We start from the raw sequence: 118,300 nt of genomic DNA, 5'->3' as shown, positions 1-118,300 counted from the left end.
TTGTGGCATGGAAGCAATCATAGACAATTCAGAAACAAATGGCTGTGTTCCAATAAAACAAAAGTGAGCTGCAGGCTATAATTTACTGACCACTGACACACACCTTAAATTTTAAAAGGAAAAACATACCCAGCATCACCACCATTGCTTTAATTTAAAGACCGCTGAGCAGAAAGACCCCTATCATTTAGTATGTATGAAACACTAGCTTTACTAAATATCATATGGATTTAAGAAACCCAGTTCTCAACCTAAATTTTTCATTGGAATCCCAAGCTTCAGAATAGTGAGAACACTTTTTGAATTTGCATGATACATTTTGCAGATTGCCAATCCAAAAGAAAATTTACTAGTAACAGAAGTTTCAAGAGAACATCAATATTTTTTAATGTGTAATTTTAAAGGTTGGATTTCTTTGCCATACACAAAGTAAAACCATAAAAATCACATTCCTTTGGCACCTTATCGTCAGCACAATGCAAAGGTTTTAAAAATACAATCATCAGTATTTATTATATTGGCTATAAAAAAATTAACTCCCTGCAAATCTAAAATATAATCTACTACTAACTGAATGGTACTACTTTCTCAACTTCTCTTTGTACCCAGTAATCCCTAAAATTGAAATGTACCTCAGAAAATTGCATTAAGTAATTTTTTTTTCCTGGTAACTATTTTGGTAACTGAAACACAATGTGCTGTGGGCAAAACATAGCTCTGGATTCTAGACATAAATTAGTGAAATTAATAAAATGTTTATGTACATATATAAATGTTTACATACGTTTTTGCTAGCTTTCCTTTTTAGCCACATTATGTATTACTTTATTAAAAGAAACAGAAAAATAATGATCAGGGGATAATTTTTTAATATTTAAAAAAAGTGCTAAGGGGCACGTGGGTGGCTCATCCAACTAAGCGTCTGACTTCAACTCAAGTCACAATCTCACAGTTCGTGGGTTCAAGCCCCAAGTTGGGCTCTGTGCTGACAGCTCAGAACCTGGAGCCTACTTTGGATTCTGTGTCTCCCTCTGTCTCTGCCTCTCCCCTGCCTATACTCACTCTTTCTCTCAAAAATAAATAAACATTAAAAAAAAAAAAAAGAAAAAGGCACTAAAACACAAAACACTTGGTAAGCTTGGTATTCAACCTCACAGTCACTTTGGAAAGGACCGGAAATTTTTTTTAAGTTTGTTTGTTTGTTTATTTATTCATTCAGAGAGAAAAAGAGAGACAGAGAGAGACACAGAGAGACAGCATGAGTGGAGGAGGGACAGAGAGAGAATCCTAGGTAGGCTCTGTTCTGTCAGCAAGGGGGCATGAACTCACAGCCCTGAGATCATGACCTGAGCTGCTCTGGTTTTTTAAAAATAACAGAAACTATTTAAAAAATTTCTAGGGGTTCCTGGGTGGCTGAGTCAGTTAAATGTCTGACTCTTGGTTTCAGCTCAGGTCATGATCTCATGGTTGTGAGACGAAACCCCGAGTCAGACTCTGCACTGGGCATGAATGAAGCCTGACTGAGATCTCTCTCTTCTGCTCGCTCGTGTGTGTGTGTGTGTATGTGTGTGTGTGTGTGTGTGCGTGTGTGTGTGTGTGTGCGCGCGCGTGCGCACACGTGCTCTCTCTAAATAAATATACAAACAAACAAGAGCTGTTTTTGTACAAAGAAAATATTCCTCTTTATGGCAGACCAAAAAATGTCATCATTACAAAATTTCAATGGTCAAATTTCAAGACTTACCGAAAAGGTCCTGTTCTGTTAGCAGATCGAGAATCCCCCCACATCTCTATGTCAAGAGGGCCCAGTAAATAGATCCTTTTGCTACCAAACTGTGTGGTTATAGTAGTACCTGTATATAACAAACCACAAAAAACAAACACATTAGAACATGAAGTAAAGGCTAAACTAATTTCTGCCACCCTGGCTTATCAGGAACAACAGCAGGGATATTTTTAGAAGTCACTTGTAAACATTTACTTATTACTTTATGACAAGAGAAATACATTAAAAATATTTTTTTAGAGCAAGAGAGAGAACGCACAAGAGTAGGGAAGAGAAAGAAGCAAAGAGAGAGAGAGAAAGAAAGAGAGAGAGAGAGAGAGAGAGAGAGAGAGAGAGAGAGAGAGAGAGAATCTCAAGCAGGCTCCACACTCAGTGCATAGCCCAATGCAAGGCTCAATCTCATGACCCTGGAATCATGACCTGAGCCAAAATCAAGAGGCAGACACTCAACCAGACTAGACCACTAAGTGCCCCAAGAAATTCACTTTTAAATATGTGTACCCTGGGGCATCACAAATTTCTCAATGTACTAAGAATGCTTTACACTTACTAAATACTTACTAATTTTTCCAGCATCCATTCACCTTCCTTTTTGGAAACAGCATCTCAACATTGACACCATTCTCAGTCTGTGGTTGAGCCCACACAATCCAGCCTGGCCAATTAGAACAGTCTACCGCCCTCATCACAGTGATTGCTCAAAAAATGGCCATGTACTGGGGGTCCGGGTGGCTCAGTCGGTTAAGCATCAGATTCTTGATTTTGGCTCAGGTCACGATCTCACAGTTGTGAGATCAGCCCCAAGTCAGGGCTCCACACTAGGCATGGAGCCTGCTCCCTCTCCCTATGCTCCTCCCCTGCTCCTGCTCCCGCTTTCAAGCTAGCTTGCAAGCTTACTCTCTCTCAAAAAAAAAGGGGGTCGGGGGCATGTACTAAGATGTACCACTATGGTATAAACATTATTTTGAATTAAAAGAAATCAAAACCTAGCAGGAAAAACTTTTTATCTCCTTCTTAACTGCCTGATTGTACAGGAAGAGAGCAATTAAGAGAGATTCCTCTTTACCAAAAAACTTATCTGCATAATAAGGCAAACTTTGTTTCTCTTCTCACCTTTCTGCTAATGGTCTTCCTCCCCTTTGTACCTTAAGACCACTACCCTTCTCCTTATTCAGTATGTCTTACAAACCTCTTGTTGCCATACTGCTTTGAGAATTTCATGTCTGTATGGATTCCTCATATGTATGACACTAAATTTAATTTTCTCCTGTTAAAAAATAAAAAAAAAAAATTAAAATGGGCATGTAACCCAAGGCAAGCTTAGAAGCCATCTCCAGGATTTTTGCTGCAGCTACTAAAAAAGATTAAGGGACACGTGGGTGGCTGATTCAGTTAAGGCTCCAACTCTTGATCTCTGCTCAGGTCACTGACCTCGCAGTTCCTGAGTTCAAGCCCCACATTGGACTCTGTGCCAACAGCACAGAGCCTGCTAGGAATTCTCTCTCCCTCTCTCTGCCCCACACACATGTGTGTATGCTCTCTCTCTCTCTCAAATAAACGTCAAATAAATACATACATACATACATACATACGATGCAAACTTTCATTACATTGGATTTAGCAATGGCTTTTTAAAATGACACCAAAAGCACAAGGAAAAAATTAAAAAAAAAGTGGACTTCAGCAAAATCCAAACTTTTACACAAAGTACACTACCAAGAGTGAAAAAACAATCCACATTTCAACAAAATGGCAGATGAGGAAGTTCCAAACCCTCATTCTTCCACAGAAACATCAAAAAACAGCAGCAAATGGCTGAACCAGCTGTGATGGAGCTTGGAAAACAGCCAAAGGTGTACAACAACCAAGAGACTGTTCAATCAAGAAAAATCTCTTCAAAATAATAGGCAACTTTTGTGGTGTTTTTACTCATCCCTATCCCACTCACCCTTGCATGGCAGTGGTTCTGGTCTTGAAAAAGTGGCAGCCCAGGGACGCCTGGGAGACTCAGTCGGTTGAGCATCCGACTCTTGATTTCACCTCAGGTCATGATCTCAGCATTTTTGAGCTCCATGTCAGGCTCTGGGCTGAAAACTCAGAGCCTGCTTGGGATTCTCTCTTCCTCTCTCTCTGCCCCTCCCCCGTGCACGCTCCCTCACTCGGACCCTCTCCCTCCCTCCCTCCCTCTCTCTCTCAAAATAAATAAATAAACATTAAAAAAGAAGAAGAAGAAGAAAAAGTGGCAGCCCAGTTCCCTCCCTCAAATCAGAGGGAAACCTGATTTGCAAATCACTGAGTATATCTGTTCTAATCTATTTGGGAGATACCTGATATTAGCAAGCACTGCTAATAAAAGCTGCAAAGCCTACTCAAAGATAATGAGGAAGTTGGGGTGAAAACACTTTGAGAAATTACAACATTTCAAAGCAACAGGTATATGGGAAAATTTAGAAAACTACACACACACCCAGGCAACACACATGACGAGACAAGACCTGAAAAGACCTTTAACCTTTCACCTCAGATTGATCCCAATGCCCAGAGGAAGGCTACTAAATGTTGAAGGAGTGCCCCAGCACAGAGCCACTCTGCAAAAACACAGGTGGTTATACATTTTTCTGCTTTTCTCTTTTTTTGTTTTTGTTAGTGTGTTTTTTGTTTTTCATTTGTTTGAGCTTCTGGCATACCCAGAAATCTTGGTCTAAATATTAGATGAACATGAGCTAAAGGAACACAGACATCAGTGATCACATAGTGAGGACAAGGAATAGTCTTGGCAAAACAGTTTAGAAAAAGCCTCAAAACAGACTACCACAGCCTTCAACAATAAAAAAAAAAAAAAAAAAAAAAAATCCGTAAACCCCAATAAAAGGGGAGAATGTGATTTTCAGAGTTATCAAATTATGATGCCCAATTTTCAATAACAAGGAAAAAAATCACAAGACAAAGAAATAAGAAAATATGGCCCATTCAAAGAAATGAAATAAATCAACAGAAACTACCTCTTAATAAACCTAGACATCAGATTTACTAGACAAAGACTTTATGACAACTATGTTAATTATGCTTAAAGAACTAAAGGAAACCAGGAAAACCATGTATAAACAAAATGAGAACACTTATGAAGAGACAGAAATTTATACAGTGGAATAAAAAAATAAATTAAAAACCCTGGAGCTGTAATTACAACAAGTGCAATGAAAAGTTCACTAGAAGGGTTCAAGAGATTTGAGCAGGCAGAAAAATTAGCGAATTTGAAGACCAGGCGGTTGAAATTATAAAATCTGAAGAACAGAAAGAAAAAATAATGAACAAAGGTGAACAAAACCCAGGGGGCCTGGAAATACCATCAAATGGACAATGATTATGGGAGTCTCAGGAGAAGAGAGAAAGGGCAGAAAGATTATTTGAAGAATGGTCAAAAAACAAAAAAACAAAAAACAAAAAATCCACCAAATGTTATGAAAGATATGAATATATAAATCCAGGAAGCTAAATGAAGTACAAGTAGGATAAACTCACATTAAGACACAATAGATCAAACTGTCAAAAGACAAAGAATTTTGGGGGCACCTGGGTGGCTCAGTCAGTTAAGCTTCCAACCTCGACTCAGGTCATGATCTGTTTGTGAGTTTGAGCCCTGCATCAGGCTCTGTGCTAACAGCTTAGAGCCGGGAGCCTGCTTCAGATTCTGTCTGTCTGTCTGTCTGTCTCTCTCTCTCTGCCCCTCCCCAGCTTGCTCTCTGTCTCTCTCTCAAAAAATAAAGAAAAAAAAACAACAAAAATAAATTTAAAAATAATTTTAAAAAGACAAAGAATTTTCAACGCAGCAGAAGTGACAAGACCCTCAATAAGATTATCAGCCAAAAAAAAAGAAAAAAAGATTGTCAACTAATTCCTCATTAGAAACCTTAGAGACCACAGAGCAGTAGACAATTTATTAAAATACTAAGGGTTTAAGTGAAGAATCAGTAAATTCTACTTCTGAAACCAGTATTACACTATACGTTAACTAGAATTTAAATAAAACTTGAAAAAAATATTTAAGTAAGTAAAATACTAAGGAAACATAAACTGTCAAGAATTTTTTTTTTCATTTTTAGAGAGAGAGAGTGCATGCGCACAAGTGGGGGAGAGGGATAGCCAGCAAGAGAGAGGAAGCGAGAGAATCTTAAGCAGGCTCCACCCACGACCCTGGGATCATGACCTGAGCTGAAATCAAGAGTTGGACACTCAACCAAGACACTCAGTCACTCTGTCAATCAAGAATTCTATATTTGAGAAAACTGTCCTCCAAGAAATGACACATTCCCAGATAAACAAAAGCTGAGGGAGTTCATTACCATTAGATGAGCCCTGCAAGACATGTTAAAAGGAGTTCTTCCAGTTGAAATTGAAAATTTTAGAAGCTAAATAGTAATCAAAGCCATATAAAGAAATGAAGATCTCTGGTAAAGATAAATACAGGGGCAATTACAAAAGCTAGTATTATTATAACTTTGGTTTGTAACTCCACTTTTTACTTTCCACATTATTTAAAAACAATCTCTCAAAAATAAACAAACATTAAAAAAATTTTTTTTGACCCAGCAATTGCACTATTAGGTATTTATCCAAGGGATACAGGTATGCTGTTCCAAAGGGGCACATGCACCCCAATGTTTATAGCAGCACTATCGACAACAGCCAAAGTATGGAAAGAGCCCAAATGTCAATCGATGGATGAATGGATAAAGAAGATGTGGTATACATATACAATGGAGTATTACTTGGCAATCAAAAAGAATGAAATCTTGCCATTTGCAACTATGTGGATGGAACTGGAGGCTATTAATTATGCTAAGCGAAATTAGTCAGAGGAAGACAAATATACAACTTCACTCATATGAGGACTTTAAGACAGAACAGATGAACACAAGGGAAGGGAAGAAAAAATTATATAAAAACAAGGAGGGGGACAAAACATGAGACCTCTAAATATGGAGAACAAACAGAGGGTTACTGGAAGGGTTGTGGGAAGGGGGATGGGCTAAATGGTTAAGGGGCATTAAGGAATCTACTCCTGAATCACTGTTGCACTATATGCTAACTTGGATGTAAATTAAAATAAAATAAAACTTCAAAAAAATATACAGTACAAAAAATTTTTTAAAGATTTTTTTTAATAAAAAAAGTCAAGACAATGGAAGAAGCAGCTTCTGCCAACCAGGAAGCAGCAGGTGAGTTCTCAGAATCACTAATAAAATCACTGAGGGAAAAAGAATGTCTGGTTTACAATAACCCAGATGAATGGGTCCTACTCCAGAAAGAAAAAAAAAAAAAAATGCCACAAGGGACATCTATCATTAAGGAAGAGAAGAGAGCACTAAGATATAAGGCAGGGAAATATAGGCTAACTCTACTGTTTTGAGTCAAGCTCATGAGCTGTAAAGCTGCTAACCCCTGAGCCATTCTTCTGGTTATACAACAAGAAAGACTGAACAAGAACACTTTTTCTGGATTGGTTCCACTGATGCTGAGTTCCTGAAGTCTGGAAGTACCTTGCTGGTAAGAACTGACTTTTAACGTCCTTTTCATATTGGACAATGCCCTTGACCACCCAGAACCCCATGAGTTCAAAGTCAAAGGTGCCAAAGTAGTCTACCTGCCCCCAAACACATCTCTAATTCAGCTTTTAGATCAGGGAATCATGAGGACCTTTAATGTTTATTAAACATGGTACTCTATGGAAAGGACTGTTAATGCTATGAAAGAGAACCCTGACAGAATATCATGAAAGTCTGGAAGGATTACACCACTGAAGATGCCATTGTTATAGAAAAAGCCATGAAAGGAGGCGCCTGGAAGGCTCAGTCAGTTAATGGTCTGACTTCAGGTCAGGTCATGATCTTGTAGTTCCTGAGTTTGAGCCCTGCATCAGGCTCTGCACTGACAGTGTGGAGCTTGTTTGGGATTCTCACTCTTTCCCTCTCTGCCCTTCCCCAACTTACACTTTCTCTAAATAAAACAAACTTTAAAAAAATAAATAAATAAATAAGCCTGTTGTATGTGTGTCTTTGTATGAAAATATAATAACTGTATGGCAAGAGCCATATGAGATGTTCTGTGTCGTCACCCAAGTATTCATGGTGTAGAACACCATGTGCAAGACTTGTATGAAGTGGACAGTCTATCCTTACATAGGCATAATGTGAGTGACATTTAACAGAAAATTAATAATATGTTAGTTTTCTTGCTATCTTATAACATTTTTTTCAAAGAATTACATTACCATACAGTATGCCTCTCTCTCCCATAACTGGAGAAACTGCATTATCAGCCTATCATCACAGGTAAATATTTTAAAAATCTAACAGTGTTTCCAATACTATATTATGAATATGACTGTAATTCTGTATGCCACAAAAATTTTATAATGATTCGTTCATTAGTGTACAGGCTAGGCTACCATAAAGCAATCATATTGCTGCTTCCTTGGTGCCACTGCATGAATCATCAGTACCTGTAAATAAATATGAATTTTTTATATATTCTTTTTTTAAATGTTTATTTTTTGAGAGAGACAGAGCGCATATAGACAAGGGGCAGAGACAGAGAGAGACACAGAATCCAAAACAGGCTCCAGGCTCTGAGCTGTCAGCACAGAGCCCAACAGGGGGCTCGAACTCACAAACAGTGAGATCATGATCTGAGCCGAAGTTGGACACTTAACCGACTGAACCAACAAGGCGCCCCATTATCTTTTTGTTTTTGATATCTACTGTTAGTAATATGTATAAACATCTATACTGTTTTTATCATATAAGTTATGATAATACTGATAAGGTTACTATTGATAAAAAGACAATATTGATATAGGTACTAACAATTCATTTTTGTAAACAATTAAATAGATGGTATTGATTAAAAAAACAGTACTATGTGTATTTTCTCTTCCTTGAGATTTTAATAATATTTTCTCTCTAGCTTACCTCATCCTTAAGAATACAGTATATACTGGAGTGCCTGGGTAGTTCAGTTGGTTAAGCAGCCTGTTTCAGCTCAGGTCATGATCGTCCCACATCAGGCTCCGCACTGACCACACGGGGCCTGCTTTAGATTTGCTGTCTCCCTCTTCTCTCTGCCCCTCACCTGCTCGCACTCTCTTTCAAAAATGAACATTAAAAAAAAAAGAATACAGCAGGATATAATACATATAACATACAAAATATGTGCTGACTTTTTCAGTTGTCAGTAAGGCTTCCAGTCAACAATAGGCTATTAGTAGTTAAGTTTTGGGGATTTAAAAATTATACATGGATTTTCATCAGTGCATGGAGTTGGTGCCCCAACCCACCATGCCATTCAAGTATCAACTCTATATGCTGTGTATATGTTGTATAACTGTATAAGCTGTGTATGTTTAAAGAGACTCACTTTATTTATTTTTTTTTTTCAACGTTTATTTATTTTTGGGACAGAGAGAGACAGAGCATGAACGGGGGAGGGGCAGAGAGAGAGGGAGACACAGAATCGGAAACAGGCTCCAGGCTCTGAGCCTGAATCAGCCCAGAGCCTGACGCGGGGCTCGAACTCACGGACTGTGAGATCGTGACCTGGCTGAAGTCGGACGCTTAACCGACTGCGCCACCCAGGCGCCCCTAAAGAGACTCACTTTAGATCCAAAGACACAAATAGGTTGAAAGTGAAAAGACAGAAAAGATATTCCATGCAAATAGTAACCAAATGAAAGCTGAGGTGCTAGATTAATATCTGACAAAATAGACTTTTTTTTTTTAATGTTTATTTTTGAGAGAGAATGACTGCACGCACACGCGTGTGGGGAAGGGGCAGAGAAAGAGGGAGAGAGTGAGAATCTCAAGCAGGTTCTGCAGTCAGTGCAGACCCAATGTGGAACTCGAACTCATGAACCGTGAGATCATGACCTGAGCCGAAATTCAGAGCTGGATGCTTAACCAACTGAATCACCCAGGCACCCCTCAGACAAAACATACTTTGAGTCCAAAGTTTATGAAAGACAAAGGATGACATCAGATATTAACTAAAAGGTTCAAAATATACAGCAAGAAGATAAATCATAAATATTAAGCACCTAATAACAGATTCTCAAAATATATGAAGCAAAAACTGAAAATGTGAAGAGAAAAATCAACAGTTCTCTAATAACTGGAAATTTCAAACCCCACTTTCAATAATCGGTCAACCAGACAGAATAAAAGGAAATAGCTTAACACAATTAGAGATCTAATAGACACAAACAGAACACTCTATGCAAAAGTAGCAGAATCACATTTTCTCAAGTGCACCCGGACTAGTCTCCAGGATGGACCATTTGTTAAACCACAAATAGGTCTCAATAGATATAAAAAGATACTGGGGCACCTGGGTGGCTGTCGGTTAAACATCAGACTCTTGGTTTTGTCTCAGGTCATGCATGATCTTGCGGTTTCATGAGTTCAAGTCCCGCATCCAGCTCTGCACTGAGTGCAGAGCCTGCTTGGGTGTCTCTCCCCACCCCACCCCTTCCCCACTCACGCTGTCTCCATCCCTCACTACATAAATAAATAAACTTAAAAAAAAAAGATACCATTTAAGTATCTTCTCTGATCAATGGGGATGAAGTTAAAAGTCAGTAACATAAGGAAAACTACAATTCACAAACTTAAAAAAAATGTTTTTTTAAATGTTTATTCATTTTTGAAAGAGAGAGAGCACAAGCAGGGGTGGGGTGGAGAGAGAGGGACACAGAATCCGAAGCAGGCTCCAGGCTCTGAGCTGTCAGCACAGAACCCCACGCAGCTCAAACTCACACCATGAGATCATCACCTGAGCCGAAGTCGGATGCTCAACCAACGAGCCACCCAGACACTCCCCCCCCTTTTTAAATTTTTTTAATGTTTATTCATTTTTGAAAGAGAGAGACAGAGTGCAAGCAGGGGTGGAGCAGAGAGAGAGAGGGGTACAATTCACAAACTTTTAAATACATATTGCCCCTGACTTTCCAGTTCCTCTTCTAGGAATGCATTCCTTAGAAACTTACAGTGTGAGGTGACATATTTACAAATGCACATATTGCAGCACTGTTTATAATAGCAAAAGATTATAAAATCTAAACGTACATCAATTGAGTATACTACACTATTAAAATACCACGCAACTCTCAAAAAATAAGGTAGCTATGCTAGTTGATCTAGGATGTTATTATACATTAAGTTTTAAAATATGTGCAAAATAACTATTTGTAACATCATATCATTTGTGCAAAACAGAAAAGAATACAGGCAAACTTTGGAGATAGTGCAGATCTGGTTCCAGGTTACTGCAATAAAGTGAATATTGCAGTAAAGTGATTGAAATGAATTTTGTGGTTTCCCAGGGCATACAAAAGTTATGTTTACACTGCACTGCCATCTATTAAGTGTGCAATAGCATTATGTCTAAAACAACAATGTACATACCTTAAAAATACTTTATTGCTAAAAAATGCTAACCATCATCTGAGCTTTTAGCAAACTGTAATCACTGATCACCATGACAAATAATAGTGAAAAGTATGAAATACTGTATCACCAGACTATGATACAGAGACAAAATGAGCAAATACTGGTGGAAAAATGGTGCTGATAGACCTACTCCACTCAGGGTTGCCACAAACCTTCAATCTGTATAAGATGCAGTATCTGTAAAATGCAACAAAACAAGATATGCCTGTATATATAACAAAGTTCGAGGACTCAAACTTACAGATTATAAAACTTAATACAAAGTTACACTAATCAAGACAGTGTGGCACTGGCATAAGGATGGCCGTAAGATCAGTGGGACAGAATTCAGAGTTCAGAAATAAATCCTCACATTTAGGATCAAGTATTTTAGACAAGAGTGCCAAAGACCATTCAACAAAGGACAGTCTTTTTAACAAATGGTACTAAGACAACATGTCACCAAACACAAGAATGAAGTTGGACCCCTGTATCATGCCATTTATAAAAATTAACTCAATGGGGCACCTGGGTGGTTTAGTCCTTTAAGTGTCCAACTCTTGATTTCAACTCAGGTCATGATTTCATGATTCATGGGATTGAGCCCCACCTTGGGCTCTGTGCAGACAGCACAGAGCCTGCTTGGGATTCTTTCTCTCTCTGCCCCTCCCTTCCCTGTGCTCCCCCACCTTAAAATAAATAAACATATTTAAAAAATTAACATAAAAGGGGGGCACCTGGGTGGCCCAGTTGGCTGAGCGTCCGACTTCAGTTCAGGTCATGATCTCACTGTTCATGGGTTCAAGCCTCGCAAAGGGCTCTGTGCTGACAGCTCAGAGCCTGGAGCCTGCTTCGGATTGTGTCTCCCTCTCTCTCTGCCCCTCTCCTGCTCATACTCTCCCTCCCTCCCTCTCTCTAAAAAACAAATGAACAGTTAAAAAAAACATTAAAAAATTAAAAAAAAAAAACTGGCATAAATCTTTATGACCTCAGAGTAGGCAATGGTTTCATAGATAAGACAGATATGAAAAATAACAAAAGGAAAAATAAATTGGCAATCATCAAAATTTAAAACTTTAGTGCTTTAAAAGATACCAAGAAAGTAAAAAGGCAGCTCACAGAATGGAAAAAAATGTGTGCAAATCATATACTCAATAAGGGATTTATATCTACAATATATAAATAACTTTTAAAATAAGTATTTAGAGAGAGAGAGAGAGAGAGAGAGAACGCACATCAGTGGAGAAGAGGCAGAGAGAGGGACAAAGATAAGAATCCCAAGTAGGCTCCACACTGTCAGCACAGAGCCTCACACAGGGCTCGATCTCAACTGTGAGATCATGACCTGAGCAGAAATCAAGAGTCGGGTGCTTAACCCACTGAGCCATCCAGGCGTCCCTATATAAATAACTTCCATAACTCAATAAGAAAAGACAACCCGATAAACAAAATGGGAGAAGGGCATGAGTAGACATTCCCCTAAAGATGACATACAAATGGCCAACAAGCATAGGAAAAATGTTCAACATTACCCATAAAGGAAATGCACATCAAAACCACAATGAGATACCACTTCACATCCACTAGAGTGGCTATGAAAAAAAGGTAAGTTGATGAGGATGTGGAAAAATTAGAATGCCCATACACTGCTGGTGGGAATAGGGCGAAAGATTTGTGAAACCATCTAGTAGTAGTTCCCTCCAAAGTTTTACTCAGGATGGATGGAGTTCTTACAGACAGGCAGTTAATTCAGCATAGCAAGTGGTTATGGGTCTTGGGCTGTAAAGATCTCAAACTGTTCTCAAACTTTAAATAGGCAAAAACTGTTGAGCTGCAGGCATGAAGCCAGGGCCACTTCCGGTAAGCAGAACTGGCAGTGGAGAGTGAACCCAATGCCAAGTCAAAGCTTTAAACGCTGAAGCTTATCAGATCCCAGCAAAAACACTGGTTGATATATGCATAAAGACAGGAGCCAAGAAAGTCAAAATCTACTAAGGAGTGATAACAAGTTACCTACCATGTCATTTAACCCTGAAAATAAATGATATTACAACATCAATTCCATACAAACTGGCTGGCCATGAACCGTCAAGTGGGATTGAGAAGGGCCTACCACCTCAACTGCCTAGATCCCACTCCAACACATGCTACTCACCAGTCAGTAATAGGTCCCTTTGGTGAATTCTGAAGACTAGCATATGAAACCAATGCAGTTACAGATCTGGATAAGTAGTAAATAGTCAAATGAGAGTTTTGGAAGACTGAAGTGAAAAATGGTTCCAAATGAATAGCGGTTGAACAGGGTCGCCTGTTCTGGAGATGGTGAGCATTATACTAAGCTTTAGGCTATACTCCTAGTGATACTCTTCCCTCAAATCCTTTAAGTTCAACTTTGCAATCACACTCCCCTAGAACCTAAAGACTGGTTTCCTGGAAGCTGTTTGGCAGAAAAGCCTCCCCATGGTAGGTCAGCATTCTTTATGGTTGGAGCTATGATGGTAGCTGATTATTTTCAAGCTTCCTCCGCCTTTAATAAAAATATTCTTGGCAAATGCTTCCACTCTGGTCCATCTTGCAAAGGTCCACGAATTTCACCTCTAGCAACTTAATTCCGATACCCAGGACCATCCTTTTTAATCATGACTTCAGTTCCAAAAGCCAACAAAGCAGAACCAGAAGTCCTATTCTATTAGTGTATCTGCCGAATGCAGCAGCTTGATCCTGCATCAAACACTCTAATTTTTCCAAAGTAAATGCTTTGAGTCTCAGTTAAGAACACTAAGGGGGCATCAACAGCCAACAGTTGGTCTAAGCACCTACCCAAGTAAGACCCAACCAGAGTTGTTAAACAGTAGCAACTTTAATATGCACTATGGGAGATGGAATTAGTGACTGCTGGCAGCACCCATGTCCCTCACAAATTTTCCATTTAAAGATTTAAATGTATTGGGGCACCTGAGTGGCTCAGTTGGTTGAGCGTCCGACTTCAGCTCAGGTCATGATCTCACGGTTTGTGAGTTCAAGCCCCACATCGGTCTCTGGGCTGACAGCTCGGAGCCTGGAGCCTGCTTCTGATTGTGTCTCCCTCTCTCTGTCACTCTCCCCCTCACGCTTTCTCTCAAAAATAAATAAACATTTTTAAAAAATTATTTTTTTAAATAGGACTAAGCTTTAAAAAAAAAAAAGAAGATTTAAATGTATTAATTCCAATTATGAGGCCTCTAAAGAGTCCTCAGATTTGGAATGGGGAATTTACATGCCTGCTGCCATCCCTAGATGTGACATCTGTTTCTCAGTCTCCTTCTCCAGAACCATATCCTGATTCCCCTTTGATGGCACTTGCTTTGCCTACCATTACACTACACTTACAAGCTAATTAAAAATGGATCAGACATAAATGTAGAAACTCCACTATGAAGCTTCTAAAAGAAAACACGAGAAAAAAAATTTTTTTTGAGAGAGAGAGAGAGAGAGAGAGAGAGTAAACGAACACACCCTGATGGCGAGCAGGGCAGAGGAGACAGAATCTCAAGCAGGCTCCATGCCCAGCACAAAGCCCAAAGCAGGGCTCAATCTCATGACCCTGAGATCATGACTTGAGCTGAAATCAAGAGTTGGATGCTTAACCAAATGAGCCACCCAGGTGCCCCAAGATAAAATCTTTTTGAGCTTGGTATCAACAGAAAGGATCCAGAAAGCATTTATAAAAGAAAAAGATTAAAATTAAAACCTGTTCCTCAAAAGACACTGCTTAAAAATAAATAGGCAAACTAGGGAAAAGGAGTAAATATTTATAACACATATCTGACAAATGCTTACTATTATTAGTCATAAGGAAAACAGAATAAAACCACGAGATACTAGTACACACCCACCAGAACTGCTAAAATTAAAAAGACTTACAAAAGGAAATAAACAAGGATTTTCAGCAATCAGAACTCTTATACATTACTGGAAAGAATGTAAGATGGTACAACCACTTTAGAAATTGGTCTGACAAACACTACCCTATGACACAGCAATTTCACTTCTAAGTACAGTATTTACATAAGTGAAAACAAAAACTTGTACAAAAATGTTCACAAAAGCTTTATTCATAATAGCTTAAAAATGAAGTCAACCCAAACATCCTTCAAAAGATGAAATAAACACATACAGATTGATGTTCTGAGGGTTTCCATCCCTGGGGTAGTGTACTTTATATAGTTAGATTTCAAATAGAGAGATGCCTTTTTGGTAAACTGGAGAGAAGGATTAGTAGAAAGGGGAGGTGGAAAAGGAGAATCAGTAAGATCCTTCTTTTATAAAAGTTATTTTTACAGGGGTGCCTGGGTGGCTTCAGCTGGTTAAGCATCCAACTTCAGCTCAGGTCATGATCTCACGGTTACTGAGTTCAAGCCCCACATGGGGCTCTGCGCTGACAATGTAGAGCCTGCTTGGGGTTCTCTCCTCCCACCCCAGCTCCTCCCCTACTCACGCTTTCTCTGTCAAAATAAACTTTAAAAAACGATTTTTACAAATTGTTATACATATAAAATTTACCATTTTAACCATATTTACGTGTACAATTCAGTGGCATTATGTATCTTCACACTGTTGTGTAACCATCACCCCCATCCATCCACAGAACTTTTTTCAGCTTCAAAACTGAAAATCTGTATTCGTTAAACAGTAACTCCTCATTCCCCTCTCAAACCAGCCCCTGGAAACCACCATTCTATTTTTTGTCTCTGATTCTGACTACTCTAAGTACCTCATAATATTTTTTTTTTTTAATTTATTTTTGGGACAGAGAGAGACAGAGCATGAACGGGGGAGGGACAGAGAGAGAGGGAGACACAGAATCGGAAACAGGCTCCAGGCTCCGAGCCATCAGCCCAGAGCCTGACGCGGGGCTCGAACTCACGGACCGCGAGATCGTGACCTGGCTGAAGTCGGACGCTCAACCGACTGCGCCACCCAGGCGCCCCTAAGTACCTCATAATATTAGTGGAACCATACAATATTTGTCCTTTCGTGAGACTGGTTTTCTTCACTTAGCATATCTTCAAGTTCAGCCACACTGCAACATCTATTAGAATTTCATTACTTATTAAAGCCGAGTAATATTGCAATGTATGTATATACCACATTTTGTTTATCCATTCATCCACTGATGGACACTTGGGTTACTTCCATCTTTTGGCTACTGTGAATAATGAACCTGGGTGTACAAATATCTCTTTGAGACCCTGCTTTCAATTATTTTCGACATATACCCAGAAGTGGAATTGCTGGATCATATGGTAATGTTTTTAATTTATGAGGAATCACCATACTGTTTTCCACACCAGTTACATCATTCTACATTCCCACCAACAGAGTACCTTCAGTCATGGACTGAACTGTGTCTCGCCACCCCCCCATTCATATGCTTAACTCTCAGCTTCAGGTGGCCCAGTATGTGAAGAGAAGGCCTTTATGGACATAAGATTAAACGAGGTCTTAAGAGTGGGACCCTAATCCAATAGGTCTGATGTCAGAGGAAGAGATACTACGAATGTATGCACAGAGGAATGTTTGTGTGACAACACAGCAAGAAGGCAGCCTTCTGCAAGCCTCACCAAAACCCAACCCTGCTGGCACCTTGATCTTAGAATGGGAGAAAATACACTTCTGTTGTTTAATTCACCTCATCTGTGGTATCGTGGTATAGCAGCCCTACCAGAATAATACAAGCTTCAATTTCTCCACATCATCACCAACACTTGTTATTTTCTGTTTTGGAGGTGTTTTTGTTTTGACAATGTAGAACCTACTTGGGATTCTAACAATCAAAATGGTTATTTTGATAATCACCATCCTAATGGGTGTGAAGTGGCATCTGTCATTTTGATTTGCATTTCCCCTAATCATTCATAATGTAGAGAGTCTTTCCATGGGCTTATTGGCCATCTATATATCCTTCTTTGGAGAAATGTCTATTCAAGTCTTTTGCTCATTTTTAAATCAGGCCGTATTTTTGTTGTTGTTGAGTTTAGAAGTTTTCTGTATATTCCAGATGTTAATTCCTTATCAGATATGTGATTTACAAATATTTTCTCCCATTCTGTGGGTTGCCTTTTGACTCTGTTGCCAGTGTTCTCTGACGAAAGGTTTTTCATTTTGATAAAGTTCAATTTGTCTACTTTTCATTTTGTTGACTATGCCTTTGGTGCCATTATCGAGGAGATTATTTCCAAATCCAACTTAAACATGTTCAAGGTGGTAATAGGTTTTTCAGCATTTTAGGGGAGTAAATTAAAAAAAAAAATTTTTTTAATGTTTATTTATTTTTGAGAGAGACAGAGGCAGAATGTGAGTGGGTTAGGGGCAGAGAGAGAGGGAGACACAGAATCCGAAGCAGGCTCCAGGCTCCGGGCTGTCAGCACAGAGCCCGAAGCAGGGCTCAAACTCACAGACCATGAGATCGTGATCTGAGCCGAAGTTGGACACGCAACTGACTGAGCCAGCCAGGCACCCCAAATTTTTAAAATTTTAAGTGGTCCAAGAATAAAAGGGTTTCAAGACCACTGGCCTAGTGTATGTATTTTAGAGTCAGAATGCCTGAGTTTCGATCAAAACTCCAGTTTTCTGGTGCCCAGTCAGTTAAGCAAGCGTCCAACTTCAGCTCAGGTCATGGTCTCATGGTTCACGAGTTCAAGTCCCATGTCAGGCTCTGTCCTGACAGCTCAGAGCCTGGAGCCTGCTTCAGATTCTGTGTCTCCCTCTCTCTCTGCCCCTCCTCTGCTCATACTCTGTCTCTCTCAAAAATAAATAAACGTTAAAAAAAATTTTAAAAAAACACTCCAGTTTTCTAACTATTGCACCCGTGATAAGTTATTTAATTTCTATATGCTTCAAAGCTCTCCTATACAATAAGAATAATGGTACCTACCTCATATGATTACTATCAGGAGTAAATGAGATCATTGCATAAGAAGCAATCATATTCATAGCCCCATTGTTCACAATAGCCTCAAACTGGAACAGTTCAAATGTCCCTCAACAGGTGAATGGATAAACACAATGAGATACAACCATAAAAAGGAATGCAACAGTAGGGAAGAAAGGAAAGAAGGCTGTTGGTGTTAAGAAGCAGAAAAAACCCTTGGCAGGAAAAAAGCCTGCGACGACCAAGAAACCAGTAGCTGAGAAGAAGCCTGCAGAGAAGAAACCCACCACGGAAGAAAAGAAACCTGCATAAAACTTATATTTGTTTATTCCATAAAAGTTAAATCATTTTGGACAGCTAATTATGAATAAAGGCCTAATCAAAGACCGTGAGAAAAAAAAAAAAAAAAAAAAAAAAAAAAAGGAATGCAACAAAATGGATGAACCACAAAAAACAATGCAAGTGAAAGAAACCAGGCATAAAAGACTGAGAACTGTGTAACTCCAATTACATGCAATTTCTAGAAAACATAAAACTACAGAGACAGAAAGCACATCAGTGGATGCTAGAACTCGCAGTTGGAGTGAAATGAAAAGTGGAGATAAACAACAAACAGGAACTAAAGATTATTTTGAGGTGTTAGAAATATTCTAATTCTGAACAGCAGTGATGACTATATCAAACTGAACACATACTGTGGAGGAATTTCATGATATGTAAACTACATCCCCAAAAAAAGAGTTTTGAAGAATTCTAAAACAATGTTTTAAATATTATTACTGCTACTATGCTTTAGTATTTAAAATCATAATAACATTGGGGCACCTGGGTGGTTGAGTCAGTTAAGTGCCTGACTCTTGATTTCAGCTCACGTCATGATCTCAGGGTCGTGAGATCAAGCCCCGTGTTGCACTGGGCTTGGAGCCTGCTTAAGATAGTCTCCCTCCCCCCCCCCCCCATTGCACATGCTATCTCTCTTTAAAAAACAGTTTTTTTAATAAACTAAATCATAGTAACATCAAGCTGGAAAGGACCTTCCTGAGTATGTCTATTCCTACTCCCGGAAAATGAGAGAGAGAAAGATAAGCATAGCTGAGTGCTGTGTCACAGTTAAGCATTTTACATGGATACTCTCCTTTAATCACAAATCCTCTATGGGGTAAACTCTGTTACTATTCCCACTTTATAGACCATGAAGCTGAGACTCAAATAGGTTAAGAGACTTGCCCCCAAACAATGTAACTGATATGAGGAAAATATACAAACTCAAGATCACTTGATTCCAAAGTCAATGCTTAGAAAAAACCATCCTGGGGCATCTGGTGGCTCAGTCTAAGTGTCTGACTTCAGCTCAGGTCATGATCTTGCGGTTCATGGGTTTGAGCCCCATGTCAGGCTCTCTGCTGTCAGCGCAGAGCCCACTTCAGATGCTCTGTCCCCTTCTCTCTCTGCCTCTCCTCTGCTCTCTCTCTCAAAAATAAGTAAACTTAAAAAGAAAGAAAAAAGAAAGACCCATTCTGGAATTCATATGGAATTTCAAAGGACTCTAAATAGCCCAAACAATTTTTAAAAAGAATATACTTGGGGCGCCTGGGTGGCGCAGTCGGTTAAGCATCCGACTTCAACCAGGTCACGATCTCGCGGTCCGGGAGTTCGAGCCCCGCGTCAGGCTCTGGGCTGATGGCTGATGGCTCAGAGCCTGGAGCCTGTTTCTGATTCTGTGTCTCCCTCTCTCTCTCTGCCCCTCCCCCGTTCATGCTCTGTCTCTGTCCCAAAAATAAATAAACGTTGAAAAAAAAATTTAAAAAAAAAATAAATAAATAAAAAGAATATACTTGGAGAACTTACACTTCCCAATTTCAAAACTTACTACAAAGCTACAGTTATCAAAACAGTGTGGTACTGTTATAAGGACAAACAGAGATCAATGAAATAGAGAACCAAAAAATAAATCCTCACGTATAGGTCAGGGTATTTTCAACAAGGGTACCAAGATTTTTCAAGGGAAAAAGACAGTCTTTTCAACAAATGGTCATAGAAAAATGAATATCCAAGTGCAAAAAAATGAAGTGGGACCTTTACCTAACACCATATACCAAAATTATCTCAAAATGGATCAAAGACCTAAATGTAAGTGCTAAAACTATGAAACTCTTACAATAAAACACAGGGGAAACGCTTCATGCATTGGATTTGGCAATGATCCCTTGGCTGTGATATCAAAGGCATAGTCAACAACAAAAATAGACAAATTGGACTTCATCAAAATGAAAAACTCTTCTGCATCAAAGAACACTATCAATAAAGTAAAAAGGCACCCCCATAGAATGGGAGAAAATATTTGCAAATCACATATCTGATAAAAGAGTAATATTCAGAATATGTATATATCAATGTTCATAGCAGCATGATTCTCAATAACCAAAAGGTAGAAACAACAGTTGTCACCAACAAATCAAGAGATAAACAAATGTGGTCTATACGCACCAACAGAATATTATTCATCCATAAAAAAGAATGAAGATGTTGATTATATCTCAATTAAAAAAATTGTTTTTAATTTGTAAAAAAAGAATGAAGTTTGGATACATGCTAGGACATGAATGGATTGTGAAAACACTATGGTAAGTGAAAGAAGTCAGATAAGAAAGGACAAATATTGTATGACTTCACTTATATGGGGTACCTAGAACAGGCAAAATCACAGTGACAGAATATAGATTAGAGGTCACCAAGGGTTGGAGGGAGGGGACAATGAGAGTTACTTAATGGACAGAATTTCTGTTTGGGGTAATGAACAAATTTTGGAAATAGAGAGTGGTGATGGTTGCACTACAGTGTATGTAATTAACGCACTGAATTTTACAGTTAAAAACGGTTTAAGGGAACCTGGGTCGCTCAATTGGAAGAGTGTGCGCCTCTAGATCTTGGGGTCATTAGTCCAAGTCCCATGTTGGGTGTACAGATCCCTTAAATAAATAAAGTTTAAAAAAAAATTGTTTTTGTTTTTGTTTTTTTAATTTTTTTTTTCAACGTTTATTTATTTTTGGGACAGAGAGAGACAGAGCATGAACAGGGGAGGGGCAGAGAGAGAGGGAGACACAGAATCGGAAACAGGCTCCAGGCTCCGAGCCATCAGCCCAGAGCCTGATGCGGGGCTCGAACTCCCGGACCGCAAGATCGTGACCTGGCTGAAGTCGGACGCTTAACCGACTGCGCCACCCAGGCGCCCCTTAAAAAAAATTGTTTTAATGTTTATTTATTTTTGAGATTTTTGTAACTAAGTTTTTGTGTGTATACCTGATTATTATTGTTTTTTAATGTTTATTTACTTTTGAGAGAGAGAGAGCAGGGGAGGGGCAGAGAGAGGGAGACAGAATCCCAAGCAGGCTCCACACTGTTAGCACAGAGCCCAACACGAAGCTTGAACCCACAAACTGTGAGATCATGACCTGAGCCAAAATCAAGAGTCAGTCGCTCAATCAACTGAGACACCTAGGCACCCCTTTTTTTAATGATTTAAATAGCAAATTTTGTTCCAACATACATAACAAAATATATTTACCGCAACTCTGTAAAAAATTAGCAATATGTAAAAAGCATTGAATTATACACTTTAAATGGTTAACTGCATGATGTATGAATTATGAATTATATCTGAACAAATCTGTTTTAAAAAAAGAAACTAACATTTAGTAACCACTTTCTGCACACAAGGCACTGTTCTAATAGCATTACATAAACCTCACAAAAACCTCATTTCACATATGAAGTCAGGTAATTCACAATTTGAAGTAAGGTAATTTATCCAATGTCACTGGGTTAGTGAAGGAGTCAGGGATTCAAACCCTATCAGATTCCAGAGCTCCTCTAGTCATTCGCTCTGCTATTCTGAGTCCCATAGTGTGATAGGAGGGTTATAAAATATGTTCAACGGATGCCCATTAACTAAGTGAATGAGATGAAGAAGGTATTGTGGGAGTGTAACAGAAAAATTAATTCTAAGCTCTTGGTATATACAGCTAAAAAAAAATCCATCAAGGAATGATTTATGATCTTTAAAATTTCAGAACTTTCTGGGGCACCTGGGAGGCTCAGTTGCTTAAGCATCTGACTTCAGCTCAGGTCATGATCTTATGATTCTGAAGTTCAAGCCCCACATGTAGCTCTGTGCTAAAGGCTCGGGATGCTCTCTCCCTCTCTCTCTGCCCCTCCCTGACTGGCGCTTTCTCTCACTCAAAATAAATAAACTTAAAAAAAAATTTTTTTCCAGAACTTTCTGATAGTTTCAATCTTTTTTTTTTATTAATGTTTTTTGTTTATTTTTAAGAGAGACAGAGAGTGAGTGGGAAAGCTCAGTAGAGAAAGAGAGGGAGACACAGAATCTTAAGCAGGCTCCAGGCTCTGAGCTGTCAGCACAGGGCCGGACGGGGCCCAAACCCATGAACTGGGAGATCATGACCTGAGCTCAAGTCTGCCAGGTAACCGACTGAGCCACCCAGGCTCCCCGCTGATAGTTTCAAATCTTAATACAACCCCGAATCAGATGAGCAACAGCAGTTTATACATTTAAACATTGGCAGAAGAGTATAACCTTGCTCAAGTACCCACAATAAAAGAGTTCATTTAGTAACACACACTCACCTCCCCCACCCAGGCCTTGACAAGTCTCCTCTGAAAGGCTTCAAGAACCTAGGATCCTAAAGGCAACAAAAATAAACCCAAGTCTGGTAACAGAATTCTATAAAGAAGGGTGTTACAGATGTCCAGACCTAGTACCTATCCTATAGGTTAAGTACCTAGTTAGGTGCTAATTAAATGAGACAAGGTTCAGGTCCAACTTGTCTGTTTCACCTAACATGCCATTAGTTACTTTAGACATTGCCAGTCCTACCGTCACCCATCATCAGTTCTTCAGAGCTCTCTCTACAATCCTCACAAAGTTTGCTGATGTTGACATTATTAAACTATTCACTCACACTGGTGGCATTACTCAACAGGAAGTTGAAAACTAACAAACCTAGGGCACAATCCAGAGTTCAGAAAATGAGCCAGGTGACCAGGCACATCAGAGTCTACTGAACTCCTTCACTTAGATCCAGCAACTGTGACCTTCACAAGCAAACCTGAAATATGTAAAAAATACAATTACCCTTAAAGTTTATGTACCTTACAAAACAAGGCCTTTTCTATTTATTAAAAAAATGCACCCCTACAGTTGAATCCAGTAGCACATCAATAATAAAGTTAGAAGAAAAACAGAATTACAACGCCAAAAGGACTCTGAAGAGTAAATACTAAGAAACATCCCTCCTCCCACATTCTCCCAACGGGCGCAGAACCCACCAGACCACTCCCCCCCCCCGCCACCAAGTTCTACCACCGCGCGTGCCGGGCTCGGAGATCTCTTGCCCTGTGGTCGGGCTGAGCCCACCCACCCGTGTCTGGCCAGGTCTAAAACGGGGCTACGTGCTAGGCACAAGAAGGCCTCCTTCTCGAGCGATGCCTTAGAACTGGATCAGGTTCCCGCAAAAGCAGGAAAACAGGCGGAAGAAAGGGCCCGCCTGAGGCTCCGCAGACCAGAAGCACCAAACCGTAACCACGCGCTAGCCGGGGACCCCGCAGCTAACAGCCCCGAGGCTGGACCGGTAATTCTACGGCCGCCGCCGGGCCCCGCCCCGGGCCCGCGACCGTTCCGGGGCGTTCCTCCCGAGGGCGGCGCCTCCCTCACCACACCGCCACTTGGCTCTCTTCCTCCCAAGCGAGGCCGCGGCCGCCGCGCGACACCGAAGCCACAGCTTCCAGGCCGCGAGGACCCGCGACTTCCATAGCGGCTTGGCAGGCCGGCTCCTTCCCCGCAGGGTCCGGCACGCCCTCTCTACCGCCCCAGGCCCTTACCGAGGCAGCGCGGCCTCCGCGGCCCGCTCCTCCTAATCCTCAGCCGTCGCCACCGACCCTGCGTCGCGGAGACCGGAACTTCCTCCGCGCCGGGCCGCTGCTCCACAAAGGCGCCGCGCTGCCGCTTTCAGCGCTCGGCCCGCCGGGAGATGGAGTACAGCTGCAGGTTGCGCCGACTCCACTCCCGCCGTGCCCCGCGCGTGGGGGGGGGGGGGGAGGGGGGCGGAGCTGCCTACGGGAGCGAAGCGTGAGGGCACGCCGCTCGCCGTCGTCCAATGGGAGGGCGCTCTTCCCCAGGTCTGCGGGGTCTGCAGGGGGTTGTGGTTTAGGCCCTGACTGGTCTTCGGGCGCTGTTTCTGGAGTAGAGCAAGGCGCGCATTCCCCTGTTGATTTGGCGTCCGCGAGGTTTGTTCTTCTCTGCCCCAGGGGCGTGGGTAAAGCCCTAGTCCGCCTGGTTCGAGGCCGCCGTATTTTCCGTCATTGCGAAGGCAGTAGAAGGGAAACTTCTCCGGTCGAAGCTTTCCGGGAAAGTGACTGGTGGCCCACCCAAACGCCTAACTCCTGACCCCCTCAGTCCAGGGGTTTAGCCCTTTTTGCCCAAGACCCGAGGATAGGTGCAAGAGAAGCCCTTGAATTAGAGGCTCGTCCCCTTTTCTTCTAATGGATTTCCAAGTTAGGCATTCTTCAGGTATTTCAGGCAAATACCATCGGTTCAGTAGTCCTACTTATGAGGGAAATTCCACCCAGCTTCCCCAGGGCCTTTCTAGATCTCAGGCAATAAATCCAGCCAAGAGTGACTTGTGCGAGGTCTCAGAACTGGAGAGTTCTCTGCAATCTAGCAGGAAAGCTTTCAGTTTGCAGCTCATTTCCAGAATCTCCTTACAGCTAATGTTCAAACGGCAAGCTCTAAGCTTCCAGGTGGATTGTCTACACTGTTGATATGCTTTCTGGTTACCGGCACCTGGTGTCTCTATCAGTGGACCTTTAAAAAAGGTAACCTGATTGTATAGCCCCAATCCAACATCATGGTGTCAAAGAAATCTGCCAGAAAAGCCAATAAAGCGTCCTAAAATAAAGCAATCTTTATCTGCAGTGAAAGGAGGTTGTTGGGTTAAGTAGTCTTAAAAATTACCTTTACACTTTTCAGGCATCTTGTCCGGAAGTCATTCCTTCATTCAAGAACTGTATGAAGGGCATGTGTGGGACAGGCACTGCATCAGGTGCTGGTGATCCAGGAACAAACAAAGCTGATAAAATTTGCTGCCCAAATGGAGATGGGTGTGGGGTAATTATTGGAGATGGACAACAAATTAAACAAGATATGCACTCTTTGTGAAATGAGTTTGGTTTCTGTAAGGAGGGAGATGGAAAGCCATTGGAAGGCTCTAAATAGAATAATATAACTTGGCATCCATGTTTAAATGATCCCTCTGGCTGCTATGTGGAAATAGGCCAAAGGTAGGAAGGGCAGAAGCAGTGCAGCTGGTTAGGAGTGTTGCAATAATGCAGCCACAGAAGGATGGTACTTGTACCTGTGTGGCCACAGTGGAAACAGGAGACATGGACTGGGATGAGGGCAGAGAGGGAAGAATGTGGGAGAAGCAGTTTTGGTAGGAAGAACAAGAGCTCAGTTTGGGGTAGGTTGAGTTTTTGATGCCTCACATTCAAGTGAAACGTGGAATTGACAGTTGGATACATCAGTCTGGAATTCAGGGTCAAAGGTCAGGGTTAGAGCTACAGATCTGGGAGGTATCAGCATATTGTTGGTGTTGGTGTCTGAAGCCATAGGCTTGAATGAAATGACCAAGGGAATGAGGGAGGGAGTGTAGACAGAACAGAGTTCCAGCCCTGAGCCCTGGGGCACGCCAACACAGGTTACAAGGAAGAGGAGGAACTGCTACACAGAACTGTGGGTACTTTGACTTTACCTTCCAAACTGGACCATTGTTGGTGGGTCTCTCTCTTATCAGGTAGTACTTTATTCTCTGGAGAGGTAAGCCATATTAAGGCTAATTATTCCTGCCTTCTACCCAATTTCATTGGGTAATAATAATTGCCACTCTTTATCAAACTATAGGGCTGGCACTTTATTATCTCACTTAGTTTTCACAATAACCAGATGAGAAAACCGCTTTTATAGGTAAGGAAACCAAAGACCTGTTAAAGTAAGGACAGTAATTGCCACAGCTGGAAAGTAGAGGGTGGGGCGATTCCAACCCCAGTCTTATTCCAAAGTTTTTGCTCCTGACTATTTTCCTCTTTTCCTTAAGGTGATTATTGAGGGTTTTCAGAGAAAGCATCTGGAATTTTCTTTTTTTAAACTTACAAGGGCTCATTGTATTAGTAAGGTTTTTGCCCCCACCCCCACCCCCCCCTCCCCGGCCTAATAACAGGAAGTATGAGCTATTTAGAAGAGCTGATCTGAGCAAAATCCTCACCTGAAATGGGGAATACAAGGCCTAGTCAGGGAGGTGCGCCCACTTTCAAGCCCCTAAATGCTCACAGGGGAGGACCCAGCAAAGAGAAAGACCATGTCCTGTATGTTGTTCCTTGTTGCCTTGGTCTCATTTGGGGCCATGGCTCCTGGCATGGAAAGTAGGGTTTGATCAAATGTTAAAATGAGAGACAGGAACCAGGAGTGACACAGATGATACAAGACCACAGATGAAATTTTCCAGCAGAGCAAAAAAACCATCTGCCTTACCAGGACCTGCAAAGTAATAAAGGCAGGAAGAAAAACTTCAGACTTTCCAGGAAGGGACTGAGTGTTCTCATTATTAGCTCAGAGTATTTCACATTAGATATCTTGTACTTTTAGGAGGGGGAAAGTGCTGAAAGGGTCATTAAGGGATTTTCCCCTAGTCACACAAGTAAGATAGCAACAGGGCAGGGAACAGATCCCAGCCTCCGGGCACAATTAGGCATTTTCACTTTAGCAGCACCTCAAGTTCTGAAATGTCCCCTAAAACTATGAAAGAAAAGAGATCTGGGGAAGAACAAGAGGTTTTATTTTACCATTGCTCCAGTCCCCACTAGTCCTTGCTGCTACTGTTATGGAGAGGACATGCTGAGTCCATGAAAATCATGCACCCAGACAAAATAGAAAGCTGAGGTTTAGAGGAGCCCCAGACCTAGAGGGTGACAGAAGGTGCAGGGTAGTGTGTGGTTTATGGCAACGCCCAAGGTTTGAAGCATTGTCCTGCAGGGCAGCAGAGCCATCGTGGGACTGGCATTTGTTATTATTCCAAAAGACTAAGATTTATTTCTTGGTAATTCTATAAGCAAAAAGGTGACATTGGAAAGGATTGTCCCAATATTCAAATAAAAGTAAGTGGATTAAAAAAGAGTTTGGAATGATAACCTTAAAATGTTTTACTAAGTAGCCACAATGGTTTGCTCTGTGAGTGTCCTAGGCACAAGGCTTAGCCAGAATCACATGGATGTAATCACTTGCTTGGCTAAGTAGATGCAATACAGTTGACCCCTGAACAGCCTAGGGGTTGGGGCACCAATTCCACTCCCACCCCCTACCTGTGGAGTTGAAAATCCACGTAAAACTTTGGACTCCCCCAAAACTTAACTACTTAATGGTGAGGACCATGAGAGGTCAGTCACTTTTTACTGTGATAAGCAATTTACCAGAGACTAACTGCTCAGAAGGAGATGATTAGCATCGCATGGGGTTTTAAGTGGATACTAGCAACACAAGCTCACCACAAAAGCAGCAGAAGTTGGCTAACTAATTATCACAGTAGAACAGTATGTTCTATAGTAAATTGTATGCAGTTAAGATTTAATACTACATCTTTATTCTTTTTTACATTTCTGACTGCAAATGGCACCACGTACGTACAGTCTGTAAGTATTTGTGTGGGAGGGAGTTAGTAAATTTTGACTTTTTATAATTTGTATATTTTTTATGGTAATAAATGGCAAGATGGATTAGTATACATATATATTTTATGCATTCATGACATACCTAACTTCTTAATTTTTTTATACTTCTAGGCCACATGGTTCATTTGCAAGTTTTTTAGAATTGTCACAAATCCCCCCAAAATTTTCCAATATACTTATTGAAAAACGTCTGCATATAAATGGATTTGCATATAATAAAACACCTGTTGTTCAAGGGTCAGCTGTACTTCCTAATGACAGTGGTGCTGTCTGGTGGAGCTGATGTTCTTGAAAGCAAGAGTGAGACTCTAGAAAAAACCCTGAGGTCACCCTACAGACTATTGAAGAGACTGGGTAGGTATGTTAGGAAACTTTAAATCTGTCTTCTATGAAGATCAATTCTATGGAGGACAGTTTCTAGTTAATGGGATATAGCCAGGATACTTCTGCACCAATGAGAGAATATGACATCTTCTTGGCTTTAACTTTTTCTTTAAATTAAATTAAAACATTTTTAAAGTTAAAGTAGACTCTACACGCAATGTGGGGCTTGAACTCACAACCCTGAGATCAAGAGTTGCATGTTCTACCAGCTGAGGCAGCAAGGCACCCCATGGCTTGAACTCTTACAAGTTCACACAATTTGTTCTCACAACTCATCACAACTAATGTGATGGGATTCATGACAGCCAAACTGTAAAAATGATATTTATTCTAAGTGAGGGAGCCTGAACTCCTGAGGTAGTGAGGACTGAAAATACTGAGTGACCAGTGATGACCTGGAGAGATTCCTCTTTCCTCTTCCACTCTCCTTTCCAGGGGGAATAGATAGTGAAGGAATTGGACATTTTCTCACATTTTCTTAACCTAAAAGGGAGGAGAAGTCTTCCCTTAAATTATATGCCAGGGTCTCAACCCTGTGCAAAGCCATCTCCAGTAAAAGGCTACAGCTTTGTCACCATTTCAGTCATAGACCACTGTTGTGGAGGTAGGCTCCAGGTGACAGCCATCTGAGACCACAAGAGAAGCTCAGGGGCAGAGCTTTCCCAATTCCAGTGTAGGGCTGAGATGGAGACAGGATACTGCATTGGGGTGCTCCAAGCAGCAGAGAGAATCAAAGGAGTGATTTCAGACTTTTTCCTTCATCCTAAAACTATTGGGGAAATTAATCAGAAAAGCTATAAAGTGATTTCTCTTCAGAGAAAACATGAGCAGTATTTTTGTTAATCTCTGATTTTACTTCCTTAAACTGATCTTTAAGAATAAAATTGTTTTGGGGTGCCTGGCTGGCTCAGTCGGTTGAGCCTCCAACTTCAGCTCCTCATGACCTCACAGTTTGTGGGTTCGAGCCCCACATCGAGCTCTGTATTGACAGCTCAGAGCCTGGAGCCTGCTTCAGATTGTGTCTCCCTCTTTCTCTGCTCCTCCCCCATTCATGCTCTGTTTCTGTCTCTCAAAAATAAATTTAAAGAAGTTAAAAAAAAAAAAAGAATAAAATTGTTTGGGGGGGGGCACCTGGGTGCCTCAGTCGGTTAAGCAACTGATTCTTGACGTCAGCTCAAGTCATGATCTCACGGTTCCTGATTTCAAGGTGTGGAGCCTGCTTGGGATTCTGCCTCCCTCTCTCTCTGCCCCTCCCCAGCTTGCTCTCTCAAAATAAATAAAAATAAACTTAAAAAAAAATTGTTTGGAAAAGCTTTATGTTTTCCTGTCGTTTGTATTGTTTTGTGTCTAGGACATTACAAATGCCCATAGCAATCGTTCCTTGCCCTGGCACATCACCTGGTAAGCTTTTAAAAAAGATACCAATGCCTGAGTCCCATCCCAGTTCAATTAAATCGAATTCTCTGGGAGTAATCAAAATCTCTAAGCATTAGTGATTTTTTAAATTTCCCCAGGTCATTCTATGTGCAAAGCTGAGAACTGTTTTAGAGCCTCATACTGATAATATTAAAACGTGGCTAAAAGGACGTCTTCAGCAACAATTGGTGTGCTTACATCCTTTGCAACCAGCGTAGCTAGAGTCACTAGTAACATTTATCCAGTTCCCAAACTTGCACTGCCCTTCCACAATCAATAGAGGAAACAATCCCAAAGTGTCTTACTCTGCCTTGAAATAAACCTCTAGATGGCCAGGGCGGACGGGCCAGGGAGTCTGGGCCTACGGTCCACCCTGGCCTTTGGGCTCCAAGGAGGCATTTGAGCCAGGCCCGACGCTGGAGAAGGTGGTTCCGGATGAGACAAATCCTGCTCCGGGTGACGCCCCGCCCTCGACTTTGCCGGGACCGGGCGCCCAGCCCCGCCTCAGAGTGCCGCAGGCAGCCGTGAGCGCCGACTACATTTCCCACAATGCACCCCGGGGCGGGTAGGGCCAGAGGCAGAGCGGCTGGAGTCAGGCCTCCGCCACGAGAGGCCGGAGAGGGCTGTCTTCCTGGATCGGCTGCTGGGCGAGGGGCGGTGGGAGGGGCGGTGGCCTGCGCTGTGGCCATGTCTGCGTCCGCAGGGGTCCGAGGGTCTGACCTGCGCCCTCCGGCCGGACTCGGCCGGACACCCGTGCCCTCCTGGGGGTCCGGCAGAGAGTAGTGACCGGCAGTCTCTGTGCGTCCTGGGCCCCCCCGTAGAAACAGGTGAGTACGACTGCCAACCCACGTGGCCAGGGGGTACCGAGAAACTGGAGAGCTGTCATCCTTGGAGCCAGGGGCTTGAAGACTGGGGGCCCCTGCCACCTACGCTTCACTTGCGATAGGAGGATTTAGTCTCTTTGGGGTGCCTTAGCCGGTTGTCCCCCAGCTGAAGAATACAAAAGGCGAAGACCAGAACTCTTCCTTTGGCTGGGAGAGCAAAGTCCTGTAGGAGGCAGTGGCCTGGTAGGACCCGCCCCTCAAGGCACACATATTCCGCTCCCCCCTTCCCCTTCCCCCGGGGCAGAATCCTTTCAAAGATCTGCAGAGGTGACTGTGGGGTGAGCGGGCAACTCCTGGAAGTGTCCTGGGGCTTTGGACTTTGCTCTCAAGGGTGCCCTGGCTCAGATAACCTGTCTGCCTGTACTGGGTGAGCCACCGTTTCTGGGTTCCAGTTTGCTGGGGGAGGGTGAGCAGCCTTTGTCAGAGAGGGGAGTGGCCACCAGCAGTGACAAGTACCAGGCGATGCTCACGGAGTAGGCATCCTGCTGAACCAGCTAAGGCATAGCCTCACCAGGGCCCTGTCTGCCAGAGACCCGTGCATTCTGGCACCACCCTCCCAGATAGCCCACTCCAAAAGGGTCAGGGCAGGATGGAGCACTATCCAAGCAGGAAGAGGGAGCAACAGTGGTAGGAGTCAGTAGGGAGGGGCTCTTAAAGGTTCTGCCTGCTCCAGGGTGGGCACCTGAGGGAGGCAAGCACTCAAGAAGGGCTGATTGAGACAACCTGTTTGGAGACATTGCTTGTAGGCACAGCAGAGCACATCTAGGGAAAGTAGCATGCCCTGGGGGCTTCTAGAGAGGCTGCCTGAGAAGGGACCCTGAGGGCACATATGGGACTGGTTCCAAGAGACCTCTCTCGCTTAACTGCTTCAGGCCCAGACTCCCAGGAGCTTCTGTCATGAAGGTTTATGGCTCCAGTGGGGGCTAGGGTGGGGTTTGCTGCCTAGTTTCCAGAGTAAGTGTCTAGAGAACTGTTTGCTTCATCAGGACTTCTGGCTGGATCCCCCGATTGGCCGTGGAGATGTTGAGATGCTACATGATGTCAGGTAGCTGGGGAACTATTGTGAAGGAAGCGTCCACTAGCCCCAGCCAGCTGACCCTGCCCTCATTCCATATAGTTACCATGCTGAGTACCACTCAGCCATACTGGGTTCAGTCACCTAAGTCCACAAGGAATCGGTGGGTAGTGGGCCCCCAGGACCTTGGGTAAGTTGCCGTAGACCATGTTTGGGTCTTTGACCAGAGGTACAAGGCCACAGAGCAGGGGCATGTGGCAGACCAAGGATTGAACTTGGGAGAAACTTCCAGGAGCAGCAGAGAACCAATGGTCTGTTCCTGCAATGTCAGGCCCAACGAATAGCCAGTAAGCCTGGAGGAACCCCCAGTCCAAGGCACACAGACATCTCTTTGGCTGGACATCACAGGTGGGTCACTTCAGGCCAGAAGCTACCTGGCTTCATGAGGTCATAATCATGTTTGCTCAGGGTAAGCCAACTTTCAAAGGACTGATTTACATGGCAGAGACCACTTTTTGTGTGTAAGTGCAGCTACATATGGTTTGAATGCTAAGTAAAAATAATCATGATATATTAATGGCAGTAGCCATTAAGTGTGCAAGTGCTTACTGTGTGCCAGGGTAAACAAATTACATGAACATCTCATTTAATCCTTCCACAACCCAGTGAATTGGCATTATCATTATCCCCACTTTATAGATGAGAAAACTAAGACTTATGGAACCAAACCAGGTCCATCCAAGTCCCTCTGATTCTAGGACCATTGTTCTTGAACACTTGACTACTACCAAAAACAAGTCTTCTCCACAGGCAGGGGTCTCCAGAGACTGCATTATAACTGGATATTCTTTGAGGATCTTTCACCTTTTCCCTTCCAAAGTTATTTATCTGGCAAATGTTGATTAAACTCCTCCTGCATGTGGAGCTGACATACTGAAACTTGAAATGCTTCATAGAAAAATGAAGCAGGGCAAGACAGGGAAGATCAGGGATATAGTAGGAAGGCCTCTCTGATAGGTAACACTTGAGCAGCAACCGGAAGGAAGTGAGAGAGTAGGTCATGTCAATATCTAGCCCCATCAGTGGAATAGGTGAATGAGGGACAAAGTGAAAAGCAGAGAGATGTGGTCTGTGCAGAAAGTTCAGCAAGGGCAAAATTCTGAAATGCAGAAGTACTTAGGATTCACATTTATATTATCCTAAAGGAAAGCCATGAGGTCAGTGTGGCTGGGCTGAGGTGAAGGGAGCAGGGGAAAGGGAAGGAGATCAAGTCAAAGAAATAAAAGGAAGGGGTAGAGTGGGGCTTTGTGTGCTGTTATGAGGAAATTGGCTGTCTCACTGAATGAGAACCATTATAGAGTTTTGAGCAGGGGAATTACACGGCCTGACTTCCTTTTTCAAGAGGATCTCTTTGAGTCCTGTGGGAGGGATATATTGCGCAAGGACAAAGGTAGATGTGGGGAGACTGGTTAAAAGGCTGGTGCATCACTCCCCTAGAGAGGTAATGGTGGCCTGGACCAATGTGGTAGTGGTGGTGGTGGTGGTGGTGATGAGCAATGGTCAGATTCTGGATATTGGCTTTTCCCATTTAACATTAGTAATCTGTTCCACAAAAGTTGGACATTATCTGGAATCACTGAGTATCTGTTTCCCATTATTTCATATATCTTTTTATTATCTATCTATTTATTTATTTATTTAATTTTGAGAGAGAGACAACATGAGTGGGGAAGGGGCAAAGAAAGGGAGAGAGAGAATTCTGCCAGCACAGACCCTGACATGGGGCTCAAACACACGAAACCATGAGATCATGCATGACCTGAGCTGAAACAAAGAGTCGGACATTAACTGACTAAGCCACGCAGGTGCCCCTGTTTCCACTATTTAAAATTTTTTAAAATGTTTTTATTTTTGAGAGAGAGAGAGAGAGTGTGTGTGAGCAGGGGGAGGGGCAGAGAGAGAGAGGGAGACACAGAATCTGAAGCCGGCTCCAGGCTCCGAGTTGTCAGCACAGAGCCTGACGCAGGGCCCAAACCCACAAACCATGAGATCATGATCTAAGCTGAAGTCGGACACCCAACCAACTGAGCCACCCAGGCGCCTCCCCCCACCATTATTTTAAATGGGAAAAAGTATAATGCTTCCCTCATCGACCACAACCCCCAATTTTCTAAAATGGTACTAAAAGACAGGAAAATATATACCTAATACATGCCCAGTAGGTTATAGCATTAGGATATAAAATGCTGAAAAACATACCCTCCTGACTACCAGAGTTTGCTGCTTTGATGCAGTATCATGGCCTCTTTCAGTACCTTCAACAGCCATGATGCAAGTAAGCCCGTTTTGTTGCCACTTAGTGAGTGATGTTCTATCCAACTTGGAATGTAATTTGAGGACTTAAATGTACATCACTTGTTTAAAATATAGATCAAGTTTTGATGAAGTAAATAGCATTTTTCTATATAAACATAGGCCAAAACAATACAAGTTTGTTGTATTAGTTATTTATTGCAGTGTAACAAATTACTCCAAAACTTAGCAGCTTAAAACAACAATAAATATTTATTATCTCATGCAGTTCCTTTGGTATTTGGGAGAAATCTGGGAGCAGTTTAGCTGGATGGTCCAGGCTGTTTCTCTTGTGAGGTTGAAGTCATCTGAAGGCTTGACAGGGGCTAGAAGATTACTCACATGACTGGCACATTTGGTACTGGCTATTTGCATGTCTCAAAGTTTGCTGAGGCTCTCTCTGTAGACAGCTGCTCGAGTGTCCTTACAACATGGCTGATGGCTCCAACTAGGGTGATCCAAGAGAGCAAGGCAGAAGCCACAGTATCTTTTATGACCTAGCCTCAGAAATCACATGTTGTCATTTTCACGTTATCCTATTGGTTACATAACTGCTCAGTGTGGGAGGGGAGTACACAAAGGTATATACACTGTAAGTTGAGGATCATTGGGGACTGGCTTGAAGGCTGGCTACCACAGTTGGGTATTAAAAACCAAGAGGAATTCTATAGGGAAAATATTAACTAGAGAGACATTTTGCTGGGTATTCAGAAGTACAGGTGACAGGATTTGCTAGTGGTTCGATATATGGGGTGTGAGGAAAAGAGATGACTCCAAGATTTGCTGAAAATCATTGTCTTTCACTGACATGGAGAAAACTCTGGGAGGAACACGTTTTTAAGAGGACAATCAGGAACTCAGTTTTGGACATATAACTTTGAGATACTGTAAGACATGAAGTAGACAGTTAAATGTGTGTGACTCTAGAAGTCAGAAGAGACATTGGGGCTAGAAATAAAAATTGGAATCACAATGTATCGCTAATCACTAATGTGTCAATGGAGTTGAGACTGGGGGCACCTGGGTGGCTTAGTCGGTTAAGCATCCAACTCTTGATATTGGCTCAAGTCGTAATCTCACAGTCATGAGTTTGAGCCCCACATTGGGCTCTGCACTGGTAGTGTGGAGCCTGCTTGGGATTCTCACTCTCTCTGTCTCTCTGTCTCTCTGCATCTTCTCCCCTCTAAAAATAAACATTAAAAAATTAAAAACAAAAACAAAAACATGAGACTGAATGAGATCACCAGTGGTTTGAATGAAGACAGAAAAGAGATCCAAGGGCTGAAATCTGGGTCCCCTAACTGTAAGAGGAACTGCATAAAGGACTTAGCAGGCATGGTCTATGAGGTAGGAGGAGAACCAAGAAAGGAGAGTGGTGTACCAGAAGCCAAGAAGAAAAAGTGTTTTAAGAGAGGAAATCACCAAGTGTGTATCCATTACTGCTACTGAGTGAGGTGAGGATCCTGAGGTCAACTAGCAACCTTGATGAGAGCAGTGTTGCTGGAATGATGGAGGCGCAAGTCTAGTTGGAGTGGCTTCAAGAATGAATGGGAAAGGGGCACCTTGCTGGCTCAGTCAGTAGAGCATGCATCTCTTGATTTTGGAGTTGTGAGTTCGAGCTCTACATTGGGTGTAGAGCTTACCTAAAAATAAAATCTTAAAAAAAACCCAAGTGAGTGAAGTGGAGAGGCTGCGGCAGATGTATTTCTTGATTACCAGATACCCGTGAGCTCCCCACACTTCCCAGTCCCTCTGGCCATGTGACTACTTCTGGCCAATCTGGGCTTTGAAGTATTTAAGAGCTGGTACATGACCTTCCAGCCCTGTCTTCCACTGCCCAGTGATGTGGAAAAGGCATGTATTCCAGATGGCAGAGCTATGGGATGCTAGTAACCTGGATTCCTGAATCACTGCTTGGAAGGGAGCTGAATTAGTACCAGATCCAAGGTAAATTTTGTGTAATCAAAAAATAAGCCTTTATGTGTGAAGCCTCTACCATTTTGACATTGATTTGTTACACAGCATAGCCTACTAATTATATTCCAAGTATTATTTACTGTTTGTTTTTTTTTAACGTTTTTTTTTTTTATTTTTTTTAATTTTTGGGACAGAGAGAGACAGAGCATGAACGGGGGAGGGGCAGAGAGAGAGGGAGACACAGAATCGGAAACAGGCTCCAGGCTCCGAGCCACCAGCCCAGAGCCCGACGCGGGGCTCGAACTCACGGACCGCGAGATCGTGACCTGGCTGAAGTCGGACGCTTAACCGACTGCGCCACCCAGGCGCCCCTTATTTACTGTTTTGAGGTCTGTTTTATAAAGGGCAGCAAAAAAATGGGGTGGAACATAGAGGGGAATGTAGAGTTAAGGGGGTGGGGGGTTGTTTTAACTCTTTAATTGAAATAAAACAAACATGAAGTTCACAAACCATAAGTACGGCTCAGTGAATTATAACGAGTGAACACACCCAAAGTAAGGTGGTATTTTTTTTTATTTTTTTTTTTTAACATTTATTCATCTTTGAGAGAGAGACAGAGCGTGAGTGGGGGAGGAGCCGAGAGAGAGGGAGACACAGAATCCAAAGCAGGCTCCAGGCTCTGAGCTGTCAGCACAGAGCCCGATGTGGGACTCAAACTCACTGACTGTGAGATCAGGACCCGAGCCGAAGTCAGACGCTTAACCGACTGAGCCACCCAGGTGCCCCGGAAGGTGTTTTGAAAATGGAGGAAGCATCAGCATATTGGTGCTGGATGGGGGAGAAGGGGAAACCAATGATCTGGGAGAGAGAGGGACAGCTGCTGAAGCCATGTGCTTGTGCTTGTGCGGGTGAAAGGGACTGCAGTGGGGGCGTTTGCTCCCAGTGGAGCAAGGACAGCTCCTCTTCAGTGAGAAGAAGGAAAGCAGAGCCTGTCAGGTGAGCGAAGTGGTGGTGGGAATCTTGGAGGTTCTCTTTTGCTGACTTCTGTTTCCTCGGTGAGATCATGGATCATGCTGAGTGAGCGTGGGAGAAGGAAGTGATGGAAGTTTGAGAAGAGAGGTGTGAACTTATTGACTAAGGGAGCAGGAAAGTGAGTCTCCATAGAAATATAGTAATTTGAAGCAATGGTTCTGGACCTACTTCCCGGAAAGAAACACATAGCAATCCAGGTCTCCGTCCAGGGAGCCACGTCCAGAAGCCTTGGCCACAACCCTGGGACTGTCAGTAGCAGCTTTCTCTCTGCCTGGACACAGACTCATCTCTCTGGAGTCACTCCATCTTCACATAGCAGTGCAGACCCCACTCTCACTTTCAGGTTAGCTTGTGAAATAATGCTCTATGAGGTTCTCATGTGACCTGTGTCTTCCTGCTGAAGACCTAGGCATGCCCTAGTTACTGTAGCACCCACTGCCCCAGCCTCTATGGTGTTACAGTGCTTGTTTTGGCCTGTCTGGGATTACTCCTCTTGGTCTCGGTCTCTGTCTCTGAGCGGACCTTTCTGAACAACCTAGCTGTTGAGGGCAAGTAGCCTTTTAGTTACTCTGGCCTTCTGTCAGACAAGGTGGCCCATGCCTTAGTCCTCTGGGCTCTGACTCATGCTAGGATCCATCACTCCTGACTGTCCTAATGGATGGGATTAGTGGCCTAGAAAATCCCCAGAGGTCGATGTTCTCCCAGATGATCTTTTTTTGGTCCTACTCTAAGTGGGGTGACGCTGTTGGCCAATGGTGCCCAACCTTCACTTGTTCTGTGATGCTCCAGGTTCAGTGCACGAGTGGCTACCAGGCTTCCCTGTCTGTTTTGCCCGTTGAACTTCTGCAAAAGATGCATTTGAAAAAGGATTCCATAGCTTAGAACAAAGATGACCAAAAAACAAAAACAAAAACAAAAAAACAAAAAAAAAAAGAGCTTGAAAGTCAGTTCTTTGGGTGCATACAGGAGCTGCCTGGTAGGAGCTCTGGTGGGATGAGGATAAGGAGTCTGAGAGGGTGTTCTTGGACATGGACAACCTGAGACCACACAAATGAGAGTGATGGGGATGCTCTCTCTTTGAGGTCACTCTTCATGAACATTTTTGAGCACCTACTTCATGCTAGGCTCGGGGAAGAGTCATTTGCCCAAGGTTGCGGAGCTACTGAGAAACAAGGCCTCAGTTATTTCCTATGACTCTGTCCTAGAAGGGCAGGGACAGGGTCTACTTTGCTCACACTAACACCAGTCCCTCCCAGGCCCCTGGCCTGCCCGCATGACCTCTTCATGAGTCTCTGACTAGTCTTTGCAGTCCTTCTCGCCTGTCTACCCAGATTTCTCTTCATGAAAGGATCAGTGCCTCAATGGAACCCCTCCCCTATGAATGTATTTTGCTTGCCAAATGAAGGCTCCTTCAGCCTGCCATTCAGGGGCCCTTAGGGGTGACTCCAGGTGAGCCATCCAACTTTGTTATCCTTGCCATCCACTCATCGCCACCTCCACCTGGCTCTGAGGCTGCAGAAGGACTGGGAGATGAAACTGAGTCTGTCCTGGCATTCAGATGGGCACTGAGAACTGTTATGTCTATAGTTGTACAGCTGTATAGTTGTAAGGCAAGCCCTGGTGCCAAATTCAGAAAGTACAAAAGTGTACTCAGAAAAAAGCAAGCCTGAAGACAAGCTTGTTTGCTGTTTCTTTGCAAATGCCTAAGTATTCAGAAAGAACTATTGGTCAATTCAGTTTTGAATGAGGAAGTGTTTGTGGTAGGATGTGCAGTGAAAGATACCAGGATACAGAATTGTTTCAATTGCCAGCTCCCAAAGCTTCCACCCTGTTGTGACATTGGGCAGGCATTTACTCTTTCAGCCTCAGTCCCTTTATCTGTAGAGCCAGCCTGAGACAGGAGCACCTGCCACAGAGTGTAGTGATCAGGCTTAGATAACTGTGTCCACTTATACTTCCTAGCACACTACCTTGGTGCTCAGTAAGTGTTAGCTGCTGTTATCAATTTGTTAAAAAAAATTTTTTTCCATTTTATGTGCATTCAAAAAAAAAAAAAAAACTGGAAAGAAATACACCAAAATGTGAACAGTGAAAGATCCTGAATGGTGGGGATATGGTGACATTTCTTTCTTTATCCTTTTTTATTTTCCAAGTTTTCTACAATGAATAGGTACAATGAATTTTTCCTTTTCTACTTAGAAAAAGAACAACATACTTCATTTTTTACAGGGGAATACTCAGAACCCATTTCCCAGAGGTTTGAGCTAGCTGGGTCCTGGTGCTTTCCTGTACTAACTAACCACTGTTACTGTACTAGCAGTGACCCCTGCCAACAGCACCTCCCTCCTTACCCTCGATGATGTCTTTGTTTGCCCACAGGAAAGTCCAAGGGATGGCTGCTGACATGCAGAGGAAGAGGAGCAGCGAATGCCCCGATGGCACCCTGGCTCCTTCTGATGGGCAGAGTATGGAGAGAGCTGAGAGCCCCACACCAGGACTGGCTCAGGGAATGGAGCCAGGTACGGGCAGGGTGTGCAGCTCCAGGCAGCTGACAGCGAGAGCAGCCTCCAGGGCAACTGGGATTCCCACCAAGTCTTTCACTCCCACTCATTCATGCACTCGTTCAGTCACTCGTGGGCTACTTGTTAGGTGCTGGGGATACCGCAGGAAACGGGCTCGGTCTGTGTCCAGCCTTCCTCTCCACTTCATGTTGGGCTACTCACCCCTGTGCTGTCTGGCTGCCAGCATGGGTTCTCCTCCCGTTCCCTGGGTCTACATTGCGCCTTCCTGACTCCTTTTCCCTCCCTCAGCTCTCAGCTTAAATGTCACCTCTGCACGAGTTAGGCCTGCCTGCTCTGACCATGCTCTGTACAGGACAGTAGTTATTTTGTAATTTTATTTGTTTATGTATATATTGCCCATCTCTTGTCCACAAAATTGTGAGCTCTTTGAGCACAGAGTGGTTGTATCCCAAATGCCTAGTACGGTACCAAACTCATCATAGAGACTCAAAATACATCTGTTGAATTATTCTGTAAAAAAAAAAAAAAATCAGTAGAGAAAGACTGACATGGCCCCTGCCTTAGGGGAGCCATAGGCTAGTGGAGTCATTACAGTGGAGTGGGTTAGGAACTATGGCCTGAACTGGGTCAGGGAGCCTTCTCACAGGGATAGAGAGTCACTGAACAAAGGTATTCCAGGCACAGGGCAAGGTGCTCGGCACACAGCAGTGAACAACCACCTTGCTGCCCCTCAGGAGGAACCCCACTGTAGTTGGGGAGGAGGATAATAACTGACAAGTGGCACAAGAGAAATCAAAGAGAGAGATATGATAGAGTGCCCAGGCTCAGAGGTCAGGTGAGGAGGTAACTTATGTCTTTGCTGAGAGCTGAAGTGTGACAAGGAGCTGGCCATGCGAGGAGGTGGGAGTGCATTCCAGGCAGAGGGAACAGTAGGTACAGAGGCCCTGAGGTAGGTGAGGGCATGTTGAGGGTGTCCAAAGAGCAGGTGGATGAAGGTCAGTGTGACTGGAATGGGTAAGGGCTGTGAGATGAGATTGAGAGAAGCAAGTAGAAGCAAGTCATTCCCGCAGCCATGAGGGGTTTGGGTTTTATTCCCAGTGTGATGGGAGGAAACTGGTGGGCTGTAAGCCGCAGGGAGGCATAACTTGTAGTAGGCAGTAGCAGGAGGGAACAGTGGCTTGTCTCTGCAGTAAAGCTAGAGTGCCATATTACGCATCTTGCTGGTAAGGTGGTCTGCCAGTGGCTATTGCTCTAAGCACCAGTGCTTTTGGCTGGCAGGTGCTGGGCAGGAGGGTGCCATGTTCGTCCATGCCCGTTCCTATGAGGACCTGACTGAATCGGAGGATGGGGCAGCTTCTGGGGACAGCCCCAAGGAGGGTGTTGGGGGTCCTCCACCACTGCCTGCAGACATGCGACAGATCAGCCAGGACTTCAGCGAGCTGAGCACCCAACTGACGGGTGTGGCCCGAGACCTGCAGGAGGAGATGCTGCCAGGAAGCTCTGAGGACTGGCCAGAGCCTTCAGGGGCAGCTGGGCGGCCAGCCACAGAACCCCCCAGGGAGGGCACAGGCGAGGGGGATGAGGAGGAGGCTGCTGAGGCATGGCGACTGCACCAGAAGCACGTCTTTGTGCTGAGCGAGGCGGGGAAGCCTGTGTACTCCCGCTATGGGTCAGAGGAGGCACTTTCCAGCACCATGGGTGTCATGGTGGCCCTGGTGTCCTTCCTGGAGGCAGACAAGAACGCCATTCGTTCTATCCACGCAGGTGAGCCACCTGAAAAGGGGGGCAGGGAGGGCTCCCCTGACCAGGGTTAATTCATAGTCCCCGAGGGACTAGAGGGCTGGGATGTGCTGTGTGACCAAGGGCAGCCCCTCCACCTCACTGGGCTTCAATATTGTCATCTGAACACAGATAGCAACAATGACTGCCTTACGGGGTATTGTGAGGGCCAAAGGTGGCTCTGACATGGGCTTTGCCCTTGGAGAGAACTAGAAGTCCCAGGCCCTGAGCCCCACCCAGCTCTGACATTTAACACAAGAATGTTTTTTTTCAATTGCTCACTGCATTTTGGCTGGTGCCACTCTGTGAAGCAAGTGGCAGGGACAGCCTGGAATCCTCAGGGAAAGGGAACCGTGGGCTGCTGTTTTTATCTTCATCATCCTTAAGCCCCTACTGTGTGCAGAGATCTGAGGGAGGGTGGAGAGGATGTAGAAAGCGACAAGCTGTGTAGGAAGCTGGGGCTCCGAGGGAGCTGGGCAAGGCCAATCCCGGAGGGCTCCCCGGAGAAGCTGACATCCCCTCCCTCCACCTTCAGATGGCTACAAGGTAGTATTCGTGCGCCGGAGCCCACTGGTGTTGGTGGCAGTGGCGCGCACGCGGCAATCGGCGCAGGAACTGGCGCAGGAGCTGCTCTACATCTACTACCAGATCCTGAGCCTTCTTACCGGTGCCCAGCTGAGCCACATCTTCCAGCAGAAGCAGAACTACGACCTGCGGCGCCTGCTCTCGGGCTCGGAGCGCATCACCGACAACCTGCTGCAGCTCATGGCGCGAGACCCCAGCTTCCTCATGGGGGCAGCGCGCTGCTTGCCCCTGGCTGCGGCCGTGCGCGACGCGGTGAGTGCCAGCCTGCAGCAGGCGCGAGCGCGCAGCCTTGTCTTCTCCATCCTGCTGGCACGCAACCAGCTGGTGGCGCTCGTGCGCCGCAAGGACCAATTCCTGCACCCTATCGACCTGCACCTGCTCTTCAATCTCATAAGTTCCTCTTCATCCTTCCGTGAGGGAGAAGCCTGGACGCCTGTGTGCCTACCCAAATTTAATGCAGCCGGCTTCTTCCATGCACACATCTCTTACCTGGAGCCTGACACCGACCTCTGCTTGTTGCTCGTCTCCACCGACCGGGAGGACTTCTTTGCAGTCTCTGACTGCCGCCGCCGCTTTCAGGAGCGCCTGCGGAAGCGTGGAGCCCACCTGGCACTGCGAGAGGCACTGCGCACGCCCTACTACAGTGTTGCCCAAGTGGGCATCCCGGACCTGCGCCACTTCCTCTATAAATCAAAGAGCTCGGGACTCTTCACCAGGTGAGGGAGGACCTTGGGAGCACAACTTGAGGGAGACAGAGGCGAGGGAGGGGAGGCGGTTGGCCCTCAGCCCTGATGCAGTCCTGGAGCTGATGACCCGTCTGTGAATGGACTGACATGTTGGGTCTGTTTTACTCTGACATCAGGGACCCAGACTCCCTATCACTCCACCCCCTATGGGCATGTACCTCTCTACTTTGTTACCCACAAAGCCTTGAAATGCCCAGTACACCCAGGGAAGGAAGCTGGAACAGAGGTCTCCTGGCTCTCCTGCCCTGGAGCAGGTCTGCCTTAGGGGTCATTTTGGTCCCATCTAGGATGCAGAATTCCTCCTCCAACAGAGGGGCTGTGGCCAGATGTGGCATCTTCTGTCCTCCCATTACCCCTTCTTGGGTTCCCAGATCACTTTCCCTCCACTTCAGACCTGTCACTTTGTTTCGGACACCTAAATTCAGATTGGCCTCTCCAAGGGAAGTCACCAAAGATGCCATGAACTTGGGGGAGGGGGGAAGAACAGGGCTCCATTCTGGGTGGGCCCAGCCCTGTCCTGGGGAGTCTTCTGTGGTAGGGAGGCTATGCCCTGTCCTGGGAAAACATTTGGAGGGTAAGACACATGTCAGAGTCTCCCTGGCTAGAAAGAGTTGTTTTTAGATTTCCAGAGAAGGCAATGAAAGTTATTTCTTTGCCAACCCACTCCCCCATCTCCAGCCCTGAGATTGAGGCCCCGTACACCAGTGAAGAGGAGCAGGAGCGGCTGCTGGGCCTCTACCAATACCTGCACAGCCGGGCCCACAATGCCTCCCGCCCACTCAAGACCATCTACTACACGGGCCCCAATGAGAACCTCCTGGCCTGGGTAAGGCAGCCCTGGGATGGGCTCAGCTTCATCGGGATCCTGGGCAGGGGCCACACGAGATGTCTAACCTCGATGACTACCCTGTGCCCCCTCCTCCAGGTGACAGGTGCCTTTGAGCTCTACATGTGCTACAGCCCCCTGGGGACCAAGGCATCTGCTGTCAGTGCCATCCATAAGCTGATGCGCTGGATCCGCAAAGAAGAAGATCGCCTCTTCATCCTCACACCGCTCACCTACTGATGGGAATGTGTGTGGGTTCAGCCCTCTTAGGCACCCTGGGCAACGGAAGCTATGGGAGCCTCCACATGGGCTGGCCTCTCTTGCCCAGGCAGCAAGCAGGCAGGGACTGTGGGTTGGTGGGTGCATTAAAGTACTCTGGAGAAGACACTCATTGGGCCTTGTCACTGGTCCCTTCACTCATGCATTCTCACTCCTACAGACACTGGATCCTCCTCCTTAGTCCTTACCTGTGTTTCCCCATGTCCTGGAGCACAAGCACTCAGAATCGAACCTTGGGCTGGGTCTCTTCATTCAGCTAAAGTCTTGCCATACATAAAATGTTCTCTAGCATTCCACTGGCCTTGCCCCCCACGGCCCCACCCCAATACTCAGTCTGAGTCCCTGGTGCCTCCTAGAAGGGCACAGCCCCTCTCTCTCACTCCTAGGAGGGGCCCCCAGCTTTGTGCCCCAAAGGACCACTCATATACCCTGGGAGCTGTGGCTCTGCTTAAAGGGCTGCTGTAGCTCAGCAGTGACAAGGCTGAGTAAGAGAAGGACAGCCAACTAGGGAGAGTCTGAGGCTTGGTACAGGTGGGTAAGATCCCTTGGTGAGGTGGTCTGGTTTTCAGCACAGAAAAATTCAGAGACCAGCCTCAGTGTATGTAGCCCTAGACCTCTGGGGAAATTGTCCCAGCTTGGTCTTCCTCATGAAGGGCTATCCACCTCGGCATCTGTGCTTTTGGCCAGTACATTCCTCAGAACGTCCCCAGGAGTGAGCTGGAGGGCCTGCAGGAAGAGCCAGCTGACTTCTGGGGCAGGGGTGGACCCTGCCCTAGGAAGGGCAGATGCTGCTAGGCACACCGGGCCCTCTTCCGCCACCCTGGCATTTTCCAGCCCACAGGGGTCACTGTGGACATCTCAGGAGGCTCAGCAGTGAAGGCCCAGACCCCTCCACTCTGTCCTGAGACCCTCTTTGGACAGAGCCCAAGGCACAGTACAGAAAGCCTCTATCTTGCTGCTGGGGGGCTTTCCCAGTTCTGCCACAGCTTAACCATCTCATTGGCTAGGAGAGCAAAAGACCTAGGAAATGTTTATGGGAGAAAAGTGTCCACTGAATGTGGTCTTCAGACTGTAGAGTAAATCACCCTTATGCAGTCTCTGAGAGCTGGGCTAAGATACTCTGCCACTAAAACCAACCCATATTGGAAAATATATTTGGTGGGTAGCATAGGGTACACTGGAATGGTTCTACTTACTGTCCCAGGAAACGGGATAGCCCCTGCCCTTGGCCCTATCCTGGATCATATTAGAATGCATATGGCAGCAAACCACCTGCCTAGACCCCAAGGCGCGTGGGGAACAGCCACAGGCTTGGCGGTGCTGCTCGCCCTGCACATGTGCCCTGGGTCTCTTTTCTGCCTGTTCCTGCTGCTGTTTCTCCCCTTGATCCTGGCCAGTGCACCAAATCACTGCCTCTGGGGCCAGGGTGATGCCAGGCTAGCAGTCCATGGCTGCTATTGGCATTCCTCTGGTCAGTGGTCAGCCCCTAGATACTCCTGTTGGCTACTGTGATTCTTGTAGGACTCTCAGCACCTCTGCAGTTTAGCACCTATTCTGGGTAGGTGTGGAAATGGGTGGTCACAATTAGGTGAGTGTGTGTACCTAGGACAGTAGGCACCTGGAGTGTGGGCTTATCTGTCTGGGGATCAAGGAAGGAATAACAGGCCAAACAGGGAAGGTGTTCCTAGTGGAGGAACCAGCATGTGCAAAGCGAAGGACCTGGTAAAGAGCCTGGTATTACTGGTTTAAGTGAAGCTGGAGGAGTTTTCAAGGCCTAGGTTTCTTGAACTCCAGGTAAAAGTCTGGCAGTGGGGAGCCATTGAATTTGTTTTAAATCTGCAGAGTGATATGGTCATATTGTAGTTAGAGACTGCTGCCACTCAGATGATCTCTTTGGGCTGGAGAAAAAGGCTGGCATTAGTTCTCGTTTTTGTTTTTGTTTTGGAGTAGTGTTCAGAGGGATGTGAGAGCCAAAAAGGGAAAAGAGAGCACTCCTTCAAGGTGATAGATACTGGGGCAGTTGGGCAGGTCCTAAACCAAATATAGGCCAGGCCTTGTGAGTTCAGCTTGGAGGGAGCACTTATACTTAACACTCCAAGGCCCCACTTCCCCCACATGGTTTGCCTGCCCTGCTCCTGCAGAGTGGGCAGAGGGGGAAGGAGGAAGGGGTGCTCCCGTGGATGCCGGTTCTCAAGGACCGGGGTTGTCCACCAGGGGACGCTGTTCTGGGGCTAGCCAACATCTTGGGCACATGGTGGCAGCAGAGAATCAACTGCTGACTGCTGCACCCCAATCCTCAAAACGAGTGGACAGGGTGATCAAGGAGGGCCCTTGAAGTCTCCTCCCAACCTACAGAAGTCTCTCCGAATGTAGTACCGGGACCCAAGAAACTGTCTCAGCGCCAGCGGAGAAGGTTTCATTTCAATTTTACCCAGCATGAGTGTCTTTAATCATGTTGACTGTGGAACACATGATTTTTTTTATGGGTATTTATTCATTTCCGGGCCAATTCTAGTTAGAGAAGGGAGTGCCATTTATGATGCCTGAGGCTCTGAATCCTCCCAGCACTGGGTGTGGCTGCCCAATCCTGTTTCCTCTCTCTCCCAGGTGCTCACTGAGTTCCAGCCCCAAGGGGGAGGGGAGTTCAGCACTAGGAATGGGGAAAGTGGGGAGTCAGGTATTCAGAGTCAGCTGTGCTAGAGTGGGTATAGCGTATGATCTGTGGGACCCACAAAATGGACCAGGCATTGACTGGATCAGGAGGGCTTCCTGGAGGTGGTGCCATCTAAGCTGCAAGAGAAGGAAAGGAAAAAGGTGCTCCTGGAAGGAGGAACAAGGAATATTGTCTGGATAGGGGAGTAGAGGAGATACAGCTCCAAAAATCAGGCTGAATGAATCCTGCTGGGCTGAAAACTCCTCTCTCCCCCACCCCTCTTATGCTCCAAAGCCCTGGGACCCACAGTTCACAGGTCCCTCAGACCTCAGTGTAGGGCCACCCTATGAAGCTTCCCCTCCCTCCAGGGTTAAGGCCCACCTGGCTAAGGGGGCTGTCAGGCTGACAAGGTCCCCCAGAGCCCCCTTTAAATGTTAGGAAGAACCAGTTACCAAGGAGCAACCGCTGAAGTCCATGTACAAGAGGCAAGGTTGCCTCTCCTCCCCCCAACCCCATATGCCTCACTCAGACTGAAGAGAGAACTGTGGGCAGTCACCTAGTTAGAACTATATCCTCATTTCAGGGATGGAGAGACTCAGGCCCAGCATAGCTTACAGAGCAGGTTAGAGGTGCCCTGTCAAAGCCCATGTTTCCCCCATATCAGGGGGGCACTGCAGCACAGCCAGCAAAGGCAGCCAGCACTGTGTGTTTTGTTAGCCCCATCCTGCAGCTTCTGCCTACTGAGGCAGTGGTGGAGGGACCATAGCTAGGGTTGGGCCTCCCCATAAGCTGCCTCTCCTCTGACTCTAATGTCCAGCCAGCAGGGTAGGTCCTAACTCATAACCTCTACCGCCTTGGGCAGGCAGGGGACAACGCATCTTCCTGTGATACCATCCAGTCATTGACATCCCAGGGCAGGCCCAGAAAAGGATGGCCCCTGCCCTGAGAGGGTTTCACTACTCCCGGGGGCCCCCACCTCTCCCCTCCGGTCCTCCACACATTCTTGGTCTCTCAGGGGCCTCCAGGCCCTGTTCTGGAACCAGCGTCTGAGTGTGTTGGCTGTATACTGGTGCCAAGGGCAAAAATAAGCCAGGTGGTCCTCAAACCCTCACTGGTGCTGGGGTGACTTCCGACCCCTCCTCACTTCAGCCCAGTCGGTCGTGAGCGGCGGGAAGGGAAGGCTCAGACTTTCCTACCTCTCTCTGGGCCACTCCAGGCACACTCACCACATGCCACTGAGAAAAACGCCCCCAAGAGAAGGTGTAGGTAACAGGCTTTCGAAGGCCTGGAGAGTCGGGTGGGAGGAGGGGCTGGCTAGGCCGAGCCTTCAACGGGCCCCGCCCACAGTTCCGCCCACGCACCCTGGCCCCGCCAGCCCCGCCCTGCGTCCTCCTGCCGACTTTGCTCAGAGTGCCTGCTTGGAGCAGCAGCTGGGGCAGGCAGGTGAGGGGACCTCTTCGTTCACTGGCGGTGTGTATGTCCACCTGGTGCCAGGTGCTCAGACCCGAGGGCAGGGGAGGGCGCTGGACATCACGCTGGGGGTGGGTCAGCTGCCCGAGGGCTTTCAGGACCGGCTGCGGACTCAGGTCCCAACCGGGACCTTGAGTCTGCTCCCAGCCAGGCCCAGGCCTCCAAGAGTCCCTGCAGGGACCCAGGTGGGCCTCGATGGAGCTTCTCTCGCCGCCGTCACAGCCTTCACTGTTATTGCTGCTGCTACTGCTGCCACCACTGCTGGCCAGAGAGTCCTGGCAGTGTCCGCGCACCCCCTACGCCGCCTTGCGCGACTTTGACGTCGAGTACAAGGTGCCCAGCTTCTCGGCCGGAGGTCCGGTACAGGCCATAGCGACCTACGAGGGCGGCAGGGACGGGAGTGCCGTGTTTGTGGGTACACGCAATCGCCTGCACGTGCTTGGGCCTGGCCTGCAGCCAGTAGAGAGCCTGGCCACAGGTCCTGTTGGAGACCCGGGCTGTCAGACGTGTGCGGCCTGTGGCCCGGGCCCCCACAGCCCGCAAGGAGACACAGATGCACAGGTGCTGGTGCTGGAGCCAGCTCTGCCCGCACTAGTCAGCTGTGGCTCGAGCCTGCATGGGCGCTGCTTCCTGCACGAGCTAGAGCCCCAAGGGACAGCCCTGCACCTGGCACCGCCAGCCTGCCTCTTCTCCGCCAACCACAACCAGCCCGAGGACTGCCCTGACTGTGTGGCCAGTCCTCTGGGCACCCTCGTGACCGTGGTTGAGCAGGGCCATGCCTCCTACTTCTACGTGGCATCCTCACTGGATGAGACGGTGGCCTCGAGCTTCAGCCCCCGCTCAGTGTCCATCCGGCGCCTCAAGGCCGATGCCTCAGGATTCGCACCGGGGTTTGCCGCGCTGTCCGTGCTGCCGGAGCACCTCGCTTCCTATCCTATCCAGTACGTGTACAGTTTCCGCTCCAGAGCCTTTGTCTATTTCCTGAAGGTGCAGCGGCCCAGCGTGGCAGCTGCCCCGGAAGCCTTGCACACACGCCTGGCACGGCTCAGCGCTGCTGAGCCCGAGCTGGGCGACTACCGCGAACTCGTTCTCGACTGCCGATTCGCACCCAAACGCCGGCGCCGCGGGGCCACTGAGGGAGGACAGCCCTACCCAGTGCTGAGGGCGGCCCACACAGCTCCAGTGGGCAGCAAGCTAGCTGCTGAGCTGAGCATCGCTGAAGGCCAAGAAGTGCTATTTGGCGTCTTCGTGGCTAGCAGAGACAGCAGTCCCAGTGTGAATCCCAACTCTGTCGTCTGTGCCTTTCCCATCGACCTAGTGGACACTCTCATCGAGCATGGTGTGGAGCGCTGTTGTGAGCCTCCTGTCCTCCCTGGCATCCGGCGAGGCCTCGACTTCTTCCAGTCGCCTAGTTTTTGCCCCAACCCGGTGAGCAGAAAGAAGGGGCCCTCACCTGTGAGCAGGTGGTAGAATCCAGTAAGAGGGTCTGGGAGGGAGGGAGAAGGGCAGGAAGGAAGACGTTTTCTCTTCCACCCAGTTCCTTAGTGCTGGGGGCAGGTGGGGGTGTGGAGGGCATGAAGGAATCAGCCAAGCACAGGCTATACTGGAGGCTCACCTACTAGCCAGACTAGTCTCTGTTTCTCCTCCATTTTGCTCTTTCACTCTCTTAGGTACTATGGCCTCTGATTTTTTTAGGTAGTTTCCTAGATTGTGTGAGAAGCAGATTGCATCACAACTGTCTGGCAGAGACACTGCCTAACTCCGGTACAATGATCCCCTCCTACCTGCCCACCACACATACCCTCAAGGACATACACAGAGAAACAGCCCCCCACACAAGCAGATGCTAACAGATTCACACAGATACGGCTGCTCACCAACACAGTTTCTCTTTCCCTTTGGAAGCACTGTTTTGTTCCGCTTTCCAAAGAGGGTGGGGCAGGAATTGTCAGAGGATGCCCCCACCCCATTCCAGGGAGCCTCCTGGGCCTTGGAAGTTTGGGGGCTTGTCAGAGAGCCTGCATGGCTTGGGCTTCACAGACACACTCGTCCCTGATTGTCCTCTGTGGAGTGACTGGGGGAGGACCAAGGACATGGTGGGAAGGCAACTTGGCTCTAGTAGATTCCAGGAAGCTCACCCCAGTCTTGTGCAAACAACTGTAAACATCTGGGGATGAGTAAAAGCTTAGGAGGGGCTGGTTGGAAGTGGTTCACCATGAAGGAGTCCCAGACTTTCTTTCACTATGGTTGGGGCCCTGCTCTAGTTCCCCATCTCACCCCAAGTAAGAGGTCTCCCGGCCATCGCTGAATTAGGGGCTTTTCCCAGCAGACCCTACCCAGGTTCTCTCCAGCCATGGTGTCAGGGAGCTGGAACAGAGACAAACAGGACATTCCTTAAAATGCTAAGGACAAAACCCAAACTGAGAGCCATGGAAACAGTCCTACCCTAGCTTGTAAGAGGTAAAACCAAGACAATGGGGTGAACAGCACTGGATAAGTGGTCTTTCAGTGAGCTCACTCACAGTCACTGCTCTGAGTCTTTGGCTGCTCTGTGGCTCTGCTACTTCTGTGACGTTCCCCACTGACTCCTTTCTGGCTCTTACTAATGCCTCAGAGGTGGAAGGAGAATGTACGAACAGTGAAGAGTAGGGCATCTCCAGCCTCCCTCCCTCAGCTGAGTCCATCTGGGTTGAGGAGGCCCTAGGGGGGGAGAGCCCTCGTCAGGGCCTGGGCAGCCCTGCCTGCCCTCCTCTCTTCCTTCTGGGGGAGTCTGAACCTCTCACGGACTTGGCTGGTGGTCAGTGGGTCAGAAGACATCCAGCATGAGTTGGCAGTGCTAGGTTCGAGGAGGACTGATCTCAAGATGGCCCACAAGCTGGCCAGGGAGGTGTGTGAACCAGCCTGTACAGTGTTTGTCCAGTGACTGGGCATGTAGCCTCCAGGGCAACACCCACTGTGTGCTGATTGTGGCTGGCCTCAGGAAGCCTGTGGGACTCTTAGCTGGCACCTGCCTTCCATGGGTTCAGGTGGGATTTGACTCTGGAGCAGTCACCCTCCTTTGTGGGGCACTGGACACTTGAGTCATGCTCTTAGGAGCCACAGGCTGGCTTATAGACAAACCTGAAAACCCAGAGCTAAGTCCTAGGACCCAGGGGCAAGCAGACAGGGGTGTGGTCCTGATCAGGGTAGGGCCTCTTTGCCACCCCTCAGCCCCACCTGTTCCTGAGTCATGCTAAAAACACCCGCTGGCTTCCGGCTAAGGTCAGGCCCCTTTCCTGCCACAAATGAGGACAGAGTCCCAGTTCCCACCCATCCAGGCTACAGACCTAGGGTGTGTGGAATTTCTGTGCCCAGCTCTGCACCCCCAGGGCTCCTGATCAGCACTGAGGTCTCAGGACTAGGTTAAGCATACTTGGTTTGATGGGAGCCCCATGGCTGGCAAGGGAATGTGGCAAGCCCCAAGGCTACTGAGCCCTGCCTGTGCTTTGCACCCAGCTCCAATGCCTTGCATCATACCCTGATATGATTTCCCAGAAGCTTCCACAGTCCTGCCTTGGTGCCTTGAGTGCAGTCCCCCAAAACACCTTCCTATTAAGAACAGGTGACAGGTGTTTCCCAATCCCTGGGGCCTAGCCTTCAGGCCTTGGTTTTTCCCTTTTGTATCTGAAGGGGATTCAGGTTGCAGCTGGAGGTACAGGAAGATCTTTGGAGTCTCAGGGAGAAGAACCATGTTACCAGCCCCATGCTGGCCAGTTAACTTCAGAGTTTAGCCACCTTAGGCTGGAGAGAAACTGAAGCCCCCAAAGGGGACAGGGTTTGCTGAAGTACAGGGAATAACCAGCAGGGGGCAGAAGAGGACTCTGCTCAAGAGCTCAGACTTCTTGCCTGGCTCCTCTCCTGAGGGCCTATAAGGCCTTGGACAAGTGACCAAACGGTTTCTGAGCTCATTTCCTTATCTGCAAAATAGGGGTGTTGAAAGCACCCACTTTACACAGTGGTTGTGAGGCAAGAATGAGGTTGGGTCTGTGAGACTCTAAGTCATTATCAGAATGGACATGGCAGGTCAGGGCAAGGCATAGCAGACGCTGGCCTTCCAGCCTGGGCCTTCCTTCCTGGACTTACTACCTTTGAGAGCCCCATAGTTGGGAGGGGGTGGGTAAGTGGCAGACCTGGAGTCTTATCTAGCCAAGTCAGGTAAGGGATGGGGGTTTGGGCTGCTGTGGTCACTGACAGAGATCCCAAGGGGTCAATGTGTGAGGATGAGCCCTGACTCCTTACCCGACTCTCCTCAGCCTGGCCTGGAGGCCCCCAGCCCCAACACCAGCTGCCATCACTTTCCTCTGCTGGTTAGCAGCAGCCTATCACGTGTGGACCTCTTCAACGGGCTATTAGGACCAGTACAGGTCACTGCACTGCATGTGACACGCCTTGACAATGTCACAGTGGCCCACATGGGCACAACTGATGGGCGCATCCTGCAGGTAGGACCCCCATCTCCACAGGTCCTTGTTCCTGGGTCCCCTTCCCCATTTCCATTTTGCTCACAGCTAACCTATCCCAGGTGGAGCTGGCCAGATCTCTCAACTACTTGCTGTATGTGTCCAACTTCTCACTGGGTGGCAACAGGCAGCCCATACAACGAGATGTCAGTCGCCTTGGAGACCACCTGTTCTTTTCCTCTGGGGAGCAGGTAAGGTGGGACTAGGGTAGGGCCTGGGGCCAGGGCCGTGGAAACAAAGCCTCCCCATCTAATCCAGGGAGGCACTGACATACAGGTCTCACCACCCTGACCTACAATGGGACCAGGCAGTCTCTGGGTCTAGTTCTCCCTCCAGCCACCTCTGAACCACCCCTCTGCCACTCCAAGGTCTTCCAGGTACCTATCCAGGGCCCTGGCTGCCACCACTTCCTCACCTGTGGGAGTTGTCTGCGGGCACAGCGTTTCATGGGCTGTGGCTGGTGTGGGGGCATGTGTGGCCGGCAGAAGGAGTGTCCTGGCTCCTGGCAACAGGATCATTGTCCACCTGAGCTTACTGAGGTATGACTTGCTTGGCAGGGCCCAGGTAAGGGTGGGACAAGCTGGGCCTGGAGTGGGGGTCAGCATGTGTTAACCATGATCCTCAGGCCTGGAATGTCCCCAATATCAACAAGGAGGGTATTCTTGTCAGAGGGGATGGCACATGCAAAGACTTAGAGGCAGAAAAGTGCCTGACTGAGGACTACAAGTGACCTAGGAGACTTGGAGGGAGGGCAGGCAAGGGGCATAGCAGAAAACCCTGGGAAAAGCAGACAGCTGAGAGCCCGGATGCACACAGGGACTCAGGCTCTCTCCCTCTCTTCAGTTCTACCCCCAGAGTGGACCCCTAAGGGGCAGCACAAGGCTGACCCTGTGTGGCTCCAACTTCTACCTGCGCCCTGCTGATCTGGTGCCTGAGGGCACCCATCAGGTCACCGTGGGCCAAAGTCCCTGCCGACTGCTGCCCAAGGACAGCCCAAACCTCAGGTACAAGCTGGCCTCTGCGCTTCCTGTCCCTGACAGGGGTGACCAAGCAGCCCCTTCCCTGTGAGACCCTGTCTTCTGCTTACTGGGGGCAAGGAGATATCAGGCAAACTGCAGTGACTCTGGTTGCTTGGTGTCTAAGGAGACCTCTCTGTCCCTGCTTGAGCCTGCATATGCCCTACCTGTCTGTTGAGTCATGGAACTGGGCAAGGTTAGTCCCTGCCTCACCAGATCCTGCTTACCTTGGAGGAAGGCACGAGTAAAGAGATACCATCCTCAGGCTCAGAGGAGACCTGTGGTATGTAGCAGGCATACAGCCAGGCCTGTGTGACCCCTGGCTGACCTTGGGTTCCCCTGGTACCCTAGCCCAGTGCCCCGGAAAGACTTTGTAGAGGAGCTTGAGTGTGAGCTGGAGCCCTTGGGCATGCAGCCAGCCGGGCCCGCCAACATCAGCCTCACTGTGACCAACATGCCACCAGGCAAGCACTTCCAAGTGGATGGCACCTCCATGCTGCAAGGCTTCTCTTTCATGGTGAGGCCACCTTGCCTTGTCTGTACCCTTGGCCAGCCAGGCAATGTGGGCAAGGAAGGGCTTGGAGTGGAAGGCCTTTTATGCCAAGCTAAGCCACCTCTATGTCTTCTTAGGAGCCAGTGCTGACAGCAGTAAAACCCCTCTTTGGCCCACGGGCAGGGGGCACCCGCCTCACCTTTGAAGGCCAAGGCCTGTCTTTAGGCACCAGTCAGATGGTGCTGGTCAATGGGACTGAGTGCCCACTGGAACAGTAAGTGCCAACATGCAAGGGGAGGGGAGGCCACAGGGCTCCCCACTCAGGGAGCCCTTACCAGGTGGGCCTTGGATCCTACCAGGGCAGAGAGAGCAGCGCTCAAATGGTCAGTGTAGGGAGCAGGTCCAGGAGGAAGGGTCTGTTGCCCCCTCCAGCCCACGGGTGGTTTGGGGATGGTGAGAGAGCCCATCACAGAGTTAATTGGCTCTAGACAAGGCTTTGGGGAACATTTTCTGCCCTGCCTTCTTCTTGGAAGCCTTAAAGACCCTGTCTTCAAACAGACTCATTGATAATGGGCAGGGTGGGAAGATGACCAACAGAAGAACTGAGAGGGATTGGCAGACCTTAAAGGAGGTGGGTCTGGCCATCACCTGAAGGGTGATCCTGAGACCAATCCTCCCACCCCTACCCCCACCCCGTTCTGCAGGGTCAGCGAGGGGCAGCTCTTATGTACTACGCCCCCTGGGGCTGCTATGGCCAGGGTTCCCATTCACCTGCAGGTGGGGGGCGCTGTGGTGCCAGGCTCCTGGACTTTCCACTACCTGGAAGACCCCATTGTGCTGGGCATCAGCCCCAACTGTGGCTACATGTAAGTGCCACCCCCTTGCCCACTCTGGTCTCCTAAGGAATGAGGGAGGCAGCCTCAGAGAGCACCCCAAGCCCACCACATTGCTTTCCTCCACAGTGGCTCCCATGTCACCATCCATGGCCAGCATCTGACTTCAGCGTGGCACCTAGTGCTGTCATTCCATGATGGGCTTATGGCAGTGGAAAACAGGGTGAGCTGTCACTGGCAGCTGCCAAATGGACACTAGCCAGGAGGGAGGAAGGCTGGATCAATCCTCTGAGTTCTAGCTCTACCCCGTGCTGGGCTGAGGAGACTGGGGTGGCCGTAGGTGGGATGCCTAGCTAACCACTCTCGCATGGGCCCTAGCAGTGTACAGGGCACCTCCCGGAGCAGCATCGGTGCCGCCTGCCAGAATATATCGTCCGAAGCCCCCAGGGGTGGGTAACAGGGAACCTGAGTGCCTGGGGGGATGGAGCTGCTGGCTTCACGCAGCCCGGCTTTCGCTTCCTGCCCCCACCCCATCCACCCACCACTGACTTTGCCCCACTGAAGCCTGAGGAGCACGCTGTTAAGTTTGAGGTAAGTGTGGGGGATGGAGGCCAGGGACGGTGAAGGGTTAGGGCTGAAGCCTTGCCCAGAGGAGATGGGGGCACTGGCCAGTCCTTATGACTCTCTGCAGTATATTGGGCTGGGCGCTGTGGCTGATTGTGTGGACGTGAACGTGACCGTGGGTGGTAAGAGCTGCCAGCATGAGCTCCGGGGGGATGTGGTCATCTGCCCTCTGCCTTCCTCCCTGCAACTTGACAAGGATGGAGCCCCACTGCAGGTAGGCAGCTCAGCTGGCTCTCCACATGAGACATGGGCCAGGGCTTGCAGGCTGGGCCTGAGCTGCCACCTGCCCCCAGGTCTGTGTGGATGATGGATGTCACATCCTGGGCAGGGTGATACGGCCAGGCCCAGAGGGGGTCCCACAGAGGCTACTCCTTGGTGTCCTGTTGGCCCTGCTCCTGCTTGTGGCTGCACTGGCCGCTGCGCTGATCTTCAACTACTGGCGGAGGAAACAACTGGGTGAGCTCTCCACTCCCCTCCTGACTTGGCCTATACCAAACCATGGCATCTCCAAGTCCTCTTTCTGCCCAGGCCTTGGAGGTCTGCCCATACCTCCTGGGGACTGAGTTTGGAGAGGCTGGCCACCAGGGGCTGTCTTTCCACAGTCCTTTCTCCAAACCTAGATGACCTGGCATCCTTGGACCAGACCACTGGAGCCATCCCCTTGCCTGCACTCCGCTCAGGTTCTGACTACAGAAATGGCCTTGGTGAGACGGGGGAGGTGCTGAAAGCTGGGGCCACACCCTCTGTTCCACAGGCCCCTCACTTCCTCTCCTCCACAGCAGCCCCTGCCACTCATGGTCTGGATTCCACCACACAGAGCCACAAAGCATCCGTCTCAGACAGTGGGGACGGGTCCTGTGTCCCACTGTTGCAGACAGAGTCCATCCAGCTTGGGGACTTAGACTCTGCACTCCTGACCGAGGTCAAGGATGTGCTGATCTCACATGAGCAGGTGGTCACCCACAGGGACAGAATCATTGGCAAAGGTATGGGGGCCAAGCCAGGTGGGGCTGGGGCAGAGATGGAGTCCTGAGATGACATGGACTCAAGGGGCATTTGGGCAGGACTCTGCTCTGGCCTTTCCACCAACCTTTGTGACCTCGGGAATACCACGTAACCTCTCTGAGCCTCCATTTGCTCATCTGTGAAATAGTAATTAGTTCTGTCTTCAGTGGATTCTGGTGCAGATTAAGTAGGCATGGGAGGGGTGCAGGCTCTGTCATTATGTAGCTGCTATTTGTTTTTAATATCACATCGGCCAGTTGGTGCTCTGAGGTTTGGTTGCCAATGAGAGGGTGTGGTGTGCACCCTGAGCATTGGGGCCCTCTCACCATCTCCCCCTCACCAGGCCACTTTGGAGTTGTCTACCATGGAGAATACACAGACAAGGACCAGAATCGAATCCATTGTGCCATAAAGTCGCTGAGTCGTAAGTAGGGAAGAGGCTAGGAAGATCCCGGTCCCTGCTGTGCTACCACCTTGCTGAGTAACCCTGAACAGGAGAACTTTCTTCTCCATTTCTCCATCTGACCCTGGCAAAGGGTCTTCCTGCCCTGAGTCTGACTCAAGCCACTCCACAGGCATCACAGAGGTGCAGGAGGTGGAGGCCTTCCTGCGCGAGGGGCTGCTCATGCGTGGTCTGCACCACCCAAATGTGCTGGCTCTCATCGGTATTGTGCTGCCCCCTGAAGGGCTGCCCCAGGTGCTGCTACCCTATATGCATCATGGAGACCTGCTTCAGTTCATCCGCTCACCCCAGCGGGTCAGTGCTCGGGTCAGGAGACTTGGGCAGCAGCTGGGGATGAGTTGCTATGCCCTTGCCTACCGACCCACCTGTGCCCCTAGAACCCCACGGTGAAGGACCTCATCAGCTTCGGCCTTCAGGTAGCCCGTGGCATGGAGTACCTGGCAGAGCAGAAGTTTGTGCACAGAGACCTGGCTGCTCGGAACTGCATGTGAGGGGCCGGAGCATTTGGGGTGAAGGAAGGGGGCAGGGCACCAGGGTGCACAGCTGCCCAAAGGCATCTCAGGGAAGGGCCCACGCTCCAGCCCTTGCTGTGCAGCCCTGGGCATGTCCTCCCCTCTCTGGGCCTCAGTTCTCCTATCTGCCCAGTGCAGGCTTAGATTGGACACAGTGGCTCTGAAACCCTGTGAAGGCCTGGAGTAAATGGGTTTAGGGCCAGGTGGGGGCCAGTCCTGAGTATGATCCCCTGCTCTCAGGCTGGATGAGTCATTCACAGTCAAGGTGGCTGACTTTGGCCTGGCCCGTGGTATCCTGGACAAGGAGTACTACAGTGTTCGACAGCATCGCCATGCTCGCCTCCCTGTCAAATGGATGGCACTGGAGAGCCTGCAGACCTACAGATTCACCACCAAGTCTGATGTGGTGAGGCCCCACCTGCCCCAGAGTCCACATGGCCTCAGTGTCCTGGGAGAGCACTTGGCCTTGCCCTTTTAGGTCCAGATGATGATCTGAGCCCAGGGAATCCCTAAGCTGAGCAGCCCCCGCAGCCCATTTGCCCACCTCTTGAGCAGGTCTAAGATAGAGCCCTCTTGCCACGGCAAGAGGGGGCTCTGAACTCATTGGTTCCTTGCAGACAATACAGGGCCTACAGGCCCAACTCTGGGCAGGGTCTGGTGATGAGAGGAGACTGAGGAAAGATGCGTGTGAGATACTGAGGAGCGGGCTCTGATTGATTTCCAGCTGGAGGACTCTAAGAGATAGAGGACCTGGGGGGCCCACCTATCCCCAAATTTGGGGTAAGAGTTGAGTCTCCTTTCTCCTTCCCACAGTGGTCATTTGGTGTGCTGCTGTGGGAGCTGCTGACACGGGGCGCCCCACCATACCCCCACATTGACCCTTTTGACCTCACTCACTTCCTGGCCCAGGGTCGACGCCTGCCCCAGCCTGAATATTGTCCTGATTCTCTGTGAGTATGTGGAGGTGGTAGTGGGAGGGAGCTGGGCCCCAGAGACAAGGAAGGGACAGGAGACAGTGTTCTTGCCTGGCTCTCGGACTGATCCTCTGGTTGACCTGGAAAGGGACCCTCTCTGGACCTCAGTTTCCTCATCTGTGGACTGGTTCTACCAGCATTTAGGGCTGAGTGCTGGGAGGAGATCATGGTTGCCATGGTAACAGTACTCCCCACTCAGAGTCTGGGTTGAGGCCAGTGATTTGATTTCTCAGCACTCCTCACCCCACCCCCGCTAAGGGGGGCCTGTTTTCCATCTTTTCCATTCATTTAACCTCAAAGAGAGGTTCCATTAGCTCCCACACTAGCCCCCACCCCCAACATCTCCCTACTGGATATAGTTTCAGATTCCCTGATCCCAAGGCATGGTGACAACTATGAAACAGTCACTGTGCCTGCCCAGTGGGTCTGTGCCGGGGTTCAGCTTCAGAAGCAGTATACGTGCCTTGTCTGTGCCCAGATCTTTGTGGTTAGAACAGGAAGAACCAGGTCACAGGTAAAGGTAGTTGATGATTCCAATCTCAGACTGTGCTCTAGAAGGGTACGAGTAACCCTTCTTCCCAGCCCCTGCCTGCCTTGGGTTTGATCTTTATTATTCATTTCACTAATGCCTCTGGTTTGAAGTAAGTGAAATCATCTTTACTACCCATCTGCCCCTGGGTCAGGTTCCCTGAAGCAGACTCTCACCTGGAGCTGTATATACAGGGAGTTTATTGATAGACTGGGGGAACCTGAGTCCTCTGAGTGGGGAGTACTATTACCATGGCAACTGTGATCTTCTCCCAGCCCCAAATGCTGGTGGAACCAGTCCACAGATGAGGAAACTGAGGCCCAGAGAGGGTCCCTTTCCAGGTCAACCAAAGGATCAGTCAGAGCCAGGCAAGCAGAGAGTCCAGGGAAGCAGGACTGGGCAGGTGGAGAAGTTGGGCTGCCATGCAGATGCCGCAGAGGCTATAGCCCATCCTTGGGCTATAGCCCAGGGGGCTGCTTGATCTGGGGTGGCTCTTTGGAGTTTTAAGAAATATATATATATATTTAAGAAATATATATATATATATATACACACACACACACACACACACACACACACACACACATATATATGTATCTTTTTATTTTATATTTTTTAATTAAAAAAAGCTTTTTAATGTTTATTTATTTTGGGGAAAGAGAGACAGAGCATGAGCAGGGGAGGGGCAGAGAGAGGGGACACAGAATCTCAAGCAGGCTCCAGGCTCTGAGCTGTCAGCACAGAGCCTGACGTGGGGCTTGAACTCACAAACTGCAAGATCATGACCTGAGCTGAAGTCGGCTGCTTAACCGACTGACCACCGACTGGGCACCCAGGTGCCCCTTTTAATGTTTTTTGAGAGAGAGAGAGAGAGAGAGATAGTGTGTGAGCAGGGGAGGGGCAGAGAGAAGGGAGACACAGAATCTGAAGCAGGCTCCAGGCTCTGAGCTGTCAGCACAGAGCCCAATGTAGGGCTGGAACCCACAAACTGCGGGATTGTGACTTGAGCTGAAGTCAAACGCTTAACCAACTGAGCCATCCAGGAGCCCCAGAGTTTTACGAAATTTAGATCAAGGGGCCAGGTCCTTGTACTGGACATTAATAAGTCACTGGTCATAGTGTGAGCTTGGGGGAGGCAGTTACTTTCTGCCTGGGGTGATTCCTAGGGAGGGCTTTAGCCAAGGGTCAGCAGCACCCACTGGGAGGATGAAGGGGGATCTGGGTGGACCATCACAGCATCCACTAGACCAGACCAAGTCTCTTTTCCACTTGAGGCCTCAGTTTCCTTATCTGTAAAGTTTGGATGATGACAGTACCACCCTCAGAGTCTGAGAATTATGAGATTATTGTGTGTAGGGCACTTAGTGTCATTTAAGGCAGAGGCAGCATTTCCAAGATGAAGAGGCATGTATTGGGGCCCACCAGGTAAACCCACAGAAACAATGGCTGGGCATCCCACATGTCCATGTCTCAGGACTTTTAATCTCCATTTCACTGGACATGGGCTCCCTTCCTAGAAGACCTAAGATGATAACTGATAGCCTGTGAACTGCACCTTAAGCTAAGTAAGTGCTTCACAGGCATCCTCCCACCCTATGCCGCCACAGCTCTGTGATCAGAGAAGGATCCAGAGACACAGAGAGGTTAAGAATCTTGCCCAAGATCACATTGCTCAGGTCACACCGGGCTCAGGAGTCCAAGCTCTTAATCCCTGGGGCAATTCAACCTCTGCCACGGTGGGGAGGCAAGACTGGAACAGCAATCACAATGCTGAGAAGAGCTGCCTCTGACTGGGCAATGCTCTGCACTAGGCCCTGTTACCTGTTCTCGTTCCCGTGCGGCCTGCCAGAGGATTAAGAGCAGGTGGGCAGCCTGGAATCTCTGGGTGGGGATGTGCCCTGCCTCTGACATGCCCCTCTCCCCACAGGTACGCAGTGATGCAGCGCTGCTGGGCTGCGGACCCTGCAGGGAGACCCACATTCTCAGCGCTGGTGGAGGAAGTGGAGCACGTGGCGGCCAGGCTGCTTGGGGACCACTACGTGCAGCTGCCTGCAGCCTACGTGAACCTGGGTCCTGGTGCCTCGGATGAGGCAAACATGCACCCAGAACAGTCGCAGACCCCACCTGTGCACAGGATCGCACGTCGGCCCTGGCCTTCCTCAGAGCCACCACAGCCCACGTGACCTCTGCCCTAGGCAGGCCCCAGGGATTGGACCTGCCTAGCAGCCAGGGAGTTAATCCCAAACTGTCTCTAGGCCATGCCAGGCCAGGGGCAGCCTGAGCTGGCTTCTGCCCTGTCCCTGCCCCCTTAACTTTCAGGGGTGACAGGAGGGAGCAAGGCACTTGTCCCTTCACTCCAGAGAGGGAGCAGTGAGAATGATCCTTGATGCGAGGAGTATTTACAGCATACCTGGTGTGTGCTTGACCTTCTGGGCACAGGGGACTTAACAGTGACCGCACAGACACTGGCCCTTGAACTAGTAAATGAACCAACGAATCATCAAGTGCAAATCGTGGTCAATGCTATGAAAGAAAGACAGGCTGCTTTGAGGGAATGGAGGTCAGCTTTAGAGAGAGAATAGAGGTGAAAGAAACCTCCCCAGGAGGTGACATTTCTGCTATAACCCTGTCAGGTAGGAACTGTGCCAGAAGCAGAGGTGGGGGAAGACAGTTTTGGGCAAAGTGAGCAGCACATGCAAAGACTCTGAGGCTGGAAAGGGGTTGGATCAGTAAGAAGGCTCCAGAGAACAGGAAGGGTAGGGCAAGGTGCTAATTCAGGTTACAGGGCCCTGGGGACTTCTTGATGGAACCAAGAGGGGTGAGTTGAGTACCCAGGCATGCAGTAGTCAGAATGGCTTCTCCCACTGCCCAGCCCATGTCTGTCCCTTTCCCCAGGCCCCGGCTGCTCTCAGGGCTCCTACTCTGCCTGCAGCTCCCCCCCCCCCCCACACACACACTGTCAGGACATAGAGACTGGCTCCCCTACCTCAAAGCCTACCAGCATTGCCCTTATAGCCTTGAGAGAGATGAGCCAACAGCAAGGCCTCACCAGCCTTTTAAGGCACCAGCTTCAAGATGCTAGACTGCCCAGGCTATTTATACTTGTCAAGACCACTGCACAATAGCCACTAGAGGGGCAGACTCCACTGGAGAGCGAGAACAGTTTCCTCCTTGTACCACTCTTCTCCCACACCCTTGATGCTAAGGGCACAGCTTGGATGTCAGTGACTGGGCCCAGGGCATGCATCATGGTAGTTCTTCTCTCTTACACAGGACCCCTATAGCCTCCCTCCCACCAGTTGGGAGACCCCAACTCATCCTAAGGGGAGCAAGCTCCCTCTCCTGTGAGTTGCCAATTTTTTGCCCTGTCACACATGTAACACTGGGTTTGAAGCAAGAGCTCCCTGGTAAATAGAGTGGGGGTTTCCTTGGGACTGGAGCTGCCCAACTGTTCTCTACCCATAGGAGGCCCTGCCATGGGGAGACTAAGGATCCTGAGGACATGTGGGTAAAGCTTAAAAGGGGATCTTCTGCTCAAGTGCAGGGTTCCAAAGATCAGGGTCTCTGATCTGGAGAGATGGACTCTATCTGCCTGTTTACCACTGTACCTCTGATCCCTACTCAGTCATAGAGGATGTCTTATAGCCTTGCATGTTCAGCCAGAGACCCCTGGTCCCTGTGTGTGCATGTTGTGTGTGTGTGGTGGGGGGAAATCAATTGTGTCACCCTGAGGCTACAAGAGAGATGAGTGAAATGTCCTAGAGTACCCCTGACAGCCATAGTCGCCATACTAGTTGGAAAGGGCTGTCTCCATCCCTCCAACTTGCAGTCCTCCTGCTCTGACCTCATGCTGGGGATCTGAACGTCATCCAGAGCTCCCCGCCCTGGGTGGGGAGTGAGGAGAAGGCCCAGGGGCCTCTCTGAAGCTGGACTGAGGCTCCTTCTCCACCGAGCCCTTGAAACTCATGGACCACTGTCTCATCTGCTCATAAGAGAGGGGCTTGGAGAAGAAGGGGTCTCTGCTTGGGAGGGGAGCTTAGCAGGAGAGGCCTCTCAGAGAAGGCAGATGGAGGATAGCTCCAGGTATCAGCTCTCCTGTGCAGCCAGAATGTGGGGCTTTGGACATATTTCTGAGCCAAGGGCCTCTGGGCCTCTGGGCTTCCCAGGATTCTCCAGGGAAGGGGCCTAGTTAAGCAGGTGCTTGGGCTCCTGGATCATGGCACAGCTGCACCCCCTCCCAGTGCTGCAGCCCCCAAGCTCTGAGCTCCATTCTCAGAGCCACCCGAATAGTCACAATTTCAGCTGGAGTGTCAGAAACTGGAACTGTTTCAGGGTTTCAAATTCCTGACTGGGCCACCAGGGAGAAGAAGAAGGGAGGGTTAGTTCTAGGCCCCAGATGGGCTGGGGGACCTAGAACGTTTCTGAGTGGCTTCCAAGCCAGTGAAGGCTGAGCTGCCTTTCCCCTGGGGGAGGCCTGACTAGTATCTCAGGCATGGTGGGTGGCTGGTGCAAGGGGAAGTTTACTGGTGGCCATGGTGGGCCTAGGCCCACCACTAGGATGGGATGGGGTGAGCAGAGGCTTCTTCTAGGGCTTTGGGAGTCCAGTCTTTCCACCATGAGCTGTGGAAAGAAGGTACCAGCTCCCCTGCCTCATCTCCCCCTATCACAGCCCAGGGGGGGGCTGGGGGCAACAGGTGCCAGTAAAGGCTGGAGGGAGGCTAGGATGGGAGCTGGGGCTGAGGAAGCTGCAGATGACTCACAGCTTCTTGACCGCCCATTGGTGTCACTGTTGTCTGGCACCTGGAGAGCATGCATGGGGTAGACCACCCGCTTTGATGGGGGACGATGAGTCTGGTCTGAGATCCTCCTTATGCCTCAGTCCCAGCCTTTCAGAGAATTTTCCCAGGGACCCAAAGGCCCTCTGGGGTCACACACAAGGGCCCCAGATATTGCCCCATTCCAAACTTTGAGATCTTCCTGGGACACTGGCCTCACCAGTCACTCCCTCAATGCAGCTCCTGAGGCCAGAGCTCCACCTACTTCAGAAATTAACTCCCTTTACCTGTAGAGTGGGTCGGGGGAAACATGGGCACTGCTGGGAGTGTCTGAGGCTCCAAGAGGCCCAGGCTGCATCTTACACTTACTGCCTCTGCCTGGGGAGAAGCAGTCCCAGGAATCAGTAGCTGAGCACTGAGCCTTATCTACCAGGCCCTAACGAGAAACACCTTTTACTCCATGTGGCGTTGGAAAACTCCCCTCTGTGAAGTCCCCAGGAACTGAGCGTCTCTTCACTCAGAGCCTCTGCTCTGCCCAGATGAGGGTCCTAGCCAAGAGGTGGGGCTACGCCAGCCCAGAGGAGTGGGGATGACTCCGTGAAGGGCCCCCGGTGTTCCCCATCTGGCACAGGGGCCTGCTGAGCCTCGTTCTCTCCTGCTACTCCTTTGGGGTTTGCTCTAGCTAGAGTTTCTAACCCAATGAGTGTAGATGCCAGGAGATCCTGGGCAGCTGTGACATTCACATCTGACTGAGGTGGCCTCATGGCTGGGCTTGGGTTCTTCAGGTTTGAGGATGGTGACCTGGAGCATGAGCATGGCCTTCACAGTTGGTCCTCCCCTGGTGGGAGTCCTTGGCCCAAAACTTGGCAGGTGGTGCCCAGCAGCTGGCAGAGCTTGCCTGACCCAGCTCAGAACATAGGTGTGGCACCTGGATCCCAGCCACCTCACACTGATATCCTCAGACCCCCTTAAAAATGACTGTTTCTCCTGAATCCTGCTACCCACCCACCCAATCAGTCTGTCTCTGATAGGAACTCTCAGCTCCTGAGCCTCCCCGACAGCCTCTGCATCTTGTTCTCTATCCCCCTCAGTGCCCCGAACATCTTCTGCCTCCAGTTCCAGGATATTCATGGTAGGTCTAGCAGGGATGGCAGTGCTGCCTGGAGAGGGAGGCAACACCACCACACTCTCCTCTTGTAGGATGAGGATCCCAGCACCTGCGTCTGCCCTACCATTGCTACTCATTCCCCTGCAACTTCTGCTCCTCCCATCTGGCAGCCCTGACCTTGTCAGGAAAGCAGAGGTACTTGTGGCCCTGACAGCCCAGACAGAGGGTCCTGACAGGAGGCCCTTATATTTAGCCGTCACCAGTCTCACTGTCGCTCAGTGGAAGCTCAGAGGCAAGGCCCACGGTAGTGCCTATTTTGAACTCAGGTGGTGGGAGCTGAGGGAAGTTGCTCAGGAGAGGGAGCACCAGAGGCTCTCAATGCCGGGGGCATCCTTGCCTTCTCTCCTCTCTATTCCTTTTTAGGTTGGTTTAGCCACCTGCACACTTGTGGAATGTCTTGGACTGGGCACTTGGGATCTGGGAACATATCAGGAAAGGCAGGGGACTCAAAGCAGCTGGCAGCCAAGGGCACAGGATTCGGTCTGCTTGGAAGCCAGTGCTCGCTTTCTCATGTCACAAGTCCCACCAGTGCAGTCTGGTCCCAAAGGTCCCAAAGGAGTCAGCGTCACTCCTGGACTCTGTGCTAGTGCCAGCTCCAGCCAGGCATCGATTATGCTGACATTTCCTCCAAGCTGGGGAGCTCCCTCTTCAAAGGGGGAAAGGAATCCTTTGGGCAGCCCCAGTCACCCTTCCCACATGGCTCCTTGCCCATGGGCTCTGACCCAGCCATCTGTTCTTAAAGTTGCCCCCACCCTCCACTGGGCCCGGGTTCTCCAAGGACCCCGAGGGAGGGCAGATCTCACCTCCCCTCTGCAGATGTGGTTGGAGGTCTCTTCTCAATAGTCATGAAGTTATGCATGCCTCTGGCAGCACTTCCTCTGCCCCCACCTATGCTGGCTCCTGGCTGGGGAGCTGCTCCCAGGGACGGTGAGGAGCTTGCCCTGGCCCCGAAGCAGTCAGGGTGTCTCTGCCGTTGCCCTCCCTCCAGGCTGGTGCGGCTGGCCATCTTTCACGCAGAGTTACGTAAGCTTGAGTCAATTGGAGCTCAAGCAGTTCATTGTGGGCTATTTTTAAGCTGTAACACATTACAGCAGAGGGGTCACTGCACCGAGGCTTGCAGGGAAGGTTGTTTAAACATCTGTTATTTAAATTTCCCTGTGCCTTAGAGCTCAAAAGCCACATCCTCCCGGCACTCTTGGATCTGCATTCCACATCCCAGATTAGGAGTAGATTATCACCCCTCACCCCACCATTGGTTCCCCTAGGGCTGTTCTCTGAACCCTTGGCTGTCTCCCTTTGGGGTCAGGCATGGGGACCAGGGAGGAGGAGGGGTCGGCTATCTCTAGGGAATGGGTGAATTCTGGCCAGGAGAGACTTCAGGGAAGCCGGAAGTTAGTGCTCATGGGTCATTCGGACAGGCCCAGAGTAGAGAGTCAGGAGAGGAAAATACAGAGAAAGCACTGTGGAGCTGTTTGTGGAGCCAGGAGACCAAGAATGCCTCCTTCCTTTGTGGGGGTCTCGGTTTCCCATCACTACCCAGAGAGGGTTGGGTCAAAACATCCTTTTAGGTCTTTTCTGAAGCCTTCCTGTACCTGGGCTGTGCTCCTATGTGGAATGCCCTCCCTTCACAGGTCTAAATGCTACCTAGCTGCACCCTCTGGGGCAGAATGGCTGGAGTATGAGACCCTGGACAGTGGGCATAAATCTCTCAGGAAACACGCCTTGCCTTTTACTCTATTTACCAAGTGGTTGCCTCCACTGGGAGCTCTCTAAGGTTCCTTCTGATCCTAGATTTTCTGGCGATATCCAGAGTCTTCCCTGGGCACATGGAGGGGGAAGACAGGTAGACTGGAGGAGTGCAGGGCCAAGGATTTGACGGAGCTGTTTCCTGAGAGTACAAAGAAGCCAAAAATACATCTGCATTGGAGAATCAGGTCTGGGAGACCTGGCTAGTCCTGAAACCCTCCCTCTCCCCTTGGTGCCCTTTCTGCCCTCCACCCTCAAGACCTCCTAGGTGGGAGGGTTATAGCCTGATCCACAAGAAAGAATGGTTTCTCAGAGCGTCCTGACTCCATCTCCTGAAATCTGACCCTGTCCATGGGAGTTGGGGCCTTTTCCGCAAAGTCTGCCCAGAGGGGGTCAGGTGAGGTGTGAGAAGAGGTAATGTCAGGACCTGCCCTCCAGAGGAGACTCCTTATGGCCTTGCCCTCAGACTAGGCTCCTTTCAGTTCTTTCTTGGCCCCTCCATCCTAGAGAGCCTTCAGCCTGGGGAATGGGCTCAGCCTCGAGGAGGGGCTCTCTAGTTTGCCATGGCAACATGTTGGCCCTCCTCACTTTCCAGAATCAGAAATAGAATTGGATGCCCTTCTTCGTGGGGAGAGACTGTTTAAAAACATGTAGGGGGGAGGGGTACAGTGGCAATGTCCCTGCCTGAACCCTGGGGGCTGGGCAGAAGGGGTCCAGCCTGGGAGCCTCTCTGGCTGCCCTGCTGCCCCTCCCTTTACCTGGATGAAATGCACTGGGCTTTGACCAGCCCAGAATTCTGAGTACAAAGGACTCAGCCTGCTTCAGCAGGGTGTGTAGCTGGCCCCTCTTCAGCACTGCCAGGCTCCTGGGAGGCCACTGGCTTAGAGGTGCCATTAGGGAAAATGGTCCTCCCAGGCTTAAGCCACCTGCTAAGCTATTGGGAGGAGGAGAAGGTTCATGTGGGACACAGGTTAGGTGGGGGCTTGGGGCTGCCGCACTCAGAAGGGAGGCATGTTGACTGCTTTCCAGCAGGGTCCATGCGTACAAGTCCGAGGCATGGTAACCAGCGGTGGTACATAGATTTCTGAAGTGGGCCAGAGCCTGGTGGTCTGGCTTCAGATTCTGGCTCTACTACTAATTAGCTAAGACCTCTGTGAATTCTTTCTCCTCTCTGTGCCTTGATTTCTTCATTCGTAAAATAGGGATGGTAGTGCCCGGCTCATCAAATTATCATGAGGCTGGGTTACATGCATTCAGCACCGCCTGGCTCGGAAGAAGAGCCCAATCGGTATCAGTCGTCGTTATTGTTGCTATAAGGGGGTGTTTGCTTCCCAGGAGGGGAAGAGCTTTCTCCTCTCTCAGGACTGCTTTCTTTGGGCCTTCCTTCATGGGCCCACATCCTTCAGCTGGCTCTGCTCCCTTCCCCAGGTTACCTCAGGAGAACAACCCCAGGTCAGTTGTTCACAAAGCTCCCAGCCCTGGAAAGGAAGATTATGCCTCACTTCTGCAGGAGAAGAGGGATGGCTCTCAGGGCCTCCCTCCATGCCTCCCCAGCCCTCCCAGGTTCAGCCCAGCTCAAGGCCTGCACATGCGCCAGAGGCTGCTACCAGCATCTCTGTTGTTGGGGAAAAAGCAGTTTGCTCAGGGCAAGAGATGAATGAAGTTGATAGTGTTCAGCATGTATGTGCGTGTGCATGTATACACACGCAGGCCACAGACCCTTCGGCTCTGCCACCTTCCTGGGCCACAGTGTGTGGTGACACAGTAGTGTTCAGAGAAATCTGTCCCCATTCTTAACTGAAGGCAGCATCTGGGGAGAGGGGAGGGGACCTGGGGGGCCTGAACGTGGCTGAGTCAGGCTTTGCCCCATGCTGCGTCAAGAAGGTGCGGTTGCAGCACAGTGCTAGCCTTAGTCCCCGGTCACATCGTTTCACACCCCACTGCCAACTGTAAGTACTATTTTTAACCTTTGTGAAAACACTGCTTCAGAGGACGAGCCTACAGCTGCATTCTCCACAAACCTGTTTCCTGGGCAGAAAGACTGAGGCCTGAAAGGACATAGCCCTGGGGACCAGATGGAAGAGGTTCAGAGCTGACAGCTGGCAGGAGGCAGGAGAACTGACGCGGCCTCAGGTCAGAACCTCCAGACTAGGCCTGTGGTTAACAGGTGGTTCCCCAAACTGCTGCCTAGGCCTGTCTTGTGTCGCAGTAGGTCACGTCTGGTGCTGGTGGTCCTGGCAGGTCCCACCCCTCCCTGCCTTATGTTTGCCCATTTAAGAAATGAAGGGTGAAAGTGCCCACCCAGTCTAATAGCTTACATTTCCTATGTGCCTACCCTATGTCCAGTCCTTTATCCAGCTTGTCCTCATTGTATATACAGCTGTGCCCACTGCATGCCCAGTCCTGCACCAACCATACCTCCACTCTGTAGCCAGCCCTGTGTCCCCTGTATCCCTACTGTGCCCCCTCTGTAATTGCCACTTGGCTGGCCTTGTGTCCACTGTGGCCTAGCCCTATGCCAAGTGCCCTGCCCCCCTCATGGCCAAGGAGAAGTTGACACAATGTGACAAGAGCTAGAACATTCTGACTTGAGGATTCTGAACAAAGGCCCCACCCCACCCCTGTGGCTCCCATAGTCACCTCTGTGGGATACAGACTGGTTCTAGGTTTCAAAGACATGTGGCTCTGGGGAGGGGGCTCTGTGAGGCACAGGCAGAGGAGAACCATCTGGAGCAGAAAGACTGCCAAGGAGCTGCTGTCCCTGGAGTGGGAGCCAGGGAACATGGGGGAGAGGAGCATGGGCCTGAGCTGGGCCCCTCACCCTCTTCTGTCTCCCAGGACTGAGTGGTAAAGGGGCTTTAATCCACCAAAGGCCCTTGAGTCACATACTTGGAACTCATCCCTGGGTCAGGCCTTAAGCCTCAAGTTGACACCTGAGAAGTGAGGAGAAAGAACCAGGTCTGGCATCTGAAGTACACTAGGAATCCAGAGTCTCCCCTGCCTACCTTTCTCTGTTGGCTTTACACTGCCACTCCTAGGCCCTGCCACAAGGGGCACTGTCCTCACTCTATGGCAGGCCTGGGTAGAGTAGTCACCTGGCTGGTAAGGGGAGAGGAGGCTGGCCTAGGGTTGGTGAACTTAACTAAGGTTCCTGGGCCTTTCTGTTTCCCAAGGTTCCCTGGGCAGACCGCATTCCTCAGGGGGGTGGGGCCCCTGGTTTCCCACACTTTGTCACCGCCCCCCCCCAGGTCACTGGGGGCTGTGATGTGTGGGGTCACCATGACAACGAAGTGGGGGCAGGGCACCTAGGGCCTGGAGCAGGACTATGGAAGTCACCAAGGAGGTGGGGGGCCCTGATACATCCGGCCCCCAAGACCACTCCTTGGCCAGCAGCCAGCAGCTGGGGGGTGGCCTCAGAGGGTCCCAGGGACCATGGATAAACTCGGGATCTGCATACTTCAGGCAGGGGTTGTCATTGTCCACCGAGGCCATCATTGATGGGACCTGTGGCCCTGCCTCCCAGGCCCATGCCCCTGAGCCCATTCACCAGCTACACCGGGACCCTGCTGAGGTTAGCTCCCAGTGTGGCTGTGAGCAGGCCTCCCAAGATATTCTGAGGCTCCCTTCTACTAGTCCGTTTCCAAGCTCCATCGTGGGAACCCAAACGCATCTCATCGTGGAGAACAGGACCCTGGCCCTACCCGTGTGCACAGCCAGTGACAGCACCAGTGACATGGCCCAGGATGGATTCTGCCGCTCCCGGCTTCAGGTGCAGGTTGCAGGGCAGGGCAAGGCTCCAGCTAAAGTCCTGGTAGGCTGGGGCAAAGGCCCTTGCAGTCCTGACCAAAGAGCCCCCGTGGGCAGCAGAAAGAGCCGGTGGCTACCCTATTTCCTGTCAGGGGAGGATGGCTCAGTTGTAGCCCAAGATCCTCCTCTGGCTCCAACTCAAGGTCAGGGCCAGGGCAAGTGCCCGTGTCCAGCCCAGGCTCCTCCAACTCCATCTCAGGCAAATACTTCAGTTGTGGATACAGCCCTAATGCCAGCAGTATCTGAACCTTACACCTCCAACCCTGACCACTCGACAGATACCCTTGCCATCACCAATGGCCTGTCCCAAGACCTCCTGCTCAGGGAGTGTGGCAATCGATGGTCAGTTGTCTTGGAGTCTTCCAAAGTGGTCACACCCTGCCAGGACAAAGTGGATTTTCATTTTCGGGAGGAGACTCCTGCCCCAGCGCCCACTCCAGAGGAGTCCTCAGACCATGTCCAGGAGCTTGAGGTTGCCAGAATGCAGGTGTTACCCAACCAGCCCGAGAACCCAGCAGAGAAGCCCCTGGTCTACACCTCCAGGCCAGGCAGCCCAACACCAGGCTCAGGATTCCCAGGGCCCCCCAAGTCCCAGAGGAGTAGCCATGAGATCTGCAGCTCTCAGCCAGACCAGCAGCCTCTCAATGTTTGCAACAATACCTGCTCCAATGTGCCAGCGTCTGCCTACCAAGTATCCTGCCACGAACAGTCCCCAGTCCAGTCTCCCAGGGAAGCCATACAGATTCCCCCTTCCAGTGCCCCTACCTGCCAGCTCCTGGATGCTGTGGAAGACTGTGTGCTGGTGTTTGATATAGTCACAGGCAACACCAGGATGGGTCTACTGTGCCATGACCCCATGGGTTCACGGGCAGTGCTCGTGGGCCTCATGCCCAGCCACCCATCCATCTATGTCCCTGAAAATGTGTTGTCCACTCGACCATTACCCATGCCAATCCTTTCCCCTGACAACAACCGTTCCAGATTCTGGTCCACTTCACCCGTACTGTCCAGCCCTGTGCCCTCTAGCCTCTCGTCGGGAAGCTATCGAGAGGTGGCCCTGGTTCCCAAGGAGGGGAGTATCAACTTGGAGTCATGGGACTCCCCTGGTACTGAGACACCCATCAGACTGTTCACTGGGCCCATTCCACTGGGGATGCCCCTCCAATTTGGTGAGAGGATATTGAGCCATGTTCATGAGCCTGGCTGGTCTAAACCTGATGCTGAAAAAAATGAAGCTAGTCACACCATCTGGATGCTGAATACAGCCAGGATGCAGGACACTTCCATGGTCCAGCCCAAGAAACTGCAGTGGATGAACTCAGAGCTGATCCCAGAGCCTACACCACAAGCGAAACCCCAGGTGATGTCCAGATCCCTACTCCAGGTGGATACAGGCAACCACAACCAGAAAGCGGTCCTTACTGCTCACCCTGACAACCTTAGGGCAGAAGGTGCTGGGCAGGCCTCCCTCAGTGGTCAGCTGCCACTAGCTGAGCAGTGTCCCCTGGCTGGACAGCCCCCTCCAACTGCTCAGCCTCCCTCTGCCGACCAGTGCCCCCTCACCAGGCAGACCCCCCTTTCTGGTCAGCCATTCCTGGCTGAGCAAGCCCCTTCTACCAAGCAGCTCCCCCTTCCTGGTCAGCCCCCTCTCACTGGAACCCCTCTTGCCAGGCAGCTTTCTCTCACTGGGAAGCATCCCTTTTCTCAAGAACCCCCCATTTCCAAAGAGCCCATCATCTCAGGAGGGACCCCCATCCCCAGGGAACCTGGCCAGGCCTCCACCTTGCATCAGGAAGGAGAGCCCTTGGGCTTGCCGGCCCACGTAGGGCTACTTCAGGTGCCCCTGGCCCCTAAGGAGACCCGTGTCTACGTGAGTAGAGAAAAGGTCGGTGTCGGTGCCACTCAAAGCTCCAGCACACATCAGCTCTCATCCTGGCAACCTGGCAGCTCCCCTGGGACCCAAGAGGAGCAGTTTTCCCTGGTCACATTATCTACACCTGGCACTGGCTGCAAGGTCTTGCCCGTGGCTATGGTGGGCAGTGACCCCCAGGGTCCCCAGTTCAAGCTGATGGCTGAGGACATTACGCTCTCACCAGTGGTTGCACACCTTGGCCTGCTCCGTGGGGCCTGCTACGAACTGGTGCCCGCCACGGATGCTCTGCCAGTGCAGTCCCCGGTGCTCTGCCGCCACTCACTGGGTCCCTACCAGGACATGGCGGCTGTGGTGATTGACACAGGCACGGGCTTCACCAAATGTGGACTGGCTGGAGAGGACCACGTCTTCAGTGTGGTGTCCTCACGTGTCCAACTGCTACAGCACCCAGCCCAGGACGAGCCTCGGTATGTGGTGCCCGAGGACCAAGAGGGCTCCTGTTTGGTGCTGAATCGAGGAGTGGTCTCAGACTGGGATGCATTGGAGGTGCTGTGGCAGCACTTGTTTTATTGCAGGCTGGGCGTGCGGCCGGAGGAGCTGGCTGTCCTCGTGGCTGACTCACCCATTTCACCGCACACCAACCGAGAAAAGGTGGCTGAAATACTCTTTGAGCGCTTCCACGTGCCAGCCATGCAGACGGCGCATCAGGCCCTCCTGGCACTCTATGCTTACGGGCGCACCACTGGGCTGGTGCTGGGCAGTGGCCATGGTACCTCCTATGTGGCGCCTATCCTCACGGGGGATCTGGCCCCCCCTCGACACCTACCGGCTGGACGTGGCTGGTGCTGACCTCACTGAATACCTGGCTCAGCTATTGCTGGCAGGTGGCCACTCGCCACCCAAGGCAGGGTTGGTCAACCAGATTAAAGAGGCCTGCTGCTATGTGGCCACGGACATGACAGCTGAGATGGCCCGCGCCCAGGCTCAGGCCCGAGTGGACTTCATGCTTCCAGACAAGCAGGTCATCACACTGGGCTCTGAGCGTTTCTGCTGCCCCGAGGCCCTCTTCCAGCCCGATCTGCTAGGCCTCAACCAGCCTGGCCTCCCACAACTAGCCCTCCTTAGCATTGGCCGGCTGGATGCCAAGCAGCAGGAGCAGCTGCTGGCCAATGTGGTGCTGGAAGGTGGCACCACCCTGGTGAATGGCTTTCCTGAGCGCCTAAGTCAGGAGCTGGGCCCCCGAGCCACTGTGCTGGGCTCTCCCCACCGTGCTGTTGCTGCTTGGCTTGGAGGCTCCATCATGGCATCCCGGGACTCCTTCCAGAGTCTGTGGCTCAGCCGCCGCGAGTACGAGGAGGAAGGCCCTTGGGCCATCTACAAGTACCATCTGTGAGCATATAAAAGTTCTGGTTCTGCTTACTTCGAGCACTGTGGCATGTTTTAGACACAGAGTGGTGTGGGGAAAGACAGAGGTCCAGGCATGGAGTTAGAGATGGGGACCCTGGCACTCCCAAGGCACACCCTGCCTCTGCACAATGGAACTCCATGGGCCCTGGCAATCCTATCCTTTCCAGAGAACCTCAGAGTCCCTTGGCTGGCATTGGCTCTGGTCTAGTCTGACCTTTACTGCACCCCAAGGGCAATCATAGACAGTGGCTGCTGTGGGTTTTGCCCCGTTGCCCTGGCGACAAGTGCAATTACCCTTGATTGCCAGCTGGTTGTCATGGCAATTTCAAACATAATGTAATAACCCACACAGCCTGGAGTGAGTCATGAAGGGGGGGGGACAGCCCCCTCCCCTAGCTCCAGAGGAAAAGATGGCTTGCCCTCCTCCCTCCTCCATCTTGGGCCCTCTACGGGGGGCTAAGGACAGCAACATGGACAACAGCCTAACAGTTCCAAAGATGGCTGGGGACCTGGAACATTTGTTGCTTCCAAGAGAGGGTACCTATAAAAGTCTGGGCTTCTTGGGGTAGCTGGCCTGGTGAAAAGTCTGAACTTTGCCTAAAGCTCTATGCTTCTGTGGCCAGTCAGAGTATGAGGGTATGGGAGTGCTGGCCTTTGGTGCCCTGGGGCAGGAAGTCAGGGTCATGCAGGTGTCAGATAAGTCCTGGATCTTGGGTGGGAGATACAACCTGAACTGGGCAATGAGGATCTGACTCGCTTTGTGGGCTCTGTGGATAGGTAGGTTCACACTTTATCCTGCCTCTCTGACTGTCTATCTCTGGTGAGAGCCAGAACTGTCAACCTTGGGCTCTTTTCCCCTCCTCAGCCTCCCGACCTGGGCTTCCCTGCCCACTGGCCTAGGGTACTGGCTTCTTCAGGATATCTTCATAGAGGCTACTGGACAATGTCAATGCCAACTGCCCCTGCTCTTTTCCCAAACTCTGCCCTGTCCTAAAGGGCTTTCCACCATTCCTCTGGCCAGGGGGTTGGCTAGAAGCCATGGCCCCTGACCTTGTCTAGCTCTAAATAGTAGAGGTGGGAATAAAGTTCCACGTGGGCCCAGTCCATGGCCTGGAAGAGTTGAGAGGATGGCATCTAGTTGGTATTGCTACCTCCTGCCCGGAGGGTGGCTAGAGATTGAAGCCAAAACACTGAAGACCTACCCTGCCTGTGTCTCCCTGGCTGGGGGCTGAGGGACAAGTGTGCTCCCATCCCAACACTGTGTTCTCATCTTTAGGTTGCTCTACCCACAAAGCGCAAAGACCCGGCTACCCGCCCCACCCCCCCCCGCGCCCCCCAGCAAATGCCTGACAGTGAGGGGCTGTCCTGGGTGGGGAGACTGGAAATAGCCTGTGATGTAGGGTCATCACAGCCCCTACCAGCCCTCGGGCATGGCCCAGGCTCTTCCCACATCCTGCTCCCATATCCTGATTCAGCCTCCACAGTCCTGAGGCCTGTGTCAGGCAGGGAGGGGACCGGTGGCTTCAGGGATCAGTGGCTTCACAGACTAGCAACAGTGTCCACGTACATGTGCGAGCAAGCACGCCTGGGTGCACACAGAATGCAGATACACGTGCCACTGGGCACCACTGCACACACTGTGCTATTGCCGTCTCCTTCAGCAGAAGAGCTCACGCACACATACACTCACACGTGTACACACACACCCCACCACGTGCACTCACCCACAGGCACATGGAGTGTGCACACGACCAAGAAGAGGTGGAGCACTGCCAGCAGCAGGCAGGGCTCTAGCAAACCACCTCTTCCCCTGCCTCTAAATCCCCCATTCTAGTTTCTACTTAGCCCAGCTTCTTCATACCCAGAGAGCTATGACCTTCAGGAAAGCCAGAAAATGTATGTCACATGTGTGGGGTCAGCAAGCCATGGCTCAGCTGTACTATACAACTCAGAAAACCATTGTTTCAAGGACAGTGGGCAGACAGCAGGAAGGACCGAATACCAGGCCATTCATTCATTCTGCAGACGTGAACTGAGCATACTGAAATGAAACACAGCCTCTGCCCTGCTGATGCCTAGCCTGCCAGGAGATTCCTACACAGTGGTGGGGTTGGTCCTGTGACTGAGACCACCCAGAGCACAGAGGGCCCAGAGGTGGCATCAGCCTGGCCTGGAAGAGGTGACCCAAAGCCAGGGAAGGATGTAAAGAGCTCCTTGACACCTTTGTCTGGAGGAAGATATTGAGGGGCCTTGTTTGAGTGGTCATTTCCCAGGCTAGCCTTCCCAACTCCAGCCCCAACTTCCTCACTTGAGCAGTCACTCCTGTCAGCAGCCATGGGGGGCCATACAGGGAAGACTCAGTCAAATCCAAGGGTTTGGAAATGACCTTACCCAGGATGGGGTCAGAAGGCTCACTGGGAGGTTTAGGGTGGGGTGGAACCCAGCTCCAGGCACCAAGAAGCCTGTCTGGCCTTCCGACATGGGCCTCAGGATGGTTCTCAGTGCTTGTGAGGGGGAAGGGGCAAGCATTGGGTCTATGTGCCTCCCTGACAAAGGACAAAGAAATGGCCAAGGACTTCCTTCAAATCTTCTTCCAGGCAGTTCTTAGCCTCTTCCCATCAGAGGACGGGACTGGTGGGACCCCTTGGTGCAATAGTTCTCCTGTATCCCCACATCCCAGCCTAGGCTGCTGGTGGTGATGCTGCTCATGAAGTGTTTGAGGGTGATTAAACTGGAAAGCACAATCCATACCATGTCATGGGTGACTTTTATAGGCTGGGAAATTCAGTGCTGCACAAGGAGGGGGGCCAGCCTTGTGGGCTGGGCTAGCCACCCTGGCTGGGACTTCGGAATGAGAAAGGCTGAATTGGGGTGGGGTGGGGGAATAGGAGTTTCTGCCACCATGGTCTGGAGCCCTCACTGACCACTTGCCCACATACTCAACCATGTGCTTACTATTCTTAGCTAGAGGATGCCAATCTGTAATGCAGCTTGCCCTAGCAACTGCACACTTTGTTCATGTAAGTAGGTTCCACCCTTTGGGTCAGGTTTTGGGAGCTAGGCAGAGTGCTGGTCCCCTGGGGACTACTACCTGCCAAGAGATTCCTGTGCAGCTCCAGGACTCTGCTTTCCCCACACCTCCTACTCCCCACTCCCTGCCATGTGTATAAGAAGGCCCCTCTGGCCCCTGTTGCCCAGTCAGTCCCAGGGCCTAAGGGAGTCTTTGAGAGCCAGGCCGGCGCCAGGCTGGCCAGTGCTCAACAACTCTTTACCGCTGGTCGTCCGCCCCCCTTCGAGTGGGTTTCTGGCCTCAAGCTCCTCAAGGGCCCGGGCGGAGCCGGTTGAGGGAGGCCCCGCCCCCAGCCCGCCCCCGGCCTGGGGTGCGAATCCGGTGCCGGCGAGCGGCGGGAGATGCTGGAGGTTTGCGAGCCCAAGCGGCTGCAGCTGGCGCCGCGTCTGCCCCGCGTGCCCGGAGCGGATTCTGCCCGCCGCCCCCGGAACCCTCGGCGCCCCACTGAACCCGAGATCGCTTCCTCCGTGTGACCGACCGGCGCTGCAGGTGCGGGGCGGGCCGCGAGGGGGGGGGGCCGCCCCCTGAACGCACGTTGTGGGGGTCTTGGGGGATTGGGTCTCTGGCTCAAGATTCGGGTCGCTCAGTGCGCGGGGGCTCCGCGAGGGCTTGGGGTCTCAGTGGGGGCAGAGCACGAGGGTTCTGGAGATCCGGGGGTCGGAGAGCGGGGTTGGGCTTAAAGTTCCCCGTCACCTCTCAAGGCTCGGGGGTCCCAGGGGAAGCCTCTGAGACTCAAGTCAGGCGAATCTTTCTCCCCCGATCCCCCCCCGCCCCTTTCGCCCCCCCCCCCCCCCCGTCTTGCTGGGCTCCTAATTGTGAAAACCTTAACCCTCCAAGGTTCGTGGTGCCCCTTGGGGGTAGGGGCCGAGGGCTAAGCCGACCCTCCTGACTCCCAGAGCCGCCTTCAACCCCTCCCAACTGCCCCCGGGTCCCCTTCCTCCAGCTAGGCAGTCACTAATTTCCATGACAACGGAGAGTTCTTTATAGGCGACAACCTGAAGGGGGCTGGGCGGGGCTGCCGCGAGGTGGGGGAGGAGGCCCCAAGCCCCTGGGGGCCCGCAGCCCCCTAGCCAAGATTCAGCTTCCAAGCCTTAACGTGGGGGCCAGTTGGGGGTTCAGGGCACCGACCCAGCGCTGCGCGGTGGGGGTAGGGGACGCACATGTTTCTGCTGGGAGGTGCGGGGCTTGGTGCTCACACGTGTGCCTCCCGCATGTGTGTTGCTGTGCCAGCGGGGGCGAGTCAGCAGCGCTGGGGAAGGGGGTCAGGGTGGCGCCACGTTGGGGAGCAGGGTCCCTGGCTGGTGTGTGTGTGGGGGGGGGCAGTGGACAATGAACAAATGAATTTCTGCCTTACCCAGCTTGTAGTGTCTGTCAGAGACCCTAGGCTCTCCCAGCCCCCCATAGCTGTGCCAAACTGCTTTTGTCCGCACCCCGTAGACAGAGCCTGCTCCACCAGGGTCCCTTCTGGGGAGCAGGGCCCTCTATCCTTCACCAAAAGCTTAGTCTGCAGCAGTCCAGCCCCTGTCCTGCTGCCCCCCTCCAAGGCCCAGACTCTGAGCCCCCCAGGACCACCTAGAGAGACCTGATTCTCCCCCTCCCCCCACTCCACACCTCCTCAGTTGAATTTTAGCCACTTGATAGACCCCAGTTTTCTCCACTGGGAAATTCGTGTCTCTCCTCCCCTCAGTGTCAGGCTGGGCTCAGGGTGCGGCAGAGGTCTCTGCCCTTCTTTCATAGCATTTGGTGTGAACCCCCAGGTGCCAAAGGCTGCCTTCCCCATATCTGCTGCTGGCCCTCCTCTCCAGCCCATGTCCTGGCCACCATTCCTTGCCCTGGAAGAAGGCCACAGACTTCATGATCTCCATCTAGGGAAATTGAGGCAGGGGGTTGGTGCTGTGCAGTTGTTATCCTGTTTCTGGGTTGTTTAGGGTGCTGTTTCTGGCCCCCCCTGACGGGATCCACTGTTGGAAAGCGGGATGGCTGCAGCAGGGAATTAGGCTGAACTGCAAGAGGGGCCCTGGGGACCCAAGGCCTGGGGAAGATGGCAGGTAAAGGGGGCGTAGCTAGTCTAGGCTGGGCTGGGCCAGTTGAGAGAAGGGGCTACAAAGGGAAGCAGCCAGGTCTGTAAGCTTCATTCTAGTCCCCTTCTCCAGGCATGCACCCTCCACCTGATGGACCTGCCTTACCTAAGCTGCCTAATGATTGGGAGAGGGGCTATGGAATTGTTCGGAGGGGACTGCAACAGCTGGCCTCTTCCCCCAGGCGTGGTTGTGCTTCCCACACCCAAGTTCAGTGCATTTCTGAGGGATACAGGAGGGTTCAGTGTCAAAGGTCCAGGCACCATGGGCAGCTCATGGCCCAGGTGTTCAGAGCATATGGCTGTGGAGGCCTTAAGGCTCTGCTGGGTGCCCATAGACCCCTTCAGAACCCCTACCCACCTTTCTTGCCTGTGTCATTGTGCCTGTGTCCTTTTTATTGTCACCCTTCCATCACTTTTTGCCATTGTCCCTCACTGTTCCTGCCCCCCTCTCTCTTTTCTAAAGTCTCTCAATTCCCCCTCCTCCCCTTCCTTGATGGGGCCAGGTGCCAGAACCCATGGGGAAGGAGTTGGGCCAAAATCTCAAGGAATTCTTAGAAAAGGGGTTGGCCAACACCTCTCCCCTTCCCCTTCCCTTTGTTTCAAAACTTCCATCACCATAGCAATCCTTTACTCTGGGGCCTTCCCCTGCATTTCCCTCCTCCACCCACAGGGCAGCAGGGCCGCCAGTGGATTTTCCTTCAGGGGTTCAAAGACTGGGACCCCAGGTGCCTGGGAGGGTCCAGTTGGTTCTTAGCCCTGTCATGCCAAGTTCAAGGCTGAACTTTCTGGAGGCACCACTAGACTATATGCCCACTGCTGAGGCTGGAGAGGCCCCCTGTCCTTACTCCGTCATTAGACGGGAGAGTCAGCAGCAGGAACTATGGACCGTGGTTTAGCTGGAGCCTGAGGCCCAGCCACAGCGGCCCCCTGCCCACGTCCCTGAAGCAGCTGGACAGTGGGCTAGAAGATTGGCTGTGCCTTCTGACACCAGACCCTGAGGATGAAGTCTCCATTTCCCCTGGTCCTTCTAGTGAGACCTCAGCTGTGAGAGCCAGGCAAGGCTTGGGCCTAGGCATGTCCTTTGCAGCAGGAAATGCAGCCCCAGTCCCTGAGAGACGAGAGTAGGGGAGGGGAGGGGGTACCTGAAGGCTGGTGTTCACAGCTGCCACTAAATCGGGAGGTGTTGCCCACAGTTGTTGGGAGGTAACAGGAGGCCTCTTGGGCCCCTCCTGGCCTCCCAAGATTTACTGCAAGCTCTGGAACTCTACATGGGAGAGGTCCAAGGCAGCGGGAAACTTGTTTATTGCTGTGAAAGGTGGGGCCTGAACCAGGCTGACCCCAGTGGAGGAGGGAACAAGACTCCAATGCAGGACCACCTCTGGAGCCAGACTTGCTTAAGGCTGCAGCAGGGCCCCTATGGGACCCTTTATTACCAGGGCACCAACAGGCAGAGTGTCCCTCAGGTTTGCCTGAGGCTCGATTGCCCAAGCCCAGGGGTCAGACCTGAGGAGCAGGCAGTAACTGGGAGTGCTTGGCCATCAGGCATCCTTAGAGTCAGCTGGAGGGCACTGACAGTGCCAGGCTCCGCGCTTCCCCTGAGCTCCCTTTGGACAGCCCCCTGTGCACACCGTTTCTCTGCAGGAAATGAAAAGAGCCATGTCTCTAGGGAAACGGCCGTTATGGGGCTTCTGTGTCCTCCCATGTCCCAGTGTGGACCTGGGCTCTGCCCCTGTGTCAGTGGGAGGATAGTTCTCCACTGTTGGGTATTGGGTCTGGGCTGACTGGGCCGTGGGGGGTGAGAAATGCAAACCCCTTTCTGCCTGGCTTGTCACCGTTCTTGAAGCTGTCCCTTGACTGTTCCCCTAGCTTCAGGACCAGGGCCTCCCTTGTTGCAAGCAGGTGCCAGGGGCTTGGTGCGCACACCAGCAACCTCCCAGGCAGCAGCAGTGGGCAGCAGATGGTGGAGAGGGTGGGGGTAGAGGGGACCCCTTTTCTCCTTTCTTCGCCCTGGGGCTAGAAAGGGGGTAGAGGCAAATGGGTACAGTTTGGTGAGGGAAGCAGTAACCGACTGAGATCAGGGCACCCATGGTAGGGAGAGAGGCCCATCTGTCCCTGCCCCATTCATGAGGTTTTAGGATCTAGATCCAGGCTGATGTGACTGTGAGCAGAGGCCTGGATTTCTGTGGTGGAGGAGACCACAAGACTAACCCTGGATCCTTGCGAGCACAAGAGAATATGTATGGCTGAAAGCTGGGCCAATATCAGGGATGGGCATATACAGAATCTCCCACACCATGCAGCAGAGCAAGGAGCTGATAGGGTGGGGGAAGTGGAGGTTGTGGAAAGTATCTCAGAGAAGGGCCATTTTGAGCCTGGAACATCAGAATCATTTTAGACAATTGGTTGCACAAACAACCTTATAATGTCAGAAATCACAACAAACCAAGAAAGAGATTAAGCACCGGTCTTGACACCTAGCTCATGTGGAGGCTGCTTCACAGGGAGGCCAAGGTGGGCAGTACCCTTGTCAGTGTCCACACTTCCTGCCATTGAATGGACACAGTTGAGCTGGTTAGTCACCTGTTGTTGGATTTTAGGTAGTTGCTGATTTTTTTTTACGTTATAAATAACTCTGCCGTGACAAATAGGATACTGATGGGAAGCTTTGGGGGAAGGGCATTCCTGCCACAGGGAACGGTGTAAGCAAAGCAACAGAGCTGGGACACAGGTCCCTCCCACCTCTCCTGGGGGGCCCACAGGCTGAGGTACCACCCTCCTGCCCAGTACATGGCTCTTGGATTCCAGCCCGGAAAGGGAATCACAGTGCGTTAGAGCCATTGAGGGACTGATGCAGGCCCCCTCCCCCAGATTGTTAGGGCACAGAGATGAGTGGCCGGCAGTGGTGGGTGGCTGTGCCTCTGCTCTCAGCTGTGAGTGTGGGATTCCAGCCACATGCTCCTCTCCGGCAGACACAGGAGCAGGGCTGTGACCATGGTGGCAAAGACACACAGTCGGGGACAATCTTCAAAGCTTCTCTTGTTTGCCTCTGCAGTGCCTCACAAGATGGCTTAAGCCCTGGCTTAAATCACGCCAGTGAAATGCATTTGTGTTTCCTGAGCCCAAATAACCCATATGAGGGAAAGATGAAATTTGTTTCCTAATGCTGAGGACAAATTTGAGGGAAAACTTACGGGACTATGACCCCTGGGGAGGGAGTGGCCTCTGCCTGGGAGGAATCCAGCAAAAGCCAGGGCTAGCCATGGGACTTGTGTGGGTCCTGGCCTTTGACCCTGGCTGGCAGAGTCCCTGTGACCCAAGCGGCTTCCTCTGGGGATGTCTTCTTTCCTTCTCTACTACCGTGTAGTTGCAGTGAGTCCAGATAGGGGAGCATCTAGGTGCACAGCAGGTGCTAATCGGCATGGAGGGACAGTAGGCACAGCCAGCAGCAGCAGGGTCATTTGCAGCCTCCATGCAGAGCTTTTGCCATGGCCTCAGTATCACATTAACCATGTGTTATGGAGGTCCAGACAGTCACTAACTCCCCTCCTGAAGTTTACCTGTAGCAAGAGCTGCGAGTGCATTTTCCTTTGGGTGCTGGAGCCAGTCCACCCAGCACCGCAGGTGAGGATTGGGTTGGCAAGGTTGCATACCCATGGGTGCCATGTCCCAGGTGCCAGAGTGCCTGGAACCCACTGTAGTCAGCTGCATGTGGTCACCTTTGTGACACCCACCCCTGGCCAGGATCTTATTCCCTGGACCTGACTGCCCAGGTCTCCTGTGGGCCCTGGCAGTGAGGCCCTGGCAGGCTTGTCTAGCTTTTCTGGACCGTTTACCCCTGCATGCCTCCTGGCAAATCCTTCTCCTCTAAGGCTCAGCCCTGCTGCTGCTTCTTCCTCAAAGCCTTTCCTCACTTCCACCCAAATGGGGTCTCTCTGAGGAAACTCTCCAAGGACTGTGCCTGAATGCAACATTTATTAAATCAATAAAGGTAATCATAGTAAAAATTCTAACAGAAAATAATACAAGATATAAATCTGCCCCTTTAACACACAATTCTTTGCCCCAAAGAGCACTCTGATTTTCTTAGCTGTCTTTCCAGAATGGAGTTTGGAGTATACACTGGAATATAAACTTTAAAAAATTTACCCAGGGGAGCCTGGGTGGCTCAGTTGGTTAAGCGTCCAACTTTGGCTGTGGCCACCATCTCATGGTCTATGAGTTTGAGTCCTGTGTCGGGTTCTGAGCTGAGAGCTCAGAGCCTGGAGCCTGCTTCAGATTCTGTCTGTCTCTCTCTCTCTCCCTCTCTCTCTCTCTCTCTCTGTCCCTCCCCCACTCATGCTCATGCTCTCTCTCTCTCAAAAAACAAATAAACATTTAAAAAATCGTTTTTAAATAAAAAATTTACCCAAATAGCAGCACCCTTGACCCAGCATTCTGTCCCTTGCTTTTCTACTTAACATATCTCAGAAACCGTCCAACAGCAGTGCATTTCCATACTTTATTCTTTGTAATAGCTACCCAATATTCTTTAAAAAAAAATTTTTTTTTAACATTTATTTATTTTCGAGAGACAGAGAGAGACAGAGCATGAGCAGGGGAGGGGCAGAGAGAGAGGGAGACACATATTCCGAAGTAGGCTCCAGGCTCCAAGCTGTCAGCACAGAGCCCGATGTGGGGCTCGAACTTGCAAACCACAAGATCATGACCTGAGCCGAAGTTGGACGCTTAACCAACTGAGCCACCCAGGCGCCCCTACCAAGTGCTCTTCAATATGAATGGCTATAATTTCTTTTTTGATTAAAATTTTTTTTGTGTGTTTATTTTATTTTTGAGAGAAAGAGAAAGAGACAGAGAGAGACAGAGAGAGAACGAGTGGGGGAGGGGCAGAGACAGCGGGAGACACAGAATCTGAAGCAGGCTCCAGACTCTAAGCTGTCAGCACAGAGCCTGATGTGGGGCTCGAACTTGCAAACCACAAGATCATGACCTGAGCCGAAGTCTGTGTTTAACCGAAAGAGCCACCCAGGCACCCCCACAGATAGCTATAATTTTTATCAACATTTTAAAATTGTGAAATATATCGAAAATCTAGAAATGTGCCCCAAACTTGTATGTACATTTTTACAAATTATTATAAAGCAAACACCTGTGAAAACCACCACTCAGGTTCAGAAATCAGCTCTCCAGAATCTCCCCGTGTCTTGACTCAATCGCAACCACTCTCTTTCTTGTGGAAGGACTCATAGTACTTATTTCCTAGCTCTTTTTGAAAACAGTTTTACCAGAATGTTTGTATCCTTAGTACAAGTTAGTTCTGCATGTTTTGAACTCTGAATCAATAGGATTATGCTGTATGTATTCTTTTGTGTCTATTTCACTCAACACTGTATTGGTGAGATTCACCATGTGGTTGGCTATAGCTATAGCTCCTTCATTTCCATTGCTGTGTAATATGAGTGTCCTGCGGCAAAAATGTATGCATTTCTGCTCAAGTCTTTGCTAACACTTGGTATCTTCAGACTTTCAGAGATGGCTATCTGCTGGGTGGGTGGTTATATTCCCCATCATCTGTGCAATAGCTGAAATTTAAAGAAATTGGTAAAAAAATTGTTTTAATGTACATAATAGAAAGTGATTCCCTGATATGTCAGTTTAATATGTTTTTCGTAAGTAGGGGCTGTTGTAGTTCAGGCAGCCAAGCTGAGTGGCAGGAGCTGTGGCCAGAAAAGCAGGGGTAGGAGGCTGACCACCCTCTAGCCCTTCCTAGTGCAGTCTCTGCCCCTTGCCTTGTCCTGAGCCATGCTGGGGTCTCCCAGAGCCAGCCTCCGTACTGTGGGGAGAAGCCTCCATGTTGTGGTACAGCTGAGCCAGACTCCATCCTGTCTGCAGCTCAGAGACTGGCAATGCCGTTTGGGTGTGTGACTCTGGGCGATAAGAAGAACTATAACCAGCCGTCGGAGGTGACTGACAGATATGATTTGGGACAGGTCATCAAGACGTGAGTGCGGGGTCTTGTGGTCAAGGGTGGGTGGGCAAGGGCCTGGGAAAGGAGAGCAGAGGGCAGCCCACATTGAGGCCAGGGCTGAGTGGGGTGCTTGCTGGCTACAGTGAGGAGTTCTGTGAGATCTTCCGGGCCAAGGACAAGACGACGGGCAAGCTGCACACCTGCAAGAAGTTCCAGAAGCGGGACGGCCGCAAGGTGCGGAAGGCGGCCAAGAACGAAATAGGCATCCTCAAGATGTGAGTGTGAGGCCTCGGGGTGGGGTGGCATAGGAGGTAGCAGGGAATGGTTTCAAGGGCAGGTGACCTCAAGCAGTACCAGGCTCTGGCCAGTTAGTTTGCTGTGGCCCACGGTGGCAACCAGAGCCTCTCTTAGGGGTTTACCCAGCCCTAACTGTTGGCCCCTCTCTCCGCTGCCAGGGTGAAGCATCCCAACATCCTGCAACTGGTGGATGTGTTTGTGACCCGCAAGGAGTACTTCATCTTCCTGGAGCTGTGAGTGTGGGTCTGGGGTCCCCGGATTCCTCAGTCCCCAGGGCCTTTACCTGCTCTGCCCTCTGCAACCAGGGAAAGCCCCCTTTCTGGCCCCTTGGGGTGTTGGGTCCCCGTGCCTTGCCCAGCTAGCTGCCTGGTGTAGGCAGCCTGCCCAAATACTCCTGCCCCACCCCCGATCCTGCCCACTCGGGCTCAGGGGCTGGTGTCCCTCAGGGCCACGGGGAGGGAGGTGTTTGACTGGATCCTGGACCAGGGCTACTACTCGGAGCGAGATACAAGCAATGTGGTGCGGCAGGTCCTGGAGGCCGTGGCCTACCTGCACTCACTCAAGATCGTGCACAGGAACCTCAAGGTGAGGCCAGGAGCCAGGTCTGTTGGCACCCGGCCTGGGGCTGAGGTGGGCAGCACCTTGGGGTCTTGGTCTAGCCTCTGAGGTCCTCATGGAGTCTTTCTCTGCCCACCCACATGTCATTCCTGCCCGGAGCAGCTGGAGAACCTGGTTTACTATAATCGGTTGAAGAACTCAAAGATTGTCATCAGCGACTTCCACCTGGCTAAGCTAGAGAATGGCCTCATCAAGGAGCCCTGTGGGACTCCCGAGTACCTGGGCAAGCAGGGGGTGGGGCAGGGACAGGGTGGGGGACAACCTTCAAGGAGTGGCTCTGGGTAGGGGGAAGGAAGTCTCCAACCCAGGAAGTGGGTATGAGCGGTCCCAGGCTTGGCCAGGCCTGATATTGACCACCAGATGGACACTGTGTTTGCAGCCCCAGAGGTGGTAGGCCGGCAGCGGTATGGACGCCCCGTGGACTGCTGGGCCATTGGAGTCATCATGTACATCCTGTGAGTGAATGGGTTTGTAGCCAGGCCAGGTGGGGTTCTGTGTCCATAGCCTTCTTTAGTGACCCTGCCCTTTGGCCCCCATGTAGGCTTTCAGGGAACCCACCTTTCTATGAGGAGGTGGAGGAAGATGACTATGAGAACCACGACAAGAACCTCTTCCGCAAGATCCTAGCTGGCGACTACGAGTTTGACTCTCCATACTGGGATGACATTTCCCAGGCAGGTGAGGAGGTGCCCAGTGTGTGGGTAGCGGGAGGGTTGGTATGGGGGACCTGCTCTCAGCCTTCTCTGCTGGACTCTACTCCTACCTCCCAGCCTATTCATCACCTCTAGACAGTGATATGAGGTGCCAATGCCTCACCTCTCCTTGGCTTTGTCCCCAGCCAAAGACCTGGTCACAAGGCTGATGGAGGTGGAGCAAGACCAGCGCATCACTGCAGAAGAGGCCATCTCCCATGAGTGGTGAGCAGGGCCCATGGAGGACAGAAGGAGAGGCCAGATTTCCCTTGGCCTCTGTCCTCCTCACATCTAGTAGCCCCCATCCTTGAGGCTTTGAGTAGGGGTTGGGGGTGCCCAGAGCTCAGGCCCAGCCCAGAGGCCTGCCTGGTAACTTCTGGATCTTAAGAGAAAAGGACTGGGCAGTCTCCCTGAAGGCCTATACACCCTCAGATCCAGATGCATCTGTACCCTTTCTAGGATTTCTGGCAATGCTGCTTCTGATAAGAACATCAAGGATGGTGTCTGCGCCCAGATTGAAAAGAACTTTGCCAGGGCTAAGTGGAAGGTAAGGGTTGGATGACTCCCTTTCTTGGATTGATCCCAAGTGCTCCTTCTGGCACACACAGTTTCTTGCCTATATCATATCCCTGCAGCCACACACAGGCGTTTCTTCAGCTATCAGGTGTGATTGTAGCCACTGTCACTACCTTAAGTGGGTGTGTTGAACAGCTGGGTCCCTGGCCCTCGGGTGGTCAGAGGCAGCCAGGGACGCCATAGAATGGTCTGTGTTTGGCCTTTGCGAAGGAACGGATCCAGCTTCTGTGAGCCCCACTCTGAGCCTCTCTCCACTGCCCTCCTTTCAGAAGGCTGTCCGAGTGACCACCCTCATGAAACGGCTCCGGGCACCAGAGCAGTCCAGCACAGCTACAGCCCAGTCTGCCCCAGCCACAGACACTGCCACCGCTGGGGCTGCAGGTGGGGCCACAGCTGCAAGTGGAGCTGCCCCAGCCCTTGGGGGCAGTGCCACCTCAGCCACAGTGGGTGATGCTGCTTTTGCTGCAAAGAGTGATAATACAGCCCCCGCAGACCGTAGTGCCACCCCAGCCACAGATGGCAGTGTCACCCCAGCCACTGATGGCAGTGTCACCCCAGCCACCGATGGGAGCATCACCCCAGCCACTGATGGGAGCATCACCCCAGCTACCGACAGGAGTGTTACTCCAGCCACCGACGGGAGAGCCACACCAGCCACAGAAGAGAGCATCATGCCCACCACTCAAAGCAGTGTCACACCGGCCACCAAGGCAGCTGCCACCCCTGAGCCGGCTTTGGCCCAGCCGGACAGCACAGCCCCTGGGGGCACAACAGGCCAGGCTCCACCCTCTAGTAAAGGGGAAGAGGCTGCTGGCTATGCCCAGGAGTCTCGGAGGGAGGAGACCAGCTGAGTGGGCAGTCTGGTGTGGGGCAGGGGATGGGCAGGAGGGTGGGAGAGTGGATGAGGGGCTTCTCACTGTACATAGAGTCATTGGCCTGATGCCCTTGCTCCCCCTGCCCCTGCCTCCCAGTGTGGGGCATGTCTGGGGGCCACGGGAGAGCAGTCTCATCTCCTGTGTGTATGTGCGTGAGTGGTGGGCAGGCCAGAGGCAGGACCGGCCCCAGCCCCTGCATGGATTCCTTGTGGCTTTTCTGTCTTTCGCTAGCTTCACCAGTTTCTGTTCCTTGCGGGATGCTGCTCTAGGGATACTCAGGAGGTCCCTGCTCCCTTCCCCTTCCCTTTTTGCCTCACAATTTCCCCAGGCAGGCCCTGCAGGTCCCATCCTTTCCCAGGCCCTAATCTTGGGTGGCCTTGCCCTGAGAGCTGGTCCTCCAGCGAGGCCCTGTCAGCGGTCTTAGGCTCCTGCACATGAAGGTATGTGCCTGTGGTATGTGGGCTGCTCTAAGAATGGACACAGGCTTGTATAGAGAATTCAAAAATCTAGGGCAGTATGCTTTAAGACAAGACTGGTCGCATGGTTGGGGGCACTGCTTGGTAGCTTTAGGGGTCCTCAGAAGTGAAAGAGAATGAGTGGGGGGGGGGGGTAGAAGCTTCCATCTTTGTCCCTGGAAAGTTCTCACCAACACCCTTATGCTATTTCCTGCCCTCCTGGGTTCTGCAGTGGGTTGCCCTGTGCCCTGAGCTTCATGAGCCTGTAAGGGGAAGGAGGAGCAGTTGGGATGTGGCAGTGAAAACTGGAAGGCAGAGTGCAGGCCCAGCATGTCATGCACCAGCCTAGCTTGGTCCTTACCCTGAGCCAAACAGGGAGGGCTGGTATCCCCTGGCTCTTTTCTGATGGAGTCCCTTAGGTTCAGTCTACAGTCCTCTCCACTGAAGGGGGCCTGCTGCATGGCAGTGTCCCATAGTCTGATTTAGGGGGTTGCCCTTCATAGGGGCAGATTTCTGCCCTCCTAATCCAACAACAAAATAGAGAGGAACCCCCTCTACGTCTGTGACCCACTTCCCCTTCTATCATGGCTGAAACAGAGGTCCAGGTGCCTCTGAGCCATGCTGAGTTGCTTTTTCTGGGATGAGGAAGTGGAATAAGGCTTCCCCGTTTCCTGATCGAGGCTCCTGGCAGGTGCCCTTTGTCAGACCCCACCACAGCTTGGGCAGGCAGCCACACTGGTCCCGGCCTTTGCTCGGCACTCCAGTGTCAGTCCTGCCCTTCTCCCTGCATGCCTGTGGGTCTGCTCTGGTGTATGAAGGTTGGTAGGCTAACTGTGTGCCTGCTGAACCTGGCAAATAAATGTCACCCTGCCAAAGCCTCTGGCCATCCTCTCGCCGTTGCTTCCTCTGTCTTACTGGGGAGGGGCCCCTGGAAGGCAATGGGGAGGAAGAGGCTGGGAGCAGGTTCACAGGTATTGGTCTGTGCTCAGTGCCATGAGGATTGCTTGGGCTGAGAGTGCAGATCATCCTTTACCACTGTGTGTTCCTTGATTGTGGCGGGTCCTCCAGACTCTAGAAATCCTTATGGATGGGGAGTCCTTTCCTGGGCTTGTGCCAAAGAATAACCTCTGGGCTGCTGTTCTAACAAGTCCTGTTGAACAAGAGCCCTTGTCTTGACTTAGGCATACAACTGGAGGCCACCATGGGGCAACCACCGTAGGTAGAGACCTTGCCCATGGCCAAAGTGGGCTTCCCAGAGTTGGGGAGAGGGTGCAGGGTGGGCATTGCACAAAGGTTCTATGCTACCCTTTGTGTTGATTCCTCCTCCCTGTGAACAACACCTGTGCTTTCCACATAGGCTCAAAGAACTTCACTCTGGGTCTACTTCAGGTGGAAAAATAAGCTTTATATCATGGGGCTTTACAGAAGGTTTCTTCTGGGGAGAGGGTATTAACACTGCTAAAAAAGAGTTAAGCATGAGAACTCATAGGAAGAATTGTTCCAGCCCTGACTTGCCCAGGTGAATTCACCAGGGATGCTGCTCTTACTCAGGGAGGACTCCAAAGATAACTTCTCTGATGTGGAAATCAGAAAAAGGGTTTGTTAGTCACTGTTCTGTGAAGCATCTGGGCTTCTAAAATTCCAACCCTAGTACAGTTCGGAGGCATGCTGATCCTCTTGGGAGCTAAGAGCTAAAGTCAGGGTACAGGCCTTGCCACCTCCAAACTGAGGGATCATCATGACTTGCTTGAATAAAGCCAAGAGTGAGCTTAGGGTGTCCTGAGTGGTTAGACCTGTGTCCATCTTTCTAAAATCACTCAGAGCTGAGGACTGAGAGGGCGGGAACTACGGGCTTCCGGTGTCCGGCTGAGCACTGCCCAGAGCCCAGGGGACTGATCTCCATCGTCCCATTCCCCTACAGCTTCGGTCTTGTCCACACTCCCGAAATGCAGAGAAGGCTGCCCTGAGAGAATAGCGCTGTGCCCGGCGTTCCTGGCACCAGATCTGGCTTAGGAGCATAATGCCGTGTCTTCCTCCAGAAAGGGGAACGGCTGGCGGCGTGGCAGCTGCCGCTACCTGCCAAATCCTTAAGGGAACCACTAGATAGTTACCGCTGACGGACCCAGGTTCGCGCTCAGCCCCAGGATTCTCTACGGCCGTTAAGCCCTGCCCCCTATGGTTCGTCCAATCGGGACCCAGCCTTCAGGCTCCGCCTCTACGTTGCTGCCACCACTTCCGGTCCGCTCCCGGAAGTCCCGCAGTGGAGCCAAATTTGAAGCCTGGGGAGAGGCGGGGACGGGGGTGGGGGCGCGGTCGCAAAGCTGGACCCGTCGAGGTTTCCTTGGCTGCCTGACCCCCTTAGGACCAATCATCATGCCTATCCGTGCGCTGTGCACCATCTGCTCCGACTTCTTCGACCACTCCCGAGATGTGGCCGCCATCCACTGCGGCCATACCTTCCACCTACAGTGGTGAGTGACTGCTGTGTCGGGGCTGGGCGCTCGGCCTAGTATGGCTACAGTACTGTGGGGTGTCGGGTCTCTGGGCGGAGCCCAAACAGGTGATTAAGACGGAACTAGATGGAGCCCCAAGGTAGATTCCCCACCTGGGCAGAGGCAGGTCAGGGCAGGCTTCCCAGAGGAGGTAACAACTGAGCTGAGTCCAGGGTAACAGAGTTGGCTCAGTGCGGATAGAGTAGAGGATTTCTTGGTCAGCTTGCAAAGTGATGTGACCTCAAAACTATTAATCTGGTCGGAGGTGAATTTTTGCTGTTTTTTTTATTAAAAAAAAAAGATTAAAAAATTTTTTATATATTTATTTATTTTGAGAGAGAGAAAGCAAGCAGGAGAGGGGTAGTAGAGAGAGAATCCCAAGCCGACTATACGCTGTCAGCACAGAGCTGGGTGCTGGGCTTTATCTCCTGAACCGTGAGGTCATGACCTGAGCGGAAATCAAGAGTGGGACACTTCACTGACTGAGTAACCTAGGTGCCCAACTTTTGCCAAATTAATGAGCCCTTTTACTTGTTTGAGATAACCTGGTAGGCCTCTGGCTATCCGATTTGTTATGGTTTGCTTGATGGTTTGGGATGATTCTATCCAGAGTCATCTCATTGGTCAGACACTCCAGAGTATTCATTGATGCCAGGTAACCCAAGTTAACATGGAAGGGCAAGGAGGTGCTCCCTGGTCAAGTCCTGCTGTCCCTATAGGACCGTTCTGTTGAATGTACAGCTGGTGAGGAAAGATTCCCCCAGCAGCTGTGAACTGGCTGATTCAGAGCTCCTATTTAAAAATTGAAATATAATTGACATACTATATTATATTAGTTTCGGGTGTACAACATTTGGATCCAATAGTTGTATACATTACTTGATGCTTACCACGATAATCGTAGTAACCATCTTTCACCATACAACAGTTATTACTGAGCATATTTCCTATGTTGTACTTTTCCATGACTTATTTATCTTATGACTGGAAATTTGTACCTCTTAATTCCCTTTATTTCACCCATCCCCCCTCCCACCTTACCTCTGGCAACCACCAGTTTGTTCCTTGTATTTAAGAGTCTGGTTTTTTTTTTGTTTTGTTTTTTAGATTCCACATAAAAGTGAAATCTCTGACTTATTTCATTTAGCATAATACCCTCTAGGTCCATCCATGTTGTCACCAATGGCAAGATCTCATTCTTTTCTATGGCTGAGTAATATTCCAGTGTGTGTGCCTGTGCACGTGTGTGTGCATATGCACGTGTGCACAGGTATGCTATGCCTTCTTTGTGTATCTATCAGTGGACACTTGGGTTGCTTCCATACCTTGGCTATTGTAAAACCTTCTTTTTTTTTTTATTGTGGTAAATTATACATCACATAAGATTTGCCATGTCAACTGTTTTTGACTATCACAAAAGTTTATTTAACAAAGAATTTCAATATGAAAATGTACATGACCCAGTTTTTCTATTATAGTAAAATGGATCCTTTGGAGAGGGGATAAGTGGAAGCAGTTGATTTCTCTGGTGAACACAGCCTTTGTTTATACTCGTTCCAAGACTTCTAATATGATTATACTGTTCCCTCCTATTACCACCATTCCAGTATTGTTCTGTTGCCTGCTAGTTATCATCTGCACACATTTATCTATTACAAGATTCTTATAGGGATCAAATCCCTGCAGCATTCCTTGGACATATCTGCCACCATTTAATTTCAACGATAACTTCTTGTCCATAATTCTTTTTTTAATTTGGGAGGGTGAGCTTTGCTCATGATGTTTAATTGGTAAGCTCAAAGATGCCTTCCATTTTAACCATTTTTAAGCGTACAGTTCACTGATATTAAATACATTCACAATGCTGTGTAACCATTACCACTTTCTATTTCCAGAACTTTCCCATCATTCCAAACAGAAACACTGTACCAATTAAACAACAATTCTCCATTCCCTGCTCCCCACAGCTCCTGGAAACTTCTATTTCACCCTTTGTCTCTTTTTTTTTTTTTAGTTTATTTATTTGTTTGTTTGTTTGTTTATTTAGGGATAGAGAGAGCAAGTGGGGGAGGGCAGAGAGAGAGAGAGAGAGAGAGAGAGAGAGAGCAAGCGAGCAAGAATCCCAAGCAGGCTCTATACTGTCAGCACAGAGCCCCATCTGGGGCTTCATCTTATGAACCATGAGATCATGACCTGAATTGATATCAAGTCAGAAGCTTAACCAACTGAGCCACCCAAGTGCCCCTTTACACTGTTTCCTTGAATTTTCCTATTCTAGGTACCTCATATAAGTGGAATCATACAATATTTGTTCTTTTGAGTTTTGCTTACTTCACCAAGCATAATGTTTTTAAGGTTAATCCATGTTGTAGCATGCATCAGAATTTCATTCCTTTTATGACCAAATAATATTCAATTATATGGAAATACCACATTTTGTTTTTCTCCTCATCTGTTAATGGACCTTGGGTTGTTTACATGTTTTGGCTAGTATGAGTAACGCTACTATGAATTAGTGTAGAAGTATCTGTTCGAGTCCCTGCTTTCGTTTATTTTGGGCTAAACCCAGAGGTGGAATGGCTGGATCAAATGGTAATTCTGTGTTTAATTTTTTGAGAAACTGCTTTACTGTTTTCCACATCAACTGCACCATTTTACATTCCCACCAACAATGCGCACGGGCCCTATTTCTCCACATCCTGGTCAACTCTTGTATTTTCTGTTTTTGTTTTGTTTTTCATAATAGTTATCCTAATGGGTGTGTTTTTTGTTTGTTTGTTTTTGTTTTGTTTTGTTTTGTTTAGTGTGTGTGTTTACAGCTGTCTCTTCCCTCTTAGTATGCTTTCACTGTATTCTATAAATTTTGGTATGTTGTGTTTTCATTTTCATTCATCTCAAGGTATTTTCTGATTTCCCTGTAGTTTCTTCTTTGACCCATTGGTTGTTTAATAGTGTGTTGTTTAACTTCCACATATTTTGTGAATTTTCCATTTTTTTTCCTGTTACTTATTTTCAGTTTTGTTCCATTGTGATCAGAAAAGATACTTTGTGTAATTTCAACCTTTTAAAATTTATTAATACTTGTTTTATGACCCAACATATGGTCTATACTGGAGAAATATTTCATGTGCACTTGGGAAAAATGTGTATTCTGCTATTATTGGGTGGAGTATTTGTCTGTTGGATCTAGTTGGTTTATAGTGTTGTGTAAGTCCTCTATTTCCTTATTGATTATCTGATTGTCCTACCCATTATTAAAGGTGTGGGGTATTGACCTCCCCAAGTTTTATTGTAGAACTATTGTTCTCTTTAATTCTGTCCAGTTTTCTTTCATATATTTTTGGTCTTTGTTGTTAGGTTCATATATGTTTATTATTTATTTATTTATTTTTGAAAGAGAGAGAGAGACAGAGAGAATGAATATGGGAGCAGGGGAGAAGGGCAGAGGCAGGGGGAAAGAGAGATCATTTATTTTGAGAGAAGGGAGGGCAGAGAGAGTGGGAGAGAGAGAATCCCAAGCAGGCTCTGCACTGCCAGTACCGAGACCAACACGGAGCTCTGTCTCACGAACCGTGATATCATGACTGGAGCTGCAATCAAGAGTTGGAGGCTTAACGAGCTGAGCCGCCCAGGTGCCCCTTTTAATTAATTAATTTATTTTTGTTTTTGTTTTTTGTAACTTAAAAAAAATTTTTTTAATGTTTATTCATTTTTGAGACAGAGGGAGACAGAGCGCAAGTCGGGAAGGGGCAGAGAGAGAGGGAGATGCAGAATCTGAAACAGGCTCCAGGCTCTGAGCTGTGAGCACAGAGCCCAATTCAGGGCTCGAACCTACGAACTGTGAGATCGTGACCTGTGTAACTTTTTTTGATATAAAGTCTATTTTGCCTTACAGTAACATAGCCACTTCAGCTCTCTTTTTGTTACCATTTTTACTTATCCTGCTTGGGATTCATTATATTTCTTTAACTTATGGAATGGTTTCTTCAATTTTGGAAAGTTATCAGCCATTATTATTATCTTCATGTATTGCTTCTATCCCATTATCTCTTTTCTTTTCATATTAGTTTCTTATTTCTGTTATAACAAATTACTACTAACTTAGTGGTTTAAAACAGCACAAATTGGGGCGCCTGGGTGGCGCAGTCGGTTGAGCGTCCGACTTCAGCCAGGTCACGATCTCGCGGTCCGTGAGTTCGAGCCCCGCGTCAGGCTCTGGGCTGATGGCTCGGAGCCTGGAGCCTGTTTCCGATTCTGTGTCTCCCTCTCTCTCTGCCCCTCCCCCGTTCATGCTTTGTCTCTCTCTGTCCCAAAAATAAATAAACGTTGAAAAAAAAATTTTTTAAAACAGCACAAATTTATTATGTTGTAGTTCCAGGGGTCAGAAGTCCAAAATGGGTTTACTGGGTTATAGTCAGTGTGGGAATATACCTTTCTTGGCTTATGGCCCTGTTCTCCCCATCTTCAAAGCCAGCAGGGTTACATCTTCAAATCTCTCTGTATGACTCTGACACTTAACTTAAGGACTCTTGTGATTACATGGGGGCACACCTGGATAATCTCCCCATCTCAAGATCCTTAATCACATCTGTAAAATTACTCTTGTCATGTATGGTAACATATTCACAGGTTTGAGAAATTAGGACATAGACTTCTTGGGGAAAAGGCATAATTCTACCTAATACTTTCTTTTTGAAGCTCCTTATCATATGTATGCTAGATCTTCTCACAATATCTTCTATATCTTTTATAATCTCATATATTTTTCTATCTTGAGGCTCCATGCTCAACATGGAGCTTGAACTCATGACCCTGGGATCAAGAGTTGCACACTCTACCGACTGAACCAGCTTGGCACCCCCATTTTTCCATCTTTTTAATTCTCAATGTTTTCTCTAACCTATCTTTTTGTTTTACTAATTCTTCAACTATGCCTAAACTGCCATTAAACTGATCCATTTAATTATTGATTTTGGCCACTTTTTTGTTTTAGAATTTCTTTGGTTCTTATTAAATTCTGCCATGTCACCTTTTATTTTGTAGTTCTCTACTGATATTTTCTTTGTTTCCCATTGATTGATAGATTGATTGATTGATTGATTGATTTTTAATTTATTTATTCTTGGGAGAGAGAGAGAGAGAGAGAGCATGTATAAATGGGAGAGGGGCAGAAAGAGAGGAGGAGAGGGAGAATCCCAAACAGGCTCCACACTGTCAGCGAAGAGCCCAATGTGGGGCTCAAACCCATGAACTGTGAGATCATGACCTGAGCTGAAATCAATAGTCAGGCACTTAACCAACTAAGCCAGGTGCCCTGTTTTTTTCTTTTTTTTCTTTTCTTAATGTTTATTTATTTTTGAGAGACAGAGAGAGCGCAAGCAGGGGAGGGGCAGAGAGAGAGGGAAACACAGAATCTGAAGCAGGCTCCAGGCTCTGAGCTGTAAGCACAGAGCCTAACGTGGGGCTCAAACTCACGAACCGTGAGATCATGCCCTGAGCCAAAGTTGGATGCTTAACTGACCGAGCCACCAAGGCACCCCCTTTTTTTCCTTTTTTAAAGTAAACTCTACCCCCAACATGGGGCTCTAACTCACAACCCTAAGATCAAGAATCACATGCTCTACTGACTGAGCCAGACAGGTACTCCTCTAATGATATTTTCAGTTTTGATTTTTATTTCTTTAGTATAATGTGTTATGTTGTATGTGACAATTCCCATATCTGAAGTCTTGCTGGATATGTTCTGGTTTGCACTTGTAATGCTCTTTTCCTTGTATGACTTTACTTTAAGAAAACTAAAGCATTTACTTTATGTAAATGGAGTCATATGCAGTATACCTTTTTTGTATCTGGTTTGTCTTCCTCAATGTTATGTATATGTGATTCATTTTTAATATTGTTCTTAGTTGTAGACTCATTCTTTCTTGTTGCCATATAGTGTTCCATTGCGCATGGCTAGCTTTGATTATATCTTGTACATAGCATATGAATTTTTTTTTTTTTTTAAGAGAGAGTGAACGAGCAGGGGAGAGGGGCAGAGAGAGAGAATCTTAAGCGGGCTCCACATTCAGCATGGAACCTGACGTGGGGCTCGATCCCATGACCCTGGGATCATGACCTGAGCCGAAGTCAAGGGTCAGATGCTCAACCAACTGAGCCACCCAGACACCCCTATGAAAAATTATTTATAGAAAAACTTTGAGGCCTGGGATGATGGTATCCCAGAAACAGAAAGACCTCTGTTTCTCCCTGTTCCCTGGTGGGGGAGTCTACTAGTAGGAGACTAATTAAAGTTTAAGGCTTGAGGTATTGTTGGACCACTCAGATAGACGATGCAAAGCTGGACAGTATTTTACTTTTAGCACTACTTGCATTTACTTCTAGTTTACCCTTACTCTGAAAGTGTAGCCCTTGGGAATCCTAGCTTAAAGTGGGTGTGTTATTAGAATCCCTATCTCTGAGGGATCCTGTGCTTTGACTGCTGCTCTTTAGTCCAAGCCTAGAATGTTGACAAAAGAGCAGCTGAGGGGTAAGGAGGGCCACACCAACAGGGCCAAAAAAAAGGACTTGTCCCAGAGTGCTTGTCCCAGTCAGGCCTTATGGGATGTGCTGTACCACCTGTGGTAACCGCCCTCCTATGTGGGCAGGCTCTGGGTCAAGAAAGAACAAGTCAGACCCTGTTGTGGTTGGGGTGGCTACCTGCTCTATGTGTCTCTACCCAAGCAAAGGCTCACCAGTCTGCTTTTCTGCTTCTCATTCCAGCCTAATTCAGTGGTTTGAGACAGCACCAAGTCGGACCTGCCCACAGTGCCGAATCCAGGTGAGGGTGGTGGGGTGAAAACACTTCAGCTGAAGATATCTTTTACTTGCCAGGAAGCAGAAATAAGGAAATATCTCTGAAACTGAGCAATATCTTTGACCTTTTTGGACCCTCATGGTTTGAGGCTGATCAAACCTTACTTGTGCTTTTGAGTGGCTCAGGAGGCCTGCTTATGCCTATGAGTAGCTAGCAGGTGGACTTATTGCCTGGGCTAGTCTTCACCTAGGTAAATCTGGCCTCCTTCTCTACCTTTCCCCATTTCCTCAAAGCACTTAGAGCTGGGGTATCTTTTGAGTAGTTACCACATAGGTTTGTGGTGACATGACTTTAGTAACCACCAAAGTGGTGGCGCCAGCTTAGGGAAACTATAGGGTTACAGAGTTCATCTGATTCCAAGGGAAGTGTTGTGAAAAGTTGGGCCTGAGAATAGGCCTGGCTGCACGTTAGGTTGCATGTATATCCCTGTGCTTGCACGTGACCCAGCTATATACTCATACTCTATCTTGTCCTTCCATCCAGGTTGGCAAAAGAACCATTATCAATAAGCTCTTCTTTGACCTTGCCCAAGAGGAGGAGAGTGTCTTAGATGCAGAATTCTTAAAGGTACCTGGGATTTATGTCATTCTACTGAACTCCAAGCCCCTTGAGAATTTACTTTCTGCTCCCACCCAGGGTGGGTACCTAGAGTGTCACGATGGAGTCTGGAGGGAGATTTTGTAGAGGTTTCAAGGCAGAGGGGAGGAGAGCAGAGGAGAAGTGATGATAAGACCCAGTCATTGGAGAAATACACTGTTAGGGAAGAAGGAAGCCTGTTTTCTTTAAAAAAAAAAATGTATTTTTTTTTTTTAATTTTTTTTTTTTTCAACGTTTATTTATTTTGGGGACAGAGAGAGACAGAGGATGAACGGGGGAGGGGCAGAGAGAGAGGGAGACACAGAATCAGAAACAGGCTCCAGGCTCTGAGCCATCAGCCCAGAGCCTGACGCGGGGCTCGAACTCCCGGACCGCAAGATCGTGACCTGGCTGAAGTCGGACGCCTAACCGACTGCGCCACCCAGGCGCCCCAAAAAAATGTATTTTTTTTAATGTTTATTCATTTTTGCGAGACAGAGAGTGAGTGGAGAAGGGGAGAGAGTGGGAGACACAGCATCTGAAGCAAGCTCTAGGCTCTGAGCTGTCAGCACAGAGCCTGACGCAGGGCTTGAACTCACAAACCGTGAGATCATGACCTGAGCCAAAGTCAGACACTTAACCAATTGAGCCACCCAGGCGCCCCTGAAGGAAGGGAGCCTCTTGACTGTGAACCTTCCCTTTGGGATTTTAGAGTAATTCCCAACAAAGCCCAAAATGTCTCTCCTGAGTTTCTCTCACCTTGCAGAGGTTCTACAGCCATCCTTCCCAGCCCACTTTGCTGCTTGGACAGATTAGAAAACTCTTCTAGTCCACACAGAGAAGATGTGTGGACCCACTATTCACAAACATGGCTGTGCCTCAAAACTGTGAGAAAGCTTGGTGTATATCCAGGTGACTGAGTCTTTCCCAGATCAGGAATAGAGGGCAGAACCCCTGGAATCAGGATGTGAGCCCACACTGCTGGGGAGAATGGGTGGATTCCCTCCTACACTTATTCCCCCAAGTCCAAGATTTAGCTTTCTTTGTGTACCAGAGGGCTAGATTGGTAGAAACCTCTCAAGAAAGTGGGATTGGGGTTCACAATGAACCTGGACTCTGAGGGTTAACTTGCTGGGCATCTGTCAGTCCGGGGTTCATTTGGCTTTGGGCCGGGGTGGGGTGGGGGGGTGGATACCATGATGTCCTTGGAACCTTACTGCTTCAAGAAGGTAGAGCTTTTGTGCTTAAAGCCAACATGTTCATTGTCATGGTAACTGCTCCTGGTTTTAAGCCGCATCCTCCCTGTGATAAAGACAACAAAGGCAGCTTCATTTCTTTCTGGCTTTCAAAGCCAGATCTAGGAGAGGGAGAGGCAATGTCTTGAGTAGTTTGGAGCAAGGGCTTGGAAGGTACCCTGCCAGGTATTAAAAAAAAAAAAAAAAAAAAAAAAAAAAGCCTGGGGACTTGGGGGAGCTTTGGGTTGGTGTCTGTCCTCTGCAGCCTGTGCATGCCCTTCTCTACCCACCACTTGCACTCTAGGATGTTCTTCCCACAGTGACCAGTCCAGCTACCAAAAGCTTTTGCCCCAGAGTCCTGGGTGGGGATTTTGACAGTAGGGGGCTTATCCACCCACTGGGGCTGGGCTTTAGTATTGGTCACATGTAAAATCCTGAGTCTTGTATTGACCCGGGAAAGGTGATCTGGAGGAAGATTTGCCTGGATTCCATCCAGCTACCATCCTGAACCCTTGGCCAAGCCTTTCAGTTCTGCAGAGCCTGGTTTTCCTGCTTATGCAGTAGGTACTTCTCTTGCCTATGGGGGTGTTGAGTGCTTTGAATTCCTGAATGGAGTCTGGGCTCAGTTCTGCCCCAGCCTCTCAGTGGTTCTACGGCAGTGGCTGTGTAACTTATGCACAGGCTTCGAGAGGTTCATTTGACCCTCAGAATAGTCTGGTTAGAGCCTAGCACATGTGAGGTTTCATCCAGAGATACAAAGTTGTCCCAGCTCACCTACCTTATTAGGGTTGGGAGATTCATGGTATACAGAGCCAGCTTAGAGCTTGAAGAGAAGTAGATTGTGAAGCAAGGGTGGAGGGAAGGAGTGATGACCCAAGGTCCCTGGGCATCCCAACTCTGTGTCCCTGGTGAGTGCAGCTGAAGCCTGGAGAGGGGAAGGGCCAGGCCAACACAGGGCCAAGGAAATGATGGAATCCTTTGCTGTGAGACTGATCACACAGGTCCAACTTCACTTCTCTTGCCCCTCTTCTGCCTCTCTCCCTGTCCCAGGGTCTTCTACCAGAGATTATTTTTCTCCACCTCACCTACTTTTCAGAAAAGTACAGAGATAAAGCAAGATGTATCTCTACACTGTTGGCTTAGCTTGGCTGTGACATACAGCAGGGTCTGTGCCTCCCTGGACCTACAGACCTCATTGTCCCTTCCTGGATCTCCCTGCATGCCTTTTGGGGTGCTGTGTGGAAGCCAGCTATGATGCCTTTCTATTGCTTATTGTGGCTATTGCCTTACAGAATGAACTGGATAATATCAGAGCCCAGCTTTCCCAGAAAGGTGAGTTAGTAGGAGATAGGTGGCCCTGGGAAGTCCCTGACCCAGGTCCTGAAGGGAGAGATCCTTGGGAGGAAGGCCTCCAGTCTTCTGGTGAAGCTAGGGGCTCTCCCTGCTTTGTATTTCCAAGAGTTTTGCCAGGTCTTGTGATTGGCAGGAAAGGAAAGGAAAAGGAGGTGCCTAAAGCTGTCCACCTAGATTAGGTGAGCTTCTTCTTTTTGTCTGAGGCTTCCTGCCAGGACCCAGGCCGGGAGGGAGCTACCTAATGGGACAGAGTATTTGTAGGAGAAGGTTTGGCTGGAAACCTGATTGAGTTCTGAGATGATGAATTAACTCTACCCATGGGAGTGGGGAGCAGTGAAATCTTTACTCAAGTAGTTCCAAGCAGCAGAAAGAGGGTCTCATCCCCTGAATGAAGAAACTCTGGCTCAGCTTCCCTGGTTTGGTGCATGCCAGAGAGAGAAGCGGGCCACCCAATTGCTGACCTGAGACTTTTCCTTACTTGGCTCTGGGGTGGGGGGCTGGAACCTAAGGTCTAAGGTTCTTATGCTGATGGGTGAATGGGCCTTCCCCGCCCCCACCCCCCACTCCAGAGAAGGAGAAAAGGGATAGCCAGGTCATCATCGACACTCTGCGGGACACCTTGGAAGAGCGCAACGCCACTGTGGAATCTCTGCAAAAGGCTTTAGACAAGGCTGAAATGCTATGCTCCACCCTCAAGGTTGGTCCCCAGGTTCTGTGGGCACAAGTTATTTGGGAGATACAGCCTGGTCCTGAGCTCACCACTCTGGGCTTATCTTCTGGTTCTGCCTTTGTCATTACCTTCATTTATACAGTTGTAAAATGGAGGCAAATCCCTTTTCCCCCAGGCCTCCCATATTGTGCCCATCCAGCCTATAAACAAAGAGCCATATTGGCTACACTTCTGGATTTTGTACTAGGTAGTTCGGACAGGTGAGGACTTCCCAGGGCTTCTTGGAGGGGCTGCTCAGCCAAGACCTAGGTGAGGCTGGACCTTGTTTCCAAAAGTGGTTTGTACTCCACTGATGAAGCCAGACCAAAGAACCTTCCATTAGCACTCTAGTCCTTGGCTGGGTTGCTCTCTGGAGCCAGATCAAACAGCATCCCAGGGAGGAGCAGGGGCCCTTTGAAGTCGGCTGTGCTGAGCTGACCAGGCAGATCAAAGCCTGCAGAGCAAGCAGCTCTAGACCCAGATGAATTTTGTATCAGCCTGGGTTGGTGAGCCTCTTGCTCTCTAAGGGGCATGAGGCGATTGATCTGAACCCACAATTGATATGCTGGCCTCGTAGGAAGGAGCAGTCCTTGCTGGATGCCATTTGTAAGGGAAAGGGAGCCATCTTTATGAACAGATAGGGCCCCAGGTGTTCGTTGTCTCTGTTCCTGCTTGGTGGCTGGGCTGGATCACATGGCCTGGCCAGTGGGAGGGAAGGAGTGAATCAGTACCTAGCTGCACAGCAGGAGTCTTTGATGGCATTCCCAGGTCAGAGATAGAGTGGTTTGTGCTGAGGACAGCCTGGCCAGCTGCCTCTGTCTCGGCTCTTCTATCCTGGTAACTGTCCATGGGTCTAGATGGTGGATAGCAAGGCCTGGATCTGTGTTTCTTCACCTTCCTATACAACATGCACCATGAGCCCTTAAGTCACAGGACCTTGGCAGCCCACAATGGGCCTGTAGATGGTTGCAGTGGGCTGTGCCTGTGATAATATATCTCAGGAGGAAGCACGCAGAGAGCTAAGGAAACAGTTGGCCTAAGGCCTCGTAGCAGAAAAAGCACAAACAGAGGGGCCCAGGCGCCTTCCTCCCTGGGGGCTGGGGACACATGGTTATCAGCATTTTGAAAAGGAGACAGTTCTCCTGATGACTTTAGCCATCGTCCCTGGGATTGTCCAAGCAACAGGTATGTATGGATGTGTGTGCTCTTCAGAAACAGATGAAGTACTTGGAGCAGCAGCAGGATGAAACCAAGCAAGCACAGGAGGAGGCCCGCCGGCTCAGGACCAAGATGAAGACCATGGAGAGGTGAGCTTGGAGCTAGGGACTGCCCTCTGCCCTTGCTCCTGTGGCTCCCAGGTGGCACAGCTCTCAGGACTACAGGGGGATTGGGTCACCTCTGTGGTTCAAATCTCTCCATAGGCCACATGGGGCTCAGGCCAGCTGGGTATGGGCACAGGTCTCCTTGCTTGACCTCTGCTTCCCATGGGGGCCCTTGCCTCACTCCTCCCTGTTCTGTTGCCTGTGGCCTGACAACCTGGCAGGTTTTTTGCTCCAAAAACCTTTCTCTACGGATTCCTGACCTTGAGGAGCTGTCAGCACCCCTTCTTCCCCAGCAGCATCCCTACAGCTGTGTTCAGCTCTGCTGTGGGGCCTTTCTTTGGATAGACCCGCCTGCTAGAGCATGCTGGCAGCTCAGGCTGTTACCATAGCAACAGCAGCAAAGGGAAGCAGAGCTGTGCTGGGTACCTACCCGTCAGCCTCCAGATTTTAAATGCCGTGGGTTGGGTGTTTTTCAGGATTGAGCTCCTACTCCAGAGCCAGCGGCCCGAGGTGGAGGAGATGATCCGAGACATGGGTGTGGGACAGTCAGCAGTGGAGCAGCTGGCTGTGTACTGCGTGTCCCTCAAGAAGTGTGTACTCTGGCCCCTCTGACCCAGCCCAGGAGCTAAGCTACGGCACCCAATCCGTCTGCTCTCCATCTCTTGCAAAGCAGAGCAGGCAGAGCTAAGGGGCAAGCTCAGGAGCTATGCTGCCTCAGTTTGCACCTTGACCCCACCTCTCACAATGTGGCCAGGAGCCAGTCTCTTAGCCTCTGACCCACAGCTTCCTGAATGGAGATAGTAATAATTTGCCTCATAGGGCTAATGAAAGAATGAGTGTGAATTATAAGTGTTATTTCTTTTTATTTATTTATTTTCTTACGTTTATTTATTTTTGAGACAGAGAGAGACAGAGCATGAATGGGGGAGGGTCAGAGAGAGAGGGAGACACAGAATCCGAAACAGGCTCCAGGCTCTGAGCGGTCAGCACAGAGCCCAACGCGGGGCTCGAACCCACGGACTGCGAGATCATGACCTGAGCCGAAGTCGGACGCCTAACCAACTGAGCCACCCAGGCGCCCCTATAAGTGTTATTTCTAAGAGGGTCGGCACCACTCTCTGAGCTATATAAACCCCATCATGATAAATGGAGCCTATTTCCCATCGGCATTTATTGACTCTGCCTGATTTGCATCAGAAATTTGGCTCAGATTCTCCATTATCATGGAGGTGAGACTGGGGGAAAGGGACAACTTGGCTGACAGGCATGGGATCCCAGATATCTCCTGTGAGACCCAGATGAGGTAGGGAGCCTCTTTGTGAGACCTTAACGAGGGCAGGGCTTGCTGCGCATCCTCTCAAATCACTGGTGCCTGCACAACAGGGGATAGAGACTCCCCAGCTCTCCTTGCAGGACCCCCCAAAACATTACCCTGTTGCGCTCAGGTATCAGAGTAGGAATGAGAACCGGCCTAGGGGACAGCCTGGGCTTTGTGTTTGCTTGGTGCTGTGGCTCATTCTGACCAGCAGCATGTCCTATTCTGACATCTCTTTTCCTGGCCCCCTTGTAGAGAGTATGAGAATCTAAAAGAGGCACGGAAGGCCTCAGGGGAGCTGGCTGACAAACTGAAGAAGGACTTATTTTCTTCCAAAACCAAGGTAACAGTGGGGAGCAGAAGATGAGGGGAGAGGTGGCTGTCCTTTTGTCATGCTCGTTCCTGTCTCCTGAGCAAAGCCATGGGGCTGGATGGCACAACGGACTCCATGGGGCTATTGGGTGACTCACAGAGACTGGTTACTGGGCCTTACTGGGCTCTGGCTCTGGCTCTGTGGCTGGCCCACCAAGGCCGGCAGTTCACACAGGGTTCTCCCCCAGTATGCGCACGGTTACACTCCCCTCTATTCTTCCTGGTTCCTAGGCACCTCTTAGCTGGCTGGAGAGCACAGATCCCTAAGGTGCCAGTGTCCGAGGCCTATTTTTGTACCAGGCCCAAAGTAGGAGGAACCTACTTGGAACCTGGTTCAGTCAGCACAGCTGTTTTATTTCTGGGCCCAGTGCATCCATGGACTATTGGGCATAGAACGAAGCCCTTGTTCCTGGGCAGCTCCAGATGGACATTGACGGATTAAAGCCCTGCCCCACAAGGCCAGAGTCTCTCTTTGTATCCTCAGACTCTTCTGGACCCTGGGCTCCTACGAGCATGCACTAGGTAGCAGCAGGTGGAGGCAGAGCACAGGGCCACCTGTTGGCTTGTCCTTTACTCCCTACACTTTCTTACAGTTGCAGACAGTCTACTCTGAACTAGACCAGACAAGGTTGGAGCTGAGGTCAGCTCAGAAGGACTTACAGAGTGCTGACAAGGAAATCACAGTAAGTGACATCCCTGGCCAGACGGGAATGAGGAGTATTTTGTGTGTGCTCCAAAAGCCTGGGAACCTGTGCCCCAGTCAGTGGCAGTGGTTGTGGGTTCCCTTTATCTTCCTGGGTCAGAGTGGGTCAGGATATGCACTTTGACCCTGATTTGGAGCCTGGGCCTTCTCAGTAGGGGACAGACAGCACCTGTCCTGTACCTATGTCCCCAGGGTCACCAGAGGGGAGGCTTCCCCAGAGAGGGGTTCTGAGGCTGGGTATTCCTGGCCTCTTGAGCCTGATGTTGGGGTTCAGATTTTGGTCTGTTCCCAGGATGCATGTTGCTCGTGTCCTTGGCAGTCTCTCCAGTCTTGCTGCCTCAGCCTCTCTTTCACACTCTTCTCTTTCCTTTCCCAAGAGCCTGAAAAAAAAGCTAACGATGCTGCAGGAAACCCTGAACCTGCCACCAGTGGACAGTGAGACTGTCAACCGCCTGGTTTTAGAGAGGTTTGTTGACCTTCTGGGGTGGTTATAAGCTGGAAGAACTCTTTGGTAAGGGTCTTCACTACTCCTGGCTTTGGTCGGGTGGGTGGTCCATGTGGGCCTGTAGGCTGTGGGCCTCCTGCCCTGGGACACAGCCAAGATTTGGTGGGAAAACAGCTTTGAGGCAAGTTCTGGGCTCTAACGAGAGGCCAGGGTAGGCCATAGGGGACCTAGGGATGGGCAGGGAAGGGGAAGGGGAAGGAGCATGGACTGTCTTCAGGAATCCTGTTTATGGAATGCTTACTGAATGCATCTGTCCACCCCAGATTCTGAAACAAACACGAAACCAGTCACCAAAATAATTCCCCTATGGTCTCAGGAATGTGTGCATTAAAGCTTCCAGCAGAGGGAGCCAAGAGGCAGGGGGATGGGTGTCCCTGCCAGGACTGGCTGCCCATTCCTCTCTGGGTGTTTCACAGAAGCCAACTAGGTGAGAGCATCAGGGATGTCCTACCTAGTTGCCCAGCTGATGGCCCAGACAGAAAGCATGTAACCCAGCGGCCCAGCCTTGTATTTGAGCCACTTTTCAATGTCCTTTGGAAAATCATTATGCTCCTTCCCCATATCTGATGAGTTGCTGGAGTCTGCCCATTTAACCTCCGGGGTACTTCCTGATCTTATCCCTTACCACCAACCCCACGTAAGGATTGTGACCCGTCTTCCTGCTCCTCTTGTCTGCCCAGCTTATCAGCCCCTGGGTATCACATCATTCCTCCCCCACCAAACACTCCCAGACCTTCTTGCACTATGCTAACGCACTCTTAGAGCCAGCCTGGGAGCTATAGTAGATCTTTAGGCTTCAGCCAAATAATACTGTCAAACCAAGCAGAATATCCCTTGCCTTCCCATTTCTGGGCCTTTCTGTATGTCAGCTCCTGTTCACACTGGTGGGTCAGTTGCCCTGCAGAGCCTTCCCTAGCCTCCTCAGCAGGAGTAAGCTCATCCTCCTCTGCACAGGTAGTATTTATTTAGATGTTGTGTCAGGTGCCATGGGCCACAGAGGTGCTCTAGAGTCTTGCCAGAGCCTGGACCACTCAATACATACACACCCAGCTATGAGTAGACTGGGAGCCACATCTTAATCTGTGTCCCTCACCACCAGCCTCCTTACATGCACCATCTTTTCCCTACACCGTAGCATCTGCACGGAGGAGTGAGTGCCAACAAGCCAGCTTCTCATTCTCATTGGACCTTTAGTTCTTCAACCTTTGCTTTCTTTCTTACCTCAGACCTTCCATGTCTCTTTATGGAGCCAGAGCTGCCTGCCCACCCTAGCTTGGGTTGGACTGAGAAATGGCTGTGGGGATGTGATGGGCACATGACTGACTGTGAAGTCCAGTGTATGGCTGATTTTGATGAACTAGCCTGTGTGTCTGGTCCTTCCTCTGCACTCCACCCTCAGAGCCCATTGGCCATGCCAGCTTGGACCCCCAGGTAGCACAAGGGCCCTGTCAGAAGCTTGACAGTTAGGGAGCTGATAGTCTCAAAGACCATCTCATGTGTTCAAACATTTAGAATTTAAGCTTTCTTAGCAGGAAGTAAAAATTCTTTTGCTAGGATATCACTCAAGGCTGCTATCTACAAGCTCCACGGTGCTCCCTACACTTCCCATTTGATGGTCCTCAGGGTGTTTCCACATGCTTGTCCTCTGTATCCAGCATCCACAGTGAGGCACGCTTCCAGGCTCCCAGAGACTTTGCATACTTGCTTTTGCTTACTTTCTTTACCACTCCAGGATGGAGTGAGGCCTAAACTTCCATAACAGGTTCTTACTGAGTGCATGCTGCATGTATGGCCCTCTCGGTTCTCTTGGAGCTTGTGTTCTGGTGGGATAGGCAAGCTGGGGGCTTAGATGGCTAAGCCCCAAAACCCCCTGACCACATACTACGACAGGCCAAATCCCATGGCAAGAAGAGTGGCGCTTGTGCCATTTGTATCTAGAAGCTTCAGTGAGGGGTGAGCCCTGGCTCAGGTTTGAGGCACACAGGAGCCACCAGGGCATGCAGCTCGGGCTGGCAGGGGGTTGTCGCATGGCTGCGGAGAGCAGGGTGTGATGAGGTTTATTGACCCTCTGGGGTGGTAGACAGTAGCAGAGGACTTGCTGGGGTTGGTAGATATTGGCAGAATAACAGATACTACAAAAACGTTGTCATGAGTGCTCCTGGCTGCTGCTTTATGCTGTGGATCCCAGTGGGGGAAGCAAAACAACCAGCATGGCGTTGGTTTGAGGTGCATTTGTGCAACCTTTGTTTTCACTTGCAGGCAAGAGAGGGTAGAGCGTTCAGGGACCTGGCCAGGGAAAGGAAGAGAGAGTCTAATCTTCCCACATTGCTTACCCATCCAAATCAGTGTAGGTAATTCTCTTTTCTCCAATCTGCATGCCCCATTGGGCTCCTGGCCAGTGACTAATACCCTCACAGTGCATCTCCTTGTCCTTGAGCGATGGGTGTAGGGCTTTGGGCAGCCCTGAAAAGGTTCCTTCCTAAGGGAAGGAAATAGAGATGTTCTTGGGGCTGCCCTGCCATTCCCCAGAGTTTTCTGACCACAGGAGCTAGGGAACGCCACCAGGCCTGGATGGGCTAGAAAAATCCTATTGGCTGCAATTTTCTTTCTCTCTCTTTTTTATTTTATTTTTTTTTAATTTGTTTTAATGTTTATTTATTTTTGAGAGAGACAGAGACAGAACGCGAGTGGGTTAGGGGCAGAGAAAGAGGGAGACACAGAATCTGAAGCAGCCTCAGAATCTGAAGCAGCCTCCAGGCTCCAAGCCATCAACACAGAGCCTTTTGGGGGCTCAAACTCACAGAGCTGTGAGATCATGACCTGAGCCGACGTCAGACGCTCAACAAACTGAGCCACCCAGGCACCCCTCTCTCTCTCTTTTTTTAAAGTTTATTTATTTAGAGAGCAAGTGCGGGAGGGGCAGAGAGAGAGAAGGGGAGAGACAGAATCCCACGTAGGTTCCACACTGTCAGCACAGAGCCTGATGTCGGGTTCGAACTCATGAACTGTGAGACCATGACCTGAGCCAACACCAAGAGTCACTTAACACTTAACTGACTGAGCCACCCAGGTGTCCCAGAGTTCTATATTACTTTTTATTATTTTATTACTATTATTTTTTTTAGAGAGAGTGCACAAGTTGGGGAGAGCAGCAGAGGGGGGGAGAGAGAGAGAGAGAGAGAGAGAGAGAGACTGACTCATAAGCAGGCTCCACGCTCAGCACAGAGCCTGACACGGGGCTCGATCCCATACCCTAGGATCATGACTTGAGCCAAAATCAAGAGTTGGATGTTCAACAAACTGAACCACACAGGTACCCCTCATATTACTTTATAAATGCAACATATGAGCATTTCCCCATGTTACTTAGTTTACTTTCCAGAAACACTACTATAATATCTGTATCATAGTCAAGCTATGAAAGTGCCAGCTCCCTAGGAGAGTCATTTTGACCACTATGTGCCATCTACATCAATCTGTGGTCACATCTCTGGCCCCTTGTACTGCATTCTGAGAGATGAGGCTGTTTGGTCAAAAGGCAGTAACCTTTTGTTTGTACACTTGGGTTTTGTGTGTGGTTTTGCTTGCTTCCTTCCATGTCTTGAAGACTTTCACTGGTCCCACTATGGTGTGAAGCACTAAGCCAAGTGGTTTTTTTTCTGTAGAGATTCAGGCTTCCTTGCAAGGTGGCCCTGGGCCATGTGTGGGCTCCAGACCCCTGGAACCAAGCCATCTCTGATGCTGCAGAGACTGTTGTCCTTCTGAACTGCCGCGGTGGTCCAGAGTAACCACGCCATCTCTGCTTATAGCCCAGCCCCTTTGGAAATGCTGAACCTGAAGCTTCGCCGACCAGTCTTCGGTGATGATATTGACCTCAATGCCACCTTTGATGTGGACACCCCTCCAGCCCAGCCTGCCAGCATCCAGCAGGGCCGTGCCAAGAAGTTCTGCCAAGAGATAGCACAGTAAGTGGTAGTGCCTGGCCATGTCCACAGCCTGGAGGCAGGATGACCAAGAGGTCTCTGTAGGCCCTGCCATAGTTGCTATGAGTGGCTGACAGGGCAGTGAGGGTCACCTGGGGTTGACTATTACTTTGGTTCTAGCCACCTCTTCTTCCCTTTCCTGAGTACTCACTGTGGGCAAAGCCCTTCTCGCTTCTTTCAGTCATCACTATCACCCTTCAAGCAAAGGTGTTGGGATGTGAGTTGGAGAGAACACAGGGGTCCCAGTAGGGGCAGGTCTAGGTTGATGGTGTTGGGGTATGTGTGTACTCCCCATATCTTGAATGCCTGCCCACCAGAGTCCTGAGCCAGGGACTCTGAAGTTCTTCTTCCATTGTGTGCCTCTTGGGCTCATGCTTGAGGACCATCTCAGATCATGGTGCCCAGGGCCCCATCATCTAAGGGGGTAGCCCACAGGGGCAGGCTTGAGAAGCTGTGGGGAGCTGTAGTGGGATGGGCAGGACCTGCACAAAGGACCCAGTGGGACTGGGAATGGGGAGGTTGTCTCCTTGGCCACACAGGGCGAGTATAGTTCATCAGGAAGACAAGAACTACTCCCCTACGTACGTGTAGGTATATGCTACTCAGGTGAGGGGGTCAAGGGCTGAGTGGTTTCCTCCTAATCAAAACCTTTGGACGTGAGAGAAAGAAATTGAGGTGTTAGGCAGTGAAAATGGAAAAGGCCCAGGGAGAGAGCAAAAGGGAGAGCCAGCTGAGCTCTTCACCTCTCCCCACCCTCAGGGGTGGAGGTACCCGTGCTGTACAGGGCCAGGCCTGGTAGCAGTGGGAAGCAAGCCTTGGGCATGTGGGCTGTAGTCACAGGGCCTGTTAGTGCCTGCTGCACACCCTGGCTTCTTCATGTTGTCTTTTCTCTAGCTGTAAAGGGTGAAAGTGGACACCTGGGGCCTGCAGACTGCCAGGCCTTTTAGAGACATTTTTATCATCTTGAGGGCCTGCAGTGAGTGTGAGGGAATCCAGGATGCTTCCCCCTTGGATCAGCCTCCCCAGAGCCAAACTTGCAGCAAGTGGAGAATCTTCCCATGGCTTTCATGTAGCCTCACCACAGGCTATAGGGACAGGAATGAAGGGATCCAGAGTTGACAAGACTGACCCTCCCCTTGTCCTCATGGCTATGAGAAACCACAGGGTCAGCCTTTAGGTCACCCTCCTGCTACCCCCTCTGGGAAAATACCAGGAGAGGGTATTCAGCTGTTAGTGTCCCCAGGGATTGGGTGGAAACACTGTGTCTAGCTCCGGAGCTTTGAGTGAAGGGCCAGGGCTTGGGGCCATAATTCATTATACCCCAGACTGTGCCTACACGGATTACCTAAGAAGATGGCCTAGCTCTGTGTTGTGAGAGTACTTGATAGACTATCTACTGAGGGTATTGTGGAGATGGTAGCCCCAATGTGGGCAGACAAGGCTAAGTCTGAGATCACAAGGTGCCCTCTGCCTATATCAGAACATGACTGGCTTTCCCCCTGTGGTTGGTGAATCAGCTGGGCCTCCAGCCACACATAGAACCCAGGACATAGTAAGGCATTTGAGGCCTTGGGGAGGATTGGAATTGGCTTGGCCCCGAGTGGAAGCCACAAAATTGAAAAATGGTCCAACTTCCCATTCCTCCTCCACTCTGGCAGCTGTTCACAGACCTGCACTTGGGGTGGGGCTCACTGAGGTGCCTTGCCCAGCACAGCCATTACAGCAGCAATGCCACATGGTGGTTCCCCAAGGACCATGTGCTGAGCCTGGCTCACCAGGCCCTGTATCTTGCTCACCTGCCTCTTGTCTTTGTGTCTTGCTCTCACAGCTCTCCTGTTCAGGACATCCCCAACAAGATGCCCAATGACCCCAAGCAGGTAAGCTTTCCCTGAAGAAGTCAAGCAGTCACCATCCAACCCTTGCCAGAACTGAGTGTAAAGCGGGACTTCTGAAAGGGCAGGGTGTTGCCAGAGGCCCCTGGCCTGGGGCTAAGACACTATGGAGCCACCCTGGGAACTCTATTCATTATCCTATCTGCCTCCTGGTGAAGCATCAGAGATCCTGGTCCTGCTCCACCACCCCTACCCGCCCCCTCCTTTGCTGCCATCTCTCTCGTCAAGTCTGCCTTTGGGGACTCCCCCACCCCAGGAGTCCCAGCTCTCGCTGGGCGGCCAGCGCTGTATGGGAGAGCCAGATGAGGAGCTGGCTATTGCCTTTCCTGTCTTCATCCGGAATGCTGTCCTAGGCCAGAAACAGCCCAAGAGGGCCAAAGCAGAGCCCCGTCGCAGCACAGATGCCGTGAGTGTGGCTTCCCACAAGTGGCCCTCTGGGGGGGGGGGGGGGGGACAGTGGGGGGCCAGCTTCCTAGCTTCTTAACCTGGCCTGCTCACTTCTTCCTTCCGCCTTAGGTAAGGACCGGCTTCGATGGTCTTGGAGGTCGGACAAAATTCATCCAACCTGTATCCTTGTTCTGTGGCACTGGGCTGAGCTGAGCTACCCACACCATCCCTTACCTGTACCCTCAGACCCTAGCCTGGCAGTGGCTGCAGCCTCAGGTGTGCAGAGCCTGACCTCGCTCAGTATAGCAGAGCTTCCCCCCTCCAAGTCTGAGCCTTTGCTGCCCTGCATTCAGTCTCTTCTTTAGGCCTCTTCCTTGACATCTTCTTCAGACTGACACAACTATGATCCGCCCACTGCCTGTTAAGCCCAAGCCCAAGGCTAAGCAGAGAGTCAAGACAAGGACAGTGCTCCCTCCCTCCCAGGCCAAACTGGACACCTTCTTGTGGTAGTGAGAACAGTGAGTCTGATCAGTGGCCAGATATACGCCTCCAACTTATAGGCCTGGACTGGCTCAGCAGGAGGTTTTGGGGGCACAGCCCCTCCTCCGGGACCAGCCCTGAGGGCAGATGGGGATAGACGAAAAGATGGGGATGAGGGTGAGGCCCAGGAACTGTGCTTTTCCTGAACTTACCCTGCCCACCCCCACCATACTGGGTCTACCGTACTGGGCCTACATGTGGTTGCCAATGTGAGACCAGCAGGACCTGCTGTCTGTTAAAGGCTCTTGTGTATAGCCAGATGTAGCCGGGCTGCTTCTGGTTCTCCAGGTCTTTTGTTGACTGTATGGACCAAAGTGCTCAAGGCTTCTCAGGCAATTTCAGCCTGCCCATGCTTCTGCCAGCTTCTGACTTGCTGCTAGGCATGGCCGGAGCCAAGCAGGGTGGGGAACGAGGGGATGGTGGTGGGAGAGGATAGGGGGGAAGATTTCTATGTAAAATAAAAAAGAATACTTTCTTCCTGGCTCTGGGAGTGTAAATTTGCACCAACACTTTAGAAAACCATTTCGCATAAGTTTCTAAAGTGGGACCTTCACCTCGGCTCACACTGAGAAATCCTATCCTTAGGCATGTGTCCCCTCATAGGACACAGGGAGACTCCAGCAGGAATGCTATCACTGCAGTTTTGTTCACAGCCTCTAGCCTAGGCACAGCCCAAATGCCATAGGCAGGAAAGCAAATGGGTAAACAGGTATAGCCATACAGGGGGCTCACAGCAAGCAAGACAAATAATCAGCGACCTTTGGGTCTTAACTTCAAGAGCACTTTCTCCTAGAAGACTTCCTTTCTTGACCTCTAGCTTGGGTGAGGCCTCCTAAACTTCCCTCTCTGACTACTGCATGGGAGTTCATCTGCCTCTGCAGGGCCCACCATGGGCCTGGCACAGAGAATGAGGGTGAGTGCCCTCATGCTTCAGGCTGAGCATGCCCAGCTGCCCCCAGTACATCTGGAGGAGTGAGCCTCACAGGGAGGAAGTAATGCTCTTGGTTACGGGATCTGGACCCCTTTGCTGCTGCCTTGAACCAAGGAGGTTTGGTGAGGGGAAGTGCAGCACCAAGTTAACGGTGCAGCCAGTGGCTGACCAATAGTGCTCCTTATCAGCTGAGTGATCTTAGGCAAATTACCCAGCCTTTCTGTGTCCAACTTCTTTAAAGTAGGGACAATAGCACTAAACTCCCAGTTGTGGGAACCTAATGAGTCAGCATTACAGGTTAGGAACTTATGACCCCTGAGGGAAATAAGTCAGACACAAAAGACAAATATTGTATGATTCCACTCAAATGAGGTATCTAGAATAGACAAATTCGTAGAGACCGAAGTAGAATATAATAGAAGTTGCCAGGGGCTAGAGTGAGGAGAAAATGGAGTTGTTGCTTAATGGTTATACAGTTTTTGTCTGAGGTGACTTGTTTTCTCTCTACATAAACTTTTTTTTCCCTTTTTAAAAAAATTCCAGTGTAGTTAATATACAATGTTATGTTAGTTTCAGGTGTACGATATAGTGATTCAACACTTCTGTACACTACTCGGTGCTCACCATGATAAAGGGTACTCTTGATCCCCTTCACCTATTTCAACCATCCCCCCTCTGCCTGGAGTGACTTTAAAGTTTTAGAAATTGGGGCAAGCTGGCTGGCTCGGTCAGTAGAGCATGTGACTCCCGATCTTGGGGTGATGAGTTTGAACCCCACATTGGGTGTAGAGATTACTTAAAAATAAAATCTTAAAAAATAAAGTTTTTGAAATAGTGGTGATGGTTACAGAACAACAATAAAACAACTATGACAGACCTAAATACAAAGAGCTGGAAAAAGCGATTGTCATCAACTATTTCAGAACTCTGGTACCCGATCAGACAACAAGGAAAGTACTTGATGAAGGAAGAGTGGGGCTTGAACCAGCCACCATCCCCCATTCCTCAGGGTTATGGGGATAGCAGCTCCCCAAAAGCGGCTGACTGATTTCAAGGCAGGCAGTGGATCTGATGCTGTCTCCAGGTAGTTTCAGAATTGAGTTGAATTGTCAGACTCCCAGTTAGTGTTGGAGAACTGCTTGGTGGTGTGGAATAAATGCACACATTGGAATTGGTGTCAGAATCCTAAAAAACAGAGAAAACCAAGAGCTGCTTCTCTGAAAAGGCCAACAACATTGGCAAACTTTTAAATAAATTAAGAGAAAAAAGACAAATTATTAAAATCAGAAATGAAAATGGGGACATTGTTACCAATTTTACAGAAATAGAAAGGATTGTGAACAATTGTACACCAACAAATTGGATAGCCTAATTAAAATGTACAAATTTCTAGAAACACAGAAACCAACAACACTGACTGACTCAAAGAAGAGAAAGAAAACATGAATAGACCTACAACTAGTAAGGGGATTGAATCAGTATTCAAAAAACTCCCAGGGTGCCTGGTTGGCTCAGTTGGTTGAGTGTTGGGCTCCTGATTTCGGCTCAGGTCATGATCCCAGGGTTGTAGGATGGAGCCCCACATAAGGCTTTGCACTGAGCATGGAGCTTGCTTAAGATTCTCTCTCTTCCGGGGTGCCTGGGTGGCTTAGTCGGTTAAGTGTCTGACCGGCTCAGGTCATGATCTCATGGTCTGTGAGTTCGAGCCCCGCATCAGGCTCTGTGCTGACAGCTCGGAGCCTGGAGCTTGCTTCAGATTCTGTGTCTCCCTCTCTCTCTGACCCTCCCCCATTCACTCTCTGTCTCTCTCTGTCTCAAAATAAACATTAAAAAAAAATTTAAAAAAAGATTCTCTCCCTCTGCCCTTCTTCCACTCACACCTTCTCTCCCTCTCTCTCTCTCTATCTCTCTCTCTCTCTCTCTCTCTCTCAAAATAAATAAGTCTTAAAAGAAAGAAAAGCCCAGGACCACATAACTTCACTGGTGTTTCTACAAAACATTAAAAAAAAGACTGGGGGGCGCCTGGGGGGCGCAGTCGGTTAAGCGTCCGACTTCAGCCAGGTCACGATCTCGCGGTCCGTGAGTTCGAGCCCCGCGTCGGGCTCTGGGCTGACAGCTCAGAGCCTGGAGCCTGTTTCGGATTCTGTGTCTCCCTCTCTCTCTGCCCCTCCCCCATTCATGCTCTGTCTCTCTCTGTCCCAAAAATAAATAAATGTTGAAAAAAAAAATTAAAAAAAAAGACTGGGATGCCTGGGTGGCTCAGTGGGTTAAGTGTCCCAATAGAGCCCAGCTCCGAGCTCTGTGCTGACAGCGTGGAGCCTGCTTGGGACTCTCTCTCTCTCTCTCTCTCTCTCTCTCTCTCTCTCTCATACACACACGCACACACACACAACAAACAAACATAAAAAAAAAAAAAATAAAACCAAAGACTCACACCAAAAGACACTATCTGCATAGTAAAAAGGCAACCACAGAAGGGAGAAAGTATTTTCAACCCATATATCTGATAAGGGATAATATCCAGAATACGTAGAGAACTTCTAAAACTCAACAACAAAAATCCAATTCAAAAATAGACAAAAGACTTGAACAGACATTTCTCCAAAGAAGATATCTGAGTGGCCAATAAGCCCATTAAAAGATGCTCAATATCAGGGCGCTTGGGTGGCTCAGTCAGTTAAGCATCCAACTCTTGATATCAGCCCAGGGCATGATCTCTCAGTTTGTGGGATCAAGCCCCACATTGGGCTCTGTGCTGTCAGCACAGAGCCTGCTTGGGTTTCTCTCTCTCCCTTTCTCTCTTCCTCTCCTCCCCCTCCCCCAAAATAAGTAAACTGTAAAAAAAGGTTGTTGTTGTTTTTTTAATTAAAGATGCTCAATACCATAAATCATTGGGGAAGTCCAAATCAAAACTACCATGAGATACCACCTCACACCCACTGGGATGGCTACTATCTAAAAAACAAAACAAGGGCTAGGGAGGATTTGGACAAATAGGAACCCTTGTGTACTGTTGGTGGGAATGTAAAATGGTACATCCACTGTGTAAAACAATATGGTGGCTCCTCAAAAAATTAAAAATAGAATTACCATATGATCCAGCAATTCCACTTCAGTGTATATATCCAAAAGAAATGGAAGCAGGATCTCAAAGAGATATTTGTACACACCCATGTTCATAACACCAATATTCACAATAGCCCAAAAATGGAAGCCACCCAATAGCCATCCATTAATGAATGGATAAGCGAAATGTATATACATGTAAGGACTGTTATGTGGCCTTAAAAAGGAAGGAAATTCTGTAATATGTTACAATATGGATGGACCTTGGAGATAGTTGCTAAGTGAAATAAACCAGTCACAAAAAGATACTCTAGCCCTAATTTCTATACCTAGTACATATGACACACTCAGTAAATGTTTACTGAGTGAAAAGAAAATTGCATACTACTTCATATTCATTATGATGGGTATGTTTTATTTTTTTTTAAGTTTACTTATTTTGAGAGAGAGGAAGAGGAAGAGGAAGAGAGAGAATCCCAAGCAGGCTCTGCACTGGCAGTGCAGAGCCCAACTCAGGGCTTGAATCCATGAATAGTGAGATCATGACCTGAGTTGAAGTCGGACACTTAACCAACTAAGCCACCCAGGCAGTCCAGGTATAAGGTTTTTTTTAAAGGAAAAACCAGCGTTGAGTACAATGTGGAGAAATAGGAATTTTGTACACTGCTGGTGGAAAACAGCTGTTGGTCTCTCAAAAAAAAGTAAGCATTACTGTACAACCCAGCAATTCTACTCCTAGGTATTTCCCCAAAGAATTGAAAACAAATACTCAAATACATTTTCAAGAATGATCATAGCAGCCTATTCATATCCTAAAGGTGGAAGCAACTCAAATGTCCATCAACAGGTGACTGGATAAACGATTCATGATATATGCATGTGGTGGAATATTATTCAGCCATAAAAAAGGAATGTAGTACCAGAGCGCCTGGGTGGCTCAGTTGGTTGAGCGTCTGACTCTTGGTTTATGGCTCAGGTCATGATCTCACGGTTTGTGGGTTCAGCACCTGTGTTGGGCTCTGTGCTGACAATGTGGAGCCTGTTTGGGATTCTCTCTCTCTCTCTCTCTCTCTCTCTCTCTCTCTCTCTGCCCTTCCCTGACTCGCTCTCTCTGTCTCTCTCTCAAAAATAAATAAATTAAAAAAAAAAAAGGAATGAAGTACCAATACATGCTACAGTCTGGATGAACCTCAAAAATACACTAAGTGAAAGCAGATATCAAAGGTCACATTTTGTATGATTCCTTTCACAGAAATATCCAGAATATGCAAATCCCTAGAGACAGAAAGAATCTAAGTGTTTGCCAGGGGATTGGGGTAGGGGATAAGTAGTGATTATTTAATGTGGTAGGGGTGTTCTTCAGTGGGTTGTGAAAAAGTTTTGCAGGGTGCCTGGGTGGCTCAGTCGGTTAAGCGTCTGACTTCGGCTCAGATGGTGATCTCACGGTTTGTGAGTTCGAGCCCTGCGTCCAGCTCTGTGCTGACAGCTCAGAGCCTGAAGCCTGCTTAGGATTCTGTGTCTCCCTCTCTCTCTGTTCCTCCCATGCTCTGACTCTGTCTCTTTCAAAAATAAATAAAGATTAAAAAAAAATTTTTTTTAATAAAAAGTTTTGAAACTAGAGAGAGGTGGTGGCTGTACAACATTGTGAGTACACTAAATGCCACTTTACAATAGTTATTTTAACATTATATGAATGTTACCTCAGTTTAAAAAATGAACTTATGGGGCGCCTGGGTGGGTCAGTTGGTTGAGCGTCCTACTTCGGCTCAGGTCATGATCTCATGGTTTATGAATTTGAGCCCTGCATCGGGCTCTGTGCTGACAGCTCAGAGCCCACTTTGGATCCTCTGTCCCCCTCTCTCTCTTCACCTTCCC

At 49.5% G+C, this 118,300-nt stretch overlaps 6 protein-coding genes and 2 long non-coding RNA genes across 22 annotated transcripts; 6 read left to right on the top strand and 2 right to left on the bottom strand.

The window, feature by feature from the left end:
- The first annotated feature begins 24,367 nt into the window (after positions 1-24,367).
- LOC121011223 (uncharacterized) lies at positions 24,368-25,417 on the top strand. The gene is made up of 2 exons (XR_005781543.1): positions 24,368-24,484; positions 25,227-25,417. It is a non-coding gene; the product is annotated as an uncharacterized LOC121011223 (long non-coding RNA).
- A 4,926-nt stretch (positions 25,418-30,343) lies between these two features.
- Positions 30,344-43,825, top strand: MON1A (MON1 vesicular trafficking associated A). 2 transcript variants are annotated; one of them, XM_040445422.1, is made up of 7 exons: positions 31,666-31,705; positions 31,903-32,083; positions 39,356-39,495; positions 40,777-41,262; positions 41,813-42,578; positions 43,287-43,434; positions 43,534-43,825. In XM_040445422.1, exons 1-7 carry the CDS (start codon positions 31,681-31,683, stop codon positions 43,672-43,674), a joined length of 1,887 nt encoding a protein of 628 aa, XP_040301356.1. In that variant the 5' UTR covers positions 31,666-31,680; the 3' UTR covers positions 43,675-43,825. The 2 variants fall into 2 exon arrangements, with proteins under 2 accessions (XP_040301357.1, XP_040301356.1); XM_040445423.1 differs by lacking the exons at positions 31,666-31,705; positions 31,903-32,083 and adding an exon at positions 30,344-30,603.
- A 4,063-nt stretch (positions 43,826-47,888) lies between these two features.
- Positions 47,889-61,295, top strand: MST1R (macrophage stimulating 1 receptor). 12 transcript variants are annotated; one of them, XM_040445413.1, is made up of 20 exons: positions 47,889-49,264; positions 52,129-52,317; positions 52,398-52,526; positions 52,704-52,874; positions 53,179-53,339; positions 53,703-53,868; positions 53,982-54,118; positions 54,549-54,710; positions 54,807-54,900; positions 55,059-55,268; positions 55,369-55,515; positions 55,595-55,757; positions 55,904-56,005; positions 56,081-56,287; positions 56,650-56,730; positions 56,882-57,063; positions 57,147-57,256; positions 57,522-57,687; positions 58,095-58,231; positions 60,712-61,295. In XM_040445413.1, exons 1-20 carry the CDS (start codon positions 48,032-48,034, stop codon positions 60,965-60,967), a joined length of 4,203 nt encoding a protein of 1,400 aa, XP_040301347.1. In that variant the 5' UTR covers positions 47,889-48,031; the 3' UTR covers positions 60,968-61,295. The 12 variants fall into 12 exon arrangements, with proteins under 12 accessions (XP_040301347.1, XP_040301355.1, XP_040301354.1 ...); XM_040445421.1 differs by having other exon boundaries at positions 55,056-55,268; positions 55,922-55,981; positions 56,084-56,287; XM_040445420.1 differs by having other exon boundaries at positions 55,056-55,268; positions 55,922-55,981.
- Positions 49,710-52,203, bottom strand: LOC121011219 (uncharacterized). The gene is made up of 2 exons (XR_005781542.1): positions 52,115-52,203; positions 49,710-50,203 (listed from the first exon to the last, which is right to left on the bottom strand). It is a non-coding gene; the product is annotated as an uncharacterized LOC121011219 (long non-coding RNA).
- Positions 61,296-69,749: 8,454 nt separating the features above from the next.
- LOC121011217 (uncharacterized) lies at positions 69,750-73,572 on the top strand. The gene is given in 2 exon segments (XM_040445408.1): positions 69,750-72,963; positions 72,965-73,572. Coding segments are annotated over 2 exon segments (3,747 nt in total). The 5' UTR covers positions 69,750-69,798; the 3' UTR covers positions 73,547-73,572.
- Positions 73,573-76,928: 3,356 nt separating this feature from the next.
- Positions 76,929-89,081, top strand: CAMKV (CaM kinase like vesicle associated). 2 transcript variants are annotated; one of them, XM_040445401.1, is made up of 11 exons: positions 76,931-77,119; positions 84,600-84,708; positions 84,819-84,950; positions 85,131-85,205; positions 85,419-85,557; positions 85,693-85,813; positions 85,970-86,045; positions 86,132-86,268; positions 86,429-86,507; positions 86,742-86,829; positions 87,128-89,081. In XM_040445401.1, exons 2-11 carry the CDS (start codon positions 84,614-84,616, stop codon positions 87,707-87,709), a joined length of 1,524 nt encoding a protein of 507 aa, XP_040301335.1. In that variant the 5' UTR covers positions 76,931-77,119; positions 84,600-84,613; the 3' UTR covers positions 87,710-89,081. The 2 variants fall into 2 exon arrangements, with proteins under 2 accessions (XP_040301336.1, XP_040301335.1); XM_040445402.1 differs by lacking the exon at positions 84,819-84,950 and having other exon boundaries at positions 76,929-77,119.
- Positions 89,082-89,314: 233 nt separating this feature from the next.
- Positions 89,315-112,903, top strand: TRAIP (TRAF interacting protein). Of its 2 annotated transcripts, XM_040445399.1 has the most exons (15): positions 89,322-90,659; positions 97,443-97,500; positions 98,020-98,103; positions 100,640-100,679; positions 101,270-101,397; positions 102,622-102,716; positions 103,208-103,321; positions 104,302-104,389; positions 105,012-105,101; positions 105,499-105,587; positions 109,436-109,591; positions 111,438-111,486; positions 111,758-111,907; positions 112,018-112,068; positions 112,279-112,903. In XM_040445399.1, the coding sequence occupies exons 1-15, from the start codon at positions 90,364-90,366 to the stop codon at positions 112,396-112,398; spliced, it is 1,608 nt and encodes a 535-aa protein (XP_040301333.1). In that variant the 5' UTR covers positions 89,322-90,363; the 3' UTR covers positions 112,399-112,903. The 2 variants fall into 2 exon arrangements, with proteins under 2 accessions (XP_040301334.1, XP_040301333.1); XM_040445400.1 differs by lacking the exons at positions 100,640-100,679; positions 101,270-101,397 and having other exon boundaries at positions 89,315-90,659.
- LOC121011216 (small nuclear ribonucleoprotein G-like) lies at positions 92,066-92,533 on the bottom strand. Its single transcript, XM_040445407.1, has one exon. It carries the CDS (start codon positions 92,418-92,420, stop codon positions 92,226-92,228), a length of 195 nt encoding a protein of 64 aa, XP_040301341.1. The 5' UTR covers positions 92,421-92,533; the 3' UTR covers positions 92,066-92,225.
- Positions 112,904-118,300: the final 5,397 nt, after the last annotated feature.

This window comes from Herpailurus yagouaroundi, unplaced genomic scaffold, assembly GCF_014898765.1.
Source record: "Herpailurus yagouaroundi ecotype Mexico unplaced genomic scaffold, PumYag 193, whole genome shotgun sequence".
Taxonomy (NCBI): Eukaryota; Metazoa; Chordata; class Mammalia; order Carnivora; family Felidae; genus Herpailurus; species Herpailurus yagouaroundi.
Note: the sequence above shows the minus strand (reverse complement) of the source record. Positions and strands in the feature narration are given on the sequence as shown.

Excerpts from the sequence above, each read along its gene's own strand:
- MON1A (XM_040445422.1), top strand. The coding sequence starts at position 31,681 with ATGTTGAGATGCTACATGATGTCAG. Across the intron at positions 31,706-31,902 it reads GAGATGCTACATGATGTCAG|AGGTACAAGGCCACAGAGCA; the intron begins GTAGCTGGGGAA and ends GTCTTTGACCAG. Across the intron at positions 32,084-39,355 it reads TCTTTGGCTGGACATCACAG|GAAAGTCCAAGGGATGGCTG; the intron begins GTGGGTCACTTC and ends GTTTGCCCACAG.
- MST1R (XM_040445409.1), top strand. The coding sequence starts at position 48,032 with ATGGAGCTTCTCTCGCCGCCGTCACAGCCTTCACTGTTATTGCTGCTG. Across the intron at positions 54,119-54,548 it reads ACTGAGTGCCCACTGGAACA|GGTCAGCGAGGGGCAGCTCT; the intron begins GTAAGTGCCAAC and ends CCCGTTCTGCAG. Across the intron at positions 54,711-54,806 it reads AGCCCCAACTGTGGCTACAT|TGGCTCCCATGTCACCATCC; the intron begins GTAAGTGCCACC and ends TTTCCTCCACAG.
- CAMKV (XM_040445401.1), top strand. The coding sequence starts at position 84,614 with ATGCCGTTTGGGTGTGTGACTCTGGGCGATAAGAAGAACTATAACCAG. Across the intron at positions 84,951-85,130 it reads GAAATAGGCATCCTCAAGAT|GGTGAAGCATCCCAACATCC; the intron begins GTGAGTGTGAGG and ends CTCCGCTGCCAG. Across the intron at positions 86,046-86,131 it reads GGAGTCATCATGTACATCCT|GCTTTCAGGGAACCCACCTT; the intron begins GTGAGTGAATGG and ends GCCCCCATGTAG.
- TRAIP (XM_040445399.1), top strand. The coding sequence starts at position 90,364 with ATGGTTCGTCCAATCGGGACCCAGCCTTCAGGCTCCGCCTCTACGTTG. Across the intron at positions 98,104-100,639 it reads TAGATGCAGAATTCTTAAAG|AATGAACTGGATAATATCAG; the intron begins GTACCTGGGATT and ends ATTGCCTTACAG. Across the intron at positions 111,487-111,757 it reads TGCCCAATGACCCCAAGCAG|GAGTCCCAGCTCTCGCTGGG; the intron begins GTAAGCTTTCCC and ends CCCCCACCCCAG.
- LOC121011216 (XM_040445407.1), bottom strand. The coding sequence starts at position 92,420 with ATGGACAAGAAGTTATCGTTGAAATTAAATGGTGGCAGATATGTCCAA.